This window comes from Pan paniscus, chromosome 7 (genome assembly GCF_029289425.2).
Source record: "Pan paniscus chromosome 7, NHGRI_mPanPan1-v2.0_pri, whole genome shotgun sequence".
NCBI lineage: Eukaryota > Metazoa > Chordata > Mammalia > Primates > Hominidae > Pan > Pan paniscus.
In genome coordinates this window covers 79,017,760-79,154,175 of record NC_073256.2, presented here as the reverse complement: position 1 = coordinate 79,154,175, position 136,416 = coordinate 79,017,760, and the positions used below count along the sequence as shown (strand labels likewise).

Here is a 136,416-nt window from a genome sequence, read left to right as displayed (position 1 = left end):
TGCAGAAATCACCCACCTTCTGCATCAATCTCGCTGGGCGCTGCACACCAGAGTTGTTCTTATTTGGCCATCTTGCCAGCAAGAAGCAGAAAACATTAACTTCCGTCTGCTCTAGAATCCATACTCGGCCAATTCCCCGTATGGTATCTCCCCTTATTTGTTGTTCGACTTTCCTTGGTTTCAGTTACCTATGGTCAAATGCCATCCAAAAATATTAAATAGAAAATTCTAGAAATAAACAATTCATAAGTTTTAAATTGTGTACTATATGAGCACCATGATGAAATCTCATGCCATCTCATTTTATCCTGCCTGGGACATGAATCAGCTCTTTGTACAACATCTCCATATTGTAGACCCTATCTGCCCATTAGTCATTTATAGTTCATCTCTGTTATCAGATTGAGCAAACATAGTATATATAGGGTTCAGTACCAAGCACAGCTGCAGGCATTTACTTGGGGTCTTGGAACATAGCCCCCACAAATAAGGGAGGACTACGGTACTTTTTTGCATCAGAAAAGCCAACATGTCCCTATTTTTTAATTGGGCAACCTCACCCAGTTATTTTTAGAGAGTAATATTAATTATCCAAAGACAATTTTTAAAAAAAATTTCCTGCTTGCCACAAGGAACAGAGAGGTTCATTCAAGTTACCTCATGCATAGTTAACCTGGTATTTATGCTAACTAGCAATGGAAACAGGGATCTCTCAGTATCTAGAAACAGACATGCAGACAGGCCTCTTGGTGAGGGAATCCAACTTAGGGACAAAATGGATGACTTTGATCCAACAACTCCAAAAGCCAGCTTATCTCAGTGCTTTCCAGCTGTACTTTGTTATGTTCACTGCACTGATATTCATCAGTTGGCATGGCTCAGCTCTCTCTCTGTCTTTTATTCTTCCTGGGTATATCTTTCCACGTGTACTCGTACTACTGATTCCCTCTCCTCTAGATCAAATTCCTGAGGGTGATTGCCTGCCCTTGGGGAAGTTCCGGTTCAATAAAATTTGGGTAGGATTAAGGGGATAGAGGGAACTGGACACTGTGGGTACAGGAAATAGCCAGAAATGCCCAAAGACCACCTGGGAAAAGAGCCTTCAGCAGATGATGGAGAGTAGGAGGAAGGCTGAGGACAAGGCAGGCCTTTTGAAATTTGCCCCCATGGAAGATACATCAGGGACCGAGCTCATAGTGAGCTCTTTACCACTAGAGTAATACTTTCCCTCACCTATTACAAGAAATTACCTATTTCTCTTTTTTCTATCCTTACTGGTTGCTGCAGTTTCAAAGCATGATGTAGATAGGGCAGGACTTCAAATGTGTTTCTTATGTAGGCTTAGAAATATGACTGCTGAAAGGAACCATGGAGTTGCAAACTCTAGGATTGGCCTCTGTGGGAAATATGACATTAGGAAACAGTCTGCTTTCTTTACAGATTGCACTAAATATAATCAATATTAGAGGAATTATATGATCTGGTCGTTTTTTTAGAAGGGTAATCACAACAGTGGGGGTAATGAGATATTGAAGGGAAAGGGATGAAAGAGCAGTTAAGATGCCTTGCAATCATTTAGATGAGAGAAGGTGAGGGTCTTACTTAAAAAAAAAAAAAAGACAATGTAAATGGAGAGAAGCACAATGCTGAGGTATTTATGGTCGGGAAAAATTAAGGTGCTGATGACAATGAGACTATGAAGTGAGGTGGAGTGGGTGGCAGGAGTAAGATAAGATTGGTGAATTTAGAGATTTGAGCAGCTTTAGTTAAGGCAGGAAGTACAAGTGGAGCAGAGGATGGATGTTTTTGTGGGGAAAGGATTATGTATGACACATTTGATTTTGAACACATTGCATTTTAGTTTTCTTCAAGTGATTCATGTGGAACTTTCCAGAAGGAAGTGAAAATCTGTATCTGGAGCTTAGAATACAGGTTGGAACTCATCATATACATTTGGCAACATATGGTCTATTCTAGCCTTTCCACTTTGAATATTACTTTCAATAAAGAAAGCAAGCCAATGAGAATGTGCATGTCTGTCTTTCTGTGATCATCTCTCTCTAATATAGAGGTTATCTCCTTTCTCTTAATTCTTAAAACATGCTGAATTGCTGAGGAAAAAGAAAAGCCAATCCCAAAAGATTACACACTAAATGATTTCATTTGTGTGACATTTTTGAAAAGACAGGAAAATACAAAATTTTGGCAATGGAGGAGAGATGAATGGCTTCCCGGGCCTCTTAAGAGGGCACTGAAGGGAAGTGGTAATGGTGGTGAGAGGGCAAAATGGAGGAATTCCTTGGTGATAGAACTGTTGGGCACCTTGACTGCGGTGGTGACCCCAGGAACCTTCATATGTGATAAAATTATATATAACTAAACACACGCACATTAGTACAAGAAAAATTGGAAAAATCAAAATGAAGATTGTTGGGTTATATCAATGTTTTTATCCTGGTTGTGATATTATAATATAGCTTTCAAGATGTTACCTATCATTAGAGGAATTTCAGTAAAGGGTATACCGGATCTCTATTATTTCTTACAGCTGCATGTGAATCTAAAATTATCTCAAAATAAGTTTAATTTTTTTAATATTGAGGCAAAATAATTTTTAGGGAAAAAAGTGTGTTTTCTCCCATGTGTTTTCTCCTTACCATTTCTCAGTTTACTTCCTTGATTCAGGCAAGGTTTGTGGGTAACTTGTGTAGACAATAGGGTTTGAAGAGAAAGGAATATCCCCCAAGTCTAAGAACAATTTTCCCTCATTGGGATAGAGTGGGGTGAGAGAAGTTGAGAAAAAAAGAGAGAGAGAGAGAGATTGAAGAGTCCTTAGAGGGCATGAGACAACTGGGACAGAAATGCTTCAGCAAAGGTTCTTGTTACTATGACACATTGCTTGAGGAACCAGGAGTTAAATGAACCAGAATCATGAGCCGTGGTCCACAAACTATCTGACCTTCTCAAAGGTGAGCACAACCCAGCCTTATCCTATGCCAGCTCTCCTAAGCACCTGTGGCCAATGAAGGGCATCCCTTGGTCAGCAGCCAGCACTATTACCAAGCAAAAAGGTTCACTGCCGGATGCACATAGAAACCAATACTATGGTACCGGTTTCTGAGAAAATAAAGGCCTTATTGTGAGATTGACCAGCAAGGAAACAGGAGGTGATGCTCAAATACATCTCTCTTATCTAGGGTTTGGGGCAAGTTGTATGGGTTAGGGAAGTTTTATGGGTTAACCTGTACAGGTTGCTATACAGATGCACTGGCAGAGCAGGTTTTGATTACAAGAACTTCAAAGACTATTTATGGTAAGGTATGGGGAGGGTTCTTCTCACCAGACATTCCTACAAAACAGAGCCCTTGCTTTTAAAAGAGGTCAAAGTTTCCTGTCCATACTCTTACTGTTAAATTTACAACTTTTTAGCTCTGTGCCTGCAAAATAACTGGGCATTCTGTTATCAACAGAATATGACCAGATAAGACAGATCCGGTGGTTATAGCACCTTATCCAGTGACTATACAAAGTAATACTTATCCATAACTTGATATTTTCTTGTCCCTGTCCAAATTACCACCACAAAATTCCAGCATATTTATAAACCCAAATAAAAGAGATGAAGCCTGTAAGTCTAGTGAATGGTGCTCCTTGAAGGAGATGTTCTTCCGCCTATAATATTTAGGGAATGGTGCTAAACAGGGTCAGCTTGCGAGCCAACTTTCCCACCCTCCTTGAACTGCTTCAGCCCAGCTTTAGTTCCTTTCTGTTTCTCAAGCAGTCATCTTATGCCTGTGAAAATTCTAGATTTTAGATTTTCTATCATCTTTTATGCCTTTTTGATATTGAAATCTAATATTAAAGCAATATTAGTGGATTTCTTACAAAACTAGACCTCAGCAGACAGCATTTCATGCAGCTACATTGATTTCTTTTTATATCTCTACATTTTCAAGTACAATGGGGCTATATTTTGTTTTCTGAATTTCTATGTTTGGAGCCTTCTACCTATCTTAAGCCACATTCTCCCCCATAAACACCTGCCAATCAGCTATACTTTTCTTCGATTTTGTTTTGATTTGGGTTTTTTCAACAAAAATCTATATGTCTGATTATTCTGGGAATTATCTTATATTTTTCTTATTATGAAATCTGAGATGTCTTCCATTACTTCTGCATCACCAGCGAGTTCTTCCTTACTAGTAAGAATTAGCTTCAATGTTCTACATATTACAACTTCTCTCTTCTTGGAGAACAAAGTCTCATCAAGGCAATTGAAGCGTTTATCAAAGCCCTGCTTTTAGCAAAATAAGGCTTCCAGCAGATGTCTGGATAGTTCAAGTTTCCTATCACAACCAGATCATATTCCTGCACCTGTTTTATAATCTGTATGAGGAATGCATCCTTCCCTCCTCTCACTGTCCAGTCATCCACAGTAGTGACATCACATCTGTTTCCTTCTCAATTTACCCTCAACCAGATGTTCTTAACTGTGTTTCCAAAATCAGTTCATTAACTTTTTCTGGAAGAAACTTCTTAGAGACAGCAATACTTTCCAATTATTTCTATTAGGTGTTATTTCTTTTGTCCATGTTTAATGTCACTTTCATTGCCTTTTATGGTATTGGTGATTTTTATTAGCACATGTGTATCCATTTGTGGTAAATTCTTCATTTATTTCATTACTCCATGAAATAGTGTGTAGGTGCCTGTAATCGTAGGTGGTAATCGTGACCTTCCTATCTGTTTCACACCCTGAAAGTAATTAAGTTCTTTCTCATCTAAAAGGGAAAGCAATCTCACAACAGTAATTCTTGATGATATCAAAACTGTATCAAGTTCTCTGTGGAAATTTTTCTTCTTTACCCTCAATTTTTACCTTTCAGAGACCTTTTCTAACAGGTCAGTGAGACTCTTGTTAAATATGTTCTTGTCTGCAAATTGCCCAATGAGTCATTATGGACTGAGTTATAAATACTAAGAAAAATCATTCTCATGTGAATCATTGTTCAACTTGTTTGGCAGTGAGGATGCAAATTTAAATGAAAGAGAAAATTCTCCCATTGCTCTTTGTGGCTCTAAGCAACTAATTCTGACAGGACAAACTGCATTATGTGGGTGAGGCAGAATTTTTAAATAAAAATGTTTTCATTGTTTTTAGTTCTTCTCCCCCCTTTTTTTTCATTTTGAGACATGCTTTATGAGATGAGTAACAGCACTGTACAAGCTTCTCACAGATGTCAATGATCCAAAATAATAATTTTTTAGTGTAATCTCTATGCTTAGCTTCCTCATATTACTGCAAAAGATACCCCTCCACTCCAAAACTTCTAGTTTAATGACGGCTTCCAGAACACAGGGTGATTAGTAGAGTTTTGTTTTGGTTATTTATATGCTTGTTTTAAACAATGTTAAACAAAAAAAGATCTCTTCTGTTAGTATTGAGTCCCATTACAAATATTTCTTTCAATCCTATGATACACAATAGGGGTGGCCGTTCTAAAATGAGAATGTTGCTGATATCCAGATACAGAACTGTTTCCAGAAAGGAGAGTCCCCCTGGTGGCCAATTTTTTCCTAAGAAAATTCCTGGTAACAACTACATGACAGGGAAGTTAGAAGCTCAAATAAACCAAGCCTAAGGTGGCCAGTGCATAACACCTTAGCCGTGCAAGTCATCTGTTCTCAAGGAATATATGGCCAAAGCACAGCAGGAAAGAACAACAGAAAATAGGAATATGCAGAGAACAGACATAACGTAAATATAACTTAAATTGCAATTAATGAATAGCAGGGAAAACATCAAAATCAACAGTGTGGTGCAAGATAAGGAATGTAACCATAGGAAATTGAAAAGTTGCAAGAGGTAAATGGCAAAAAGGAAAAAATTAAGTAGAGTGCAAAAATACCTGTGTCAATAAAGCCATAGTTGCCACTGGTATTTCAAGCCTAAGATGGAAAAAATAACACAAAGGTGGGCTTCCTGGGCCCTTAATGGCTCAGGATGGTAGGAAATACACTAAGTGAAGACAGGTAGTTCCAATGAGAGAGGGGCAGGAACACAGCAGTCCAAACTAGAAGATCCAAAGAGGTATGGTACACATTGGCTTGGTATAGAAGAACTCCAATGGCCATAGAAATTCAGTCTCTGAGGCAGGACAAAGCAATAGAATGTTGCAAGCAGAAGTGAGGCCATGTGTCTAAGAACTCAGTTCACTCCTTGCATGACACCAAGCAGCAAGTGTAATTGAAGGGAAATGCTCTATCCATATACCAAGAGGACTAGTCACGAGACCAGGCCTCAAAACAGGAAAATGGTTCCAATGGAGAAGTAGAGTATGAGTCAAGAATTGAGAGATGAGCAATATACATTAGCATTAGAAAACACTAAAGAAAGTATACATGCCTAGAGCCTCTGAGGCACACTACAAAGAAGATGACCTGAAAAGTGACTGCTTACAGGGTCCACATATAGGTGATATGAAAGTTCCCTCAGCCTTGTCAGTATGAATGAGCCTGTAAAGTGAAGATGAATGAGAAAGGGATTAGATGAGTCATCTGAGTCTGTAAGGCCCTTGCAACAAGAGCATGAAGATGATAAAAGAGGACAGAAAGGGAACAAGTTGGGTGAAAAGAAAACAATGAATTAGGGTGAAAAGATCAAGCCAGTGACCAAACTCTCTACAACTAGAAAAGACTTATCAGTTTCTCATGTAAGTCTATTATCTTTACTCCAACTCATCTTTTCCATATTATTTAATTAATATACATAGGAAAACTGTTTGGTAAAATCAGAAAGTAGTTATTCATAGGTAATTAGTCTTTTGGTAAGAAAATTACTACTTGTTTAAAGTTCCAGTTAAGAAGCCAAATAAGATACCATTTATATCAAAAATGAAAAAATAAGGGGGCATCTACTTTCTATAATAACGACCTGGGAAACTCAGACCATCCTTCCTTCTGAGGACGCTGAAAAAACTGAATCCAAGAACTAACAACATATTAAGGAACTGCCAGGTGGTGACCCAGCATGCTAAGAACACAGCAAGGTGAGAAATGCACTCAAGGCCACTTTTGCTGATTAAAAAGGGGAGCCTAAGGGATTCTGATGGATTTTTGGTAAACTTCTAGGACTAAAGGTGAAAAGTCAAGGTCTTGATCTGCCAGGATAGTAACCTTGGTAAATAACCTCCCAACCTACTTTGAGCCAAGGCTCCTAAAAGCTGTATCCATCCCAGTAGTAAATGTTAACAGATTAAAACTAGAAATGAAAGAGTTTTAGAATGTCTTCTTTCATCTGGATAGCCCAGGATATTTCATTCCTTAAACATGGATTAAAGTTATCTTGAAAGGCCAGCACATCCAGGCACCTGAGAGGCAAATACAAATCACCTAAGGAGGAAGATACCCTCATTCTTGTCCTTAAATTAGCTCTACAAATAGTTCTTTAAACACAATATCCAGCTCAGAAAGGCAACCATACAGACAACACAAATACAAAGATGCAAGATAAACTAAAACATACCCACAGAAACAAGGGAAAACAGAAAGACCAACAAGAACTTGAGATATTAGAAATAACAGTTATATACTATAAAATAACTAGGTTTTCTGTGGTTAAAAAAAAAAGTAAAAGACAAGCTTTAGTGACAGAGTATTTTTAACAGTAGATGAATGTAACAGTAGACTAGATACAGGTGAAAAGAGAATTAGTACCTTTGAAGGTACATGAGAAAAAAAATCCACAATTTAATATAGAGACAAAAGAATAAAAACTAGAGAAAAGATGGTAAGACATATTGAATATATTAAAAGCTTTATAATAAATGTTTAAATGAAGTCTGTGATGGTTAGTTGTATGTGTCAACCTGGCTAGGCTATAGTACCCAGTTACTCAAACAAACACTAATCTACATGTTGTTGGGAAGGTATTTTGTAGTTGTGGGTAACATCTACAATCAGTTGCCTTTGAGTAAAGGAGGTTATTGTCAATAATGTGGGGGATCTCATCTAAACAGTTGAAAGGCCCTAAAAGCAAAACTGAGGTTTCCCTAAGGAAGAAAAAATTCTGCCTCAAGATTGTAGCATCAACTCCTACCTCAGAATTTCCAGCCTGCTGGCCTGCCTTAAAGTTTTCAGACTTGCCAGTTCCCACAATTGCATGAGCAAATTCCTGGAAATAAATTTCTCTCTCTCTCTTTCTCTGCATAAATATAGTATACATATATAATACTAATATTGTTAATTAATATTGATTGTATAAAACAATAATGTTAGTGGGGTTTAAAATACATTTTGAGAGGGAATGAAATTTACCAAATAAATGACAAAAGTTACACAAGTGAAAAATGATGAAACTTACACAAGTGATCTAAGATTCCTGTGTTATCTGGGAGAAGAGTATAAATTTTGACTAACATTGGACCTTGATAAGTCAAGGAGACTTGCTAATTTCTAGGAATAATCACTAAAAGAACAGAAAAAATAATATAGACTCCTAAATTAATAAGTTAAAGAAAATTGAATGACTAAAAATACCCAATTCAAGTGAAATAAGAAAAAAAATCAGAAAGAGCAGATCAAATAAAACAGAGGCAAATGGTAGAATTAAGCTAAATATATAAATGAGTTCATTAAATGCAATTAGATTATAAAGTTTCCATTAAAAGACAAAGTTTGTTAACCTTTTTTTAAAAATAAAATATATGCATTTAGAAGAGATATTTAAAAAGAAGGACAAAAAGATTGAAAGCAAAAGAATGTAACGAGGTATGTCATGCAAACATAAACCACCAAAAAACTGACGTAGCATATAAATACTACACAAAATAAAACAAGAAAAAAGGCACTAGGAAAGAAAAAGAAGCTCCTTCATAAGGTGTTAAAATGTTCAATTCACAAGGAAGATATAATTCTAAATCACACTCACCTAATAATATAGTTCCAAAACAAAACAAAACATGACAGAAATGCACAGAGAAATTAATCCATAGTTACAATAGGGAATTGTGACACACCTCCCTTAGTATTTGAAAGAAGCACCAGACAAAAATCAGTAAGGAAGCTGGGCGCAGAGGCTCACGTGTGTAATCCCAGCACTTTAGGAGGCCAAGGTTGGCAGATTGCTTGAGGTTAGAAGTTCAAGACCAGCCTTGCCAACATGGTGAAACCCTGTCTCTACTAAAAATACAAAAAATTCACCAGGCATGGTGGCACACCGGTAATTCCAGCTACTTGGGAGGCTGGGGCAGGTGAATCACTTGTACACAGGAGGCAGAGGTTGCAGTGAGCCGAGATCGCACCACCGCACTCCAGCCTGGGTGACAGAGCGAGACTCCATCTCAAAAAAAAAAAAAAAAAAAAAATTAGTAAGAATAGAGCAGATTTGAAGAACATAATTAATAAACCTGAAATCAGTGGGCATGTAGAACAATCAAACTCAATAACTGCAGAATACACTTTATTTTCAAAAATGCATGAAACTCTTTTAGCAATAACAATATATAGACCAAAATGAATATCTCAACAAATTTAAAAGAACTGAAATCTCAGAGTATATTTTCCAATTACAATGTACTTATGCCAGAAATTGATAAGCACAAGATAACTCTTAAATTTTCCCAATATGGTTTAATCTGAGAAATAATACATCTAACTAACCAATGGATCAAAGGAGAAATCAGAAAGATAGTTTTTGAAATGATGAATAACAAAATTAGTATCTATTATGGAACTGAGAATACACAGGATTTAGAAGAAAAAATATATACTTAAATGCATATATTAGAAAAGATGAAAGACTTGAAATTTAATGAGCTAAGATTCCAGATCAATAAGTTAGAAAAAAAAGAGTGAATTAAATCCAGTAATGAAAAATAAGGAAATAATAAAGGCATGACTATAAATGTAACAAAAAAGTATACAAATGAGAACCAAAAAAAAGCTTAATTTATAAGTGCTTTGAGAGACTGATCAAGGAGAAAAAAGGAAAAGAACAGGTAATCAATACCAAGAAAAAAAAAAGGAGACCATGCTGCAGTTGCTGCAGATATTAAAGATGAGGAAAACACAAATGACATTATGCAAACAAATGGAAACATAGAAGAAAGTGACAAATTATTAGAAAAACATAACTTAGAAAGCTGACATAAAAATAAGTAGACTTTAAAACATTCCCATAAAGAAACTGCAGGCCTAGATAGCTTTACTAGTGAGTTGTTCTAAATATTTAAGAAAGAAAGAACACCAGTCTTACAAGAAATCTTCCAGAGATCAGAAAAAGAGGATACATTTCAAGATAACCTTGGTACAAAACTTGACACAAAAAATCATAGCAGGCCAATCTCACCTAGGAACAGAGATTCAAATATTCTAAATAAAATATTAGCAAATTAAATCCAGCTATACATAGAATTAATACAATGTGACCAACTTTGATTTGCTCCAGGAATTCGAAGTTGTTTTAACATTAGAAAATCAATTGATGTGATTCAGCACATTTACTGAATATTATGATGACCTGGGCAGAGCCAGAAAAGACAACTGACAAAATTCAGATCCTGTTGAGATAAATATTAGCAAACAACCTAGAAAATCAAGCATTATATTTAATGGTGAAACATTAAACATTTCCTTCTGAGACTTGGAATGGACAAGGATGACATCATTACTTCTATTCAACGTTGTACTGAAGGCCTCAGACACTACAGAAAGGCAAAAACAGAATGAAAGATAAAAGGATTGGAAAGAAAGAAACCAAACTGTCATAACTCACAGATCAGGTAGGCGTGTATAGAAAAATCTAAAAGATTCCATTAATCATTAGAATTAATGAAGATGTAGCAAGTTTACCTGATTCAAAAATCAATATACAGCAATGAACTGCGCTGACAATGTTCTATTTCTTTACTTAGGTAGTGGCTATATGCATACTGGCTTTGTAATCGTTGCTTAAGCCGTATTTGTGCTGTGCATTTTTTATTAACTCCTATGCATCGCCAGGACCCTGAAGGTGTCATACTCTTCCTGACAGGACCTACCAGCTTGACGGAGAGGCAAGTGTATATATACAGCACTGCTACTCTGAAAAGCAGCAGTACTCTTACATGTGAATGCTGAAAACCTCACTTAACGGATACTTTTGATGTAAATCCATTTATGCTCACAATTTTGGCTCCATTCCATTCTTGTTTTACTGTTTAAGTTTCTCTTTAAAGCAACAATTTTCTTTATATCATTTACAATAGACCCCACAATAGTATGACAGAAGCTATTTTTCTATCGAAGCATACTATTTTTCTTCTAGAGATGTCACCTTGAAAAAGACATTTACTTAACAATTCTATATTTCTAGCTTTCATTCAAAGAGACCTGTATATTTTACCTCACCCTGCTGCACTGATCTATCCGTAGCCTTTTCTTGAAGGAAAGGGTCACTCAGAAAGATCTGATAAAAACCTATAAAACAAGTCATTGTCAATAAAACCGAAATGTTTTCTTAAAGGCAAAGTATAACAATTTCCTTTTATCCACTGGTCAATAGATAAAAATAAGTTGGATACCAACTTAAGGGCACAAGCCAGTACTTCATTCATTTATTGTTAGTTGCTTTGAACATTGTTAAGAAAAAGAAAATACCCACTGGAAGCCCAAAGAGCCATTAGCAGAGGGCAGCAGTCATAGCATCATCATCACTGAGCCTAAAAGCAGAATAGAAAAGCAATATCAGACCTCATGTAGGGATACAGTTTAGAACTCTGGCAAAACTCCCATGCTCCTAGGGTACCTATTTCCTCTTACAAAAACATCATGTGCTTTAAATGCCTGAACCACTTTTCATCTAAAAAATACCATCCACTACTGCACGGTTATTGTATGTTCATTAGACATTAAAAACACAAACACTGACATTCTTTGCCTTACCTATTATGGCATAAGAAAGTATAAACGAGTCTGTCAAGTAACAAAAGGATTTTGTTAACTATCCCAAAACTAATCTGTTATTATTCTGCCTGTCAGGAGAAAAAAAAATCAGAAAACACAAATTCATATCATTTTCTGTTAACCAACTAAAAATAGAGAGTAAAATGTAATTCCACTAGAAAAATGAATAAGTACTTGAAAACCATCACATTCTATAAAGGTCTAGCTTTTGGAAACTGTAACCCTGTCATTAAATTATTTCCACAAATCCATTCACACAGTCATGTGCTGAGTCTAAGAGGAGGAGGAAAGATCATTTTTTTCCCCAAATTTGGTATCCAGCTTTCTAAAAAAAGACAAAGGCACATTTTATCATCCTGGAAAAAGTGACTTCAGTGAAGCAGATAAAGTGTCTAATAAGGCCTAATTATCTCATGTTGTGATTCTTTTTAAATCACTTTTAACCTCAGGAAGAATTTTAATTATCTTGTATAATAAAGTCTTTCCTTATTTCACCCCCTGTAGGAGAAAAACATATTAAACCTTATTTTTGTCAAAAGATAAGAGCAGTATTAAGTTTAAATTGATGTCATTATGAAATATTTGATATCAGGATTACAAATTTCAACTTCAGTAATTATTCGATTGGTCACAAAAGGGTATCATTCCACTGCCAACTCCTAGCAAGAGGCCATCAGAGTTATCAGCATGCATGCGATACACCCGGGACAGCTGGAGGAAGAGAAAAATGTGTTCTTTCTATTCCAGTAGAGTCTTGTGATTCCAAGGTTAAATTATTGAAGCAGTTTGGGAGGTACTTTTTAATATGATTTTCAAAAAGTTTTCTCCTCATTATCAACTCTTTAATAAACACTTCAAAGTTTCTGTGAGCTTCTCCATTGGGAAAAATATTAATTCATGAGCCTTCTTCCCAAACATACGCTCATTTCTCTCATTGGGATTCAAGAACTCAAGGAGGAAATGTTATGTAAGTGTCTGCATATAGAAAGACAAAGTTTTCCTTCCTCTTTTTTCTCATTTCTCCTACAAAGGCATTCCCTTCATGCCTAGCATATAACTTCCATCTTGCCGTATGATTCTGGCATGAGGTGCAGTCTCTCCAACTTAGGAAGGGTCTTTGACACAAGGTACTAATCTATTCTTCTCCTCTTCATTCCTGATCTATAAAAAAATAACAAAAATAGCATTGACTAGGTGCTAGGCATCGTGAGGAGCACTTTCCAATGCATTCATTTCATTTAATCTTCACAGCTCTATCCCCATTTCCTAAAGAAGAAACCTAATCCTTGGAAATGTTCAGTGGCTGCCCCAAGGTAATACAGCTGGTAAATGGTAAGATTTGAATGCATTTCTAAAGTTTGAGGACAGAACCCATTCATTTAACTTCCACAACAATTCTGTAGTTTTTTATTCTGACAGAAAGGAACTAGCTGTGTTCATACCTTATAGAAGGATACCATTTGGATATGCATGGTGCCCTGAAAAAGAATGGCATTTTTTATATATACCTGTCTTGATATAGTTCACTTTGACTCTTGCTATAGAACTGCGTGTGGGTGAAACTTTAAAGCAGATCACTGGCATACTAAACTTCATGTTAACACTCATACTACAGAAGAATTAAATAAGTGCAAGATTCAATTACACCATATTTTATTTCAGGGAGCTCAAATTACTAAAGAAGAAGTCTATGTATTATTTTGCTAAAATCAGGATAAATACAGCGTGTAGGGGACCGGTAGGAAGATTAGCTCCATGCATTTAAGGACCCAGGTGGTCATGGGCTCTAACATCATGCAAGGTCATCGTAGTTGCCAACCTGCAGCCTGGGGCCCTAGAAAGAAAGAGTGGAGGACAGAAGGGGAGGGTTTGCTGGGTCAGGTGAAGAAGTGCCCTGAAAGAAAACAGAAAAGACTGGGTGAACAGCTAGCCAGTTTCATTTACTTTAGGTATACAGAGCAATAAAAAGTTGATGCAATAATTAAAATTTGAAGAATTAGATATGGGTATTTCTAGGGCATGCACTAAAATTTCATTTTCTTTTTGTTTAATGTGATTCTTTTTTACTGTCTCTCAAATTTACTAACTGTTGTTTAGTTTGTGTCTTGGTAAGTCCCTTTAAATCTTCTCTGGGAGAAAATGGGGTGGGGGGGCTATACTTAGTTAATGAATATCCTGTGGGACCAAGTAATAATAATGTTAATACCTGCTAATATTTGTATATCATATATTATGTGCCAAGCACTATAGTACTATTCTAAGTATTTTACACATACTGACTCTTTTTTTTTGAGATGGAGTCTTGCTCTGTCACCCAGGCTGGAGTGCAGTGGTGCGATCTCGGCTCACTGCAACCTCTGCCTCCCGGGTTCAAGCAATTCTCCTGCCTCAGCCTCCAGAGTAACTGGGATTACAGGCACCCGCCACCATGCCCAGCTAATTTTTGTACTTTTAGTAGAGACGGGGTTTCACCATGTTGGCCAGGATGGTCTCGATCTCTTGACCTTGTGATCCACCCTCCTCAGCCTCCCAAAGTGCTGGGATTATAGGCGTAAGCCACCACACCCAGCCCTGAACTTTTTTTTTTTTTTAACCAGGCGCACGTGCACTTTATTGAATGCCATTGTAGAAAAGTGTGTGAGGATAAAGGGCTGATACAGGACTTGGCTCTGGGGGCAGTGCAAGGAATGAAAGATGGAGTGCATGGGATACAGGTCATGGGCAGAGCTCCTGGCCTGGATGATGCCTCCTGATCTATCAATAGACTTGGAAGATCAACACTGGGATGATGATGAGCAGAATGGTCATGACAATGTCCACGATCAGGGCCCAGATGTTCAGGCACTTGGCAGTGGAGGTATAGGCCTGGGCCCTGGTCAGGTCACCAACCTTCTTCCTCTCCCTAGACTTCAAGGAGTACGCAAATGCTATGAAGCCCAGGCAGCCGGAGTTCATGAAGAGGGTGTTGAACAGCGACCACACGACATGGTCAGGCATGGAGGTCTCACTGTGGAAGTGGATCATGGTGGACATCGGGAGAGCAGGGTTTTGGGGCGCCCCCACCACAGCCACCTCATGCTCCTCCTTGAGCATCTCATAATTGCGGGGGTGGCCGCTGTTGGCAGGAGTGAAGAAGGTTTGGAAAGTGTGGTTCATGGTGTCCAGGGAAGACCAGCTGTGGTCGGGTTGCTGGGATGGTTCCCAGTAGGCCCTCCCTCTCCCCAGTAGTTTCAATTTCTCCTGAACTATTAATTTAATGAAGAAGCCCTTTTCCTGTTATCAGTCAATGCAAAAGTAAACTTCAGCCAAGCTTACCTACATAAACTGTTAAAACACAGATTGCAGGGCATCTCTTCCAGAGTTAATGATTCAGTAGGTCTGGAATGGGGCCAAGAATTTTGTTGCTCCAAGTGAAACTGATGCCATTGATATAGATGAAGCAAAAAGACAGTCTGGAAAGGCATGATAAAACCCTAAAACATATTAACCCTTGGAGTCTTAGGGAAATGCAAGAGAACAGGTTATAAGAATGGGTACAATTCTGATTTTTTATCAGAACCAAAGAAACAGTGTCACTAGATATTCATTAGAATATGGTTTCCAAAAGTCATGGAAGCAGACAAGACTTCAGCAGAAATGACGTCATATTGAGTTAGTCCATTTCCATAGAGTAAAGAGATGCTCTGTTCTGCTAGTGAGCTTGCTGAGACTTCCAAACCCCTTCTGAAAAGAAAACATCATGTGTTTTAAGGCAGACTGATATTTAGAGCCACCTTAATATGGAAAAATGAGACAGCATACAGGAAGAGATCTCACAGGCCAGCAGTAAGGGATGTCAAGATAATCAAGAGAGATGGACTCTCTAAAAACAAGCTGGAGGAGCACACTCCCCAGCCAGCTGTCATAACCAACATGGGGTAGACAAAAGCAGAATAAGAACACTATCCCTCAACTCTGGACTGAGTCTGACTTTGTAATTTGAGAACAGGGCAGAACATGACAATGTGATGGATGCCCTATTCCTCTTCTTGCCTGCGTAATATTGCTTAGGATCTCTTTAGTGCCAGAGGCAATTTCAGGGGCTCTACAGAACATGATTGTATCTGGGGACTTTTAAGTTCCAACTGTGAGATTGGTTTATAGGACATTTTTCTAAAATGAATTGTTACATGTTTTGGTCTCTGCTCCTGATTCTCACTGCCTTTGCTAGATTGGCTATTTTAAAATCCTACTTTAACCATGAATGAGCAACATGATTCTTTCATGTGGGGAAAGAGATTGCTGTTGTTATATCCACAATTGATCTTTCCTATTTCTCTAAGATTGGGTTGGCTGAGAAAGGGATCACCTTCCTTGTCCTCTTCTTTCCTTCCACTTGAGAAGCAGTAAGAAGGATACCCAAGTGTCACTGACAGCCACAGGGCCTTATGTACTATGGGAGTTCAAACATGTACAATTCAATTTAGGAAAGGGAATTGCTCTCTGAGTATCATTAAGCCATTAAGCATTTTTTATTATAAAAGAGGAAAGGCAGGACATGAGCTGGGAGAGGGCAAAGAGGAATTAGTCCATCCTAGCAATTCTGCCAATATTAGTTCCTTTAATCATTCAGCAAATCTTTATTAAAAATCTCTCCATACCACCACATGGCTGAACTCTGGAAGTAGACGGGAAAAACAGGTACACCGATCATCCTCTTGTATACATTATATTTCAGCAGGAAGACCAGATATTAAGCTGCTAAATTCATTATTAATTAATTGTGATAGCAATAAGGCCTGCGAAGCACAACTACAGCCCGGAGCTGGTCTGGTCATGGGATCAGGGAAAGCTTCCCTTGATGAACTGACACAAGCAAGTATGAAAGATGAGTTGAGTTCTCTGATAAGAGGGTTTTAAATAGGGAAAAGACCCATTGGAAGGCTCAAAGGTGGGAGCACATGCTATACACTAGAGGAATTAGCAGAGGACTGCTGGAAAGGCGGTGAAGAGGACAGAACATTCAACAGGAGCTGGGGTGCCTGGACAGTCCGTGTGGGGCAATTGTTGTGATGACAACAAATGAATGTAAAACGTTCTCCAAGCATCAAAGACTTTGTCTAGAATAATCAAAGAGCCATCCGCCAATCCATCTTTTTGAATCCAAAGCATCTAGGGTATAGCTCAGCAGAAGAAGGTGCTCAATGAATGTAGGTTGAATAATGAATAAATTAATCAAAAATGTAAGCATGTGTATAAAATCTATCTTTCACACATTGGAGTTGGCTTTGGTCCATTTACTGCAATATTTCAAAATCATATAAGTATCTGAGTTCCTTGAATTTGAAAAGACAGCCCAAAATAATTACTGTATTCTGAACCACTATGCTCTCAAATTAATTCCTATTGCAGCATGTGCACTCTCGTCCAGCCTTTTTAGTTTTCTGTCCAAATAAAATTAGGAGTGTTTTCAAAAGACATATTGGAGCATTAATATCATATCAAATACTTGAAAATTTCATTAACAAGATCCAGAAGAGATCATAGTATCAGAAGCAGCTTGAAACAATACAGACAATGAAATGAAAGACCTTCTCCCTACGACATTCTTTTACTCTTCACACGTTTTTCTCTTCCATTGCCATCTCTGAAAGCATTAGGCCAAAACTTGAGAAATTAAAATAACTTTTTAGACAGTTGATGCCTTTTCATTCATTCAAATTGCATTCACATTTTTATTCATCTGTTCATATCTACTGAGTTACTACCATATATGGAGCACTGTGCTAAATGCTGGAGATGCAAAGATGAAGGTAACATGTTCTTTACTGTCGAGAGCATTAGGAGAAGTACATAGACGATAAGTGTTAACATGTTTCAGGTAGAGAAGCTGGCTTTGGGGACAGTGGAAACACCAAAGAAGGAACAGTCAGTTCTATCTTGGGCGGGGCTGTGGGGAACCTGCTGCGTGGAGGAATGTTCAGGCAGGAAAGGTTCACAGAAGAGCTGACATCTTCCTGAGTCTTTAAAGTGTCCACCAAACAAACAAGGGACAGAGAGAGGTAGCATTTCAGGCAGAGGAAACAACAAGAGCAAAAGCACAGAGATGTGAGATAGCTTGTGAAGTTCAAAGAGCTGCACACGGTTTGGTAGAGAGGAGCACAAGATTCAAGGTAAAATAGCAACGAGTTTGGTCATGGACATATATCAGTGAAAGGGCAGTTATTGAAGGACCCTAAGCAGGGGAATGATAAAGCAAGCCAAGAATTTTATCTCAAAAAAAAAAAAAGTCCGATGACAGTGTAAAAAACTGGTTAGTCGAGATTTAAGACTAGAGGCAATTTTCTAGTTGGAAGTAGAATGTTTATGAAGGTAGAACTGATAGGATTAGGATGGCTTCCTGAAAACTCATGTCTAAAATAAGAGGATAGTTATGCACTTTTTCTTTTTCTTTTTTTTTTCTTTTTTTTTTTTTGTTTGAGACAGAGTCTTGCTCTGTCGCCCAGGCTGGAGTGCAGTGGCGCGATCTCTGCTCACTGCAAGCTCCGCCTCCTGGGTTCACACCATTCTCCTTCCTCAGCCTCCTGAGTAGCTGGGACTACAGGCACCCGCCACCACACCTTGCTAATTTTTTTTTTTTTTGGTAGAGACAGGGTTTCACCGTGTTAGTCAGGATGGTCTCCATCTCCTGACCTCGTGATCTGCCCACCTCAGCCTCCCAAAGTGCTGGGATTACAGGTGTGAGCCACCACACCCGGACTGTATTTTTCGATTAACGTATCAGTACCTTTGTACAAAATTATACAAAGCTAGAGTTGGTTTGAGCTACACAGCACTTAACCCAGTGCCCTAAGTTTGCCGAGGAACTGAGACCCAGAGAAAGTAAGAGCTGCAGAGCTAAGCAGGACAGAGCACCCCCAGGTGTCCTCAGTCTAGTTCATTACTCTTCTCCCGTCATCCTTCCCCAATTTACTAATCAATTAATGTTCAGCTATCAAATAGTACTACTAGGATGCTACTTCAAGGAACTAAGCAAAAATTATTTATAATAGAAATCACTTAATTTTATATTTTTTGCATTTGTATGTTTACATATTACATTGTGCCTGCCTAAAATTATTTAAAAACGAAAATAAAAACTGCTGACACAGTTACTGTATGTGAGATGAAGAGAACTACGACAATTATGAAAGAAAACAATCATTAACATTTATAACTCTAATTCACATTCATCTTTAGTTTCCTCAGTGTGGTCATTCCAAGGGAGTCTTTTACTCTTTGAAAATTATAGGCCTATGTTTGCAACCTAGTTCTGCCACTTGTTAGCTGGGTGATCTTTGTCAAGTCACTTAACCTCTCTATGCTTCAGTAAAATTGTTGTAATAACAAAATCTATCTGATGAGGTTGTGGAAGCCTTAAATGAGTGAATGCACTAAACTAGGTTCAGCTCATAGTTAAGTACTATATAGTGCTAACAATATATATCTAAAATGGTTCAACTAGCCATGGGGTAATGTGAAATAGGATGCTAAAATTGACAAGGCCAAATTTTTATTATATGTCACCAAAGAGATTTATCTATAGTTGTTTGCAACTTTCCACAAGTCTCTTAGGTTGCTTCACGTGATCAAGTTAGATTTGGATGAGGTGATTCTCCTACTCACCTTTTTTGCAATTATTTTCTTCTGGCTTTCTGACTTTTCAAGTATTATCTTTTCTCATTAAAAAAAAAAATGATGTTCTATCATGGCACTAAACTTACTGAAAACATCACAAACCCTGTGGAATGTTTGCCAGGGATGCAGTTGAAGTTCTGAAAATAATGAGAAATCCATTCCTGCATTTCTTGGTCCTGTAGTCAAATGCTAATTTTTAGTCTTCTAACAATGGGTACCCACTCACTCAACAATAAATGCATACTAGGGACATAGTATGTAGGGAACATTCTGTTAGGTGCTAGCAATGTAGAGACAGTACCCATACTCAAGGGAATCACCATGATACAGGGGGGTTATTCACTGAACCTTATCCACAGAGAATGAAACCAACCTGGCCCTCTTGGAGCATCAGGTCTAGTGAGGCAGACAGATGATAAATAGGGAAACAAAGAAGCACACAAGTACAAACTGGGAAGAGGCTTGTGAAGGTAAAGAACAGGTTAAAATTGTGCTACCACTCCCCATCCAAGGGAGAAAGTCTGTATAGATAGTGTGAGCATTACGAAACTGAACATGGGTCTGGCTCACCCAGCACAGTAAAGCCAAACACTGACACTGAGGTTTGCAGCAAGAGAAAAAAGGACATTTATTCTCATGGTGCCAAACAAGCAAGAAAGGCAGCTCACACTTAAGACCCAACCTCCTTGATGGCTTACAGGCGAGGGCTTTTAAAGACAGGGGTACATTTCAGGGAAGCAGAAGTTATACAGGCAAAATTGCAAATTAATGTATGAAGGTCACACATTGGTTTGGCCCAAAAAAGCAGGATATCTTGAAGTGGGGGCTTACAGGTCATTGGTGGATTCAGAGATTCTTTGATTTGCAATTGGTTAAGGAAGCAAAGCTTTGTCTAAAAACTTGGGATCAACAGAAGGGAAGGTTACAGTTTGGCCTGTGGATGTCACTTCCTCCAGGCCTCTCAGGAAGAAATTTAGAGCAAAGAACAGAGCTCAGAGTTTAGTCCTCAGTTTCCCCTTATCTGAGGTCTACATGACAGTAGTTGGCATTTTCCAAGTGGTGGGGGTCTGGGTTTCTAAAAAATAATTGAGTTGCACATGTCAAGATGTTATCTTTAGTTTGTATAGAGAACCAAACATCTTGTGATTTTAATTTACTTGGGTGGCTATTGTTTAAGCTATTATTATCCTCTTGCTTATCACGTTGGTTATTTACTTCTCAAAGCTATTCAGGCGCCTTCAATTCTCCTCAAAATACTCAAGTTTTTTTTTTTTTTAATTTATTTTTATGCTTGGGAGGCCCAGCAGGCCCCTAAAAAGGGTCTCTACTCTATTTCATGAGCAGGGAAAGCCACAATGGGAAAGCAATGACTGGGCTGAGACCAGTTCAGAAGCAGGGGAAAAGGTCATCCAAAGAACAGGGGAAAAAATGATCAAAGCAAAGGGAAGAGGATGAGTGAAGGTCCTGTGATGGGGAAATACTTAACTGTGTCCAATAGCAGAAAGTAGCCCAGTGTGGCTGAAACAAAGGTAGGACATACCAGGTGAGAACACAGAGGAGAGTAGAAGCAGTAACATGTACAAGCCACAGCCAAGAGTATGTATGTGTGTTTTTCTTAATACAATGGAAGATTATTAAAGGATTTTAAAAAGTGATGTGCAGTCTACATTTTTTTAAGTTTCTCCTGGACTCTTGTGTTGGGAATGGGTTGGAAGGCAGAGCACTAATGTAGAGTTGGGGGAAGAGGATAGACCACGAGGCAGTCCATCCTATAGCGCCCTCTACAGGTCACTAGGAAGTGGCCTACCTCGGAGAGAAGCGGAGGAATTCTGATCCATTTGCAAGCGGAATGTAAGGTTTTCCTGCTGAATTCGATCTGTAGGATGAGGAAAAGGGAAGAATCAAGGATGATGCTCATGTTGAGTGAATAGAGGTGAACATCTGGGGAGGAACTTTTCTCCTGAGGGAAAATCTGTTCACTTTTTATTGGTCTTACACGGAGAGACCTTGCTATAATTATCTTACAGTAAATTAAATTCTAATAGAGTTACATATCAGTAATCTGGAAGACTGTTTTATGAGCTTCCTTGATACACACTGAATTAAACGCAGAGGAGAGTTGCAGTCATCCCTAGATCACTTTCCTCTCTGGACAACAGGCATCTAGTAATACATGTACTTGGGAGAGTAATCCTGGGAGTTAATAATATCCCAAAGAAGTTTCGCCTCTTCTCCCACTTCCAGCTTTGCTTGGAATGAGCACAGACCGCATAGGAATGCAGATGAATCCTTAATGAATCTGGCCATAGAACATGAAATGGGCAACCATCTTAGAATACCATATTACACTGAAATTGCGGTGTATTTTAGTAGTTTATGTGGCCCCCTCATTATTAATGCGACTGACATAAAGTGAAAGGGGAAGCCGAGAGTCAAATACTCCCCAGATGAATAGCCGAGGTCACTCATGGTATTTCAAATTCCCCTTGCAAATGACTGATTCGGGGATATGCACATGATTCAATCCTAGTCGTCAATTCAAAGTGAAGGAAAATCTGTTTGAGGGCATTTAGGAATGTGTTTCTGTGTTCTAACACAGAAACACAAGGAGAAATAGTTCTTTCTTTGTCCCCTGGACTTTGTTATATCTGAAACTGCTGTAGCCACCTTGCTCACAACTTTAGAAGGAAGCCAATACACAGAGGTAGACAGAATCAAGAGAAGGCACGCGATAGAACAGGAGCCTCTCTCCTTCTCCTGGAGGCAGCCCCGTTCCTCAACTTCCTATCACACGAGATAATAAACTGTCCTACTGATAAGCCAGTTTGAGTATGGGTTTTCTCTTGCTGAAACTAAATATATCCTTACTGACAAAGGTAAGTCCCATGACTTAAGGAAATGATAAAATTACTGTACACTCAAATCCACGAAAAACAAAATGGTCTTGAAGGTTCTACTCTATTTTTAAATATTATAGATACCCATTTTGGGAGAAATATGTATATTCTTTCAAGAATTTATAAATATGAATCAAGATATTTAGAATAAGTTTACTAACAAGAAATATGTCAATTGTTACAATACTTTTCAATAATGTTTTCTATGGAATTGTAGAATAGTTTTTAAAGAGAAGTAAGTGGAGGAAATCCACAAGTTTCAGTTGTAAAAAAAAAAAAAGATGTGAAAATATAAAAGTAAGAACAAATTGAAAACTATCCTTTAGTAAATAACCCCTGAAAAAGAGAAAAATAAAAGAATCTATGCTAAAGGTGGTTTTCTTTCTCTCTCTCCTGTCTCTTGATTTATGAGCTACTAAGTCAGATGAAAAGTAGAAACAGTGCTATTGAAGTTAAGAGGAGAAAATTATTCGGAGGACATCTCTGAAGTTGTAAACAGCAGGGAATTGTTTGAGCATCAAAAATGTCTTTGGATGGCAGGTTATGAAGAGAAAGGACTTTGTGGGCTTTGTGGTCCCCAAATCCTGAAACAAGCAAGCCACTAGAGCAAGGAGAGATTAAGATGGATCACAAGATGAACAGAAGATATTAAAAAAATATATTTCTTGTGAAAGTGAACACTGGGGTCCTGAGAACAGAGAATGACCTAGACCAGAAATATCAATATCCTCAGTGGAAGAGGAATGCAACTCTGTTTACACTGCTGCAAGTCACAGCACCTCCTAAACCCCACGCCTCACTAGCTACCTCTCCATGAGGAAATTTTAGCTTGAGTTGCGCAGCATGGCCATTATAGGATTTTGGTCATGATGAGTTAGTCTATTTTTCTGGTCATTCAAAAACTGTCAGGTTAGGTCTAAAAATTATAGTAGAATATTTTTGAAATAATTAACCTCTTAAAAACATAAAATCTTCCAAAATTTTCATCTTCTAGGTAGTGAGTAGGCCCGTGTTGTTTTCTTCTTGAGATTAAAAGTTTTTTCAATTTATTCCTTTATTTCATATGATTTGTATTAACTGCAATTTATTCTATTGGCAAATTTTCCACTAAACTCAGTCAAATGGACCCACATGAATGCTCACTTACGTCTAAATATACATGGAGATGTCGTTTACTATAGCCTGAAATCTGAATAGACTAATCTAGAAAATAGAGATATCTAATCTCTTAATCTAACTTTACAAAATTCCCCGTTATAAAATCCCCGTAAATGCTGAGCTTCTAAGATACATTTTTATAAAATTACTAATTTATAAGCACTGATTTATATAACATGTCACTGCTCTCTCTCAACTACATCCACTTCAACATAGTACAAGTCCTCTTACGATGTATGTGTTTGTACAATAAAACTTTCATTACCTATGCAATTGATTTTTGCCCTTTAAAAATGTTTAAACACATTTTAATTTTTTCCCATGGTAAAAAGGTAACTGTAAATATGGCCAAATAACCTAGGACTTGAGAAATGTACCATTATCATAGTATTTTGATTTTTTCTTTGAAGTGATGGCAAGACAGTGCCCTGTTGTGATAGGGCTCTCTCCAGAAAAAAAATGTGGTGCCAATTAATATGCCAGGTAGTTGTTCTCAGAGCTGGGTATGAGACAAGACTTTGACCAGGACCTCCTTCCTCTTTCTGGAAGGACATCTTGTTTCCAGGGAGAGGCACAATGTAGCCCCAACCTCCGGAAGGATATGAAAAGTCTGTACTGTTGACCAGAGTTGGAAGTGGCAGTGGCAGTCGTGCAAAGAAATGGGGTTGGTGGGGAGGCCACCACCTAGAATAGCAGTCAAGTCCTATAGCTTCCCAGAGGCACGGCAACAGCCAGGACACTGACACTTTGCACCTAAGACAGGAAGCATTCCGTGGCAGGCTAGCAGGGTATCCAATAGCATCACAGGGATGCCCGCTGTGCTCAACAGAACACAGGCCCACCAGGGTCTTAGCAGCAGAGGAAGCAGTGTGGCAACAGAATGGGAAAGCCAGAGCAGAAGCTACCAGCAGGTGTGTTAGGGAAGCCCTGTCAGGCACCCCCTGTGAGGACACCTGTGCTGTGAGGCCTCTCTCTGCGAGGACAGCTGTGAGGACACTGTGTGGTTTCCCTGTGAGGCTGCCTCTGTGAGCACACCTGGGAGGTCTCCCCTGTGATAATCTTCCTGAGGCCACCCTCTGTGAGGAAACTCACAGAAATATTGGCAAACACATTGAAGGACACCAATTTATTTTAAATAAGCTAGAATGGGATTGTGTATATGGATCCAGGGCCTTTTACTTGCCTTTCTCCTTTTCTGAAATGTTCTTCCAGACAAGAAAATAGCTTCCTTTCTCACCTGTTTTGAATAGAATATCACTTTATCAGGAAGTATGACCTGACCACCCTTCTTAACATGGTAACACACACACACACACACACACACACACACACACAGATCTAGTACCACCATTTTAATTTTTCCAATGCACTATTATCTTACATATCTGACATATTCAATAATATTTTTATTATTTTACACTTTCCACTGGAAGCTCTGCAAGGTAGATATTTATGCCTGTTTAGTTTACAATTTTATTCCTAGCACTTTGAGTAGTGTTTGGCACATAATAAACATTCAGTGATTATTTGTTGAGTAAGTAAAAAACTCTACCCCACATCACGGCCCATGCCTCACAGCTTTTTTGTCCTCCTCCCCTTCCCTGGCTTGGTCTGGCTGCTCCAATAGCCATGTCTTGAGACTTGTCATGACCCATCATCAGATGTCCCATGCCCACATCTCTCTCCTCTCTTGCCTGTTCAACTTCTCCCACCATTCTGCAGACTTATTAAGACTCCTTTACCATCTTCAAACCATCAACCGTATCCTTCAAACCCAGCTTTTTACTCCTGTAGGCTTAGATTCCACAAGATATTGTTTCAATGACATTTCTCAATGCTCTATATTTTAGTTGTCTTGTCCTGCTAGACTCCAGCACTGAGTGACTCAGCTATTCACTTCTCTGTGACTTCACCTGTTGCTGAAGAGAGTTACACAAGACAGCAGATTATGAATGACTTGAATCCTTTGGCCAACTCACTTAGGTCCTCAAAATTCCCCCTTGTATATCTTCACTTTCATTAGACACCTCTCCCTCTAGTTTACAGAGAAAATAGAAGCCATCAGATGAGAACCCCTTTACCTTTTCAATAACGAACATATAAGCCTACCCACATTGCATACATTCTATCAGCTTTCTTACCAACTTGAATCCCATTCTTACCTTCTGAGGAACGTACACCATCAACTGTCCTTCGTATGTTCATCTTTTTCCTATGATCTTGTATCAGTTTTCTAGGGCTGCCAGAACAAAGTACCACAGACTGGGTGGCTTAAACAACTGAAAGTCATTGTCTCACAGTTCTGGAGGCTCAAGTCTGAAATCAAGGTTGTTGGCAAGATTAGTTGTTTCTTAGGGTTGTGAAAATGAATATATTCCATGCCTCTCACGTAGCTGCTTGTGGAATCCTGGCAATCTCTGGTATTCCTTGGATTGTAAAAACATCACCCCAATCTCTGCCTTCATCTTCACGTAGCATTCTCCATGGAAACATCTCTGTGTCCAAATTTCAGCTTTTTAGAAGAATACCAGTCATACTGGATTAGAACCCAACCAAAACCAGTATGACCTCATCTTAATTAATTACACTTACAATGACCCTATTTCCAAACAAGGTCACATTCTGAGGTACTGGAGGTTAGCACTTTAATGTATGAATATAGGGGGACTAATTCAACCTATAACAGATCTGTAACCTCCCTATTGGCTTTTACTAATGCTCAAAACTCTCCCCTGAAAAAGGTTAATAAAGCTCACATTTCTTTCTAGATCCCTTGTGTCGGTCTCTATTCACTATTTAACAGTAATTTTTTAAATTGTTTTCTTTACCTGATGTCTCTATTTTTTATTTCCCATTCTCTTCTTGATCTACTTCAAATAACTTTCTGACAGCTCCCACAAAGGTCAACAGTGGCCTCCTGCTGAAAAACACAATGCTTATTATAGACCTTCACTTCTTTGGCCCCTCAGAAGCACTTGGCAACATCAAGCATGCCCATCTTCTTGAAATATTCTCTTCTACTGGGGACAGTGTTACCATTGATTTACTTTTATCTTTCTACTCACTCTTTCACTTTCTTTGCAAACTAATCATCATCTGTGCAGCCTATAAGCAAGTCTACAATCCTTGCTCCTAAATCCTCTCTGTTTTGCACGCGACACTCTCCTCCCAGGGTACCCTGAATGCCTATGGACTCAATTACCACTCAGAAGTTGGTATCTCCAGCTCTCATCTCTCCTCTCACTGCCAGACCTGTGAATCCTACTCCCCATTGGCTTCTTATTGAAGGTTCTATAATTTCCTGAACCTCACATTACTAAAATTAAACACAAAATCCTTACTCCATCACCACCACTAATAGAGCAGTCCTGCTCTTGTGCTCCTGACTATAATAGGTTAAAGTATAATGCAGACTTGACTGGAGGACCATATGCCAAAGTTTTTACATCTTCCTTTAACTTCATGTTGTTCTCCGATTACTTGGATCTAAAAGAATGTATTAAGCACTTACAGTTGTGATTATTCAAAATTTAATTTATAATCTCAGTTCTCACACAAGAAATTACAATCTAATTGACAAAGCTAACATTTGAAATAATTTAAAGGAAATCAAAACAAGCTTTTGATTGCTGTATGTTCACTGTTAAGCATTTTACTTGTAAAGTTTTATTGACTTTTAATAATTCTATAAGGTAATTTTATCTATTTACATTTTGCAAATAAGGACACTATATTTAGAGAAATTAGCAACTCCCTCAAGATGACCTAGAGAGCAAATAATGAAGACTTGTTTTAACCCAAATCAGAATCTGAGCCCTTATTCACACCTAAGTTGTGATCAAGTTCCTAGTATATATTGAAGTCATCCAGAGAAAGCAGAAAACTGCATTTATTCTTGGTTTTGAGGAATTTGAGAAAGTATGGATAGAGAAGTGAACAAATCATGCTATCTGAGCAAGGTGTGGATTAAAATGACCCTGACATAAGACAGGGACAGCGGAATCCATTTCAGCAGCCCAGAGGCCCTGTTAAGGACTATTATATAAAGGTGAGCATGTAAGCTAGGGTCATCAGATGGAGTTTCTTGAATGCCAGGCTGAGAAGTTAAAACTTGAAACTCTAAGCAACAGGAAGTCAATAGCGAAAGCACAATGCTTTTGAAAAGAGTACAATAATACACTCTGGTTTTGCTTCCACTGTCCTTTGTGATAGCACACAAATCTCTAATAGCCATTTTTGGTTCAGATATACATTGAGCCATTAACTGTGAGAACATAAATTCTTCCTTCTTGAGTTAAAATTGATCATTTATGGGTAGGCACGATAATGTAATCCCAGCAACCAACACGCATAAGAATGCTTAGAATTTTAAGAGTAGATGTGAAGGTACTTGATATTACACAAATCATTTTAAAAATGTGCTTCACCAGACCCAGTTTTTCTCCATCAAAGATCTATACCAGAAATTAACCTGAAGAATGAAACACAGGAATGGCACCACGGTTCTAGGAGATGATAATAATACATTCCTTGTGATGACTGTTCATATCAGGTTCCAAAATGCCTTATTTTTTCAGCAGGGTTGACATGTCAAGAGATGAATTTGTTGACCCACAGGAAGGCTGAAGTCATTGATAGATTAAAAATACTTAAGATGGGCCAGTTTGCTAAGAGCTCCTTGATTTACTATGGGGTTATAACCCCATAAACCCATCTTAAGTTGAAAATATTGTAAGTTGAAAATGCACTCAATGCACCCAACCTACTAAATATCACAGCTTAGCCTAGCCCATCTTGAATGTGCTCAGAACACACATTAGCTTACAGTTGGGCAAAATCATCTAACACAAAGCTTATTTTATAATACAGTGTTTAATATATCATGTAATTTACTGGATACTGCACTGAAAGTGAAAAACGGAATCGTTATAGGCGTAATCAAAGTACAGTTTCTACTGAATGCATGTCACTTTCATACATGGTAAAGTCAGTAAATTGCAAGTGGAACCATCATAAGTTGGGGACCATCTGTATATGTAGCAAAACAGTCCCTAACTTCACGAAGCTTACATACAGTCTTTGGGGGAAGACAAACACTAACCAAATAACCACAAGCTCAAATTTATATTGACAAGGACTTAAATAATTCACTTCAATGTGACATGTGAGATCAATTAAAATTTGTTTTGGTTTTGCATGCCATAGGCCCTGATATACATCTTGGAATTCTTGTAGTACATGGGCGGTTTGCGTAGGTCCTCAGGCAAGTTATTTATTTTTGCAAAGGTTCAGTTTCCTCATATGTAAAATGAGAGTAATAATAACAAATAGGGATTTTGATGAGGATAAGTGAGGTAACACGTGAAAATGCTTAGCATTATGCCTAATATGTAGTGAATATTAAAATATGTTAGCTATTGTTACTCTTCCAGAAGTGCCTCTTATGAATCTGCATCTTTCATGCTAGGGGATACAGAATCTGATTAGTCAAATAGTTCTTATCTGCAACAGTGTCAACAACGTTTTGTGCTAGCAATAAATGTTTACTAAACACCTCTTACAGGCAAATTATTGTGTAATATTCTGAAGGTAGTTGAGGAAGATAGCAGCTTTTATTAAGTAAGGGAAATAGCAATAAGGATATCGAGTGACATAGCCATGGATATAGGAATGAGGTGGGAGGTGGACATGGTGAGTATGGCTGAGGATGGGCCAGCCAGCCAGAGGATGATGTACTTGGGAACACTGGGATGATGGTTATGTCATCAGTAGAGAGCCTTATCTGGATTCAGAGGCATGAGAGGATGAACAAACAGGTAACATTTCAATTTCACCTCAGCTTCTTGGTGGGAAGAGCATCCTAACCAATATTTTACCGAGTCAGCCTAGAGAAGAAAATGTTTAAAAGACACATGTTTCAGGAAATGTTTCTGTTGAAAACACTATGGCAGTGATCATATTAGCTGCTTGAAACTGACTTCAATACAAGATGCATGTGAGAGATAAAAGGCAGTCCTATGTCCCAAGTGGTTACGATTTCCTTACATCTCAGAGTTATGGTTTTAAAAGTCTCAATCTGAAAACTTACATCCACACAAAAACCTGCACATGAATGTTTACAGCCGCTTTATGCATACTTGCCAAAGCCTGAAATCAACCAAGATGTCCTTGAATAGGTGAATAGAAATAGGTGAAGACGAATTTGAAGATGAGTGAGTTAAAACATGGAGGGACCTTAAATGCATATTGCTAAGTGGAAGGGGCCAATCTGAAATGGATAGATACTGTAGTATTTCAACTATATGACATTCTAGAAAAGGCAAAACTATGAAGACAGTACAAAGATCAGAAGTTTCTAGGGCTTTATCAGGAAGGAGGGATGAGTAGGTGAAGCACAGGGGACTTTTAAGGCAGTGAAACTATTCTGTGTGATACTCTAATAGTGGATACATGTCATGATAAATTTGTCAAAACCTGCAGAACTTGCAACACCAAGAGTGAACCCTAATGTAATCTGTGGACTTCAGCCGATAATGATGTGTCAATGCTGGTTCATTGATTGTAACAAATGTCCCACTCTGGTGTGGGATGTTGAAACTAGAGGGGGTGGCTGTGCGTATGGGGCAGGGGGCATCAGCATATGGTAACTCTGTGTGCTTTCCACCTAAAAACCTAAAACTGTAGGTTCTGTAAACCTAAAACTGCCCAAATAGATAATGTCTATTAATTGAAAAAAAAGTTTCAGTGGATAGACACTGTGTAGGCAGGTGATAATTATGGAGGGAGGCTTGTTTTTCCTTGTTTACCCTTTCAACATGTTGGATTTTGCATCTTGACAATATCGCCTATACAGTAAATAAATGTTTAAGGAATTAAAAGGTAAAAATGAAAATTCATATAAAAGATATTTGTTTAAAGTTTACAAGCACAGATGGTCCTTGACTTAGGATGGTTTGACTTACAAGTTTTCTACTTCATCACGGGTTTATTGTGGTAAAAAATGTATTTTTTACTTCCCATATTTTCAATTTAGGAAGGGTTTATCAGAATGTAGCATCACCATAAGTTGAGGAGCATTTGGAATTCAATAATACTTAGTCATATACGTGGAAAACCAGATTGGTAATCCTGAAGCAGCTTTTAATTGTTAACCCATTTTAGCACTCAGGGAACAGATACAGGCACATGAAATACATTGCCCCAAATCACACAGCAGTGTGCTAGGAGCACATTGATCTGACCAGGACCACATGTCCTATTTTTCCTCCTGTTATTTTGTAACGCAGAAAGAATAACGGTTTCAAGTAAGTTCTAACCTGCTACAAAGGTCATACAGTCAGCACCACAGATTGTTCAAAATTAATAAACCTGAAACAAGCTATGTGGTTTAGAAATTATAATTGACCTTTACACCTGATCACTGACCTCTGCGTGGCGGTCGGGCCATATCATTCAGCCAGGTGAAAGGTTTAAAGGTAATTCCATCATACTTCCAATATTCCAATAACACAGCACAAGAATACACTCTCAGAAATGGAGAGGCTTTTTAGTTCAAGTTTCCAGATAAGGAAATCGATACTGGAAGTGAAGGTGAAGGGTAACAGTAATAGCTAATATTTATTGAGAACAATGTGAGAGCCACTGTCCTAATCACTGTTTAAGTATTAGCTCATTCAACCCACGTGCCCACCCTTAAGTGCAGCTGTTGTTCCCATTTTATAGAACATACCCAGAGATAAAGTAACTTGTCAAGGTCACCCAGAAATTGAGTCAATGTAGAAAACTCTGGCAAATTGCATCCACTTAGTAGAGAATGCATCTGCCTGTACATCCTCCCATGCATTCAGATTTCAAAACAGAGGCCACAGCTACAGCAGGGTTGTGAGACGTTGTGCCAGGGAAGCTCAGTGGTTTAAAGTATTCTGGGGAAGCAGTCTGAAGATTTTGTTCAATTCAGAAGTCTAGCTTTCATGGAGCATTAGAGTCTGCAAGGAGGTACGAGTGGGGAATAGTCGTCGTTGCCTTAGAAGCCGGGATCAGAATCTCAGGCACCAATCCCACGTGGGAGCACATCGTTACTGTGACCAGTGTGCTGCAGATTCTCAGGCCCCACTCTCAGGATTAATGGAGAAATCTTAGGGATTTCTCCGTAGAATACTCCTCAGAGCAGTGATTCTCAATGTGTGTTCTCCAAACTGCCACCTCAGCATCACCTGAGAACTTGTTAAAAATGCTGATTCTCAGCCCCTATCTCAGACCTACTGAATCGAAACTGAGCTCTGTGTTTGAACAAGGAAGTATTCTGAGTGATTTTGATCTATGCCCAAGTTTGAGAACTACCGCCCTACGAGACCCCGATATTCCATCAGTGTCCTCTTTCCTGAGTGTCCTACTTGATAGCAATTGTCTGAGTATTCTTGGAAGCACCTGAGCTTTCTGTAGGACACCCACCTGTGGCAATAGCGCATAAACAGAGTGAAGGTGCGAGGGGAGGAGACCTGGGGCTCTGATTTCCATTCCCTGTTCTATTTTGAAAGAAAAGAGAGGATGTTGATTTCTCTTCCTTTGAAAATGCCAAAGGCAAACTAAATCATCAAGATCCTTTTTGAAGGAAATGAATCACTGTGGAAAAATCAAACTTAAAGTGATTAATTCCACTCAAACCCCAAGTCACCCCAGTAGCCTTGGCCGTTTTTGGCATGGTAAAAATTCAGCTAAATCAAATGGAGCCCAACGCCTGTGTGGGCTGATATTGCCAAATCTCCCTCAGGCATCGTTTACAAACCAAGGACAGGAAATCTCAAGGAACCTTCAGAACCTCCCTTTCTCCCTCTTCCGAGTAAACTGAACGTTAAGAGGACATGCAAGTGACTGTTCTAAGGGTCTCTTACTTCTGCTCAGAATACAGGAAGCTGCGGATGCTTCTGCTGTGGACTAAAGGAAACGGTTTCTGTAATCGCGGTTCCACAGAGCATTGCGTTCTTCACACTCCCTCTTGTGGCTGCTCAGAGATAATGCAACCAGGAAAGGCCTTAGACTGCATATTAAAGCCACACTTAACGGAATTAGAAATCTAAGAATACAGGAATGGGAAGCTTGTCTTTCTATATATTATGTTTGCTTTGGGCCTTGTGGAAATCTATACAGCTATTTGTTCTTGAAGGATTGTGAGTGCATGTCCCAAATAAAGCTGTTTTGTAAAAAATGGCAAATAAATATTAGCTTTTTGTTTAAAGAATTTAAAACAATTAAGAGGGCTGCAAGTACAGGGTACAACTGAATTACTGTTTGCTTGTTGCTGTGTTTACACAGGCAAAGCAAAGGACAAGAGAGAGTTAGATCATTTGCAGGATTATTCATTAGTAAAACCAAAAACAAGATGTAAAAGAAAAAATGGGTGCATACATGTATGTATTGGCATCTTGTATGTTCAGTGTACATCCGGCACTGCCCCCAGAACAAATTTCTTCCTACCGTTGGTAGGTTCTGAAATTTGGCATCCTCCACGTGACTATCCTACACCTAGCAGGGAGAAGGTGATGACTTCCTTGGCTCCCCCAAGGGATGTGTTACTGCCCTCCCCATAACCCTCCATTCTTCACCTGAAAACATTTTCCCTTTCTCATTAACCTCTGAGAATGCAAAGCCTTCCCTATGATGTGTGTGAGTTTAGCATAGCTGTATTCCTGCTGGCTTCTCTTCTAGGCTTTAGTAAAGAAGCCTGCCTAAGGTTATAAGCTCCTAATAGAAAGAAACAGATCCATTTCTCTGTGCAGTGTCTAGCCAATCACCTCTACAAAATATATTAATCAAAGTTTCATAATGAGAAGATTACATTCATTATTCAGTTTTTCTAATTGTCTAGAAATAAAAATGGATTGTCAGAAGGTAGGCAAAAATTTCCAGAACAAGGAAATATAGGGATGGGTGAGGGGATTAAGAAGCATGTAAGACTTGGGCCACAGCTTCACAACCTTGGCACTGATGACAATGGAGTGGGATAATTCTTTGTCGTGGGGGCTGTCCTGTGCACTGCAGGGTGTTCAGCAGCATTCCTGGACTCAACCAGCTACCTGCCAGTTTTCACTGCCCCAAATTGTGACAACGAAAAATGTCTCCCAGAATTGCCAAATGTCCTCTGATGACAAAATTACTCTCAATTATGAGCTGTTGATTTAGGGGGACAGTGTTGGTAGTAGAATTGTTAAACATTGCAATGAGTAGACCAAGCTGAGGTGGAAGAGTTCTGGCTATGAGGCACTCACTGTGAGGTAAAACAGACAGAATGGACTTTGGAGTTAGTAAGACAAGGGTTTGAATCAAAGGATGTGACTGTAGGCCTCTTTTTTTTTTCTAAGCCTCGTTTTACATGTTAAAAATAATAATAGTATAACAATAGTAGTAGTAATAATAATGCTGTGGAGAAGTTAAATGAAATAAAGTATCTAAAGGATCAAAGAACATTGCCTAGTATATAACAATGTTGGTATACATCAGTGTCCTTTTCTCATCTCCAGAGGTCTCCAGAAATAAAACATAATTTCTTTGAGATAGTTTAAAAGAGCTTTGGAGCGTGACCTTAGGTGGGGTGGAAAGAGCCCTGTCCTTGAGATTCCTGGCAAATAATGTCACTCTCGCTTCCTTCTGAAAAACTGTTTCTGCATTGCAGGCTGTGCTCATTCAGAACAAAGTGCCGGGCAGAAATGTTAACTCTCCAGATAAGTGATCACTCTCCGGCAGCAAAGCAGATGAGTCCATTCCAAAAATGGAAATACAGATAGCCCTTAAATGCCCAGTTTTGTCTCTATTTTTCCAATCAGAAAAGTATAAAATCTTTCTTTTCCTATATGGAGTAAAATCTGTGTACTTTGCGTCAAAGAAATCTTCTTGGTGAATTTGATGCAGAAGAGATTTTTGCAATGTTATTTATGTCTGATACATGTCTCTTCTTGAAATGATGAATGTTGTGTGTTCAGGTTAATCCTAAAATGCTTGATGGAAACCTAGAAACATCTTCATTGCCCCTACTGTTTATTACAATTTTAAGTAAATCATTTGTTTATATCTTATATAAGTTGCCTAAAAATAAAAAGACATATTAAAACTGGCTTAAAATACCTATAGATTAACAATCATGGCATTAGCAATTTATTCCTGAATTTCATCTGATTGAAGATTCATTCTCAGCCAGGCACGGTGGCTCATGCCTGTAATCCCAGCACTATGGGAGGCCGAGGAGGGTGGATCACGAGGTCAGGAGATTGAGACCATTCTGGCTAACATGGTGAAACCCCGTCTCTACTAAAAATTAAAAAAAAAAAAAAATTAGCCGAGTATGGTAGTCCCAGCTACTCGGGAGGCTGAGGCAGGAGAATGATGTGAACCCGGGAGGCAGAGCTTGCAGTGAGCCGAGATCACGCCACTGCACTCCAGACTGGGCGACAGAGTGACACTGTCTCAAAAAAAGAAAAAAAAAAAAAAAGATTCATTCTCCTCTTCCCAGAATCCCTGTACTCTAAGCTGTTCACATTTCTGATTTTCCCCTTTCTCTATAACGTTCAGGAGCCCTCATTTGAAAATGGTGAGCCTGGTAAAGGATTAAAATGCCCCATTTTTTGCAAATCAAAACCACTATGAGATATCATCTCACACCAGTTAGAATGGCAATCATTCAAAAGTCAGGAAACAACAGGTGCTGGAGAGGATGTGGAGAAATAGGAACACTTTTACACTGTTGGTGGGACTGTAAACTAGTTCAACCATTGTGGAAGTCAGTGTGGCGATTCCTCAGGGATCTAGAACTAGAAATACCATTTGACCCAGCCATCCCATTACTGGGTATATACCCAAAGGACTATAAATCATGCTGCTATAAAGACACATGCACACGTATGTTTATTGCGGCATTATTCACAATAGCAAAGACTTGGAACCAACCCAAATGTCCAACAATGATAGACTGGATTAAGAAAATGTGGCACATATACACCATGGAATACTATGCAGCCATAAAAAATGATGAGTTCATATCCTTTGTAGGGACATGGATGAAATTGGAAACCATCATTCTCAGTAAACTATCGCAAGAACAAAAAACCAAACACCGCATATTCTCACTCATAGGTGGGAATTGAACAATGAGATCACATGGACACAGGAAGGGGAATATCATACTCTGGGGACTGTGGTGGGGAGGGGGGAGGTGGGAGGGATAGCATTGGGAGATATACCTAATGCTAGATGACGAGTTAGTGGGTGCAGCGCACCAGCATGGCACATGTATACATATGTAACTAACCTGCACAATGTGCACATGTACCCTAAAACTTAAAGTATAATTTAAAAAAAAAAAAGAAAGAAAAAAAAAAAGAAAATCAAAAAATAATAATAATAATAATAAAAAATAATAATAAAAAAAATAAAATGCCCCATTTTTTAAGTATTTTCCATGTCATCACTCTTACCACAAATATTTCTTAGGTAGAATCATATAAAATTATGAATATTTGACTTTTTGACCTACAAAAATGAGTTCATATGGTTCAAACTAAAACTCTCCCTTTACCTTTCATTATGAAAATTCTACTTATCCAATGTCACTTTCCCTGTTTTCCACAATCACTCCCAATGCAAAATGATCTCCCCTTCCTAATGATACCTACTTTGCAATAGAACTGTCGTTGCTCCCTCCTTACATAACTTTTGGACGTGTTTCCTATGAGAGAGCACAAACTGCAGGCTTTAGCCGGGAGAACTGGATTTGAATCCCATCTCTTCCACATACTTTTTGGGTGACCTTCAGTGAGATATTTGGCCTTCCTAAGTCTCAGTTTCCACATTCATTAAACAGTTGTGTTGAGCATGAGGATAATGGATTCAGTATTTTACATAATGTCAACTAAATAATAAGTTCTCAGAAAAGGCTCATTTTAAAAAACAATTAGCAGTAGTAATGAACTTCTCAGGCCATTTCCTATTTCTGCATCCTCCCATGGTTCTTTGCATGCCAGAGGTGTCCTACACATCATAAAAACAGAAACAACAATATGATAACTTACTTTTGTTAGGCACTTACTCTGCCTCATACTAAGCTGAATATTTTTCTTGCATTGCCTCATGTAATCCTCACAGCAATCTTATGAAGTAGATGCTGTTATGATCATTTTTAGAGGTGATTCAAGATGATCACTTTAGAGGTGAGACAAAGAGGGTTTAGATAAATGGACCAAGGCCACACCTATGAAGGATTCAAGACTGGGACCAAGGCCATGTGACATTGGAATACATAATGTCCTACATGTTTTGGAAAGGCCTCAAAGCCTTCTTCCAACTTTAAAGAGTCCATGATTCAAATATGATATTCTTTAAATATCGATTGCTATTTTTATTCACAAAAAATAATCACTCATCCCATTGTTTTCTTTGTCCCATTTACTGTCTAATATTTCATTTCTTTTTTTTGAGACAGAGTTTCAATCTTGTTGCCCAGGCTGGAGTGCAATGGCGTGATCTCGGTTCACTGCAACCTCCGCCTCCCAGGTTCAAGCAATTCTCCCGCCTCAGCCTCCCTAGTAGCTGGGATTACAGGCATGCGCCACCACGCCCAGTTAATTTTGTATTTTGAGTAGAGATGGGGTTTCACCATGTTGGCCAGACTGCTCTCAAACTCCCAACCTCAGGTGATCCGCCTGCCTCGGCCTCCCAAAGTGCTGGGATTACAGGCGTGAGCCACCGTGCCCAGCCTGCTCATTTCAGTTTTAAGTATCTAGAGATTTTGTTAACACAGCTGGGTGGTACTAAGTTGTGGTTAAAATTAATAGTTTAGTTCAATTCAACAACTTATCTGCTGTGTGCAAGATACCAGGTGGGGCCCTCCATACATATATAGGAATACCATAAACTCCTTTGTTCAAAGAATTCATAGCTGTATCATTTAAAAAAAAAAATTGAACTTGAAATAACTCATTTCAATTTGAACTTGAAACACATTCATTCCTTCAACAAACAGATTTAGAGCCACTACCTGCCAAGCCCATGCAGGGAGCTGGGACAAGGGTAAACACATTCGGGCTGGCTCTGATCCATGAATTGTACAATTTAGAATACATGATAGATTTTGTGAGAAGAGAAAAAAAAACAGTCTCACAGTTTAGAGAGTTTATTGAGGATGAGGACCACTGTAATTGAAGAAAGCCTCTTAAATGAGGGTAGAATTTGACTCTGGTCTTCCATAAAGGATGGTAAAATACCATTTAGTACTTAATTCCCAAAGCAATCAACAAAGGCCTATGATGATGGTACTATTAATTTCCTATTGGTTGTAAAAGTTTCCAATGGAAAATAACTACACTAACAAAATATGCATTCATATTCACATGAACCTTAACATTTTAAGCTTAATACTTCTATTTCATTCCCTGAAAGAACTAAGGTAAAAGTAACATCAAATTTGAAAATATTCTTTACAAAGATTCCTATAAAATAATGTTAAAAAACCAAAGTCCTGCACTATAGTCAAAATTGAGGTGTTTTCCTTTCAATTCAAAACCTCAAATTTCAGACCTTAATATCTTAGACTTTTCAATCACAGGCAGTGGGAGTTGGTTACAGAGAACAGTTACTATAAAGAAGGAGACTGCTGATAGCATACTTCTGAAGTACAACTGCTGCATGTCGTCTTAAAATGGTTAAGTAAGCAATCCAAAGAAAAATATGTTGAGGGGTAAATTGCTAACTCAATCAAGGTGAAACATGTAGGTAGGTCAAACTGTATTTTTTTTTTCATTTCCTTTACTACTAGTAGATAGTGTAAGAAGCCCAGCTGTTTTTTTTTCTATATAACGGTCTAGAAGAGCTTTTCACAATGTAATTTACATAGTATCAGGGATTATCTTTTTATCTGCAAACTAAACAAGATGAAATTACGTCGGCACAAGTCTCTACAGACAAGGTATGTCAAAAAGATAAATTACATGATTTATATTTGCATTCCTTTGCATTTTTAATATTGTTGTATTCTTTGCAATTCTAATTATATTTGCATTTTAAATATTGAATTCATTTTTAATTTTTGTGGTAAAATTATGTGATATAATTAGGAATGGATGGACATGAGACACTTTGAGAATCTTTTCTTTCGCTTTAACTGCAAAGACTTTTTTCCTTCCCATGGTAGTATCCCCAAGTACCCCCAAAGACCACTATCATAAAATTAAGCTCTAGCTGATTAATTTGGTACATCTTAGTATTATTCACAATTATTCTTGTCCTCCTCTGTAAGCAGATTATAAACCTCCACCCTTATGAAGCCTCCTTCTAGGCAGAATATACCTTCTACCTCACTGTTAAGACCAGTTATGTCAATGGATGTTTTACAGATGTCGGCACAACCTCTTGTGCTCTTGCCTCCTGCCATAAGAACATATGTCCCAGAAAAGGGCCACTCCATCAGCCTAGGTCCAGAAATGAGAGGACATATGGACTGAACTTGAAGATGGCCCACAGCAGACCTGCAGTCAACTCTCAGCCTTTATGTAATGTGGGAAAGAAGGAAATGTGAATATTATAGACTACTAAAATTCTAAAATTGTAACATAGCAAAATGATCGATACAATTAGCAGTGGCTATCAGTCTAGCATATTGTCATGCTATATGCATGCTATAAAACTATTGAACAAAAATATCACTACCCTATCATGGACACATTGGACTTTTATTTTCTCCTTATGACTGCATCACGTGTGATGATCAGAAATGGAGTGAAGGCAGAAAAATAAGAAAATTCAAGAATGTGCTACAGAGTGATCCTCTCCCTCTTAGGGCACCCACAGAAACCACTTATGGCTTCTCTGTCTGCATCCTCTCCACACAAAAATATTCTTTAAGGTACCAGCCCCATATCACATACCTGCATGTCAGCCCATAATAGGCCTTACCTTAGAAGCCAAAGATCCATAACTACACAGTATTCATGTTGTATAATGTGGAGCAGCACCAAAAAATAAAGTGGCAGACAGTAATGCCTATGACTAAAGTGACCCCTTGATCCCCTCCCAACGCAGTCTCCATATTATAACTATCAATTGTAAAAATAGTATGTATTTTATATATTCTCCCTAATAGGTAACTCTGTATTTTAAAATCTTAAGCTCCAAGTTTTAATTTACTTTGTTCCATCGGAGTACTTTTTTCTCAATTTTCTCATTTACAAGGCCATTTTTATTTTTGCCTCACTCTGTGCTGATGGCCCCAGATCTACTCAGTCAGTTTCTTCTCTTCTATGATGTCTATATTCAGACACCTAGGAGATTGACAACTCCTAGAAATATCACTCACTCAACTGCTCCTTTCCCCTTCTTTCGTACTTGGGCATAAACTTTACTGTATCTTAAACACATCTTCCTAAATGCCTCACGACTATGATAAACTTGACATGCTTACAACTGATGGGATCTTGTCCAAGTTTTGTTCACTTGCCAATTTTACAGAAAGTGCTGAAGTGACTGTGTGTGTATTTGTGTGTCTGTGCTTAAATCAAAATGTTAACTGCAGTTCTCTCTAGCTATTGAGATTTAGGTTGTTATTTCTCCCTCCTCCTACCTTATCTTTCTTTTCTGTTTTTCCTTTTACCTCTACCTCTACCTCTCTCTCCTCCTCTAATTCACACCTCATCTCTGGTTACAATATTTTCAATACACTTCTAATGATGTCTTTATAATGGAAGTGGCTCACTTTCTGTTAGCATCCAAGTACCATGAAGCCCATGCTGTCAGCACTTGAAAGTTTGATGCCTACCAACTCAGCTACTCATTTTCATCTTCCATGTCAGCTTGGTGCAATGTTTCCTAAGGCAGAAGGTTTGCCAGCTACAGCTCCCTCACACTACTTAAGGTCATGGTATGAAAATTTTCCCATCCAAATATGGACATCACCTGTGTTAAGTGGATATAGTATTGGAGACCCTAAAATAAACCTGTATCACCAAATGTAAAAAGTAGGTATAAGAATCAATAAACAGTAGCTCTATTAAGCCTCCCAGGATAACCCAAACTTTCACTGGATAACTGATGAGAAGGATGTGACAATTGGTGTTCACCTGAAAGTGACTTATGAAAGTGTGTCAATGTCATCATGCAGTCATTCATCCAGTATATTTATTGAACACCTACCATGTGCTAGGTGGGTTGTGAATGCTCTTTAGAATGAAACTTTTGGTAACTGATAAAGGGTATTCATAAAAGAAAGTTTGAATGTATCCTTATGTCAAGGATACAGCAAATATGACCAAAGGAAAGAATATTCTTGCAGCATACTACAATTAACCTGGTTCATTTGAAAAGGGAAGACCAAACCCACCAGTTTGGGCTGGCAGTCTCCTTCAAGATAATCCATCTACCTTTATTCTGATTGAACTCAGTAGAGGTTTTTTTCAAAATGTAAATATCTGTATTAAAGGGGTTTTTTTCTTGATAATATAGAATCTTTTTTAAAAAATGAAATTAAGTGTAGAGAGAGTGGAAGTCCCCTTATAATTTCAACCTCTAAATGTAAACACTGTTAACAATTTGCGATACACTGGTAGACTTTCTAAGTGTATTTATGAATACATTATTAATATATAGTTCTTCATAATATATATACTGTTCCATAATCTTCCAAATAACCTGCTGATTTTTTTAGGAAGCAAGCTTACTTCTTATGAAGCTGAAACAATAAATAAGCAATATGGATATTTTGAGCCACTTAGCATCTCTCTTGGTATAAATAAATACATTTACATTGTTATTTAAAAGATAAAGTAAATTCAAAATCTAGAGTTTGATCTCCTCACAGGGAAATAATTTTTTAGAAACCCTTAAGGATCAATAAATTAACAAGTGGCAAGTTCCAATTGCTCTCCCGTCTAAAAATAATAATAAAATCAGATTTTCTGAGAGGATTCTGTGAAGATGGCAAAGTAGAAAACATCAGGAATCTGTCTTCCACCTACACAACAATTGCATTGGCAGAACCTGTCTGATATAACTATTTTGGAGCTCTGTAGTTTATTGAAGGATTGCAATTTTCAAGGAACATCTTGGATGATGTTTTAGTCTGCTCAGGCTGCTATAACAAAATACTTTAGACTTATCAAGAATAGAAATTTATACCTTATTGTTCTGGAGGCTGGTAAGTTCAAGATCAAGGCACCGGTGGTATCTAGTGAGGTCTGCTTCCTCATAAACCACACTTTTTCCCGTATTCTCATATGGTAGAAGGGACAAAAAAGTTCTCTCAGGCCTCTTTTATTAAAGGGCACTAATAAATAAGAGAACTAGGAGCCCTCATGATTTAATCACCCTATAAATGTCCCACCTCTTAATACTATTGCATTAGGTTTCAACATATGAATTTTGGGGAACACAAACATTCAGGTCATAGCAGATGATAATTACAGTTAGTTTTAGTCAATTTCACCAATGAGCACAGTAACAGCCATTCATAATCAACTCCCATCTCTGGCAGGCAGCCTTATGCGTATTCTAAGAGCAGCTTGCATGTAGCTAGAGGGAGTCACTGTGGGCAAAAGGCACCCAGTCTTCCAAATATTAGAGATCTGATCTCTGATTACTAATTTTTGTTTCTGATCATAATAAGGCAGCCATTGTTGTTGCATCTCCTCTCATTATTTCAAGCCCCTCCCCTTCTGGCTGAAGTGACTTTCAGAAGATTTAAAGGGCTGGCACCCTCCTGCACCCTTCATTTTTCTCCTTGTCTTATTTGGGGAGCCAGAGAGTAAAGACTAATAATAATAATAATTCAAAAATGTATTAGTCCATTTTCACCTGCTATCAAGAATTACCCGAGAGTGGGAAATTTATAAAGAAAAGAAGTTTAATTGGATCACAGTTCAGCAAGCTTAAAGGGACACATGACTGGGAGGCCTTATGGAACTTACAACCATGGTGGAAGGCAAAGGGGGAACCAGCACCTTCTTCACATGGTGGCAGGAATGACAGAGCAAGGGTGGAAGTGCCGCACTCTTTTAAACCATCGGACCTCTTGAGAACTAATTCACTAGCATAAGAACAATTAGGAAAACCTGGCCCCATAATCCAATCACCACCCACCAGGTCCCTCCCACAGCATGCAGAGAACAGCCCCTTTGGCTGCTTTCACTGGCTGGCATTGAGTGCTTGTGGCTTTTCCAGGAACAAGGTAAAAACTGTCAATATATCTACCATTTTGGGGTCTGGAGGACAGTGACCCTCTTCACACAGCTTCCTGATGCAGTGCCCCAGTGGGGACTCTGTGTGGGGGCTCCAACTCCACACTTCCCCTCCACCCTGACCTAGCAGAGGTTCTCAATGTAAGCTCCAACTCTGCAGCAGACTTCTTCCTGCACATTCTCGTGTTTGCACCCACAGGCCCAACACCATATGGAAGCTGCCAAGGCTTGGGTCTTGCACCCTCTGAAGCCACAGCCTGAGCTGTCCCTTGGCACCTTTTAGCCATTGCTGCAGCTGGAGTGGCTGGGACACCAGGGCACCATGTCCTGAGGCCCCACAGAGCAGTGGGGCCCTAAGCCTAGCCAAAGAAACCATTTTTCCCTTCTAGGCCTCTGGTTCTGTGATGGGAGGAACTGCCTTGAAGATCTCTGAAATGACCCGAAGACACTTTTCCCATTGTCTTGGCTATTAACATTTGGCTCCTCTTTAGTTATATCAATTTTTGCAGTCAGCTTGAATTTCTTTCCTGAAAATGGGCTTTTCTTTTCTACTGCATGGCCAGGCTGCAAATTTTCCAAACTTGTACACTCTACTTTCCTTTTAAATATAACTTTTATTTGCTTATTCAAATGAGCATAGGATTTTAGGAGCAGCCAGGCCACATCTTGAATGTTTTGCTGCTTAGAAATTTCTTATGCTAGATGCCTTAAATTATCTCTCTCAAGTTCAAAGTTCCACAGGTCCCTAGAGCAGGGGCACAGTGCCACCAGTCTCTTTGCTAAAGCATAGCAAGAGTGACCTTTTCTCCAGTTCCCAATAAGTTCCTCATCTTCATCTGAGACTACCTCAGCCTGGACTTCATTTTTAATATCACTATCAGCTATTTGGTCACAATCATTCAACAAGTCTCTATGAAGTTCCAATCTTTCCCACATCTTCCTGACTTCTTCTGATCCCTCCAAACTATTTCAAACTTTGCCCATTACCCAGTTACAAAGTCATTTTCACATTTTCAGGTATCTTTATAGCAATGCCCCACTCCTGGTACCAATTTTCTGTATCAGTCTGTTTTCACACTGCTATAAAGAACTACCTGAGACTGAGTTATTTATAATGAAAAGTGGTTTAATTGGCTCACAGTTCCACAGGCTTAATAGAAAGCATGACTAGGAGGCCTCAGGAAACTTACAGTCATGGTGGGAGGTGAAAGGGAAGCAAGCACCTTGTTCATGTAGTGGCAGGAGAGAGAGAGAGAGTAAGCGGGGAAGTGCCACACACTTTTAAACCATCAGATCTTGTGAGAATGTACTCACTATCATGAGAACAGCATGGGGAAATTCATCCCCATTATCCAGTCACCTCCCACCTGTTCCCTCCCCAACATTGAGAATTACAATTCAACATGAGATTTGGGTGGGGACACATAGACAAACCATATCAAAAAGCAACTGCATATATGGGGAAAATTATTAAATAACTGTGCCTGCCCAGAAAAAGACACAGACTCAGAAAAGACCTGGGAAGACCTTAAGTTAACACCTCAGCATGATTCCAGGCACAGAGATAGACTGCAACAGTATTTTTAAAAATAACAAAATAACAGCAAACCCTGGATAAGGGGAGAATCTGATTTTCAGGGTTACCCCATTATTCGACTCAAAGGTTAAATTTTCAACAAAAAATCATAAGGCACACCAAAAAAAAAAAAAAAAAGAAATGGATTGCTCATTCAAAGGAAAAATAAATAAATAAATCAAAACTGTTCCTGAAAAAGACCTGATGTAGATATACGAGACAAAGACTTTAAATCAACTCTCTTAAATATGCTCAAAGAACTAAAGGAAGATGTAGAGAAAGCAAAGCAAATCATGTGAGAAAAAAAGGGAAATATCAATAAAGAGCTAGGAAACCAAAAAAGAAACAAAAAATAAAATCTGGAGCTAAAAAGTAAAATACCTGAATTTAAAAATTTACTAGAGGGGTTCAAAAATACATCTAAGCAAGCAGAAAAAATAATCCGCAAATTTAAAGATAGGACAATGGAAATTATCAAGCCTGAAAAACTGGAAGAAGAAAGATTAAAGAAAAGTAAACAGCCAACCAACATGACTATTATGGCAGTCAAAGAAGGAGAAGACAAAGAGAAAAGGGAAGAGAGGATATGTGAATAGATAATAGCTGAAAACTTCCAAAATTTGATGAAAGACATGAGTATACATACATCCAAGAAGCTCAATAAACTCCAAGTAAGAAGAAATCAAAGAGACACACACCAGACACATTATAGTCACTTTCAAAAGATGAAGAGTCTTGAAAGCAGCAAGAGAAAATTTGCTGATAATTTTCTGATAATAAAATGTACTTCATTTACAATAGCATCAAACAGAAAAAAATACTTAGGAATTAACTTAACCAAGGAGGTGAAATACTTGTACAATGGAAACTACAAATTATTACTGAAAAAATTAAAGATATAAATAAATGCAAACATATCCCATGTTCATGAAATGGAAGACTTAATATTGTTAAAATGTCAATAATACCCCCAAAAGACCTACAGATTCCATCTAAGCCCTATTAAAATTTCAGTAACTTTTTTTGAAAAAAAAAAACAAAAAAAAAACCCCTGAAAAACCCACCCTAAAATTCATAAGGAGTTTCAAGGAAACTTGAAGAGACAGAAAAATCATAAAAAAAAAAAAAAAAAAAAAAAAAACGAACAAAGCTGAAGGACACAGACTTCCTGATTCCAAAACTTACTACAAAAGCTACAGTAATCAAAACAATGTGGTACTGCCATGGAAACAGATATGTAGATCAATGGAATAGAATAGAAAGGCCAGAAATAAACTGACATATGTGTGGTCAATAATTTTTTGGCAAGATTGCCAAGATCATTTAATGGGGAAAGGACATTCTTTTCAACAAATAGTGGTGAAACAACTGGATAGCCACATACAAAAGAGAATAGAATTGGGCCATTATCTAACATCATATACAAAAATTAACTCAAAAGTGATCATACCTAAATATAAGCTCTAAAATTATAACAACTCTTAGAAGAAGAAGACATAAGGTAAAAGCTTCTGACATTAAGTATGACAATGATTTCTTAGATATAAAGACAAAGGCTCAGCCAACAAAATAAAAAATAGACAAATTTAACTTCATGAAAATTTAGAAGTTTTCTACATGAAAAGACATTATCAACAGAGTAAAAACACAACCCAGAAAATGGGATAAACTATCTGCAAATCATACATCTAATAGGTAATTAATATCTGGGATACATAAAGAATTCCTAAAACTCAACAGCAATTACAACAAAAACTCATTTCAAAAATAGGAAAATGACATAAATAGACATTTCTCCATGAAAGATACACAAATGACTAATAAGCTTTTGAAAATATGCTTGACATTACTAATCCTTAGGGAAATGCAAAACAAAACACCAATGAAATGGTACCTCACACCCATCAGGATGGCTACTATCAAAAGAACAAAAAATATCAAGTGTTGGTAAGGATGTGGAGTAACTGGAATGCTTGTGCACTGTTGGTGAATGTATAATATTACAGTCCCTATGGAAAAGAGAATGGCTGCTTGTCAAAAAATTAAAAATAGAGTTATCATAGCCAGGCACAGTGGCTCACGCCTGTAATACTAGCACTTTGGGAGGCCGAGGCAGGCAGATTGCCTGAGTTCAAGAGTTTGAGAACAGCCTGGGCAACACAGTGAAACCCTGTCTCTACTAAAATACAAAAAATTAGCTGGGTGTGGCAGTATGCGCCTGTAGTCCCAGCTACTTGGGAGGCTGAGGCAGGAGAATTGCTTGAACTCAGGAGGCAGAGGTTGCAGTGAGCCAAGATCATGCCACTGCACTCCACCCTGCGTGACAGAGCAAGACTCTGTCTCCAAAAAAAAAAAAAAAAAAAGAAAAAAATAGAGTTATTGTATAATCTAGCAATCCAAAAGAACTGAAAGCAGAGACTCGAACAGATATTTGTACACCCATGTTCATAGCAGCATTATTCACAATAGGTAAAACGTGGATGCAACCCAAGTGTCCATTGACAGATGAATGGATAAGCAGAAAGTCTGTGTGTAATGAAAAAGTATTCAGCCTTAAAAGGAAGGAAATTCTGACATCTACTACAACATAGATGAACCTTGAGAAAATTATGCTATGCGAAATGTCAATCACAAAAAGACAAGTATTATATGATTCCACTTAAATGAGGTACGTGGAGTAGAGAACATCATAGAGAAAGAAGGTAGAATGGTGGTTGCTAAGGGATAGAGAGGAGTGGGGTAGGGGGAGTTATTGTTTAATGGCTGTAGAGTGTCAGTTTTACAAGATAAAAATTGTTCTGGAAATGAATGGTGGTGTTCTGAAATGTTCTCGAAATGGACGCTTGCAGGCATTATGAATATATTTTATACTACTGAATGATACACTTAAAAATTTTTAAGATGGTATATTTTAAGTTATAAGTATTTTACAACTAAGAAAATGGGAAAAAATCAATTATCTAAATCCACCGTGTGTAGAGAACCAAGTCCTTTTATTGGAAATTGACTGTCACAGGAACAAAGGGAGGATTCTGAGCTATGGGAACTCGAAGGACAAAGTCTTTTTTTTTTTTTTTTTGAGACAGAGTTTCACTCTGTCCACCAGGCTGGAGTAGGGTGGCACAATCTCAGCTCACTGTAAGCTCCGCCTCCTGGGTTCACGCCATTCTCCTGCCTCAGCCTCCCAAGTAGCTGGGACTATAGGCGCCCGCCAACACACCCGGCTAATTTTTTGTATTTTCAGTAAAGACGGGGTTTCACCATGTTAGCCAGGATGGTCTCGATCTCCTGACCTCATGATCCGCCCGCCTCGGCCTCCCAAAGTGCTGGGATTACAAGGGTGAGCCACCAAGCCCAGCCTCGAAGGAGAAAGTCTTGACTTAAGGTTTATAATTAAAGACATCCTTCCCACCAAAACTACAGCTAAGGGAAAAGGCAATAAATTACGATAATTTTCAAGGTTTGCAACAACAGAAATCCTATTCTTTAATACTTCTGAATAGAAGTTAAATCTTGACAATAAAAGAAATATAACAATAAAGTGAAATTATATGATCATTTTCAGAATGAAAACATAAGGTAGTTCTCTCTTCTGATATTTGTAAGAATCTCATGTTTACACATATCTTACAATGTTTATACATATCTTTAGTGAGGAGGGTTTGGTTTACTGATTGTTTCATACTTTAACTAGTACCTGAAATGCTTTACTACATTGAACCTGTTTTTTATCCTAAAGAAAGAGTGACTGTCTTTCTAGGCTTACTTTAATCAATTTTTAAAAGTTCAAATGTCAAATTATTGGGGTAATTTTTCCAAAATTTTTTTTCAAATTTATGGTCTTTCGAGATGATTTTGAAAGTGTAATATGATAAGATTTTAAATGGGCTATGAAAGCAGAACAACTTGTGTTTAGATCCCAGTTCTGACAATTAACGTGATTGTAGGAAATCAACTTAGGGTCCTTGTGCCTGGGAGTTTTTTAACTTATAAAATGGATATATTTAGTAATACTCCATCAAATTGTCATAAAAATTAAATGAGATATTGTCTATGAAGTGTTTAAAATAATGTCTGATACAATAAGTTAAATTCTTGAATCTTATGTAAATATGTTTATTATATAAAAATAAACATATTTCAGCTGCTGGCAGAGTGCACAAACACAGTGTTGGGTACTCAATAAATTCTACTGAGTGAAAGTTAAGAAAACACCTGCATTGGCAAGTAAGTGAAGTGTTATACAAAGTGATGTGTCGATCATTTTCCACCTTCTCCAAGTAAGGTTAGAGCTCCCTTCTCAAAAATCCCTCAGCATTACATTAAGTTCATGTTTTTATTATAGGACTTTTTCTTTTCTTTTCTTTTCTTTTTTTTTTTTTTTTGAGACAGAGTCTCGCTCTGTTGCCCAGGTTGGAATGCAGTGGCATGATCTCGGCTCACTGGAACCTCCTTCAAACAATTCTCCTGCCTCAGCCTCCCGAAGAGCTGGGACTACAGGTGCCCACAATGACGCCCGGCTAATTTTTGCATTTTTAGTAGAGATGGAGTTTCACTATGTTAGCCAAGCTGGTCTCGAACTCCTGACCTTTGGTGATCCGCCCACCTCGGCCTCCCAACTTGCTGGGATTACAGGCATGAACCACTGTGCCCGGCCTATTATAGGACTTTTAACTATAGAGTTCTCTACTGCCACAATTGTCTCTTGCTCAGATCTGTAACCTGAGAGCCTGGCATGGTGTCTGAGGTTTAAGAAGTTCTCAATAAGTTTTACTTGAATAATTGAATTTCAATTACTTAAATTAAAGATAAGACTCATTTGTAGCAGAACATTTGTCAGAATAATCCCCCAGCCAAACTGACTGTTCCTGGGGAAGGAGGGACAGCTCTGAATAATGCTAAAATTCATAAATTTTAAGTAAGAAAGGTTCATAATTTGTGGCCTCAATTATGCATTGAACAGTCAATTAATAAGTACCTTCTGTGTGGAAGACACTGTACAAGATGCAAAAGTAAAAGAAAATAACATTTCCCTGCCCTGAGAGCTTATATTTGAGTAGAGAAAATAACATTTTTACATAAGTCCCTCAACGTAAGATATGACAAATTCTGTATAACAAAGTTTCTTTAAAAAAAAAAAAAAGGCTGGGCGTGGTGGCTCACTCCTGTAATCCCAGCACTTTAGGAGGCCGAGGCGGGCGGTCACGAGGTGAGGAGATTGAGACCATCCTGGCTAACACGGTGAAACCCCGTCTCTACTAAAATACAAAAAAATTAGCCGGGCATGGTGGCGGGCGCCTATGGTCCCAGCTACTCGGGAGGCTGAGGCAGGAGAATGGCGTGAACCCGGGAGATGGAGCTTGCAGTGAGCAGAGATCGCACTACTGCACTGCAGCCTGGGCGACAGAGCAAGACATCTCAAAAAAAGAAAAAAGAAAATAAAAGAGAGGAGAGCAGAGGACAGGGGAGGGGAGGGGAGGGGAGGGGAGAGGAGAGGAGAGGGACGGGCGTGGTGGCTCACGCCTGTAATCTCAGCACGTTTGGAGGCCAAGGCAGGAGGATTGCTTGAGCTCAGGAGTTCAAGACCAGCCTGGGCAAAATTGCAAAACCGGGCTCTACTAAAAAAAGGGGGCTGGGTGGATTTCCACCTAGTGTAATAAGGATGTGCATCCTAAGACAAAGGTGGGTGTTACAGGTAGGTAAGAGCTCAGTGAGGAGGGGGATGGATATGGAAGAAGATGGAGAAATGACATGTTAGAAGAAACAGCAAAACTGTAAATAGAAGAGAATGCAAGATGTTTTTAGAAAATTTCCAGCTTCTCAAATGTATTTGTAATGTTTGTTGAATGAATGAATGAATGAATGAATGAATGATTTAGAAAAGCCCGGATAGAGGTGTACTGTCAAGAACTCTGACAGCCTGGACTTTGTTGAGTTTAGGAAGATTTAGAAAAATTAATGTGGTATAGTTAGAATGCAGAATGGTTTGACAGCAGGAAGGAATAATGTGGTATAGTTAGAATGTGCAGAATGGCTTGAGAGCAGGAAGGAATCTAGTGTGAAAACTCAAGTTGAGATAATTAGTGCCACAGCAAGGAATTGAAGGTAAGAGAAAAGCCAATGAGAATAATCTATGAGGTCAAATTGCTAATGCTTGCAACTGACTGAATATGAGGGATCAGTGGAGAGGAGGCAAAAATGACTTTTCATCATTAGACAGTCAACCTTTGGCCAGCAGATGAGAAATCCCTTCCTTGTGACTCATGCATTACCAGAAGTCTCTGATTTCCTGGAATTTTTGATAAAATTTCTGAATCTCTTAATGATAAATTTTAAAACCACAATTTTTAATATTTTGCTTATGTAGTAGTATCTCTATGACAGTTTTTGGAGCAGACATTCTTTTCTAACTCCTGATATGATCAGTCCCAGTGTTACCACATTTGACTAATAATTGGTCTCTGAGATACCTATTATCTGAATACAATTTGTTGCCAATCTTTTTGTGCTAGATTTGCAGTGAATGAATGGCTGGATTCATGGTGTTCTTTTAAATAGGAAAAATTCTTGGTGAACTCATAAAAGGTAAGATGGGCCATCCCACCATACTGATCACAAGTTTCCAGGATTCAGTCTGTGCGCACACTGTTCACTGCAGCTACTGGGAGTAGATTCCAATGCATGGCAATTGAGGGACTACGTAGCTAATTCACATAACCTAAAGCCACATCTCTGGGTCAGATTTCTCTCTTTAACTCTTCTCTTCAAAATCCAAATATGTATTTAGAAATCTTCACCTAGATGTCCCATGGGCACCTCAAATTCAACATAGTCAGAACAGAGTTCATTATCCTTCACTGAAAACCTACTTCTTTTCCTGTATCTCTTGACACCTGTGTCTCAGAGTCATGCTGTTCCCTCTCTTCCTCTCCTTTTCTATGTTTAGTCCATCAGGAAGCCACTGCTTGGCAAATTTTGTGACAGGACCCTCCTCTTCAGTTTAATTTTCTTGTTTTTGTGTTTTGCTTCAGTCCTATTTTGTCATTGTGGATGCTGTCTGCAATCATCACTTGCCTAGGGTTTCTGCAATAGCTACAAACAAGCCTCATGCCCTCCAGACTCGGCCTGCTCCAATCTACTTGCTGTATTACAACTAGAGTTATCTCTCTAAAATGGAAATTTGAAAATTTGTTATCTTACTTGAAACTCATCAATGGTCTCTAATTTCAAAATAAAGTCTAAACTCTTAAATCTAGTCCCCTGCAACAGCATGTATTATGTTACACAATGACTGGCTACTCTTTTATCTAAATCTTCCAACATAATGAAAGCTTCTAAATGTTTTTGGAATGAACAAATGAATAGCATATTGTATACTTTTATGACATTGAATTCTCACAGAAGAACATCATCAAATAAATACAGTTTATATTCTGCAAAGGAAAAGAATAAGACTCAGAAAGGATATTTAACTTGTTCAAGTAACAGAGAGTAGCTGACAGAAACTGGATTGAAGAGCAAATCTATCTAACCCCAAAGCACTACAGCTCAATGCCCTTTCACATGGCCCTAGGTTTGTATTCGTTGTTTTCTGATTTTGTAGCAGGCAGGCCTAGATGAGCCTATGATATACCTCTCATTGCTATTGTGTATGTGTATATGTATGTGTGTCATTAGATTATAAGCTATTCAAAAGCCATAATCACCTTCACAGCCTCAGTACCTAGCATAACACCTTTTAGATATGCCTTTGGTATGTTCTCAATGATTATTTATTGAATTAAATAAAATAGTGCAATGGGGAAAATGATTTTGTTATTTAAGAAATCATGAAACTTAAACTAGTCATAAACATAAAGAAATTTTGAAGTACCATTTAAGTAGCACTATGTATGAGATGTATAGTAGTATATAAAGAAAAAATATTTGCTATATGCATGTACCATTTGTAGCTCATGAATTTTAGCTACTAAAGGAGACAATATATGTCTAAAAGTTTGGTATTAGTAATAGCTCAGTGTTCACAGGGTAAAATTTTCCCATTAGATTATTAATAGGATTTCATTTTGCTTTAGATTCAGATCATCCTTGGCCAATGTTATTATTAGTCTTTCATCTTGAAGTCTCTATATAGAAAAATTTGTCTGGAATCATAACTCCTACCAATAATGAAAGCTTCCAGGGTGGGGGAATTCAGTAAGTTCTTAGAGAAATGATCTCCTAGGAACCCTCTGGCTTTTCAGAGGTGATCTTAACTCTGTATTGATCAGCTCTAACTATTGAAATGAGTTCTAGAAGTCACACTTCCATGATAAAATTTGAAAGAGTAAGAGAACAAGATGGAGTTGTCCTTGTGAAAACAAAATCACTGAAAAAAGGTTGGGAAAATTGGAAGTGTGTAGCCTGGTGAGATGCTTCAGGAGAGGGTCATTTCTGTATTCAAATATTTGTATGGTGTTTGTAAGACACACATATAAAATTGCTTACTGCATGCCCTGTTTCTAGAAATTGCTCTTCTTTGTCCCCTTCTCCCACATGGTTGCAGCAGGAATGTCCATGTTCCCACATGACAGAGCCCACAAGCACAGTAGATTTGTTCAGCAGTGGAATGTGTTCCAACCAGAGCAATCATTGTCTTTTCCAGGAATTATGGGACAAAGAATAAAGGGAGGAGGGGGGTGGAAGTCCTCTGGATGGCAGAATCTGAAACATGTAAAACTTGGGGGCTGGCCGGGCACGGTGGCTCACGCTTGTAATCCCAGCACTTTGGGAGGCCAAGGCAGGCAGATCACGACATCAGGAGATCGAGACCGTCCTGGCTAACACTGTGAAACCCCATCTCTACTAAAAATACAAAAAATTAGCCAGGCGTGGTGGTGGGCGCCTGTAGTCCCAGCTACTCGGGAGGCTGAGGCAGGAGAATGGCATGAAGCCGGGAGGCAGAGCTTGCAGTGAGCCAAGATTGCACCACTGCACTCCAGCCTAGGCGACACAGCAAGACTCCATCTCAAAAAAACAACTTGGGGGCTATTGGTTACCATGCTTTCTGCCACATGAACTCAAGAAGAAAGGAAATGAGGAGTGAGGCAGAGAGTCGGGGAGCGGAGAGAAACATAAACCAGGTTAAATCACCAATGAGAAACATAGAGAGAATCTTGATATTTTTGACTCTCTGATTCCAGGTCATTCCTAAGACCTAAGTCCATTTCTCTTCTTAGTTTGTAGTAGACAACTTGGCATTCTTATAATTAAATTCCTCTTTTTGCTGAGGTTAATTAAGGCCACCCAAAATGCTGGGATTACAGGTGAAAAAATTTTTTTTTAATGTGATGGTTGGTGGAATGGAATGTAGCAACTATAAATGACAAGATGGTGATGAGAATTTGAGAGGAATTGCTAACCTGATACCAGCAGACTAGTCTTGCAGGGACAGTATGGGAGTTAGATAAGAAAGCGTATGAATGAAAAGTATGAGGGGCTGGGCACGGTGGCTCATGCCTGTAATCCCAGCACTTTGGGAGACTGAGGTAGGTAGATCATGAGGTCAAGAGATCAAGACCATCCTGGCCAACATGGTGAAACCCCATCTCTACTAAAAATACAAAAATTAGCTGGGCATGGTGGTGTAGGCCTGCAGTCCCAGCTACTCAGGAGGCTGAGGCAGGAGAATTGCTTGAACCTGGGAGGCAGAGGTTGCAGTGAGCCGAGCTCGCGCCACTGCACTCCAGCCTGGTGACAGAGTGAGACTCCATCTAAAAAAGAAAAGAAAAGAAAAGTATGGGGAGGCATGACCTGGAGACGGCTGGGAGGCTCCACCAGCTTCATGACAGGATACCAAGTATTCCCAGCATCTAGACAGTGCCTGGCACATAGAAGATGCTCAGCGAAGTCATTAACTAGATGGGTGCGTGGGTGGATGGATGGATGGATGGATACATGAATGAAAAGATAAAGCAATAAAAAAATTCAGCCAAGAAAATATGAGAGGAACCTAAGAAATTAGAATTAACTTACAGAGCTCAGTTGAAAAACCATCTCTTTAAGGCTAGATTACGTGCATTGGATCTAATTTCCTATTTCAAGGCTCCATTCACTTGGTTTCAGAAATAATTGTAAGTCTGACCACTAACATAGAGCCCTTACTGCCTTTCCAGACACTGAGTATATAAACTAAGGAATCCCTACCACAGCCACAAACATAGATTCTCCATCACCACAGCTCAGACTCACTCCCCGAGAGCATAAGACTCGAGCTAACCAATGTTACTTCTCTGTCCTTCAATCTGAAGCAGATTTTAAGTGGGAGAGGAATCTCTGAACTAAACAAGAGGTTTGAAAACAATTTTGATGGTTGGAAATAAATTAAGGTGCTTAAAATGCCCATTAAAGACAGTGAAGAGCTTGAGTCATGCTGGTAACAATATAGAAATCAGACACTTTTGAATCTGAAAACTCTTGAGTTACGTAAGTGACCTGAGGGTGCTGGGAAGAGAAGCCTCAGAGTGCCTTGTTCAAATTCCTAACTAGAGCTCAGGTGCTATGAGGATTGGAGAATAACAAGCTGCTCCTTTCCCCAGCACCCTTTCTACTCTTCACACGTTCAAGCTCTGTTGAAAGGATTAAATTTCTTTTCCCTTTCTACTTTCAAACCCTTGTCTTTCAGCTGTCTCATTTCTTGCTTGGAAGTTTTGGTGCCCTGAATTCCATTTAACCACATGCATCAAGCACTGAAGGCCAAGGAGAGAAGGGCAGAATAATTCCTTTAACCATGGACACCAGCATACTAATCAAGTGCTCTGAATGGCCAAACTTTCCACATGCTGACTTAGCTTCCTACTCATTTCGTCCTTGATTTCTTCTTCTGATAATTAATCCACTTGTGTGATCAAAGAATATTATGCTAAGTCTTAGGCCAGGCAGGCAAAATATTAGCTTTAGCATTGATGGGGAGCAAGGGGTAAGGTGTTATGGGGACCAAGGATTTTGGGGGCTAAAATTTCACTGAAAAATCACTGAGGTGAAGCAGATTGATTAATAGGAGAAAAGGCATACAAACTTACATAGCATGCATACACAGGAGTCTTCAGAATGAAGACCCAACCACCCAGTGAGGTACAAAAGCTTATATACCATCTTCAGGTTACAGAAGGAGTGGGGGTTTGGGTCCTGTTTAAACAGGTATGAGAAGGGGAAGAAGAGGAGTTCAGCTGAGAGGCAATAAATGATTACTAGGGAGAATGATTGGATCATAGAACAGAAATTAACTTGTAAATAGCTCTCTTTGGAATTTAAATGATCCTTGGAGACAGTCATTATCTTGAAAAAGGGTCTGTTCAGCTGTGGTTACATTTTTGGTCTGAAATCTTTCCTGTAATGGATAATGAGATAACAAGGAGGGGAACAGGAACAATTGTTCTCCTTGGTGGGTCAGTCCTATCTTTATGTAGACAGAATGAAAGTTTCTTCCAGGGCTTGTTGATCTCTAAGGGTTTTTAATTCACAATACTCATTATGCCAAGGAACCATATTTTGGGGTAAAATATTTAGATTTCCTTCAGTGTTTTATTTTTTTCTTTTGTTGAATCCAGTTTATAAGAGGAGTAACATACAGAAGGCATTTTAAAAGGAGCCCATACCTTTCAGTTTTGCACTTGGTGCTAGTAAAAGACTGACTTATACACTCCAGGAGAAAGAATGACCCATTACAGTGTTGCCTACATAGCACATACTTGTGCCACCAACATGTACCAGCATGGTTCACCTAAGGATTGAGCCTTTTAAAAAGCTCCTAATGTGGCTAGTGTCTGTCCTAGTCCTACATTAGTCCTGATGCTGATTATTTACATCTGATACCACATCATTTCTTTCCCATCCACTTCACTATGTATTTATTTATTAATTCATAGCCAACTTTATTTAATTAATATAAAAACATTTTTAAACATGGATGTTCAGGTTATTACCATATCCTGTGTCATAAGGCAAAAGTCCCTAGCTATTGACACATTAATTCAGAAATCTCAGTAGCTTCACATAGCTCAAGTCCAGTTGGTGGCAGAGATAGAAAGCAAAAGGTGCTCGCATCCACACAGTCATCCAGGGACCCAGGCTCCCTCCAACTTGTTGTTCCACTATCCCTTGATACACTGGGGTCCTCTACTGTATCATGGCATCCAGTACATGGAGGAAGAGAGAAACAGATCATGAAGATTGCCCATGAGGCTTTCATAGGCCAGTCCTGGAGGTGGTGTCCTCACTTCTGCCCACACTCCATTTCCTGTAGCCCATTTCAATGGGCTCACCTGTTACAATGAAGGCTGGGTGTGTGTAGTAGCTATGAGCTCAGGAGGAAAGAAAAATGGAATTGAAAAAAAAACTAGCCAGCCTCTGCCATATTTAGTCACTGAAAAATAACAATAATCTAATTAATATTCAACATTTTTGAATACACACTCTCTACCAATCACCGTGCCAAGCACCTGAAACTTATTCCTTAAATAATTCTTTCACAAAAACTTAAAAACTAGGCCTCATTATTATTATTACTGTAAAAAATAAAGTAGAGGTTCCTCTTCAAAGACTTTCCTCCCCACTTAATAAGGAATAAATAGTAACTTCTCTTAGAAGCAAAATTTATTCAAAGACCTGTGCTAACATTCTTAAATATCTGCTAGCTGTGATAAAGAAATCAATGTACTTTGTGCTCTTAGCTCCCACAATTTAGCCTAAATATTTGCCCTGGCATGCTTATACTGGTCCAAGCAAGCGTTAGGTCATAGCCTGTTCCTCTTCCTTATTTAAAGGTGTTTTTACCTTTCTCAGAATTCCACAAGTTACTTCCTCCTTCCTTTGTTCTCCTCTACCTTTGCCTCTTTTAAAAAGTTCTAAGTTGCTAGCCAATCGGGACAAATACAGAATGTGAGGTCCCATTCCAGCCAATGGAAACCAGACACAGCAGTAGGTGGACTTGTCAGATTATAAATGACTCTGTCTCCTTTGTTAGGTGTACTCTTGCAGCAAAACTGCTGGCAAGTGTACCCTTTCTGCAGGAAGTAAAAATCACCTTGCTGAGTAAATTTAATTTATATTCAAGTGCTATTTCTTTGTGGAACCAGGGAACAAGCATTTCAAACATTACTGTCTCATAAATGAGGATTCTGAGGCTGAGGAGTTGAGTAATTTAACCAAAGTCATACTGTTTTCCATGGCACACAGTGGGAGCCCAGGCAGCATTTCTGGAGTAGTGTTCTGCAATCACTGTCAAGACAACCAGTGTCTTCGGCCACCTGCCCTCTTGTCTTCTTCTACGGGGTTCCACACTTCAGCCCCAGGACCATGGTATCAATTGCTTCCTAGGCCACCTCTTCCCATCTGATCTTGTCATATCGACCGAATAGACTAGTTATTATTTCACTTCAAGACTTAAAATGTAATCACAGATTTTTAGTATGAGCAGCCCCCTTCCAAATCTGCTTAGACTAGATCCTAAGCTCAGGTGGTCCAGCTCTGCTTAATGGGGCAGGTATGATATATACGTAGCCTGTGAATTCATTTGGGGAAAAATAGCTTCTGAGCAGTTAGGCAACTACAGGCATGATCCTCCATGGGCATATCCTATTTCCTACCTCCCTGTCTTTCTGCTAAGAATATTATAACTGCCCAAAGGTTCTCCTTACCTGCTGCCTAGACAGAGCTGATTTATCAAGACAGGGGAATTGCAACAGAGAAAGAGTTGATATAGGAGTTAAAGAGAAATTATTTAGGCAGATAGTGAGGGTAACAAAGTCCTCAGTAAGGTTTTTCTTTTAATGAAAAGCAGCCTCAAAATCATTTCCTTTTCTAACAAAGAGCATCCTGGAAAATCAAGCTCCAGACATAGACAAGCAAGCTGGAAACTTGCACAGGTGAATGCTGGCAGCTGTACTAATAAGAAAAGGCTATCTGGGGGCTAGGCATGTCCAACATGGAGGCTCCATCTTCCCTTTTTCTTGCCAATCAGTGTGCAGTAGGGAGCAGACAACATAGTGTTGTCAGGCAAAGACCCCATTTGCATGATAAGATTAGGGTGTGGCAGGCCAGCTTCCCCACATGCTATGTAAATGTCACACCTGGTCCAACCAATATTTGGGCCCTATGTAAATCAGACACTGCCTCCTCAAGCCTGTCTATAAAACCCTGTGCACTCCACCACCAGCCGGAAGACCCACTTCGGTGCCCCTCTCTCTCTGCAAGGCAGTTATTCCCTTTCCTCTTTCTTTCACCTATTAAGCCTCTGCTGTTAACCTCACTCCACGTGTGTCTGTGTCCTTAATTTCCTTGGCATGAGGCAATGAACCTCGGGTATTACCCCAGACAATGGCACTGCTTCAGACTTTAATTCATGCAGAGCTGGCTGTACAGAAGACCGGAGTTTGATTACTACTCAAATTAGTATCCCTGATAATTCAGGAATCGGGTGTTTTTAAGGATAATTTGGTAGATAGGGAGTTAGGAAGTAGGGAGTGCCAATTGTTTGGGTCAAAGAATAAATCACAGGGGTTCAACTGGGTTTTCCTTGCTGTCTTCTGTTCCTGGGTAGGATTGCAGAATTTATTGAGCCAGTTACAAGTCCGGGTGGCATCAGCTGGTGCATGGGAATACAGAATCTGCAAAACATCTCAAGCACTGATCTTAGATTTTGCAACAGTAATCCCAGGAGCAATTTGGGAAGGTTCAGAATCTTGCACCTTCTGGCTGCATGACTCCTCAGATATAATTTCTAATCTTGTAGCTAATTTGCTAGCCCCATAAAGGCCGACTGGTCCCTGGGAAAGAAGGGGGTTTGTTTTGGGATAGGGCTGTTATCATCTTTGTTTCAAAGTTAAATTATACTAAATTCTTCCCAAAGTTAGTTCACCTGTGCCCAGGAATGAACAAGGACAGCTTGAAGTTTAGAAGCAAGAAGCTAGGTCAGATCTCTTTCACTGTCATAATTTTCTCACTGTTAAAATTTTTGCAAAGGCAGTTTCAATATGTTCATTCTCTGCATGATCTGGCTGTCAGAGATCAAAGTCCTCCCTCTGTTCTCTATGTTCTCTCTCTCTCTGTCTCTCTCACACACACATGCACACACACATACCAAAAACCCACAAACAAAAACAAATGAAAATTCCATCTGGGACTGGAGAGAAAGTCTGCATTATTTTTTTCATCCTCCAAGTTTCCAAACCAAATGCATATGGATGACATAGGTGCAAATATGAAAAGTAATCGAAAAGGTGATAGAACAATATTAATTCTAACTGCTATGACTTAGGTGCTCTGGAATGGTTCTTAAAATATTGCAAATGGTGCGGAACCAATGCTGAACAACAGACATTAGAGACAAAAGGAAAAAAGTGGTTGCAGCTTTTGAACTAATTCCCTGACTCCCATCCTCCTCCAAATAGACAGTGGAGCCCGAGGCCATGCGATTTCAAACCGGTTAAGTGAGCCTGGAGCGTCCTCCTAGGAGCTCTGAAATTCACTGCAGGCTCAAGAGAGCCCTTTAATGGATTCAGTTTTTGGACTCAAATGCAAAAGGTGAACTCAAATGGGCTTCTCTAAACCTTAAGCTGTTAAACAGGCAAGAACAAAAGCTCACCAAGAGCCTCTTTCAAACTGCTCTCAGCTGCAAAACATTTTCTCAAACAGACCTGCTTTTGGAGTAATAGACAAGGCTTCTCTGTTAAAAATTGAGGCAAGATTTTTTTAGAAGCTTCATATTGTTATGAAAAAGCACAAGTCTCATACAGTAAATTTTTTTGTAATTCTCTTTATACTTTTAAAGGGAAAATGCTCTGGGTTACTAAAGCAGAATTTTTGATGGTTGCATTTCAGGAGGAAACCATCATAACTGCTTTAAATAGACAACACTGTAATAAGGGCAGCTGATAACACAATTAATTCACTGAAGGGAGGAAAAGAGATAGAAAAGGCAAACTTTTGGCAAACTATTAATAGTACTTTAGTAGAAATAAGCATCCTGTGAGCCTAAATTACTGCTACAGAAAGACTGAAGAAATTTTTTTAAGTGAGGTCACAGCCATTCTAATAGGCCTCAGATTTGTATTCAAGAGTCCCAGGAGTTGCTGGTTTGGTTGCATTCTATGCCAAAGCAAGCTCATATTAGATCACCTTGGAGATAGGAGGTGCAGCAGGTGAGGACTCTGAGTCGGAATCTGCTCTATCACTCACTAGCTGAATGAGCTTTGGCAAGTCACTTTACCTCATCTGTCTGCATCTGTAAAAGGAGATATAATATTACCTAAAGCACGAGTCATTCTTGGCATAACTGATGTTTGTATGTCCCACGTGTGCTCCACTCCTCAACAAATGAAATTTAGCAGCAAAGTCTTAAAGAAAAGTGGCATGAAACTGCTCTGATTGGACTAAAGGACACTGCAGTGGAGCCAGCCCCAGGTCCTAGTGTGCAAACAAAGAAAGGAGATTGAGGGGACATCCAGACACTCTTGAAAACTGCTATTTGGCATGGGTTAAAAAGCAACTTTTGAAGTTGACGATTTAGGTCTTGTTTATCTCTGCATTTCCAGTGCCCAGAATATGGTAGAAATATTCGATTAATGCATGGAGAATGCATGCATACCTGAGTGAATGAATGAACAGCATCATCTTCTAAATCTTTCACCAAATTTTGCTCAGTTTGCAGTGGGCCTTTCTCTGGCCAGACTGCTGATAGCCAAGACCCAGAATGTACATCTGCTGTTGTTAAAGTTAAGCAAGACCTGTAAGAATGGCCAGAATATATTGGGTATCTTGAATCTGCTTCATAAGTTCTCTAGAATTCAAAAAGAAAAATGTCTGGCTACTTGAAAAAAGTGTATTGCCTGATAAATATTCAATAATTTTTAAAAAATAAATTAAAAAGATAACCAAATCTGTTCAATTAGTACCTGTGTATGTAGCCTTCCCTCCCCAGCTTCCTTTGCCCCGGGCAAGCTGAGGACACTTCTTTCATTATAGTCTGGAGCTGAGGGATCTGCTGAGTTGAGCTGAAAACAGGCGGCTTTTGTGGTGGCCCCTCCTCTGCAGCCACATGCCAACAGAGATTCACTGCAAAAACAGGAGAGCTGCAATGCAGTATTTTCCTCTGGAACTTTGAAGCTATATTAAAGATTTCAGACATACAATGAAAGCCTATTTGTTTTCAGTGTTCAAATGCAACTTAAATGGTAGCTGTTAAAGGAGGCAGATGAATTATAGTCAGCTCAGCAGCACTTTTTTGAGCTGGCCGATCATAATGGTATTTTTCTGAACTAAATTATTTTAGGTCCCCTTAAAAATTACGTAGCTCTTCCCTAGAAAGGGCCTGCTGCTATTAAGCGTAGCCCTTTAGTACCATTGTGGAGAGTAGAGCTGGAGAGAACTCAGCTGTCTGCTGAAAACAATCAGCCCTGAACCTTCCAGACCCAGGGAAAGAAAACTGATAAAGGACCAGCAGGGAACTCATAGCAAAACAAAGGGAAATTTCAAGCTACCTCTCCTTTTTAAAGGTCATTTGTCTTACTCCTACTGATGGTAATCACAGGGATTCGGATTTCTCACTGGAGACTTGTATTCTTCTGTGCAATCTTACTCCTGCGTCCTCTCGTTTCTGCACACTCGGTGTTCCAGGGTATGCATTACTGTCTAACACGCCAGCACATTCTTTTTCTTTCCCTGTCTTGCCTGCACTTTCACATGCATGCTGCTAAAAAAAATTTCTAGTCTCAATATAATAAAAATCTGTCAACACCAACTAGTAGAATACATCTCAGTTGCCAATTCTGAAGTCCGACTTAATTCTCAGAAATCAGAAGAGAGTTAAGGCGAAGAAGAGGATCTGCAGTATTGGAGCAAAATGTCATGGGCGAAGTGTGAGAATGCTAGAGAACGGAAATGCAGCATTCCTTATCCACTCATTTTCATTTAGTAGATTTTTATGGTGTGGTATGGTAAGTGGAATTTGGTGCTGCACTTTCAGAGGGTGATACTCAGAACCAACGTAAGACTCCATTAATCCTCCTAACCCTTCAGCAAGATAAAGAGCTGGCTACAAACTCGGCTTTATAAGTACGGAAATGGAACACTAACAGGTTAAGAAACGTGGCCAAACTACTTGTCATATTAATGCAGAAAACCACACTCTGTGTGTGTGTGTGTGTGTGTGTGTGTGTGTGTGGTGTTTGGATTTAGGTCTACCGTTCTATTATTTTGCTTTTTGTCTTCAATAATTTTTGTTTCTCTTTTCATCCTTCCTTGCCCTTTTAAATTTATTCAAACATGTTTTAGTAGTCTGTTTTAATTTATTTCATTTTTTGATTTATTCCTTTGTATTTTGCCTATTTACATAGATATATCTGTATGTATATATACACATAAACTTTTTATAAGACTTTTCCCAGTATCTTCCCATTTCAAGAAATGCATACAATCTTATTAGAGAGTGAAAATGAGTTAAAATGTCTTTCAGAAAGTCAATCTTTGTTTTCTTCCTTTCCAGCTAACTTTATTTCCCCTCTCTGTCATCTCATAACTGGTTAAAAAAAACCCAGGATGGCTCATCATCAAATCATTAAGCCAGGTCTATGAAATTGCCACTTGGTTAGCTAACATTATCCTGCACTCAGAGGTGAAAATATTGAATTTTTAATTAACCTGAAACTTTTCTGCAAGCAGCTAGACTCTTTTATTCCCGAACATTAGATCCCAACTCCTCTTCCCATAACTAATATCTTAAAAGGGAATTTTCACAAAAACCAAACAGCTTCCTAAATAAGCTCTCTGCTTCTCTTCTTGTGAAATTGCTTCTGCCATGGAATTCTTTGAATGTCTTTCTCATATTCCCTACCTGAATTAATTCATCAATATTCTGTGAGAGCAGCCATATATGGGTATGAAAGAGAGAGTTTATACAGCCCTTCACCCTGGGCACCCCTGAAATGAGGCCATTGCTTAAACCAACTAGCCTATCATAATATTGGCAATTTATAGAGATTTTTATGAGCAAGGTAATGACCATCTGAAATGATCACCTTGACTTCTCCGGATCCTTCAATTCTTTTAGCTTATTATTATGAGGCAAAAGCTATGAAATATTTTATCCTGAGAGGCACATAAATCATCAGTAGAGAGATCATAGCAGAGTTCTGACTGAAGCAGCACTGCCATCCACGTTCAGTGGTGACAGATCCTGTGGGGGCATCGTGAAGACACACCCTCTCTGCTGGTCATGTGGACAGAACCTGTGCCTTTGCTCCACCATGCATTTGACTGCCTCTAGCATCCTCAGATGGCATGATGCCCACCATTCCATCATCTCTGCTGATCTTGTGCTGTGCTCCACAGCACAAGCACCTGTGGTTGGAACATGTCTGCCTGCTAGATGCACTCCTTGTTGTACATAATAATTACCCAATGAATTCAGATTTCTGGCCCTAGCAGTTCTCTTTCAAATAGTTTCTGTCTGTCCCACAATAAATAAGATTGACGCCAACCACATACTTTGATTTTCCATCAGAATCCAGGTTTAAGTTGCTCGTCATCAGCAGTACCCTCACACTTGTTAAAAGGTATATTCTGGGCTGGGCACGGTGACTCACACCTACAATCCCAGCACTTTGGGAGGCTGAGGTGGGCATATCACAAGGTCAAAAGATCTAACCATCCTGGCCAACATGGTGAAACCCCATCTCTACTAAAAATACAAAAATTAGCTGGGCGTGGTAGTGCGTGCCTGTAGTTTCAGCTACTTGGGAGGCTGAGGCAGAATGGCTTGAACCCAGGAGGCAGAGTTTGCAGTGAGCTGAGATCGAGCCACTGCACTCCAGCCTAGTGACAGAGCGAGATTCCATCTAAAAAAAAAAAAAAAAGTATGTTCTGGCATTTGCGCTGCAGGTTCAATGTTGTGACTAACTCATGTTTGTGCTCTTAACCTTAAACTGATTTCTCGCTCCCCATATCCTGCCAGCTACTTTGGCTGAAGGAAACCAGACTAGGCACGTGCATCTCAGGTTGAAGGAAGACAGGCCATAGGGGAATTCCTTTCCAAAGAGGAAAAGGATAGGAATCAAGCCCACGTGAATGTCCTGTATAACAGAAAAAGACAAAGTTGAAAAATCAAGTATTGTCCCTCTCTTGGGATGGAACCCCAAGGAGAAGCATAATAAAAACATCCAGAGAGTTTGAAGAAGCCAGAGAGCAACAGGTGAGTCTATGGCACACCTCCAAGTCTAGCTTGTGTGCCTATGGGGAGGGAGTGGCAGGAGAATCCCCACGTTTAGCCATAGCCATCTGGTGCAGGAGCAATATTACGGCAGTGGGAAGGAATAGTTATAGGAGCTGGAGGTGGTGCCCATGGCTCTTTCATAGCCTAGCCAGTTCCTACAAAAGCCCAAAAGTCTCCCTCTGTCTCAATTGCAGGATAGGACCTGCACAGTTACTTAAAGTGCTGGGAAAGCAACAGAGGTTTGAAATTAGGTTAAAACAGCTTCAACACATAATGACTTCATGACCAACTGAAACCACAATATCCAGTAGTGAATGCAGCCCTCAGAGAAGGCCCAGCAGTCGACAAGGCCCAATAGCAGGATGAAAGGTTCTGGACCTTCCCACCTCCCCACACTGCCACAAGATCATTAGGCCCTAGATGCCACCTTAGCAAGGCACAGGGGAAAGAGGGGAAATGTGAAAACTTACCATCTACGTAAGATAACAGTCATTCAAAAGACCATTTCAATCAAAGGAGACTAGGTTACATTGATTCAACAAGCTAAGTTTCTCCTCTATATAGAGTGATTATTATAGGAAAGGATGGAGCTGGGGAGGTTAGATTGGGAATAAATGTATTCATTATTTAATAAGCAAACAAAACAAGACTCACAAATTCTATTTTTATGTACAAGCCTTAGAACAAATCTTGTTCCTGAGTATAAAGAGACACATAAAATGCACTCATAGTAGGATTCTTTATTATTACAAAAATAACAGAATGATCCAGATGTCCTTCAACAGGAGAATGGATAAATAAATTTAGGTAAAATCACACTATGAAAGACTTACCATAAAAAAAGTTATGTATATCAACATGGATGAATGTCACAAACATAATATTAAGCAAATAATGGAAGTTGCAAAAGGATACCTATGATATCATTTATATGAAATTTAAAAACATGCAAAAGTATGGATTTAAGATAACAATGATTGTAGACATTTAATATGGAGCTTCTAGGTACTAGTCTAAGATTTTATGTGTATTCAATTAGTTACTCTTCATAACCTTAAGAGGTCAGTACCATTATTATCCCCATTTTACAGATTTTTTAAAAAACCAAAGTATATATAAAGAAATTAAATAACTTCTAGAGGACACACAGCTAGAAAATGGGATTCCCAGGACATAGACCTAGGTTGTCTGGTTCCAGAGTCTATGCTTTCAACTACTATGCACAACTGCCTCTCAAACTGTATAAAAACAAAGTAAAACAATAAATAAATATGTAGAATGATAAAGCCAAAATTCAGAATAAGTGGTAACCTATGAGAACAGAGAGAACAATAAAATGGGACCAAGTGCATGGGCCACAGAGAAAGGGTTTGAAAATTGCAAAATTTTCAAACATTACATTTTGTACTTTGCAACTGATGGTTTTGGGGTCCCATATAAACACATTTTTTCCTCTTGGGAAAATGGATGTAACTTCCAATCTCTGCCTAACACTCCTCTGAATCAACAGAGATGTAGGATTGATGAGTTTCCCATTTTTGTTGTTGTTGTATTTGTTTTTGTTTTTAAGAATTAAAGTTATTTCATTTCTTAAGTTTGGTGATATTTATTATGTTAACATTTACACGTTTATTCCAATATACCTGGAATATCTTACCAAAAATTGTTAAGTAGCTACATTTTTTACACATCTAAGTATAGTATGGGTTAACTTAAAATGCTATTACATACGGCAACATCATCTGGAATACTATTGGCTCATGAATTTGGGTGTAAATTGGGTTGCAGTTTGGGCAGGCTGTTCAGCATCAATCAAGATCAGCATAAATAACTTTAAGAATGGCCCATGGGGATATACATCAAGCTGTCCTTCTGAGGGTTACCTTCTAGCACTGATCAGGGTAGTGAGAAGTTTAGGGACTCCAGTAAAGCCAGATTCACATAATTGGAGGCACACAGTTCAAAGTAGATGTCACAGCAGGGTAGAAATACCTATGGTTTTTCCATGAGGTATACCAGATTACTGCCAAAGAAGGATCCAAACGAGCTGAATGAAAGGAAGACTGTGGAAGGTAAGCTACGAGGCATTTTCCCTGATGCAGCACACTTCAAATGGCTGAGCATTTGTGAAATATGGAGTAGAGCCTGCTCAGAGCCCATAACCTTCTTCACCCAACATGGAGAATTGGTTTCTTTACCAGGAATCACCTTTGGGAAAGGAACATTAGGCCTGAAACATTCACCCACAGCCATGGGGCCCTCTCGGTAACTAGAAAGAATGTCTGAGTACCCACAGTCTGGTTGGAGGGAGAGAAGAGAGCCAGAGGGCAGTCCGCATAACCTCATCAATGATCTCCAGAGGTCTTTGGGGAGGTGGCAGGTGGAAGCTAGTGCAGAAAGAGTGGCCTGGAACATGGTCAGATATAGGATACTGCTGAGAAAGTGGTGAGTATATTATCCAAAGGCTAAATAAGCTTACTGACCTTTTGTGGATAAAGAAGAGAGAAACTAGTGATTTTCCAGCCTTGTAAAACTCTGCCAAGAACTTTTCCACCTCAAATTTATGGATGATTCTTAATCCTGCCTCAACCTTCAGGTTGATTCAAAAGTTATTTTTTTTAATGTTCCAAGAAATGATAGTAGCTCTCCCTCCTATGGCAAAATATTTCCACTAAGCTGTGAATTGCTCTCCTTAGCCTGCTCCCTCGCCCTTGGAGATAAGCCAAAGCTCTTGACTTCAAGGTTCAGACAATGCTTGCTGCCAGCTGAAGAAAAGAAATGAAAAGAACTTGAAAGGAAGAAAAGAAGAAGCAGGCAATTTTATTGGCATTGTAAAATTTTCAAACATTACATTTTGTACTTTGAAATAAATGGTTTTGGGGTCCCATATAAACACATTTTGTCCTCCTGGGAAAATGAGTGTAACTTCCAATCTCTGCCTTAACATTCCTCTGAATTAACAGAGATGTAGGATTGATAAGTTTTCCATTTTTGTTGTTGTTGTATTTGTTTTTGAAACAGAGTCTCATTCTATTACCCATTGCACATTGGAGTGCAATGGTGCAATCATGGCTCACTACAGCCTCAACCTCCCAGACTCAAGCAATCCTCTTGTTTCAGCCTCCCTAGTAGCTGGGACTACAGGCATGTACCACCATTCCCAGCTAATTTTTAAATTTTTTGTAGGGCTGGGTTCTCACTAGGTTGCCCAGGCTGGTCTCAAACTCCTAGACTCAAGTAATCCTCGAACCTTGGCCTCCCAAAGTGCTAAGATTATAGACATGAGCCACCACACACAGCTGAGATTTCTATTCATTTTCCTAAATTTTCTGTGTCAATAACTGCTGTTTTGAAGAAGAAATAGAAGGGAAGACAGAATAAAGAAAACAAATCGGGCCGGGCATGGTCACTCACACCTGTAATCCCAGCACTTTGGAAGGCTGAGGCGGGCAGATCATGAGGTCAGGAGATCTAGACCATCCTGGCTAACACAGTGAAACCCCATCTCTACTAAAAATACAAAAAATTAGCCAGGCGTGGTGGCAGGTGCCTGTAGTCCCAGCTACTCGGGAGGCTGAGGCAGGAGAATGGTGTGATCCCAGGAGGCGGAGCTTGCAGTGAGCCGAGATGGTGCCACTGCACTCCAGCCTAGGTGACAAAGCAAGACTCTGTCTCAACAAAAAAAAAAGAGAGAGAAGAAAAAGAGAGATAATACAGGAAGGGAGGAGAATTAGAGAAAAGCAATTAAAAAGAGAAAAAGGAGTAAATGGATACATAGATTACAGTGTTTCCATTGAGGTATTGGCAAGAAAACCAGGGTTTTGTATCCTGGACATGAGGTTCTACTTTTCTAAGATAATTAAGGATTGTTCTCAAAGTTAGTTTCATAATACCATTGTTTGAGATTTTCTAAGATAAAGAAAGCTGTAGAATTGAAGGAGATAGAAAAGATCTGAGTTTGGCTGAGCCCAGTGGCTCAAGCCTGTAATCCCAAAAATTTGGGAGGCTGAGGCCGGCGGATCACCAGAGGCCAGGAGTTCAAACCAACCTAGCCAACATGGTGAAACCCTGTCTCTATAAAAACACAAAAATTAGCTGGGCCTGGTGGCAGACACCTATAATCCCAGCTATTTGAGAGGGCCGAGGCAGGATAATAGCTTGAACCTGGAAGGCTGAGGTTGCAGTGAGCCAAGATTGTGCCATTGCACTCCAGCCTGGGTGACAAGGGCAACATTCCATCTCAATAAAAAAATAAATATAAATAAATAAATAAAAGATGTGAGCTCAGAAAGAACTGAGTCCCCAAATGCTGGGGACAGGATCTCCCAAGAAGGACTCTGCCCTCTGTACACAGCACTTTCAGGGCTTATAAGACCTCTAAGAAGAATCATTGCCAGTGTGCCTGAAGAGTTTAGGCAGTAAGTACTACAGCCTGGGAGCCTTGACAGAGATTTCATGACTCCACAAAGGGAAAATAGAAGCACAAGGCTTCAATGACAAGCAGACATTGTCAAAGACAAATGCCAATAGCCGCCATAAAAACTAAAACTGAAACTAGACCCCTTCCCAATTGTTCTAGAGCAGTGGTTCTCAACCAGGAGCAACTACCCTTCAAAGGGATATTTGGCGATGCCTAGAGATGTAGAGGAGGAGGGTTCTACATTTCCCACATGAGCACCCAGATGATGCTTCTGACATCTTGTGAGCAGAGGCTGGGATGCTGCTAAACACACTCCAGTGTACAGGACAGCACTCAAAACAAAGAATTATCTGGTCTAAAATGTAAGTAGTGTCAAGATTAAGAAATTCTGCTCTAGTCTAGGCAAGTTCTACTGATCTTGTTTCACCCTGAAGAAATAGGGAAAAGTGGGTCCCAGATGACTGAGGTTGAATTTTATGACAACTCTGATGAGTAAACATCAAGCCATATTTGCTTTTTTTTTTTAAAAAAAAAAAGGTGTGGTGTGTTTGGAGCAAATGCATTTTGTTGGACAATAGGAATCTCCCTCCACATTGCTAAGAATCCTTCTAAGCATAACATTCCCCAGCATGTATTACAGCTTCTAGAGTTGGTGCAATAATATGATTTTGAGAAAATTATCATGACTATTTCACAGCTTCAGAGAATACTCAGAAATGGCTACTGAGTAGAGGGATTAAACTCCGAATCTGGCCACTTGGGTATGCTCCTTTGTCTGCTATCAATGTAGACATCCTGACCAGGCAATGCAGATGTAAATCTCTAGAAAAATGAGTAAGATATTTGCTTTGCCCAAGTACAGCAGTGGTATATTTCAAAAATATCAACCAATCTCTAAGGAAGCAGAAGTGCTCCTTTTTGCTTTGCTTGCAAAAATACGTTTCCTGATATCTATATCTAGTCTTACCATAATAGCCAGGACTCCAAGGAAGGAGAACGGAAAGAAAACCTAAAAGCCCATCTGGTAATGGATAGCAGGCTGAGGTGGAATTGGCCATAGTCATAAGAGCCACCTCTCCAATATGCATCTGAATAATCCACTGGAGGTAGCCAGGAAGGTACTAACATGGGGCTCTCATATTATACTGAGGTATACCTCATTCTAATGTGGCTAACTCAGAGGCTGGGGAAAATAATATGATTCTGAGGATTTAAAACATTGTGGTTAAGCGGGGCCTGGACAAAATATTATTTAAAAATCAGTAAAATAAATGGATGTAGTTTTTTTTGTGCCTCAAGTGCCATGGAGCAAATTTTTACATACGTATTAAAACATAGACCCATAGACATTAAAATACATACAAAAAATATGGAGAACATGGAATAATCTGAAGAATAAAGGACTAATCACGTATGAAAAATAAAATGAATATTCCATTGAATTAAAGACTTCATCTAGTTTCAGAAGAAAATCCTTTCATTTCTCTGCAATTTAGTTTTTTTGTTTCCCTTTAGAGAAAACAATAGTTGCTATTAAAAAAGTATGAGGAAAACTTTGTTTCCATAGCACTTTTACATAGAAAGCATTACATAAAAACATTTCCTTTCATAGACGTGCTCTAAAATGCCCAAAATGCTATTCCTCCAAAACACTTCCTGAGTAGAGAAAGTAAACTGTAATTTAAACACCAAATAATGTCTACTAAAAGAGTCACCCACTATTTAAAAACAAGTGTCACTTTATAACAATTTAATGTGTCTGAATGATTTAAACTCTAAACTGTTTGGGACCATTAATCAAGTTTTAATTCCTCTTCTCTAGTCTAACATGTCAAGTATCTGATATAAAGAAATAACATTAACTCAGATAAGAAAGAGGAAAACTACATCTAACTATTAAAGTAATAGTGTCATAATTTTTTAAAAGGATGCAAGTTAATTGATTCTTACATTTTATTCTCTTCTCAGAATTTAGTTCATCTTTATTCTTTTATGTTTTTATAATATGACTATAGATTATGAATTAATCTGCTTAAACGGGATAGTATTTCACAGAAAATGGACACCCTCATGAATCCCAGAACTCCTTACCAAGATGAAAGACCATGTTTATTAAAACAGTATTAAATTACTCTGCAATAATAATTGCTCTGCTTCCTTCTTCCATAGAGAATGATAATAAAGGAAGACTTCCTTTTACCAATGTCCACTGCCATGTCAAAAACTGGGGCTGTTGGCTTGATTTAAAATTTGGCTGTAGGGCCTACCACTTCTAATTAAGATGAATAAATCTTGATTTAGAAAAGAGAAAAAAATGCTTTAAAAAATACAGCATGTCCTAATCAAATAAGAAGATAATTCAAAGGTTTTTATTTTGCCCATGGAAATGACTGCCAGTTGAGACATATAAAAGCAAATTTAATCAAGTTGATATAATCTAATATATAGGAACATACTTGAGCTGCATAATATAAAAAAAGAAGCTCCCTGTGATTCAGGAATTCAACACATAATGAAGACTAAGTCAACAGAATCAGTATCAGTAACTCCAGTCCTAAATAGGCATTTTTAAGGGTCTTAATTTTTTTCACTGTAGCTATTTATATTAATCAAACAAAGCAAAAAAACAGTAAATGGTCAGTGTGACAACGACTACTTTTTTAGAAGCCAGAGACTTACAAAGCATAGTTAGAGAAGATATGTGGTATGGAAACCTGCAGATACTTGGCAGTGTGTTAATATATACCTTAGGTGAGTGACTGAGGTACTCGGTCAATTCAGACTTCTTTTTTCTCTTTTTTTTTTTTTTTTTTGAGATGGAGTCTCGTCTGTCGCCCAGGCTGGAGTGCAGTGGCGCGATCTTGGTTCTCTGGAACCTCCGCCTCCCAGGTTCAAGCAATTCTACTGCCTCACCCTCCTGAGTAGCTGGGACTACAGGCGCGTGCTACCATGCCCGGCTAATTTTTGTATTTTTAGATGGGGTTTCGCCATGTTGGCGAGGCTGGTCTCGAACTCCTGACCTCAGGTAATCCACTTGCTTCAGCCAGATTTCTTTTTAATGTTGGGTTCAGTCAGAGCTAGAAAGACAGGTACAATGAAATGGAAAACTATGACGTATATTCAAGAAAAATGGCACTCAATAGAAACTACCTCCAATTTGGGCCAGATGTTGAATTTAGCAGGTAAAGACATCAAAGAAGCTATTACAAATATGTTCAAAGAATTAACAGAAAATATGCTGGATTAAAAGGAAATTAAAAGAAAATTTGCTAGTGATAATAAGAAATCTCAGCAAAACAGTAGAAATTATGTTTTTCAAAAAGATATAGAGCTGAAAAGTAAATAACTGAAATTTAAAATGGCTAAATGGGCTGAAGACCAGACAGAAGACCAAATAAAAGTAATTCATGTAATTGAAGATACATCCGTAGAAACTGTCCTAGCTGAAAGAAAAAAAAAATAGAATAAAAAAATTAAAAACCTCAGAAAACTCTGAGAACGATATATGAAGTGGTCTAAATAGGTATAATGGAAATCCCAGACTAGAGAAAAAAGGGAAGAAAAAATTTCAAAATAATGTCTTAAAACTTTCCAAATTTGTTGGAAAATATTAATTTATAGATCCAATAATTTTAATAAATCTTAATTCAAATAAACAAACAGCAAATTGTCCTCATACACAACATGGTCAAACTCCTGAAAGTCAAAGATAACAAGAAAATATTTAAAACAGCCAGAAAAATATATATTATACACAGGAGAGTCACAGCAAAATTAATGATTAACTCCTCTTCAGAAATTATGGGAGCCAGAAGAAACTGAAAGGAAATGCTCAGTGCTAAAGGAAAAAACAAACAAGAATTCTATATCCAGCAAAGCTATTATTTAAATTAAAAGAAAAATAGACACTTTTAAATAAACAAAAATTGAGTAGATACATCCCTAGGAGAAGAGTCAAGTGGAACGCTACTAAGTGGAAACTACACAGATCAACAAAATGAAGAGTCCCAGAAGTAAATGTATGATAAATATGAAAAACTAGTAAATAGATACATCATTTGCTCTTTCTCTTAGTTTCTCTGAAAGAAATATGTATGTTTGAAGTAAAAATAACAGCACTGTATAATGGGTTTACGACATACACACACGAACTATATATAATATAGTACTGGGAGTCGGCAAAGAAAAATAGCCTGTTTTAACATTGCTATGTTTTCCCCCAAAGTAATTCAAATATTAACTCTGAATTGACTGAGGCTAATTTTTTTTGTTTGTTTGTTTGAAACGGAGTCTCGCTCTGTCACCCAGGCTGGAGTGCAGTGGCGCAATCTCCGCTCACTACAAGCTCCGCCTCCCGGGTTCACGCCATTCTCCTGCCTCAGCCTCCCCAGCAGCTGGGACTACAGGCACACGCCGCCACGCCCAGCTAGTTTTTGTATTTTTAGTAGAGACGGAGTTTCACTGTGTTAGCCAGGATGGTCTCGATCTCTGACCTCGTGATCCGCCCGCCTCGGCCTTCCAAAGTGCTGGTATTACAGGCGTGAGCCACTGCGCCCGGCCTGACTGAGGCTAATTTTAAGGTCCTTATTGTACAGTGCTAATTTTAAGGTGCATATTCCCTACAGCAACCACTAAATTAATAATACAGAGAGACACAGCCAAAAATCTCACCAAGAAATTAAAATGAAATACTAAAAAAAATAATTGATTGGGAGTCCTAGCCGGAGCAATCAGGCAAGAGATAGAAATGAAAGGCATCCAACCTGGAAAAGAGGAAGTCAAACTGCAACTGTATGAAAGGAAAATATCCTGGGCCCCCAAAATCACTAAGGAAAACACGAGCTGGAAACTGCTTAGGGCAAACCTGCCTCCCATTCTATTCAAAGTTATCCCTCTGCTTACTGAGAAAGCTGCGTGTCTGATTAGATTGCCTCCTTTGGAAAGGCTAATCAGAAACTCAGAAGAATGCAACCCTTTTTGTCTCACCTGTAAGTGATCTGGAAGCTCCCTCCCTGCTTCCTGCCTTTGCTTCAAGTTGTCCCACCTTTTTGGACCAAACCAATATACTTCTTATATACATTGATTAATGTCTCATGTCTCCCTAAATTGTATAAAACCAAGTTGTGCCCTGACCACCTTGGGCACATGTCGTCAGGACTTCCTGAGGCTGTGTCGCAGGTTCATCCTCAACCTTGGCAAAATAAACTTTCGAAATTATCTAAGACCTGTCTCATATTTTCTGAGTTCACAGCTGTTTGCTGATGACATGATCATATACTTAAAAAACCCTAAGGACTCCTCCAAAAGACTCCTAGATTTGATAAATGAATTAGGTAAAGTCTCCGGTCACAAAATCAAAGTACCCAATAGAGTAGCACTGCTACACACCAACAACAACCAAGATGAGAATCAAATCAAGAATCCAATCCCTTTTACAATAGCTGCAAAAATAAATAAATAAAAAAAACCACCTAGGAATATACTTAACAAAGGAGGTGACAGAGCTCTGCAAGGATAACTACAAAACACTACTGAAAGAAATGACAGGTGACACAAATAGAGATGCATCCCATGCTCATGGATTGTAATAATCAATGTCATGAAAATGACCGTACTGCCCAAAGCAATCTACAGATTCAATACAATTCCTATCAAAATAAAAAAATTATTTTCACAGAATTAGAAAACAATCCTAAAATTCATATGGGAAAAAAAGAGCCCAAATAGCCAAAGTAATTCTAAGCAAAAAGAACAAATCTGGAGGCATCACATTACCTGAATTTAAATTATACTACAGGCAACAGTTTCCAAAACAGCATGATACTGTTATAAAAGTAGATACATAGACCAATGGAACAGAATAGAGAACCCAGAAAGAAAGCCAAATACTTCCAACCAACTGATCTTTGACAAAGCATACAAAAACAAAAATTGAGGACAGGACATCCTGTTCAAAAATCGTGCTGGGAAAACTGGATAGTCACATGTAGAAGGATGAAACTGGATTCCTATCTCTCACTATATACAAAAGTCAACTCAAAATGAATCAAAGACTTAAATCTAAGGTGGGAAACCATAAAAATTCTAGAAGAAAACCTAGGAAAAATTCTTCTGGACATTGGCCTAGGCAAAGAATTTATGACTAAGACCCTAAAAGCAAACAGGACAAAAACAAAAATAAATAAATGAGACCTATTTAACTAAAAACCTTCTCTACAGAAGAAATAATCATCAGAGTAAACAGAAAACCCACAGAATGAGAGAAAATATTTGCAAAGTATGCATCCAACAAAGGGCTAATACCAAGAAATTATAAGGGATTCAAACAAATCAGCAAGAAAAAACCCAAATAATCCCATCAAAAAGTGAGAAAATGACACGAAAGGACATTTCTCAAAAGAAGAGCTACAAATGGACAACAAACATATGAAAAACTCTCAACATCACTAATCATCAGGGAAATGCAAATTAAAATCACAATGAGATACTACTTTACCCCAGCCAGAATGGCCATTATTAAAAAACAAGAGATCTTGGCATGGATGTGGTGAAAAGGGAATGCTTATACACTGTAGGAATGTAAATTCGTACAACTTCTATGAAAAACAGCATGGAGATTTATTAAAGAACTAGAAGTAGGTCTACCATTTGATCCAGTAACCCCACTACTGGGTATCTACCCAAAAGAAAAGAAGTCATTATATCAAGAAGACATCTGCACACATATGCTTATCACAGCACAATCCACAAGTGGTAAGATATGGAACCAGTCTAAGTGTCCATCAATCGATGAGTGGATACAGAAAATGTGTACTGGCACCATGGAACACTTTTCAGCCATTAAAAAGAATGAGGTTAGGCATGATGGCTCATGCTTATAATCCCAGCACTTTGGGAGGCCAACGCAGGTAGATCACTTGAGGTCAGGAGTTCAAGATCATCCTGGCCAACATGATGAAACCCTATTGCTACTAAAAATACAAGAATTACTCAGGCATTTAGTGCATGCCTGTAGTCCTGGCTACTCAGGAGGCTGAGGCAGGAGAATAGCTTGAACCTCGGAGGCAGAGGCTGCAGTGAGCCAAGATCATGCCACTGAACTCTAGCCTGGGTGACAGAGCAAGATTCCATCTAAAAAAAAAAAAACAGAATGAAAGTGGCTTGAAGCAACTTGGATAGAGATGTAGAACACTATTCTAAGTGAAGTAACTCAGGAATGGAAAACCAAACACCATATATTTGCACTTATAAGCTATGAGTATGCAAAGGCCTACAGAGTGGTATAATAGACTTTGGAGACTCAGAAGAGGCAAGGGGAAAGGTGGGAGAGGAATGAGGAACAAAAAACTACATATTGGGGGCCGGGCGCGGTGGCTCATGCCTGTAATTCCAGCACTTTGGGAGGCTCAGGCAGGCAGATCATGAGGTCAGTAGATCAAGACCATACTGGTTAACACCGTGAAACCCCATCTCTACCAAAAAAAATACAAAAAATTAGCTGAGTGTGGTGGTGGGTGCCTGTAGTCCCAGCTACTCGGGAGGCTGAGGCAGGAAACTGGTGTGAGCCCAGGAGGTGGAGCTTGCAGTGAGTGGAGATGCACCACTGTACTCCAGCCTGGGCGACAGAGCCAGATTCCGTCTCAAAAAAAGAAAAAAAAAACTACATATTGGGTACAATGTACACTACTTGGGTGACAAATACGCTAAGATATCAGAATTCACCACTATAGAATACACTCGTGTAACCAAAGCTATTGAGAAAGAAAGAAAAGGAAAGGAAGGAAGGAAGGAAGGAAGGAAGGAAGGAAGGAAGGAAGGAAGGAAGGGAAGGAAAAGAAGAAGAAAAGAAAGGAAGAGAAAGATATAAATCCTTTTGGATCAGGACTCTACCCTTATGACCCCATTTAACCTTAATTACTTCCATAAAGGCTCTGTCTCCAGGCACAGTCAAATTTGGGGTTAGAGCTTCAACATTTTGAAGGACACAAACATTTAGGCTGTAACACATGTGTATCATATACATGTAACTTATCTCTCCATATAAAGCTTTATATCAATTGAATCACATTGTATATGATACTTCAAAAATATATGGGTAACTTTTTATGGCACTAAACATAGAAACAAAAAATAAGTGGTTACCACACACACACACACACACACACACACACACAAAACAAAAACAAACAAAAAAAACAGAAAAGGACAGAGAATAAAATCAAGTAAGATCAATATAAAACAAATAGCAAAATGTCAGACTAAAAACCATCTTATCAGTAATTATATTAAATGTAAATAGACCAAATACTCCAATCAAAAGGCAAAGATTGCCAGACTAGATATAAAAGCAAAACTCAATTCTTTGTTATCTACAAAGGGGGTGCACTTTATTTTTTTGAAACAGAGTTTCACCCTTGTTGCCCAGGCTGGAGTGCAATGGTGCGATCTTGGTTTACTGCAACCTCCACCTCCCGGGTTCAAGCGATTCTCCTGTCTCAGCCTGCTAAGTAGCTGGGATTACAGGTGTCCAGCACTACGCCCAGCTAATTTTTGGTATTTTTAGTAGAGACGGGGTTTCACCATGTTGGCCAGGCTGGTCTCAAACTCCTGACCTTAGGTGATCCACTCACCTCGGCCTCCGAAAGTGCTGGGATTACAGGGGTGAGCCACCGTGCCCACCGGGGGTGCATTTTAAATACAAAAATACAAACACACTGAGAAAGCATAAGAAAGTTGAAGTGGCATATTAAATTAGACAAAATAGACATCAAAACAGGGAATATTGCTATGGACAATGATATAAGCTTCAATATATCAGGAAGATATAACAATTATAAATATCTATGTGCCTAACAAGAGAGATGAAAATATATGAAGAAGTTACGGAACTAAAGAAAAACAGACAAATCCAAATCATCTTTAAGACTCTAACACACTCTTTTCAGTAATTTATAGAAAAAATAGATAAAAATATTGTATGAATATAGAACACCTGAATGACATTAACAACTATCTTCACCTAATTGACATTTTTAGAACGCTGTATTCAGAAACTGAAGAATACACATTTTTTGGAAGTGCATATAAAGCATTCACCAACATGGATCATATGCTAGGCCTTAACATGTCTCAATAGATCTCAAAATATTTAAATCTTAACAGAGTATGCCTTCTGACCACAACAGAATTAAATTAAAAGTTAACAAAAATAAAAACATTTAGAAAACTTCAAATGTCTGAAATTTAAATAACTCTAAACATTCTATGTATGAGTGAGAAACAAAAACAATAAATTAGAAAATATTTTAACTAAGTAAGAGTTTCTGGCAAGGTGCAGTGGCTCATGCCTGTAATCCCAGCACTTTGGGACGCTGAAGCGGGCAGACCACAAGGTCAAGAGATAGAGACCATCCTGGCCAACATGGTGAAACCTCATCTCTACTAAAAAAAAAATAACAAAATTTAGCGGGGCGTGGTAGCGGGTGCCTGTAGTCCCAACTACCCAGGAGGCTGAGGCAGGAGAATCACTTGAACCCAGGAACCCGGGAGGCGGAGGTTGCAGTGAGCTGAGATCATGCCATTGCACTCCAGCCTGGCGATACAGCGAGACTCCATCTCAAAAAAAAAAAAAAAAAAAAAAATGAGTTTCTGTGATATGCAACAAAATCAATATTTAGAGGAAAAATATAACATTAAATGCTTATGTCAAAAGAGCGCAAAGGTTTCAAACCAGTGATCTAAACATTCATCTTATAAAAAAAAAACCTAGCAAAAGAAGAGTAAATTAAACTTACAGTAAGAGAAGGAAGAAAACAACAAAGATAAGAAAATAAATCAATGAAATAGAATACTGAAAAAACAATTTTAAAAAAATCAATGAAGCCAAAACTGTTTTTTCAAAGATTAATAAAACTGATAAATTTCTAGCTGAGCTGATCAAATAAAGAAAGAGAAAGAGAAGAAACAAATTACCAACTATCACTTCAGACCCTACAGACATTAACAGGGTTATAAGGGATTATCATGCCAATAAATTTCACAAAAATAGATTAAATGAATACATTCCTTGAAAATCACAAATTTATTAAGTCTCACTTAAGAAAAAGTGGATAATTTGAAAAGTGTATATCTATTTTAAAAATTAAATTTGATTTTTTTAAACTTTCCACAAAGAAAACTTTAAGTTTATAAACTTAACTGGTGAATTCTAAGAAAGTCCAAAAAACTCCTCCAAAAAATCATACAGGAAAAAAACACTTCCCAATTTTGTGTGTGTGTGTGGGGGGGTGTATGTGTGGCACTAAGTCTCTGTCGCCTGGGCTAGAGTGCAGTGGCGTGATCTCGGCTCACTGCAACCTCCTCCTCTCGGGTTCAAGTGATTCTCCCGACTCAGCCTCAAGAGTAGCAGAATTACAGGTACCCACCACCATGCCCGGCTAATTTTTGTATTTTCAGTAGAGACAGGGTTTCACTATGTTGGCCAGGCTGATCTCAAACTCCTGACCTTAAGTGATCCGCCTGCCTAGGCTTCCCAAAGTGCTGGGATTACAGGCGTGAGCCATGGCTCCTGGCCCCAATTCTTTATTAGGCAAGTATTACATGACTACCTAAAACATACTACAAAATTACAAGAAAAATAAACCTATAGATCAATATTTCTCAAAAACATACACACAAAAATCCTCAACAAAATTTTTAGCAAATCCAATAATATATAAAAGAATAACACGTCATCATTTACTAGGCTTTACCACAAAATCAAAACAACAACCATATAAACAGAATAATGAGGAAAAAACATGATAATCTTAATATATAGGAATAAAACATTTGAATAAAATCCAACATCTACATATGATAAAAATCCTCAGCAAAATGGGATTAGAAGGGAAATTCTCAACATCTAAAAAATAGAACATCTATTAAACAAGCAAACAAAAAAAACCCAGTAACTAACAGCATACATAACGGTAAAAAAAAAGGCTTTTATAAGCCTTCCTTATAAAACGGAAGGCTTTTTTGATTTTCTCTTAAAATTGGAAAAAGGTAAGTATGTCCACACTCATCACTTCTAGGCAATATTATACTGGAAGTCCTAGCCAATGCAATAAAACAAAAAAAAGAGGGGGGAGGAACAAAAAACAGACAGATTGAAAAAAAAAAACTCTCTTTGTTCACAGATTATGTGATTGTCTATGGAAAAAATCCTAAGTAATCTGTGACTAGAACTAACAAGTGAGTTTAGAAACGTCACAGGACACACTATACAAGCATTAACTGTATTTCTGTCTCCTGGCAATGAAAAATTAGAAGTTGAAATTTAAACAATAGTATCACTTACAATGCATCAAAAATTATGAAATATTTAAGAATAATTTTAGCAAAATATGTGTTATACTTTATCCACTGAAAGATACATGATTGCTGAAAAAATTAAAGAAACCCTAAATATATGTATATCAATACTCTGTTCATTAATTACAAGACTCAATATTGTTAAAATGTCAAATCCATCCAAACTGATCAACACAATACCAATCAAAACCCCAGTTATAGAAATTGATAAACTGACTATAAAACTCTATATGGAACTGCAAAGAAACTCCAGCAGCCAAATAATTTTGAAAAGGCAGAACAAAGCTGAGGACTTACACCACATGATCTCGAAACTCACTACAAAACTACAGAAACACGACAGTTGTAATACTGGCATAAAAGATAGATTAGTAGATAAATGGAACAGAATAGAGAGCCCAGAAATATTTCCACATATATGCAGTAAATTAATTTTTTATAAAGGTAACAAAATAATTCATGGGGAACTGATAGTTTTTTCTAAGTGTTTAGAACAATTGAATGACCATATGTAGAAAAAATTCTTGGATCTTTACTTAATATCATATTCATAACTTAATTTGAAATAGAAAGCTATAAAACTTATTAAAGAACAAATCTTGGAAATCTGGACTCAGACAAAATGTTTTTACTATTCTATTAGAAAACAAAAACTATTAAAGCAAATTGGTAATTTGGAATTCATCAAAATTAAAAACTTATGCTCTTTGAAATTTACTGTTAAGAAAATAAAAACACAAGCCACAAACTGGAAGAAAATATTTGCAAAACACATATCTGGTAAAGGACATATCGCTAGAGTACATAAAAAACCTTAAAAGTAAATGAAAAGAGGACAAATACCCTTTTTTTATTATTGGGCAAAGATTTAAACAGAAGCTTCACAGAAGATGATATACAAATGGCAAATAAGCACATAAAAAGATGTTCAATATAATTAGTAATTAGAGCAATGCAAATTAAAACCACTTTGAGATACCACTACAGTCACCAGAATGACTGAAATAAAAAGACACAATCAATTACTAGTGGAAAACCAGAACTCTCAGTCAGTGCTGGTGAGAATGCAAAGTGGTCACTTTGGAAAATAGATCGGCAGTTTTTTTTTAATAAAATTACACACTTGTAATATTACCCAGAATCTCACTTCTAGGTATTTACCCAAGAGAAATGAAACATAAATGTCCACACAAAGGCATGGATGCAGATGTTCATAACAGCTTTATTCAGAGTAGCCAAAAACTGGGGGGGGGGAAAAAAAAAACAAAGGTCCATTAGCTACAGAATGGAAAACTTTAATATATCCATACAGTGGAGCATTAATATAAGATAAAAAGGAAAAATTATTGATGTTTAATAACATGTATGGATCTCAAAAGCATTATATGAAGCGAAAGAAGCCAGACACAAAATATTACACACCTTATGATTCTATTTATATGAAATTCTGGAAAAGACGAAACTATAGAATAAGAAGGTAAATCAGTGTTTTACCGAGGCTTCAGTGGAGGAAAGGAATTGATTACAAATGACCATTAGAAAATTTCAGGATGATGGAATGTTCTCTATCATGATTCTGGTGCTTGCTACCTGACTGTATGCATTTGTCAAATCTCATAAAATTATCTACCTCACACTGAGGAATTTTATTTTATGTAAATTACACCTCAATAAAAAATAAAAACAAACCTAAGGGTAATAAAGTTGCATAAATCTGAAACATGTAATAAATATAGTAAAAATATTAATAAATACTAGTAAATTATTAAATCTAGATGATGCATATGAGGGATTCATTACACTCTCTTCTACTGTTTCAATTTCTCTGTATTTTGCTAATTTTCTTTGTAAAAATGTTTTAAGAATGGTGTTGATTTTTTGTGAAAAGACATCTCTAAGTGAACATTAACAATTTTTAAAATCTTAATAAAAGGGTTTTGGGGTTTTTTTTGTTTTTTTGTTTTTGTTTTTGTTTTTTTTTTTTTTTGAGGCAGAGTCTCACACTGTCGCCCAGGCTGGAGTGCAGTGTCGCGATCTCGGCTCACTGCAAACTCCGCCTCCTGGGTTCACGCCATTCTCCTGCCTCAGCCTCCCAAGCAGCTGGGAATACAGGGGCCCACCACCACGCCCGGCTAATTTTTTTGTATTTTTAGTAGAGACAGGGTTTCACCATATTAGCCAGGATGGTCTCGATCTCCTGACCTCATGATCCACCCGCCTCGGCCTCCCAAAGTGCTGGGATTACAGGCGTGAGCCACCGTGCCTGGCCGGGTTTTTTTAAAAAAAACATTTGATTGTGGTCACCACCACATCTAGTGGTTCTTTGGAATGAGTTTATGACCCCAGCTGAGACTGAACTGACATCTCTTGAACTTTCTTTAAAAACAGTCTCATGAGCAAGAGAAAATCAGGTAGTAAAACTACCTGGTGCTATTTTATCACAGTGAATAATTTTTTATTGACTCAGATTCCTTTCCTTTTCTCCTTTTTTCTTCTTCTTCTTCTTTTTAAATGCAAAGTTTGGTTAAAAGATTTTTTCAGGTTTTCTGTTATTTATTTTTGATGACTTTCTTTTCAGCTTGACTACTCACAAGTTTTTTTTTTTTTCTTTTGGTTTTTTTTTAATCAGTTGGTCATTTTATTTTTAGAAAATGAAGGTGTAAAAAAGAACATATTTCACTTCTCTCAGTTTCTGAAGCAGCTCTGAGAAACTGGGTGAAACAGAGAAAATACTAATGCTGACAGTTAGCAATTATTAAGAGTCTTTGTTAAAAAAATTCTGAAATTCTATGATATATTAAACACTCATTAAAATTAATGAGAATGGTTTTATTCTTACCTGTGAAAAAAATTTTAATGCCTGGTTTAGATTTAAAAATTTTAGTCTTGAAAGTGTTCTGTAAGTGTTAAGAAGTCTGGAGGGACCATCTGAGAGAAACTGAGAATGCATAGAGTTGTATGAAAAAAATAAAATTGTTAAGACTATGATGGGTAAGAAGACAAATGATATCACAGCATTCTGCATCTCCCTTTCTACCACAACCGTGAATTAAACACTCTTCTGGAAGTTTAAACAAAATCAATATTTTCCTCCATGTCAAATACATAAAAACATATTTTCAAAGGAAATATTTGTCTAGTTATCTATTTGTCATAGTGGAAATGATCAATATTTGATATTGGGGAAATCATTTATTCTTGTTTATGTTTTCAAGTAAGCAACTTTCCTTTAAAAAGAGTCATGTTTTATCTAAAATTTCTCATTCTATCCTCTTTCCCTGACTTGATAAAAGAAAGGGGATGGGGGAAAGAAAATTCTCCTAACTTACTAAGTATGGAAGGAGTTAACTATATCATTCCCAATAGAAGGAAGAAAATAAATATGATTTCCTGAGAAATAAAGAAGACTATGAAAGTAGCTAAAATCTGAAAGTCTTTCCATTTATACTGTAAATCTAAACCCATTCAATAAACTTTGTAAAATTAATCCAGGAAGAAGGGTAGGAGACACATGAAAATTAAACACAGCTTGCAGCACACTCAGCATTATCATTAGGTCAGCCTGCTGTCTGACCTGCTTCCTCATAGCTGTTTGCTGACTATCACACCAGAATCACATAAACACTGTCACAAGATTATAGTCCCCCTTACTTGCTCTATAGACAGCAACTTGAACATTATGAAATGTTAAGTTTTCCCTTTGAGACATTTTTTCATGTCTTGCATACCAGTGAAACTATTGATTTCAACTGGTCTAAAGGACCCCATGAGAAGCCAAATTATGAAAGAATGCAATTTCTACATCCTGATGATTTCATCCTACTTACTTTGACCAATCAATGACCCCAGTTTTCCAGCACATTGCCCTCCATGATCCCCTTAAAAACCCTAAACCAGGGCTGGGCCTGGTGGCTCATGCCTGTAATCCCAGCACTTTGGAGGCTGAGGCAGGTGGATCACTTGAGGTCAGGAGTTTGAGGCAAGCCTGGCCAACATCGTGAAACCCCGTCTCTACTAAAAATGCAAAAATTAGCTGGGCATGGCAGCAGGTGCTGGTAATCCCAGCTACTCGGGAGGCTGAGGCAGGAGTATTGCTTGAACCCAGGAGACGGAGGTTGCAGTGAGCCAAGATCATGCCACTGCACTGCACTCCAGCCTGGATGACAGAGCAAGACTCTGTCTCAAAAAAAAAAAAAAAAAAAACCCCGAACCAGAACGCCTCAGGAAGATGAATTTGAGAGTCTCCTCCCATCCCCTCACTTGGGCACGCTGCAATCGTTAAACTCTTTCTCTGCTGCAAACCCTGCTGTCTCAGTATATTGGTCTCTTGCTGCGAAACAGACATGAACCTGTTGCAACAAATTCCGCATTCAGTGTCATTGAATCCTGTTAGCACATAGTTTTCTCATAATGTCTCAAACACAGTGGAAGCAGTTTTGAAATCTTCTTTAGGAATCTTTCACTTGTACTCCTGAGGATGTTAATTTCTAACAAACTAGAAATTTAAAGGTCACTCAGACAACATTTTTTCTTAACTCAGATAACATTTTCTTAACACTAACCAGCTACTGCTGATTTTTACTTACTTTATTTTTCAAAACAATATTTCACAAAGAGAGAGATGGAAATTTCAACATCGAGGATTTCATATCTGTTCACATGTGCTTTTTTATTATTAGGCAATTCCTTACCACATGCCAGTAAAAAGAAATTACAGAAAAATCACACAGAATACAAAATTTTAAAGTCTGTCATCTATGTAAAATTTACAAGGTAACATCAAAGACAGTTTTATCTCACACTATTGCAGAAAAAAGTCACCAAATAGTAATTTAGTAACACTGTGTAGATGTCATTGGGCTAGGCACTGTGTAACCTACAGAAATATTTGCCTACCCTTAGGAAGAGTATTGTTTTGTTAAAGAGAAAAGACTTACAGATCTAAATCTCAGGACAGTAATGCAAGAAAAGCCATGCGGAAAATCCATGACTAAATGCCAATAGTAAGGTCCCAATAAGTACAATGCTCCCTCGGAAAACATAACTCCTGTATTCCATGGAAAATTCTGTGAACTTCTCAGTGTATAACAGCATTGGTTTTAAATCATGCTTTTTGAATAGTTTGTCATACAAGGAAAGACAAAGAAATCAAATTAGTCCCACTTTAGTGTGAAATCAGATTCTATCGTCTAGAACCTCATGGTTAGCATTAATAAAAATGGAAGTAATAATATTTTCTCATTCGTTTTGAGGATTACATCAAACAACATAAGAAAGTTAATTTCAAATAATTGAATATGATCTTTTTAAAGTAAGAGGCTATTGTGTTTACCATTATTGTTGGATTCCAAGTATTGGCTATGGGTTTTCTATTCCTTGAGAATCTTGTTATCCTATACCTAAATCTTAATTTCTACACACATAGAATAGAGAGTCCTTCCCATGATTCCTGCAGGATTCTTCCTTATGCTTCTGTCTCCATCAATCTGGTCAGGAAGCACAACCAACCCCTCACCCTTCTTCTGAATTCCACATTAATATCTACTGGTCCATAAGCAGAGGCTGTGTGTACCAAGAGATGTTTAGGGGAGAGCGAAGGAGCATCATCCCAAAATTTCAAACTTTCAATGTCTCCACCAAAGTCTCTCAAAGTAATCATGTGGTCTGAGTAACAATAGTACACTGGTTCACCAAATACTGCCTTGAGAGGAAGCCATTCCCTTCACCATTTTTTTTCCTCCTCAACCTATTCTATATTTACTGAGGCCTGCTGGCTACCAGTGACGGGCTTGCAAGTGATTCTAGCTCTTCTTTTCTGCGACCAGGCTTCCCTTACTGGCAGCAATTGAAGGATTTGGTCCCATCCAGGGCCCCATATGGGATGTGGAGATCCAAAAAGATCTGAGGAGCACTGCTCAGACCTCACCCTGAGACTCACCTCTGCTCCATCTCTAGTCACAATCCTACTGTTATATTTTATCCCTGAGAGCCTCATTGACTCTTTTTTTGCTTTTCTGGAATTAGTTTCACTAATAGCAAGGATTTGAGGACTGCTATAAGCCTGAATTTCTCCAGTGAATGTTGCTGTAAGCTTCTCACACCCCCAGCAGCATATTCTAGGAGAGCCTGATTTTTCCAAATGGCATTCCATAGTATCCTCTGGTACAGTTTGCTGCAAGAATCACTCAGTTGTATGTGCATATGATGTTTTTCCCCCTAGGATGTGGTCAGGCATTGACCAAAAAGTGTCCCTGAAACTTCTAGCTTCCCAAATATTGGTTTGAATATTGTCAGGTATTCTGCCATAGAAACAGACCCTGGCAGAAACAAAGCCACATATAATCCCTAATATCAGACCCAACAGACTTTCTTTAATTACTGATGCTTCTCCATCCCCAAGGCCTCCCATGCTCTATCATGCTATATATGTCAATAGCATGTTTTAACAACTACTCAGAATTACCTTCTCCTCTCTGAGGCACATAAAGTCCTTAAAACACCTCCAACTTCTAGAAGAAAATTCCCATTATGTACAAGAGTCTGGTCTTCAGAAAATTCTGTTTCACCACCTGAAGCATTTAATAATAAAAGTTTGTTATATACCAGGAACAGCTAATTATACTTTACAAGTATTGTATCATTTAAACATCATAATTCCTCTGTTAGGAATTAATCATCTGAGCAGGAAGCACAACTAACTTCTCACCCTTCTCCTGAATTCCACATTAAAATGGACTGGTCCATTAGCAGAGGCTCTGTGTACCAAGGGATGCTTAGGTGACAAAGAAGGGGCATCATCCCAGAATTTCAAAGTTTCAATTTATTGGTGCCATCTGCATTTCTGAAGTGAGGAAACTAAGGCACAGAAAAGTTAAGTAAGTTTCTTAGGTGACTGACAGAATTTCATAGCCACCCTCTGGATTTGTACAACATAAAAGTATCAGAATTACTAACCTATGACCCTGGTCTGGAATCAGCCAAAGCTTGTCTGTCATAGCCCTCCTAAGACTGTTTTATTTTTCAAATGAAATTGAGTGTCATTTGAAATAAGTCTAGCAGAGCTTTTGGTATCCTTCTGCATTGGTTTCTTCATAAGAAAATTTTCCTAGGAAAATTTTTTCTTGGGCTTCAACAAATAACATTGCAAAACATTGAGTATGTATGGTTCTAGCAGAACAGCCTATAAAGTCTATAGAACAGAACTCATTCCAAGCCTCACAGTTTCCCCCAAAAGCTGCAATCGGACTTCCAGGAGCACCATGACCCTGGCACAGCAGATCCAATTCTCTTGCACCCTAAATCCAGTGATTTGACATTCAGAGTGAGGGTGCATTTCTGGACCAATTTAGGGTTTATCTGATTAATCTAGTTCAACAATTCCATGCAAGCCCATATAACATCCAAAGCCTCCTTTAAAAAAATCTAGACAACTTGGCCAGGCATGGTGACTCATGTCTGTAATCCCAGCACTTTGAGAGGCTGAGGCGGGTGGATCACTTGAGGTCAGGAGTTCGAGACCAGCCTAGCCAACATAGTGAAACCCCGTCTCCATTAAAAATACAAAAATTAGCCAGGCGTGGTGGTGGGCACCTGTAATCCCAGCTACTTGGGAGGCTGAGGCAGGAGAATAGCTTGAACTCTGGAGGTGAAGTTTGCAGTGAGCCGAGATCACACCACTACACTCCAGCCTGGGTGACAGAGTGAGATTCCGTCTCAAAAAAAAAATAAATAAATAAAATAAAATAAAACAAAACAAAAAATATCCAGAAAACTCAACAAGTCATGTTTCTGTAGTTTTGTGATAGTTTGGAGTCCATTCTATGATTGGGGGATTATTTTCTAAGGCCTCATTCTGCTTCCTCATTCTCACACATACTTTGGTTGCCTAGCTCTGCCCCAATTTAATTAGGTATATAAGGTTCAGCCACTCAACAATTTTCACTAAGCACACGTACATAAAAGTGAAATAAGAAAAAAACTACCGAAGTAATTTCACTGAAGTTTCAGAAGTAGGAAGTATTAAAATGAAAAATGCTTGATACAAGCCCATCTTGCTTGATTCATTTTCCCTGCAGAATAACAGTAACTCTTCTTTTTTTTTTTTTTTTTTGGCATTCGAGAACATTCCACAAGAATTCAGATCCCATCAGGGTCTAACTTATTAGCTCAATCAATTTTCTAAACACTATCTTCTTCCAAATGAAAGAAAATAATTTTCCGACGTAATTTTTTTCAGCTCATTAGATGATGGTTGTTCTCACAAAGAAAATAGTCTAATTCATGCCCTTCTGTTGCTTACTTTTGCTCTAGATTTAGGTGAATTGGCAATGAAAGCATAATAAATTAAATGCATTTATTTTCCATTATTTCTCAAAGGCATGTAGGAGTATATTTTATTTTTAAGCTTTTGAAGCATGCATAGTATTTCTGTGTATATTTCCAAGGTTTGGGTTTATACATTTGTACACAAAACTAAAATATTTACCCTGTTTCCATGGTTTTCAATGCAATAGTGATACAGTATCTAATTTCCATGGCTCTCGGTAATTTGTTAATATATACTAACAATGTTTCCATTTTTAATTAAGATTAATATTTTACCAAAGATGGTCTTTTCTGTTTTATATATATACTGTATTTGCACAACATATTGTATACACACAGACACCTCTTATTCTAATATCAACCTCAATTCTAGGTTATTGCACTAACTAGTTATGGTAAGTTGATGTATTGGGAGTCCTGAAGACAACCCTCAGGCTAGATGATTGAATAGAAAGACTCACAGGACTCAGAAAAGCTATTATAAACACAGTTCCAATTTATTCCAGTGAGAAGATACATATTGAAATTTGCAAGGAGAAAAGGCATACTGGACAGAGTCCAGGAGAAGCCTGACACAAGCTTCAGTTATCCTTTCCCAGCGGAGTTACATGGACAGTGCATAATTCTCTCACTAATAAGGTGTGAAAACACATGCTAATTGCTAAGTGTTGTGAACCAGGTAAGCTCACCCAGCCTTAGTGTCCAGAGATTTTATTAAGGGGTCAGTCACATAGGCATGTAACATTCATATGACTGACCTTAGCTACTCAATCTCCAGGCCCCCACTCCCAAGAGGTCAAACAGAACGTGACCCATGGCCTCAAGCACACAAAAATAGGCATTTGCCATAAATTATATTGTTGACATGAACTATCTGGTGTGGCTGAAGACCTTACAAAGAAACTTACAAGGTAGGATACTCTACAGACTCAGAGGTCTTCTCTTAGAGACAAGGCCAAGGGCCAGTCCTAAAGACATTGAGAATGTGCAGGATTTAAGCAACCTGGGCCTCCTGAGTTAACCCTTTCCTGAACAACTGAATAATAGTCCCCAAAGATATCCAGATCCTAATTTTTGAGATCTGTGAATCTTACCTTATATGGCAAAAGGGACTTTGTGGATGTGATTAAATTAAGAATGTTGAGATTATCCAGGATTATTTGAGTGGGTTCTGAATGTAACCATAAGAGTATTTTATAAGAGGGAGGCAGAGGGATCCTGTATCCAGTGATCTTGGAGAGATCATGCATCAGAATTAGAAGCTGATGACCCTGGTCCGGAACCAGACAGAGGGCAACATGAAAACTAAATCAAGATATGAAGCTGCTGGCTTTGGAGAGGAAGGAGCCATGGGCCAAGTGATGCAAAGAATGCAGCTAGAAAAGACAAGAAAAAGCATCCCCCTGTAGGCCCCAGATGGAGGATGGCCCAAACAATACCTCAATTTCAGTTCAGATTTCAGACTTCTGATCTCCAGAACTGTAAGAGAATAAATGTGTCTTCTTTTAAGCCACGTAGTTTGTGGCAATTTGTTACGGCAGCCATAAGAAACTAATACACTTGGGAACAAAACCATGTAATGAGATCACTTTGGCATTTCAATTACTAAATCTTCTTGGAAGTCACCCTTTCATTTCATTCAGAGTGAACTGTTAAAGCAAGATGTCAGTATATACATGAACACACATACATGCATTTAAAATGCAAATGATCATAAGTACAAAACATTTCAAGAATTTGAAAGCCTAAAGAAATAGCAGGCAAGCTACCCTAAACCAGATGGCTAACTAATGGATTCAGCAGTTGTCCTATAAGGATATTAAATTCAAATATCAAAAGCTGTAATATCCTGAGTACTGTGACTTGAATATAAAAAATAATTGCTAACATGAAAATTTCAAAAAGCAAACTGGCATCATATGAAGGATAAGATAATCAAATGGCATGGGAAATATCAATGAACATGACTGTGTTTCTGGTGGGAATTTCTATATTCTATAGTAAACCTGAAGTCTACTCAAAATATCATGTTTCCTGTTTTTAACGATGATCACATTCTGTCCCTGATGACTTGCCCAGCTTCAGGTAACATACATATTTTCAAGTGCAGAGGAGATGCTTTCCCGTTGTAATTCACATACATGTATTTTAGCCATTAGATCAAAACAGGTTTTTTTCCTTCCAAGTACACTGGTGAATTTTGAGTCTTTTTCTCACTGAAATGTACCTATTAATATTATCATATTTGTTTTTATAGTTTATTAGCCTCCCTTCTATTCATAGCCTAAGCCAGAAGAAACATCACATAACCAGGATGATTTTCCTGAGCTCTATTTTTGTGATAAAGGTAAGGTTGTCAAATATGAATTTTTAAAATTAAATTAAAGTAATTTTAAAAGGGAAGAAGGGATGTTATCCATTGTTTCCCATTTTTAATGTTTGACACTGTGCTCTGTAAACTGATTTTCATTGTATACTATCCATATTACACAATTAGTGAATCATCAAAGACTAAATTATGTGCGTATAACTTTAGAATATATCATATTGTATTAAATTGTTTGAAAATTGATGGGCTATATATGGATTATCTTTAAACAACAAATAAAGCAGAATATTAATTTTCTCAGAACAGCCCAATGTGTGATCATTCACAAATGGTCAAGATTTAGTTACATCTACTTGTTGGTACACTTTAGTAAACATCCACCCTCTATCAGGAACTTTATGACCATTTCTGTAAGAGTAGACTTCAGTCTTCACTACTCCCACTTCATTGAAACTTTATTTAATAAATTAGGAAACAAAGGCAACAAGAAATTGGACAGTTTAACCAATTCCCCTGGTAAGTTACCAGCAGGGTCTAAAAATGGTTACAAACTTTACCAAAGATACTAACACATATTCCCAATTTACCATGAAATATTTGAGAACATATTTCTTATTGAATATTCATAAAATAAACAATATTCAGGGGTTTTTCCCCTAACGAAAAGATCGGAGAATTTTTAACAATCTGGACAAGTTCATATTTATAAAAGTCACTCATTAACCGCTACATTAGATCTATGAGTCTAAATTGAAGGGAAATGTTAATATTTGACATTGAAAACAAAAATATCCAATAAGTAATTTGTTTCTGAAAAAGTTTTTCAAGTTATAACCAAAAATATCAGATGTCCTCAGCCATTTGAAGGGCTGGAGCTTTAGGGCCTACTCAGGGGTCATGACAGCCTGCCATCCCGTCCGTGCTGGCGATGGGCTGTGGATGTCAAGGGGAAAAGCAGCTCTCCTCAGAGTCCAGCTGGCAGCTCTAACAACTCAGGCACATGGGGCCATTTCCACTGTCATTTCCATGGAAACCACTGGTAGCATAGCTTACCAAACCAAGAACCAGGTATGACACTTCTCAGCTAACTGCATGGCAAGTTCAATCTCTGACGGACAAAACGAGGATGAAGTATTTACATAAAAACCAATATCCTATACACTGACCAAGACCCAGGTGAAGATTTTATAAAATTAAATTAGTGTGAGGGTGGGTCAAGGCCTCCCTTCCCTGCTGAGTAATAGATGCCTATTTGCATATGACTGTCCACCCCAGAGGCCAGGGCATCCCAACAGCAAAAGAAGTAAAGGCTTTTGTGGTTTATGTATTTTTGCGTGTGAATGTTAATAGCTCACCTTTACATATGACTTTCTACCAAGGAGACCAGGTAATAGCACAGATTCTTACTTCAGTTCTATGAGTGCTCTTACTCCCTAATATTGTAAAATTATTGAACATTTAAAAATAATTTTCCATTTATATTAATGTCTCTTACTTGAGTTAACAAAGAGAGAGTTCCCAGTTTGTCATAATAAAGTACTTACCTAAATTTGCAGTTCTTGGGTATGTATGACTTGACACAGATACAAAGAGGACTAGGAAAATTCACACCCACATCACGATCACTTCAGGAGACTCTGTCATCCTAAAAGTATTTACTGAACACCTACTGTGTGCCATGCTCTAAATGAGTGCTAAGGATACAGTGGGAGCAAGACAAACATGATCCCATGTCTTCAGAGAGCTTGCAGCCTAGGGTGTTCCGTACTTTGGGTGATCAAAGCCTTGTAATTATTGGGCAGAAATTCAAAGAAGCAGTCGTGGGTAGAAGAAGTCTTTGCTAGCTGGAGTAATACTCATCTAACGCACATGTCTTTCTAGTTAGCCTATAAAACACGAATTGCTTAGGGGAAATAATGTTGGCTGTTATTAAAAAAATAAATAAACCCTGAAATCCCAGCTCCTGACTTACCTCACGGGAAGGGGTGAGGGCACTGTTTTCCATGATGTTCCTCGGGATCTAGGCTACTTCCAGCTTGTGGCCCTATACTCTTCCAGGTCCCTGGAATTTTTATCTATTCAGTGAGTAAAGAAAGCAGGAAGATTACGGATGGGAAGATGTTATAGACCAGGCATGGGATTTGGACACGTGACTTCTGTTCAAATTCCACTGGCCAAAGCTTGGCCACACCTAACTACACTAAAATCCAGGAAATATCATCCAGCAGTGTACCCAGGAGATGAAGAGAACACCCACACCAGGTCCTCCCAGCTCTCTATATTCCACCAGCTGATAGGAAAAGAGAGCAAAGAAAGCATGAGAGGGCTGGGCACAGTGACTCAGGCCTGTAATCCCAGCACTTTGGGAGGCTGAGGTGGGTGGATCACCTGAGGTCAGAAGTTCAAGACCAGCCTGGCCAACATGGGGAAACCCCATCTCTACTTAAAAATTAGCCAGGCGTGGTGGCAAGTGCCTGTAATTCCAGCTACTTGGGAGGCTGAGGCAGGAGAATCACTTGAACCTGAGAGGCGGAGGTTGCAGCGAGCCGAGATCGTGCCACCAAACTCCAGCCTGGGCGACAGAGCGAGACTGTCTCAAAAAAAAAAAAAAAGAAAAGAAAAAAGTAAGCATGAGAGAATTTTTGTGAGCTAGAACTAGACGGGAACACATGACCTCCTCACATTCCACTGGCCAGAACTCAGTTTCCCAGCCACACTTCACTGTCAGGGACCCTGCAAGTTTGCACATGGGTGCATGCTTAGGAGTAGAACACCGGTCTTGGGGATTTCCTTCCGTACCTAACCCAGGCTCCTTCTCAATCATTAGTAAGACAAAGAAGAAAAGTGTGCCCTTATTTGTTTATGTGCATTCCCTTAGCTGCCCCATGTGATTAATTTTTTCTTTTAGCAAAGTCCTTGACATTTATTTTTTCCTATTTTACATGAGAAATTAGAAGACTCAAAAGGTAAAATGATGAGTAGCCCAGAGTCAGATAGCTAACCAAAAACAACTTGCCACTAAATTTCAGGTCTCCTAATTCACAGTACATTTAGTTTATTTTCATTAAATATGTACTGTGCATTTAGCACTGTGTTAAATACTTGGGGGATAAGAAATAAATAAAAGACCTAATATTCATCTCAAGAAGCTTTAGATGTTTTCTTTTCTTTCTTTCTTTCTTTTTTTGGAGACAATATCTCTCTCTATCGCCCAGTGAAGTGCAGTGACGTGATCTCAGCTCACTGCAACATCCACCGCCCAGGTTCAAGCAATTCTCCTGCCTCAGCCTCCAAGTAGCTGAGATTACAGGCATGTGCCATCATGCCCAGCTAATTTTTGTATTTTTAGTAGGACAGGGTTTCACATTTTGGCCAGGCTGTTCTCAAATTCCTGACCTCAGGTGATCCTCCTGCCTTGGCCTCCCAAAGTGCTGAGATTACAGGCGTGAGCCACTGTGCCTGGCCCAGATTCATTCTTGAGAAACAAAATATTTACATAAAACAAATGCACATATTTAATTGCTATTTAGAGGAAAATGCATGCAATGTATCACACATAATGTGATGCCAGCCTCTGAGCATGCACTCCAGGAAGGTTTGATGACAAGAAAGACCTGTGCAGAGCGTAATACCTGGGAAGAACTTTGTGGAGTTCAATCTTGAAAAATAGTAGAATGTGGATGAATAGAGAAAGGGGAAGGACTTTTTGAAGATGACACTTATGGTGGGAGGAAAGCATGAGCACAATTGTGCTCTGAACAAAAAGAGAAGATAAGTGTGGCTGAGAATGAGAATTGGTACTGGGAACAGTGGAAGTGGGAGACAGAATCTAGGGGCCTTGTGGTAGGTGGTTCTGAAATCATAAGCAATTACTGAACCATAGTAGGCACATGAACTGGCCATAGCATGCCTGTCCAAGTGTTTAAGAAATATCTCTTTAAGAAGAAAGAGATGGACCTTTATAGAAACCAAGGAACAAAAGGATATGCAAGAGAATTTGTATGAAGAAAGCGTGGGAAAGGAGAAGACATCATCTGACCACAGAATCTCACAGTTATGGAACCATGTATACAAAATGTTAAGATGTTACAGGATAAATGCTGAACCCAGTAATTTAGGCTGACAGCCCTACGTGGTGGCCCACTTATGGTAAATCTATGCATTCATGTCCTGTTTACATTTTTACTGTGAGGGGAAATTATATAACCACCTAAATAAGACCCTGTGCTCTCCCCTCAAAACAATAATATTTTTTGGCAAAGATAATTAAGTAAAGCCACAAGCCTATTAAGAAATGCAAGATTATACACATTATCTCCTACAGGCAGGCAGTGATGTTTGTAATACACTAAAGACATGTCTTCTCAAAAGAAACAGATGTTCTTGGTTGACAATAGAAACGTAAACAGAATCATACAGAATGTTCTCATCGTTTAGCCTATTTATTTATATACTGCCTTTGCTAAAAAAAAATTAATTAGACAAGCTTACAGAGATAAAATAAAGCAAGATAAAATTTAAAAGGTGATGGAACCAGGGCAAAAGAATAATAAAAGTAGGAAAAATAAGATAGAGCCATGAGTAATGTTGGTGTATTTTAAAAACAACAACAACGACGACAAGGTAAAGCCCTTCACTGATTAGAAGTGAATCCAAAATTTGATTCTCAATTTTCTGCCCAAAGCAGAATTGTTTATATGATATACAGTATCCATAAAACAAACCATTTACTCAGAAGGGAAAAAAGTCATTCCTGGATCTAGGATCTTGAAGACTCTCAAAAAAAAGAGGTAAAATTTCCTATGTTGTAGTGGTCAGTACTCTTTCAGTTGCAAATGAGAGAAAGCCCAACTCAAACTGGCTTAAGCAGAAAAGGGAATTTACTGACTCATGTAACTAAAAATGTGTAAGCTAAAAAAATTAAAAATTAAGTTCTTAATCTATGATTTCAGGTATTGCCGATCCAAATGTTCACAGTGTTGTCAGGAATCTCTCCCCAGATATCAGTGCTGCCTTTCCTTTGTGGGGCTTGTATTAGTCAGGGTTCTCTAGAGGGACAAAACTTATAGGATAGATAGATAGATAAAGGGGAGTTTATTAAGGACTATTAACTCACATGATCACAAGGTCCCAAAATAGGCCATCTGTAGGCTGAGGAGCAAGGAAACCAGTTCAAGTCCCAAAGCTGAAGAACTTGGACTCCGATGTTCAAGGGCAGGAAGTATCCAGCACAAGAGAAAGATGTAGGCTGGGAGGCTAAGCCAGCCTAGTCTTTTCATGTTTTTCTGTCTGCTTTATATTCTGGCAATGCTGGCAGCTGATCAGATGGTGCCACCCAGATTAAGGGTGGGTCTGCCTTTCCCAGCCCACTGACTCAAATCTTAATCTCTTTTGGCAACACCCTCACAGACACATCCAGCAGCAGTACTTTACATCCTTCAGTCCAATCAAGTTGACACTCAGTATTAACGTCACAAGTCCATCCCTTGTCAACTTGAACTTATACACAACTCCTGAGATCAAACATAATATTAAGACAATAATAAGGTCATAATTACACGTAACATAATACAACTATCTTTTGTACAACCAGAAATGCTCCAATCCCCAACTGAAATGTTATTACATAAAGTTAACAATATTTAAACGCTGATATGAAGTCAATAAGTCTTATGTCACATGATAAAGGAAAATGGAAATAAAATGAAGATATTTTCTTAGTATAAGTGTATACACACACAAACATGTTTTTAACGAAAGAAGGAAGAAATACTCATGGAAATTACAGTCCTCGTTTCTGCAACTGGTCACGTGGTCGTACTGGTATTAAGGACTACCTTCTTCTACTACCCATTATGTATTCCCTTTGCCTTCAGGAAGCACATCAGCAGGTCATGGGTTTTTTCCTGGTGGAGTGACACAAACCTTCATTCCCCAACAGTCTTGGCCATTTGCAGTTCTGCCTGGATTGGGCCGTTGTAGTCTCCCACTGACTTTAATCACAAGGCATGGTAATAGTAAGAGACACCCTAATGGATCTCCTGTATTCCATGCAGACTCTTCCTTACCTCCATTGTGGAGTAGTAGACTAATTTCATCTTGATAGTGGGGTCAATCACCCCAGCCAACACTGTAACTCTCTTCTTAGCCTGTTGACTGAAAGGTAGGAGCCCAAAGTGTCCAGATGACAATCTTTAAACTTCCAGTTTAATGGAATCATTGTTGTGTCTCCTGGTGGCGGTGTTCCTCCCTCTGGAATTAAGACCCTTAGGCCAGCAGAACATAATGTCACAGGAACAGGAAGCAAAACTTTTGCTAGTGAATCACTAGGGGTGATGGTGAGTGGTGCCACTTCCATTTTCACCCCTTGATTCCTGTACCCATGAATCCTGGCTATAGGAGAAACATATATTGGATGCTGATTCAGGGCATACACAGCCTTCTGGAGAACTTTGCCCCAGTCCTGCAAAGTATTGTCACCTAGTTGGCATTGTAATTGTGACTTCAAAAGGCCATTCCATCGTTCTTAAAATCCAGCTGCTTCAGGATGATGGAGAACATGGTAAGACCAGTGAATTCCATCAGCATGAGCCCACTGCTGCACTTCTTTAGCCATAAAGTAAGTGGCTTGGTCAGAGGCAATGCTGTGTGGAATATCATGATGGTGGATAAGACATTCTGTGAGTCCATGGATGGTAGTCTTGGCAGAAGCATTGTGTGCAGGATAGGTAAACCCATATCCAGAGTAACTGTCTATGCCAGTGAGGACAAACCTCCACTCTTTCCATGATGGAAGAGATCCAATATAATCAACCTGCCACTAGGTAGCTTGCTGATCACCCCAAGGAATTGTGCCATATCGAGGGCTCAGTGTTCGTCTCCGCCACTGGCAAATTGGGCACTCAGCAGTGGCTGTAGCCAGCTCAGCCTTAGTGAGCAGAAGTCCATGTTGCTAAGCCCATGTGTAACTCCATCCCTGCCACCATTGCCACTTTGTTCATGGGCCCATTGGATGATGACAGGGGTGGCTGGGGAAAGAAGCTGAGTGTTGTCCACAGAATGGGTCATCCTGGAACAATAAAAGTTCCTGTGTCCCCCTCACAGTTTGTGCAATGGGGGTGTGGCTCACTTCTTCAGTGCTCTGCTACTCAAAACTCTCAGGCAGCATACAGACAGGCAGGCTGTGGGGCTCCGACCCCAAGGCAGTGTCTAGGGGTGAATGTTTACAGCTCCTGAAGCCCCAGTGGACCTGGAGCAGGGCTGCTCAGTGGCACAGGCTCTCCTCTGACTACCCCGGCCAAATTCTGCCTCGTTCCACTGGTCAATGGCCTGCCAGCATGCCAGCATCTCCTGCACCAGTGCATTTCTCTTGACCTCCAGCTGCCATGTGCTCTTCCACTGATGTGCTCCTCTTGACATCCAGCCACCTGTGTACCTGCCTGCTAGGGTCTCAGGGGTTTTTATAGGCACAAGATGGGGGTGTGCTGGGCCAAGGTGGTCTTGGAAAATGCAACATTTGGGCACAAAGGCATGAGTACCTGTCCCCACCTAGGTATGTGGGCACAGGCCTGGGGGTGGAACTCTCACTGGGGACCTGCCCTTCTCCTCCCCTTCCATATCACATCCCCCTTCTGAAGAGGTACATCTAACTGCCTTTAGAATATAGACAATAACAGAGCTTAGTGCTTCCTGCTTACAGGGGGCATTGTTTTGCAGAAAACAGCAGTCAGATTCCTCCCAGAGTTCTATCTAAGGGTTCTTAGCAAAGGGAAACCACCATCCGAGGCTCAGGTTGCCTGACTGTTTGGAGTTTGATGGCTTGTAAGTGAGAGGAAAATAACAAGTTTTATAATGGTAAGTATGCACAGGTTAAACATGTGTATTATACAAGGAAAGAATTTCATGCCAAAGATTACAGAAACAAGAAGTAAAATATACTAACCACAACATTGTACCCCAAGCTGTTTCACCCTGGTGAAAGAAATTAAACTTTAGAGCAGTTAAACTTTTAGAAGAGACATAACTGTTCTTGCCGTATCTTTAGCAGTTAACAGGTGCACCCTGGGAATTCTAGGGTTTGTGGGCTTGCCTGGCAGCCATTAAAGCTTTTGTCTCTTTCCTGTGTTTCCTTTCTCTATTGTAGAAGACTGAGGTGGCTACTTTCAGGAGGTCCTCTAAAGTACTATCTGGTCCCAGGGTCCATTTCCGCAACTTCCTCCTGATATCAGGAGCTGCCTGAGTAATAAATTTATCCTTTAGGATTAGCTGTCCCTCAACTGAATCAGGAGATAGAAAGGTGTGCTTTACCAAGGCCTCTGTTAGCCTTTCCAAGAATGCAGTGGGATTTTCATCAAATCCCTGGTCAATCCTGGGCAACTTAGTATAATTGAGAGGCTTGGTCCTAGTTGTACGTAAGCCCTCCATTATGCACACCTGAAAGTGTCTCTTTTTCCAGTCTTCCACCTCGTCATTGGGATCCCATTTAGGGTCATTCACTGGTACTGCTTCTCTTCCAGTTGGATAATATTTGCCCCCTTCTCTGATGCTATACGTGAGGCAAAGCTCATCCCCAAATCTCTCTGCTGCTTGCAGAGCAGCCTCCTTCTCAGTGTCCATCAGGGTCTGGTTCAAAAGTAACATAATGTCTCTCCAGGAGAGTTCAAATATTTGACTGAAATTCTGGAAAGCCTCTATATATCTATCAGGGTTGTCTGAAAACTTTCCAAGATCCCCCTTAATTTGCTTTAAGTCCTGTAGGGAAAAAGGAATCTGGAACTTACTGGACCCAAATTCACTGGGCATCTGTTGAAGGGGCAAGAATGAGACTGGAGCTTGTTTAGAGTGAAGATTTCTAGGAGCGGGTAAGTGACAGGCTGAAGCTAAATAGGAAGGTTGGGGTGGACCCAGAGAAGCAGGTCTGGGGGAAGCTGGCTCCTCTGCTGGGGGTGCCTCTGGGACTCATGTCTTTAATTCCCTGGGTTTGCCCTTTGCTGCCTTCCCTGAGAGGGCAAACAGGAAGGCTGGATCGATCCTACATTGTCGGCAAAGATCTGGATTGCCTTGCAAGGTGTAGAAAGCCTGCACATATGGGGCCTCAGACCATCTGTCCTCACATATACAGAAAAGCTCCAATTGCCAGATTGTATCCAAATGAATGGTTCCTTCCTGAGGCCAAGCCAGTCCTTCCTGTAAATCATAATTTGGCCAAACCTTTGTGCAGAGGGCTATGAGGTGCTTTTCCTCCAGATTCTGAAGGTCAAAGCAATCCCAGTGGTTCAGGATACACTCCAGAGGAGTATAAGCTAGGGGTGGTGAAGAGACCTGGTTGCCCATTCTGAAAGACAGAGGATAGAGACGTCCCTCATTCCCTTCCTTCTCTCAGTGAAAACTCCGGGTGAGATGGAGAGAGAAAGCAAGCATCCTCCCTTCACTCCCCACCACTTATCCCTCAGCCCTGGTGACCTTGGCAGGTGCCAGCCATGGGTATCGATGTGGTATGCACCCATGAAGCAGGGAAAACCTGGAGAATAGGAATTAACCACCCTCACCTATGCCTTCATTTCTCCCTGGTATCAGCAAACTTTGAGTGCCCTGGGCCTGTTTATGCCATGAAGCATGGCCTCCTTCTGTGGGGTGGGATTCGGTTGGCAGAAATTTGTCCTGCTCATTTACATTGTGCCTGTTGCCTGTCTTTCAATCCTTCAGACCTCGTTTTCCTTTCTAGGGCCTGAGCCTGAAGCTTGGAATTGAGTTTGGGACTGAAAAGATATTTTAGAGGCTGTTTTTATGTGTTTAGAGTGTCTCAAATGTGCCCTGCCCAATTTGCAGTTATCAGCCAGCAGGGGTCACTCCTCTGTTAACTTCCCTATCAGAAACAGAGTTGGAAGTGGGGAGCCCTCTCACTTTGAAAAGGAAAAAGAGAATAACAGCTTAAGTGGCAAAACAGGGAGATTCTGGGGAAGAAACCCTTGCTTAGTGTAACTGGGCCTTTCTAATCCTTACATCTTTCCCCCGGTTCAGACGGGGTTGAATTCTTTGGAATGAGGTGGAGTTTGGCCAGGGGAGTTGGAGGAGAGCCCAGGCCACCAAGCAGCCTGACCCCAAGGGAAAACCACCTCCCTGGTTAATTCCTATTCTCCAGGTTTTCCCTGCTTCATGGGTACATACCACATCAATACCCAGGGGAGGAAAGTTTCCATTGGCACAGCAGGCGAGAAATATTCATTTGTCCATTAGCCCTGTGGGGTCATGGCTACCACTGTGGCTTTCTCCTGGTCTCCCATCCCTCCATGGCTGCTGGGCTCAGCCTTTGTCTGCTGTCGGCATGCCCAGGCACCCGAGCTGGGAGGGGAAAGGATAAGGAGAGGTGCCCTGAGCCGTGCGTGCTTGCGGCTGTGGAGGTGGAGGCATATATGGCAACTCTAGGAACAGTTGATCTGATATGTACCTTTGGAGCCTGGGCCAGATGCTCATTTTACTTAGTAACTTTGCCACAGCCTGTAGCAAAACTCTTAACATTATAAAGGAAGAGATAAGAGCCATTTCAAACCATGAGAAAAGAGACAAACTCTGGGGGTTTTGACCATCCCAGTTAGGGCAGAGGCAGAGGCCGGCGGATCACCTGAGATCGGGAGTTCGAGACCAGCCTGACCAACATGGAGAAACCCATCTCTACTAAAAATACAAAATTAGCTGGGCGTGGTGGTGCATGCCTGTAATCCCAGCTACTCGGGAGGTGCATGCCTGTAATCCCAGCTGCTCGGGAGGCTGAGACAGAAGAATCACTTGAACCCGAGAGGCGGAGGTTGAGGTGAGCCAAGATTGTGCTATTGCACTACAGCCTGGGCAACAAGAGTGAAACTGCGTCTGGAAAAAAAAAAAAATTCTGTGAAGGAAGACAGAGCTTCTTACCCACAAGAAATAGAGAGAGATGGCAGGGTTTTGGAAGAGAGAGGCAGACCCCACAGTTTTACATTCGTTCATACTCACCTTCTAGGATCCAGGCGCGGTCCCCAGTTGAAATGGGAAAAGTTCCCTTGTCTCCCTCGCAGGGCATGTGATGGGGGTGTGGCTCACTTCTTCAGTGCCCCACTGCTCAAATCTCTTAGGGAGCATACAGACAGGCAGGCTGTGGGGCTCTGACCCCACAGCAGTGTCTAGGAGTGAATGTTTACAGCCTCTGAAGCCCCAGTAGGCGTGTGTTACAGGGTGCTCTTTTAATTTAGTTGTCCATGGGTGGCTTGTGTTCGCTCAATTAGATCCTCTGCCTTATTACAAGGACAGAGGGCTTTCTGTATCCCAGGGTTCTTGCCTTGGTGTACCAGAAGAATCGGATCACACATGGGCTTGGAGAATCAATGCAAGGTTTTATTGAGTGGAAGTAGCTCTCAGCAGATGGGGGAGCCAGAAGGGAGATGGTTTTCCCTTGGGGTCGGGCTGCTTGGTGGCCTGGGCTCTCCTCCAACTCCCCTGGCCAAACTCCACCTCATTCCACCAGTTGATGGCCTGCTGGCATGCCAGCATCTCCTACACCAGTGTTTTCCTCTTGATATCCAGCTGCCCATGTGTTCCTCTGCTGATGTGCTCCTCTCAACAAGCAGCCACTTGTGTGACTGCCTGCTAGGGTCTCGAGGGTTTTTGTAGACACAGGATGGGGGCATGGTGGGCCAGGGTGGCCTTGGGAAATGCAACATTTAGGTGCAAAGGCAGGAGTGCCGGTCCTCACCTAGGTCCGTGGGCACAGGCCCAGGGTTGGAGCTCTCTGTATCAATCTTATCCACTTGATTATTAAAATCCTCCTCTGCTGAGGTCACCTGTTGGTGAGCACTCACATGGGATACAAATATCTGCACAGTTTTTGACCACTCAGAGAGGTCCATCTACATACCTCTTCCCCAAATTTTTTTGTAACTGATTTTCCAATCATGCTTCTTCCAAGTCCCTGACCATCCAGACAAATCATTGACTACAGCCCATGAATCAGCATATAATCACACATCTGGCAATTTCTCCTTCCATGCAAAGTGCATAACCAGGTGCACCGCTCAAAATTCTGCCCACTGGGAAGATTTCCCTTCACTGCTGTCCTTCAAGGATGCCTTATAAAGGGGCTGTAGTGCTGCAGCTGTCCACTTTCGGGTGGTGCCTGCATATTGTGCAGAACCATTTGTGAACCACGCCTTAGTCTTCTCTTCCTCTGTCAACTGATCATAGGAAACTCCCCATGAAGCCATCAGTGCAAGCTGGGGGACAGAAGGCAGGGTGGGAGGCATGGAGACCATGGACATTTGAGCCAGTTCCTCATGTAACTGACTTGTGCCCTCAGGACCTGCTCCAGCCTGATCATGTATGTATCACTTCCATTTGATGATGGAATGCTGCTGTGCATGACCCACTTTATGGCTAGATGGGTCAGAAAGCACCCAGTTCATGATAGACAGTTCAGGTCACATGGTGACTTGATGACCCATAGTCAAACGTTCAGTTTCCACCAAAGTCCAGTAACAGGCCGAGAGCTGTCTCTCAAAAGGAGAGTAGTTATCTGCAGAAGATGACAGGGCCTTGCTTCAAAATCCTAGAGGCCTCCGCTGTGATTCACCTATGGAGGTCTGCCAAAGGCTCCAAACAGCATCCCTATCTGCCACTGACACCTCAAGCACCACTGGATCTGCTGGGTCATATGGCCCAAGTAGCAAAGCAGCTTGCACAGCATCCTGGACCAGTTGCAGAGCCTTCTACTGTTCTAGACTCCACCCAAAACTGGCAGCCTTTTGGGTCATTTGATAAATGGGTCAGAGTAACACAGCCAAATGAGGAATGTGTTACCTCCAAAATCCAAATAGGCCCACTAGGCATTGTGCCTCTTTCTTGGCCATAGGAGAGGCCAAATGCAGTAACTTATCCTTCACCTTAGAAGGAATATCTCGACAAGCCCCACACCACTGGACCCCTAGAAATTTTATTTAGGTAGAAGTTCCCTGAATTTTAGTTGGATTTACTTCCCATCCTCTGGCATGCAAATGTCTCCCCAGTAAGTCCAGTGTGTTTGCTACTTCTTGCTCACTGGATCCAATCAGCATAATGTCATCAATGTAATGGACCAGTGTGATATCTTGTGGAAGTGAAAAGCGATTGAGGTCTCTCTGAATAAGATTGAGACACAAAGCTGGAAAGTCAATATACCCCTGAGGAAGGACAGTAAAGGTAAATTGCCGGCCTTACCAGCTGAAGGCAAATTGCTTCTGGTGGGCCTTATGGACAGGAATGGAGAAAAAGGCATTTGTCAAATCAATGGCTGCATACCAGGTGCCAGGAGATGTGTTAGTTTGCTCAAGCAATGAAACCACATCTGGTACAGCAGCTGCAGTTAGAGTCACCACTTGGTTAAGCTTATGATAATCTACTGTCATTCTCCAAGATCCATCTGTCTTCTGCACAGGCCAAATGGGAAAGTTGAACAGGGATGTGGTGGGAATCACCATCCCTGTGTATTTCAACTCCTTGATGGTGGCACTAATCTCTGCAATCCCTCTAGGGATGCAATATTGTTTTTGACTTACTATTTTCCTAGGTAGAGGCAGCAGCTCTAATGGCTTCCACGTGGCCTTTCCCACCATAATAGCCCTCACTCTATCAGTCAGGGAGCCAATGTGGGGGTTCTGCCAGCTGCTAAGTATGTCTCTGGCAATTATACATTCTGGCCCTGGGGAAATGACTACAGGATGAGTCCGGGGACTCACTGGACCCACTGTAAGTTGGACCTGAGCTAAAACTCCATTAATCACCTGACCTCCATAATCCCCTACTTTACCTGGAGGACCACAATGACGTTTTGGGTCCCCTAGAATCAATGTTTCAAAACTATCATTTTGCCACATTTATCCCTCTCTATCTCAAAAAACAAGTTACTTCTAACCCAGGGTGTAGGTGTTATTTGCCCCAGCAACATCAGCTCAGAGCCAGTGTCCAGTAGTCCCTAAAATATCTGATCATTTCCCTTACCCTAGTGCACAGTTACCCTGGTAAGAGGCTGGAGGTCTCCTTGGGGAAGGATGGGAGAAAAATTAACAGCATAAATTATCAGTAGTATAGTGGGTTCATTCCTCAAGGGGACCCAGCCTCCCCTTCATTCCAGGGGTTCTGGGTTTGTAAACTGGCTCAAGTCTGGAAACTGATTGAGGGGCCATGATTCTCTGTTTTTATAATTCAAATTAGTCTTTTGTCCATTCGACCTGGAATTTTTCTGCTTATATAAATTATAGGAATGGGCCGGGCACAGTGGCTCATGCCTGTAATCCCAGCACTTTGGGAGGCCGAGGCAGGTGGATCACAAGATCAGGAGTTCGAGACCAGCCTGGCCAATATGGTGAAACCCTGTCTTATCTAAAAATACAAAAATTAGCCAGGTGTGATGGTGGGCACCTGTAGTCCCAGCTATTCAAGAGGCTGAGGCAGGAGAATCGCTTGATCCCGGGAGGCAGAGGTTGCAGTGAGTCAAGATCATGCCACTGCACTCCGCCTGGGCAACAGAGCAAGACTGCATCTCAAAAAAAATAAGAAAGAAAGAAAGAGAAAAGAAAAGAAAAGAAAGAGAAAGAAAGAAAGAAAAAGAAAGAAAGAAAGAAAGAGAAAGAAAGAAAGAAAGAGAAAGAAAGAAAGAAAGAAAGAAAGAAAGAAAGAAAGAAAGAAAGAAAGAAAGAAAAGAAAGAAAGAAAGAAAGGAAGGAAGAAATGCAGTAGGCTTCCTATCAATTTCACTGCTAGGAACAATGTGATTAATTAGCCAATGCCATAGCTGTATATGAGTCAGACTATTCTGATTGCTGCTTTGCTTCTGCTGTCCACTACGGTAGCTACGCCCACCTTGCCTTTGATGATTGAGTGCCACCAATTGGCCCCTGTCACCTTGCGATCCAATTATTCCTGTTGTATTTATATTTTGTAGTTGAGTAGTTGCGGTTCCCACAATTAGATGTGACATACAGAGAAGAGCAATTACAGGGCTCTTCAAAGATGCAGGTGCTGCCCTCACAAATCTGTTTTGCAAAACATTGATCGAGGGTATATCTTCTGGACTCTCCCAGCTGGGATGAGTAGGTGTAAAGTGACTAATTCACTCCACCATTTCAATCTCCCTAAGCCTTTGGATCCCTTCCTCTCCATTAAACCAAGGGAGATCAGGCATTTCCAGCTCGTTCACAGTGGGCCATCTTTTAAAAAAAGACATAAAGTTTAATATGTTGTAGTGGTCAGTACTCTTTCAGTTGCAAATGATAACTGGCTTAAGCATAAAAGGGAACTTATTGACTCATATAACTAAAAATGTGTAAGCTAAGAAAATTAAAAAGTTAAGTTTTTAATCTATGATTTCAGGTGTTGCCGGTCCAGGCGCTCACACAGTGTTGTCAGGAATCTCTCCCCAGATCTCAGTGCGACCTTTCCTTTGTGTGGCCCCATTTGCAAAAAGACTCCCCACTCAGAAGTGACAGTGACCAGCAGCAGTTCCGGGTGTAAATTCTACCAGATTAGCAACTCCAAGAAGAATAGATTCCCTTTTTTTAAAAAAAATCCCAGCTTCCACCACAGCTTCTGTCCAGGAAAAGTTCTGTGTCTCCTGGTGGTAGGGTGGAATTCGTGGCATCCAAACCACATGGACTTGGAATTGGAGATGGGTGGTTCCTTAAAGGAATCCTGACCAAGCAGAATCATGCTCCCTGTACATCCCAACAACATGATAATAGCAAAACAGGTAAGTATTTATCTAATAACATTGAATCTTATACATTCCCCTAAGTGGCGTACATGTTCTTACAACAAAACTCTACAATTCTACAAAGGTCAATATAGTGTTGGTCAGGTACACAACTCTCTTTTAGTATGGTGTAGTGGGGTTCTACTTGTCAGGCCTCTGGAATAAACCAGAATTCACCCAGATGGTTTAAACAAATAGACTTTAAGAAAAAAGCTATGTATAAAGATGTGGGAAGGGATAAGAGCAAAATAAGAAGGGTGTCTTGGCACCCAAAATCTAGCGGTATTAGAATGTTGTTAAAACTCCTGCAGCCAAAGGGACATGGCTTTGCCAGTGGAGCTGTGGCTGTGGAGGAAGGCACTTGCTCCCAGTGAAGCAGCCCTACAGCCAGGAGAAGGTGGGAAAGAAATATCTTGATGTCTCTCTTCTCTTTACCCTCTGATTTTCCTGTTGGTGCCAGAAGAGTTGGCACAGATGAGTAAGTGATGTAGTCTGTAGTGGTCGACTTCCTGTGACACAGAGTGAGAAGAGAAGGATGGAAATGAATCTGCAGGAGCAAAGAGGAACAGAGGGCATAACCTAGCATATCAGAGTATTAGACATAATTTAGGTGGTGGCCCACGGGTCCCTCTTTGGCCATGCCCACCTACACACACCTCCCAATGTCCACTGGCTGCAGTTCACTAATCCAAGGATAGAGATGCCTGACTCAAGCAAGTCAACAAAACTCTCCTCCCTGAATTTCAATTTTGAACAGACATACAGAGTCTTCAGGGTGTGGGAGCTGAATCATCATACAGCAGCACCCTAGAGAGAAATTCCTATCGTTTCTGATGCTGAAGTCTCACAAGCTTCTCTGGTTCCTGTCCTTCCTGTAGCTTGTTTTTTCAGCTGTTTCTCCACTTACATGAGCTACCCTAGTATTACTTAAATAAATTCCACTTTAAATTTTGAGCCAGAGTGGTTTTTCTATTGCTTGGAACAAGAAACAGGCTAGTTACAACATTTGGGATGGATTTTTTTCTCGTTTATACATTAACGAGGACTAGGTGGCTCCATAGCTGCGTCCAGTTTGAGCATGGACATTACGTGTTTCTGGTTAATGTCCAGACTTGTGCTCTTTAACTGTCGATACAGTGATATCTTTGGGTCGAAGTTGATGAGCTTAATGAGGACAAGTTCCTAAATATAAAAACACAACTTGAAAATAGTGCAAAGAAAGACCATTGCCAAAGATGAAATTCACTTCACAAAACAATTTTGGGTCAGTTCTGACAAAGATGAATGAGAAGCCAAGGTCACAATAATTCCTATCTGAAAACATTCAAAAACTGTTATATGCAACCTTTCCATTCAGCTGTAAATAATTCATAGACAATAACATCAGTTCTTGGATATTTTGCTGGCTTGTTTGTTTTGTCCTTGACCAGCTGGCCCAGGTTGATATTTCACTCTTGCCTACCTGCATCCTTTCTGCCCTTGCATTCACTGGACCTGGTGAATGGCACTGAGCTGATGGCAATGGGACAAAGGGGACAGGGAGCAGTTCTGGCTTTGTGAAGATTACAATCTAACATTTGTTAAAACTGGGTAGTGGGTCTCTTGGAAAAGGGAAAGAGGAGGCCAGATAAATGTGGGTCAAGGAAATCAGGAGTCTTCTAGGGACAATCTGAGATCCATTTTGAGCCCCACTTTAAAATCCAGGAAAATTACAACTCAAGAGAATTGACTAGGGCAGAGCTTAAGATGGACAGACACCCTCCCAACAGTATATCCACCAACCACTTGCATCTTTACCTTTTATCCCCACAATCCTCAGATGCAATAATGGCTAGTCAACTAACTGGGACCCTCTGGGAACCTCTGGAAAATAATTCTGGACAGTGACATGCTGAATCTTCTAGAGTTGACCATGACTTTGTTGGGCTCTTTTAAAGAAACAGCACTGAGCAACTTGCCTACCATCCTCTTAATTTACACCATTATCCCCTGCGCCCACAACATCACACTTCAAATAGACCCTGTCAGTGCATTGAATCCAGACATGAGCAAACGAACCGTCCCATGACTCATGACATGGGGAAAAACACCTAACACTTTTCCTCAAGGTGGGCTCTGTATGATGAAAACTTGACTGGAGACTAGATGGCTTCCAGACAATACTCAGCTCCTCCATAGCTCCTAGCTGGCATCAGTGAGTAGCATTCCCCAATAGAGACTGGGTCCCTCCAGATGTGGACTCCACCCTTACCAGATGGCCCACCATCCTCTTTCCTTTCTTATATTCCCTCCATCCATTTTTCTTTTCCCAGCCAAGGAAATCCTTTCAAATCCCAAAGGCTGAAAAGCTTGGCTTTTACTCATTACGTATCATGGTCTAGCTTGGCACTACCCAATTTCAGCCATAGTAAAAATGATCTGTAATTTTGAGCCATACAATACAGTAGCCTAGCCACATTTATCTATCAAGCACTTTAAATGTGGCTAGTGCAAATAAGAAACTGGCTTTTTCATTTTATTTACCATTAATTAATTTAAGTTTAAATAGTTACTTGCTATAGGCTGGTAGCTACCATGTTGGACAGTGCAGGTCTAGCCCTTGACACTCAAACACTAAGAATTTACTCTCTTTTTTTTTTTTTTTTTAAAGAATTAATTCTCTTTTATTTTTCTTTCAGATTCTTTCTGATTTTCTTCTGATGTTTCTAAGAAAACAAACTTGGAATATTCTAGCTAAAGAGTGGGATAAGTGAGGACAATATTTCAAAACTATCATTTTGCCACGTTTATCCCTCTCTATCTCAACAAACAAGTTACTTCTAACCCAGGGTGTAGGTGTTATTTGCCCCAGCCTGTCTGAGAAGGATTTCATATGCTTCAGTACTGGGTAACATTCTTGCCTGTCTCATGTGTCACTTCTTAGGTCTCCCAGGCAGATATTTCATGGTAGAAATAAAGGGCTTAACAAAATCAAAGAGGGCAGAGAGAAGTAAACATCATGCCCATGACTCCACACCACTTTTCCTGTATGTCACACTAAGAGGTGTTTGAACCCCATGTAACATTGTGAGGTGGAGGTGGCCTGATCTCACCATCCAGCCTGAGTCCTATAAAGGTGTGTCTAGGTAAATAGAGGCTTGTGCCCAGGAATGGCCAGCCTCACAGGTTGCCAGAGTCCTGGAGTGGCTTGGAAGTGGATGACTGTGTGCCTGCTCAAGGGCTAGCAAAGGACCAGCAACAGCAGCCTGAACCTGAGGAGGCCTGGAGAGCAGGGGCAAAGGATGACTCAGCAGTGACTTTTACAGACCATTGGCCAAGGACCAGGTGGGTTCAATGACACCTCAGTGGATACAATAATGGACAGATGGCAGCTAAGACCAAATGTCGCCCCTCCTTCCAGGTCTTTGGCATAGTTTAAGTCTCTCAGAAATATGATGGAATCAGAGAGAAAAATAGAAGACCAAGGAAGTTGAAATTAAGTTTTTATAGACCCCAGAATATTAGCATACAAAAGTAAAATTTAGTTATAGAAAAATAAGTTTACATTTATTTCTTACTTAGGTTGGTGAACTGCTACATTATTATAATGAGATTATTACTGTAACACATATTTTTTATATTATATTCCCCCAAAAGTGTCCACTGAAAGTGGACTACAAAACCTAGGCCCCAATTCCTCCTTGTAAAGGAGGAATAGGTTAAATTAGTACATGTAGTCCTGAGTTTCTAGTATTCTCCAATAAAGAAAGGCAAATTAAATGCAAACTAGAAGCCTATGATACTCAAAGATTTAGAATTTTACTTAGGGGGAGGGAAAACAAATAATTTTTTATGCTAAAATATATTAATACAAAACATAAAATTTGCCATTTTAACCATTTTAGGTGTTGAATTTAATGGCATTAAGTCCATTCACATTGTTGTGCAACCATAACCACCAACCTCTCCAGAATCCCAAATTGAAACTCTATACCCATTAAAGGATGACCTTTCATCCTCATTCCCTTCAGTCCCTGGCACCCCCCATTCATTTTCAGTCTCTGTGAATTTGACTACCTTAGATATCTCAAGTAAATGGAGTCATAGAATATTTGTTATTTTATGTCTGGCTTTTTCACTTGGCATAATGTCTTCAAGTTTCACTTAGGTTGTGGCATATATCCAAATTCCATTTTTTTTCTAAGGCTGAATAATACCTCATTGTATGTATTCACCACATTTTGTTTATTCATTCATCTGTTGATGGACATTTGGGTTCTTTCTACCACTTGGCAATTGTAAAGAAAGATGCTAGGAACATGGGTGCACAAATATCTGTTTGAGTTCCTGCTTTCAATTATTTGAGGTGTATAACCAGGAGTGGAATTGCTGGATCATATAATAATTTAATGTTTAATTTTTGAGGAAACACCATAGTGTTTCCCAGAGCAACTGCATCATTTTATGTTCTCCCCAGCAATGAACAAGGGTTTCAATTTTTACACACCTTTACCAACATATTTTTTATTTTAAAAAATCAAGTTGGAGTTAGCTTTGATCTACTAGAATAGAAATAAATTCTATGCTTACTTTTTCAATTGGGTTCATGTTGCTGCTTTTGTCGAAGCATCCAGCAAATTGCTTCTAACACTCATTCTTTTCTCCTCGTCTCCCTGATTTTACTATTGTGACAAAGCAGATCAGAGAAAAAGTCAAGAAAATAGTAAAGTTTGTCTTTCAGTCCTCTCAGTAGTACATTTACCAGGGAGCTGCATGCTCTCTGCCTCCCCAGCCCACCCTGGCACTGCTCATCAACCCAGACGCCTCACTCCCAGACCTTTCTCTTTTTCCCCCCACTCCCCACACCCCAGTGTAACTTGGGGAACCTAATATAGAGTACAATGCTAATACAATACTTTGAAAAGCAATGTGCATACAGACTACTTTTGTAAATAACACCTTAATCATGACGAATGACTTGAAGGGGGAAAATGTCAGGTGCACCAATAGGATGCAGGGGAGTTGCAGAGGCTCAGTGTAGACGAAAGACCTAGACAAGAAGTCCTACCATATCATTTCTAATCAGACACAATCGCCAACTAACTGGAAAACTTTAAGCAAGCCATTTAATGTTTCTGGGACTGTTTCCCCATTTGTAAAGTGCAAGATAAACTCCTTCCAATGAAAAAGCTGGATGATCATTTCATCTGTCTAAACATTTGAATGTATATGAGTGAGTAAAAATAATGTCCTTCAACAATATACTGTGCCATTTCTAAGATGTGTCCTATCAAATATAAACCCACAATAATAGAGTATGGCGAGAGTGCAGAAATAGGAAAGCACAACCAAAAGCTTGGTCTAGAAGTAGACCCAAGGATATCAGATAAAACTTATGCATTGTTTAATCACTCAACATGTGCCAACTATAGTAAGTCCTCAATGCCTTCAATAGATCCTTGGAAACTGCGACTTTAAGCAAAGTGACATATAATGAAACAAGTATTTTTTTCTCATCAGTGTTATAATGAAACAACACTGAAGGAGACAACATTATTGGAGGACTTGTTGTTCATTGTTTCACTTAAAGTCACAGCTTCCAAGAACCTATCCATGGTGTTAAGTGAGGGCACACTGTGCTATATTTTGTATATTAATATTATTAATTTATCACTTAATTTCTGCAACATGATTATTGAAGTAAGAGAGTGAGAAAGTAATGGATGTCATGTTATTTATTTATCTATTTTTATGTATTTATTTATTTATTTTTGAGACAGAGTCTTGCTCTGTTGCCCAGGCTGTAGTGCAATGGCACAATCTTGGCTCACTGCAACCTCCACCTCCTGGGTTCAAGCAATTCTCCTGCCTCAGCCTCCCAAGTAGCTGGGATTACAGGTGCTCATCACCACGTCCAGCTAATTTTTTGTATTTTTAATAGAGACTGGGTTTCACCATGCTGACCAGGCTGGTCTCGAACTCCTGACCTCAGGTGATCCGCCCGCCTCAGGTGATCCACCCATTTGTTTTCTTTTCTTGCTTTATATTCCTTGGAATTGAATCAAAAGCCATTTCTTCCTCTTCACACCAGGAGAGTTAGCTGGGACAGACTGTATTGGTAAATTCTAGCCAGAGGTTATAACTGTGACCCACAATGTAAATTTGGTTTCTAAATGTAAAATCTACAGTGTCATTTTTAAAATATAAATTAGTCAATTTACCAATATTTGAAATTAAAGGTGTTTCACATGTTTTCTTTTATAAAATCCAAATTTTCAACAACTCTTGAAAAGTCATTAGAATTAGGCAACACTGGGCATTTATTACCAACAAGATCAGCCGAATACAAGTAACACCTACCTATTTAGACTGAGTGTGTGCTCTGCAGTTCACTAGACACTCCCACTCTCCATTAATCTGTATGTTACTGCTTAACTACCCGCAGAGGGTATTTCAATTTGCACCTTCTGAGATGTTAAGTTACCAGCTTTCGTTGTTTAGGCTCTGAAGGGAATCCACATGAAACCTCAGATGGGGAGGGCATGGAAACTTTTGTACACAAATTGTAAAATAGGAAGGCATGGGAACCTACCATGGGACAGTAACTAGATGCAGAACACTGGGGAATGGGTGGTTACAGCTTCCACAGGTGCATGAGACCCTGGCCACTCTGAGCAGGCCCGGCCAAAACACCAAAATCTCCTAGGGGATGAGGACATGACTTGATAACAAGCCTCAGGTTCTTACACGCCTGGGTAATGCCTGCGGTTCTTGCAAGCCTGGGCAATGCCTTGGAGTGGTGCCCCCGTGGAAGATCCTCACTACAAAGGGCTTCATAGTGGCCTGTGCAAGCAGGATGACAAGCCACATAGATCTCCATGAAGACGTAGCAAATGACAACGCCTGAGGGCAGCCCCATTAACTGTGAAGGAAAATGGCAGAATTTCCTTGGGGACCTCTTTACAAGGGATGTAGGAGCACTTAGGGCTTCTTTTATCTTCTGGAGAACTGAAGAGAACCCACAGAGAACAACTAATGAACTTCTGACACAACTGAGTGAGGTGGTGGCAGTGTGGTGGATGGTGAGGGCAGGAGCCCATATTCTTTGTGTGTGTGTGTGTGTTCCAATAAAACTTTATTTAAGAATGCTGACATTTGGCCCAGTGCAGTGGCTCATGTCTATAATCCCAGCATTTTGGGAGGCCGAGGCCGGCAGATCACGAGGTCAGAGATCGAGACCATCCTGGCTAACACGGTGAAACCCCGTCTCTACTAAAAAAATACAAAAAAAAATTAGCCGGGCTTGGTGGCGGGTGCCTGTAGTCCCAGCTACTCGGGAGGCTGAGGCAGAAGAATGGCATGAACCCCGGAGGCAGAGATTGCAGTGAGCCAACATCGCGCCACTGCACTCCAGCCTGAGCAACAGAGCAAGGCTCCACCTCAAAAAAAAAAAAAAAAAAAAAGGAAGCTGATATTTATTTAAATTTTATATAATTTTTACATCATGAACTATTATTCTCCTTTTGATTTTTTCAACCATGTAAAAATGTAAAACTATGGTTAGCTTTCAGGCCATACAAAAACAGGCAGGCAAAAGTTTGCTAAACACTGAAATAGAGGAAGGAGGAGGAGAAAGAACAGGAAATAAATGACTATGGTAGAGCAATATATTAGTTTAGTGTTTATATTAGGCTAGATTATGGTGAAGTAACAGACAACCTCAAAATCTCAGTGATTTACAATAACAAAAGGGTATTTCTTATTCACAGCACATGTGTACTTTGTGCTGGCTAAGTTCTATTCCATGTTATTTTCATCCTGGAATTCAGGTTCATAATGCAAACTCCATCTGGAGTACTGCTGCATCTAGGAGCAGAAGAAACACAGAGAACATGGCAAACCAAGTGCTGGCTCTAGATGTTTCTGCCTGAAATTGACATACATCATTTTCACTCTGTTTCATTGGCCAAAACAAGTCACATACCATGCTAAACTACAATGGGGTAGGATATAGAATCCTCTTCCAGACCAGGGCAATTACTATTTATGAAAAATAACACAAGAGCCCATATTTTCAACAAGCTTTCCTGGAGGTTGTGCTAAACAAACAGGGTTGGGAGCCCGAGTTCCAGCTATTTGCTCATTAATGTCCCTTACATCTCCAAAATTCCATGATCCTAGGAGTTATTTTGCATAAGGTTCCCATGGATGGGTAAAGGTTGAAGGATGTAAGAACTTGGGTGCAGAGCATGTTGGTTGGCAGAGGAATTTATAAACATAAAGCTGCCTTACCAGGGCATAGGCCCAATGTAGGAATTCTAATTTGCCCATCTATTAGTACCATCACCAAAAATTAAAGAAAACTTTCACTCAGGAAATGGCACGTGCTTCCTAAACAGTGTGATGGTAATGGCCACTGTTGGCTGCCCAGCATGCATTTTCCCTTCCTGGTAGCACCCTGAGTACCCTTCAGGGCTTTCCCTTTCCCCTGGTGGTTGCAGCCTCAGAATGCAGACTAGGCTATTTTGACAAAAGCTCATTTAAACAAGGTAGGCTTCTCTTACAACATTCAAGGTGGTCCCCAGTCCTGAGGGGCAGGCCAATAGTGTCGGGCACACGGGCTCCTTCCATGCTTTTTTCTTTGTCATCCTTGAGGTATGGCCTTTGTCCACGAGGTCAAGGATGGCCATCCACAATCTTTACATTCCACTATAAAAAAATGAGAAAATGAAAATAGAATAAGTACCTTTCCTTCTAAGGGTACAATCTAGAAGTTGCATAAACCATTTTTGCTCATATGGTCCCATTGACTAGAATTAAGATACACATACTTCTGTGTGAGGGAGCCTGGAAAAATGGGGTGTGTGGCTCCAGTAAATTTTATTACTAAAAAAGAGGAAAGCAGACAATGGGTAAGTGGTAACTATAATAGGCTGTTTTGCTTCCCTATAAAGGAGTACCTGAAGCTGGGTAATTTATAAAGAAAAGAAGTTTAATTGGCTCATGGTTCAGCAGGCTGTATAGGAAGCAGGGCATTGGCATCTTCTTGGCTTCTGGTGAGGCCTCAGGGAGCTCTTACTCATGGTGGAAAGTGAAGTGGGAACAGCATGTCACATGGTGACAGTGGGAGCAAGAGAGAAAGGAGAAAGCATCACACACTTTGAAACAACCAGATCACAAGAGAACTCACTCACTAACATGAGGACAGCACTAAGACATTCATGAGGCATCCACTCCCATGACCCAAACACCTCCCACCAGGCCCCACCGCCAACATTGGGGATTACATTTCAACATGAGATTTGGAGGGGACAAACATTCCAACTCTATCAGTAACAGTCTCTGCCACAAAGGTTACATCCCTGGTGCCTGCCCTCCATTAGGAAGGCCAAAGAGCCCCCATCTTCCTTTCACAACACCGATATAACCAGGGGTGGGCAGGTAACTAAGCATGGACAATGGAAGGCTCTTTTCAGGGCTCTGAATACTGAGTGAATGAAGCAAGGATGGAAAATAGCATCAGAAGGTAGGTATTGCAGTGCTGCTGTGTTGAACCACTGCTGCTAAGACAATGTTGTGATGCTTCCTTTCCCTGGCTTCTGGAACTCTGCGGCCTCCAACAGGTTCCCAAGCCTGCTCACAGCCTCCTGTTGATTTTATACCCCCATTCCACCCCATCTACCCCATTCCAGACATCTTTCCAATAAATTTACTTTAGTTGGCTAAATTCTATATTCGTTGCTCTTAATGAAGACCCCTCTCTTAGTCTGGTTTGTGTTGCTATGACAGAATACAATAGACTGGGTAATTTATAAAGAAAACAAGTTTATTTCTTACAGTCTGGAGGCTAGGAAGTCCAAAATCAAGGAGCCGCATCTGATGAAGGCCTTCTTAATGTGTCATAACATGGCAGAAGATACCACATGGCGAGAGGGCAAGAGCACGTCAACTCAGTTCCTTCCTCCTCTTTTTATAAAGCCTTGAGTCTCATCATGGAGACCCCACTTTTATGACCTTATCTAATCCTAGTTATCTCTCAAAGATCCTACCTCCAAATATCATTAATATATAAATTTGGGGAAAGTTTCCAATACATGAAATTTAGAAGACACATTCTCACCATAGCAAATCCCAATTTAGCCTCAGCCTAGGGAAATGGAAAGAAACTCAAAACCAAGAAGTTAGATAAACCCTAGTATGCTCTCAGCCTCATGCCACACTGGAGACTTGGGATTATATCACTGTGGCTCCTGTTTACAGTGACCTAGGGCCCACTGTAGAATTTATCATTCCCATTGCACACTTCATCTATCTTATCTATTGCTGCATAATCAATAACCCCAAAAATTTAGCATTTAAAGCAATAAGCATTTATTATCTCACAGTTTCTGTGAGTCTGAAATCTGAGAGTCACCTAGCTGATTTCTCTGGCTCATGAGGAGACTGTCAAGCTGTCAACAAAGGCTGTGATCTCATTTGGATGCACAGCTGGGCCTTGAGGGGAGGGACAGAGATCTGTTTCCACGTGCATTCAGAGGATGTTGGCAAGCCCTGGTCTTCCTCATGTGGGTCTCGCCACAGGGCTGCTTACAACATGGCGGCTGGTTTCTCACAGGGGAGAGATCTAAGAAAGAACAAGAGAAAGCACCCAAGATGAAACTCATATTTTACAGCCTAATATTGGAAGAGACAGCCCCTTATTTCTGCCATTTCCTATTTGTTACAGTGAGTCACTAAATCTAGCTCACACTCAGGAGGAAAAGATCACATAAGGGCATAGGTACCAGAAGGCAGAGCTCACCAGGCCATCTTACAGTCAGGCGGCCACACCATAACGCTCATCCATCATGAATCAGTGAATCACAATCAGGGGAAGAGGATGAAGGGTAAAGCTTACCTAAAGCATAATTTCATTTTTTTAAATGAAATGGCCTAAATACATTTGTGACTATTTTGCTTTCAAAATATCAGGCAGCAATTGTCAGGCAGAACCCACCATTGCCAATTTTTTTTTTTTTTTTTTTACTGTACTATAATTTACATCACACTGCTACAACTGCTATTTTATATGACATTCCCAAGGATATTTTAAATGATGCTAAAAAAGACAGTTATATCAATTTCTGGTATTTTATTATTATTATTAACAATAACAACCAGATGAGCAAAAAGAGGTAATATGTCCCTTTCTCATTTATCTTATTTTAGTTCTCTGTTAGGATTTCTTTAGCTGCCATTGTAGCTTTCAAAAAGATAGCTCAATTGCTGAAGTACTACCCATTAAATTAGAAATGATAGGTTTGCCAAAGAAATAAGCTATTATTTAGAAGTAAAAAGCATAGGCAACGACACTGCTAACCCTCAATGAATTTCCAGAAGTCTTAACACCATTTCAAAGCCATTGTGAACAACGAAACTAAGTTGATACTTTTCAAATCTAACACATTGTTAAGGCACAAAATGACAATACCTGTAAATACCTAGGATTTCTCAATTATTTAATAAAAGATCTCATGTGCAAACAAAGTAATGTGTAAGCATCTATGTGCCAGTTGTTTAAGCCCGGGAGTCCTCTGTGACTTTTCATAGTTCCCACCTGAACAAGTGTGATCTTCCCTGGGGTTCTACCTCTCAGGGCAATCACAAGCAGGGAGAGCTCATGCAGGGTCAAAAAAAATGTTTTATTTCAACATATGAAAGGAAAGGAAAGGGAACATTATTAGCAGGGTGCCCAGATTTCCCTTTACTAAACACATCTTCTCATTTAATCCAATCTTAAACATCACTTTCCTCAAGGAAAACTTTCCTAACCACTGTCTCTAATGGATCTCAGACACCCCTTCCCCATTTTTCTTTGCCACACACACTGTTTATTTCCTTCATAGCACTTATTTTATTTTTAATTGTGCATTTCTTTGTTTTCTTACATATGCACCATCCTAAACTGCAAGCTTCATGACGGTAGTGTCTCCACTCACACCATCAGGCAGTGCAGCAGATGGGCTGAGCACACACTTCTGGAACCAGGTTGCCTGGGTTCCAGTCCTGGGTATGGAAATCACCAACTATGTGACCTACGCAAGTTTTGTAACCTCTTCGGGCCTTACTCTTGTCATCTGCAAATTGGGAATCAAAGTAGTACCCCCAGCACTTTTGTTATGAGGATTAAGTCAAAAACTGTGTATTAGTTATCAATGAATGCCTAGCTTTGGGCTCAGTAAATGTATGTTTAGGAATAAATTCAACTCTCACAATAGTTCTACCAAATAGACATCATTGCTAAGTCTACACATGAACAGTCCAATCCTCAGAAGCCAGCTAAAATCACACACTAGTAAGTCAGTCCTGGTAGTCCTAGATCATACATGTTACCTCCAAACAATCTGTAGTTCTTGGATCAAATTATCTAGTTTTGTGTTGCCTGTGATGTTACTCTTTATTGTTTTCTAGCCTTTAGTAAAGTTTCCCAGCTTTAAATTAACTATATTATGGGTTATTAAAGAAAATATCTCCAGAAGCTGGACTTACTTATCATAAAGACTTGGCAGTTTCCTTTCAATAGTGTTTGCTAATTTTCACAAGAACCCTGCTAATAAGGTATTAAGATCCTCATTTTACAAAAGAAGCATTGGGAAGGAGTTGAGTAACTGCCTCCTTCCTTCAGCACAGTTGTATAGCAGGGCTCCAAATTGCAGTGGTTCCATCAATGAGTTCTGGAAGCACATACCCCCGTTCTGAATCCTGGTCCACTCTCTTAAATATCTCTGATTTAGCTTCCTAATCCAGAGAAAATAAGGAGTTCATTTCTCAACTCCTCATTGAGTTGTTGTATAATATAAACAACATCTATACATGGAAAGTGACTAACATATTTCTCAGCTCATAATGTGCTCAATCTTGATAAATTCTAGTGCTGATGGTAGTGGTGGTGGTGGTAGGTGGTAACTGGTAGCAGCATTCCTACCGTGTACACAATGATATTTGAAGGATGAGTTGTCCAGATGGACAAGGAGAAGGTAGATGAAAGCCCATTCTTACAGAAGATACAGTCTATGAAGGCATGAAACAGGATGGCAAGTTTGAGCAATATGGCTCCAGGAGAGGCATGGCATCAGATGAAGAGAGAAAGGTATAAAAGACTGGGTTTGTTATGAAAAGGAGTTTTAAGTGGAAAAAAGATATGGGTAGATTTGCATTTAAGTCCAAATGTACTGAGCTTTTAGGGTTGAATCAGAGGAGACAGTCATGAAGACCAGGACACAATCAACAGTGAACACCTTAATTGAGGCTGGATTTGCAAACAGCAAGAAGGCACACAATTTAAACTTTTGGGAAACAGACATGACAGGATATGACTGTGTCTTGAAGGGATCTAGAAAGCGAAGAGGCTAGGATCTTATGTGTTTAGGATAGGTGACTAAGTAGATGATCCAACCATTAAGAAAGACATTCAGAAGGAACACCAAGCTTCAAGATGAGGCAGAAAATGAAAAATTGTATCAATGAATTCAAAACCCTTAGAGTAGAAACTCATCAGACAGCTAAATCTTATAGGACAAGAGATCAAAAAGTGGGTGGACATATATCTTCTTGTGTTTTTACTGAAACAACCTGACTTAATGGTCTCCAGGACAGGATTCCTGGGTTGTTTATCTTATAATGTAGTTCCTGGGCATGGTGTCTCTCCCCCAGAATTACGTCTGAGAGCTAGGTCTGAGACTAGTGCTGTTTCTTCACTTGAGCAGCAGAGGAGCTAGTTGGCTCGTATTTAGGACCATGATGTGAGAAATGGGAGAATATTTAAACAGGCCAGTAGTATAAAACTCAGCATGGGCCAGGCATGGTGGCTCATGCCTGTAATCCCAGCACTTTGGGAGGCCAAGGCAGGAGGATCGCTTGAGCTCTGGAGTTCAAGACCAGCGGGGGCAACATAGTGAGGCCTTGTCTCTATTTTTAACTTAAAGGAAAATAAAATAAAATAAAACTAAGCATGAAGATAGGTGCCAAGACAAGAGACACTATCTCACTCCCACCCAACACATGCATACACTGAGTGGAAACCAGGCAGAGCTGTCTGGTCAATTCAAGTTGTTATTTCTCTGCCCTAATGCTCCCCATTTTAATTTGCTGAGTGAATATAGCTACATATAAGTTAAACATGTAATGTGAGTCCTCTATACAGATTTGATCAGTCTTCAATGGATAATTGAGTTAATGAATGAGAAAACCTTCTGAACTTCACAAGCTTTCTCATGCCTACCCCAGTGGAAGGTAATACTGTGTGTAAACTCAGAAAATGGAGTCCTGTTAACCAATGGTCTTCAAATTTTCTTGTGTGCTTACTCCTTGAAGGAATTTGGACAGACCAAGAGGTCCTTTGCATATTTTTAAGTTGATAACAAAATGTTTTCAGCAAATTTAAATAGTTGCAAAATGTATAATTTATAGGATAGTGTCAATAATGAATTTTTAAGATAAAACTATGAGCTTACTCTTTCAAATATACTCAGTGGAATATAATACTGTATGATTTTGACAAATCCTCATTCACTTCCAAAGTATCCACTAACTGCTGGGATCTGTGGCTCACGCCTATAATCCCAGCACTTTGGGAGGCCAAAGCAGGAGAATCACTTGGGCCCAGGAGTTCGAGACCAGCCTGGCCAACATGACAAATCCCTCACCCCACTGTCTGTACTAAAAATACAAAAATTACCTGGGTGTGGTGGCATGCACCTGTGATCCCAGTTACTCGGGAGGCTAAGGTAGGACAATTGCTTGAACCTGGGAGGCAGAGATTGCAGTGAGCCAAGATCACACCACTGCACTCCAGCCTGGGCGACAGAGAAAGACTCTGTCTCAAAAATAAAAATCAAAATAAAATATCCACTAACAAGCTCTTCTTTAACAGTGAAAATTCTTACATTATTCCTTTTTTGCTCTTTATATACTTATTTCCATTCTACTGTCCTGTCATAATTCTGTCTTAATGTAATGTATTGATGTTTAATGATAATTTTATTATTCTATCATAGTTTTCTATTGAAAAATATGTATGTAAACTGAAATCAAACTTATTTCTGTAACTATATAATTATATGTTAAAGATATTTTTCTTTGAGAATGTTGTCAATTTAAACATTACTATTGATTACAAATGATCAAAACAATGTAAAATACATTAACTATGTTGCTTAAATACCATTTAACATAACAAGTAACTATTTGTTGTTATTGTTGCTGTAGCAAATTACCACAAATTTAGCAGCTTAAAACAACTCATTTGTTATCTCACTGTTCTGTGGGTCAGAAGTCTCAGTCTGCTCAGTTTTGCAAACAAAAAATCAAGGGTTAGCAGGATTGAATTCCCTTCTGGAATCTTGAGGAAAGAATCCACTTCCAGGCTCATTCAAGTTGTTGGCAGAATTCAGCTTTACACAGCTGTAGGAATGAGGTGCTATTTCCTTGCTGGCTGTGGGCTGGAGACCACCCTTAGCTCCTAGCACCTGCCCTCTGGTCCTTGCAGGTGGGTCTCAGGACCAGCAAGGGTACAACATATCCCTCTCACTCCACATCTCTCCTGCCTCTTCTTCCACTGCTGCATCCCTCAGACAGATGCTTCTGCTTCTACAGACTCATGTGACTACTCTGGGTTCACCATAATTCAAGATAATCTTTCTATTTTAAGGTCAATTGACCCATCAATTGATTGGTAAATTTAATTCTGCAAAGTTTTTTCACAGCAGTGCCAAGATCAGTGTTTGGCTGAATAACCAGGGGTCAGGAATCCTGGGGGGACACCTTTAGAATTCTGCCAACCACAGTAATCTGTTATTAGAAAAATAGCTTTTAATGAGATAGACGAGGCATTTTTTTTAATTAGCCCATGTGTCTGTGGGTGAATATTACTCATTGCCAGGATGAGACACATTTTTAAAGATTGTATTTCTGTTTTTCACTTTCAAATATGTAAGTGCTGAGGAACTTTGTTCACATACATAAGTAGACGGGAATGGAAGGAGTTTTGTTATAGCAACACAACTGGTCTGTAAACACCTTCTAAATTATTCTCGAAAGTATCATAAAGTGATATATCATTTGAAGTTTTCTTTTGTTCAATGATTCATCAACTAAAAAGCCACTGAGGGTCTCCCGCAATTATGTTGAAACCAAACAATTAAAAGCCATCTGATATGCAACAGGATTCTTTACACAATCATCTCATTCCCAATTTCTGGAACACACAGTGGTCCCTCCTTCTCCATGGACCCCAGCAGATGCCTGAAGCAGTGGATAACACCAAATCCTATGTGTACTATGTTTTTTCTATACATATATACCAATGGTTAAGTTAATTTACAAATTAAACACAGTAAGAGATTAACAAGAACCAATAAGAAAATAGAACAAATTATAACAATATACTATAATCAAAATTATGTGAATCTGGTCTCTTTCTCTCAAAGTACTGTAATATTTTCAGACTGTAGCTGACCACAGGTAAGTGAAACTGTAAAAAAAGAAACAGTGGATAAGGAGAGACTACTATGTGCCAAAAAGTCTGTACCATGCCCATTATTCTTTCATTTATGAAAACAATGAAACAATTTTTGGAGGCACAAATAAGTTTGAAAAGAAAGAAATGTTTCATTCTCCAGCTATAGCTACTGTGTAAACAATATTTTTAAAGTAAATACCCAAGTTCCAGAGGTTGGACTTGTCCCCACAAGCAACCAAAAACCCAACTATACAGAGTGAAGGTCCAAGGCTGCTTTAATTATACATTCAGTAACAAGAAAAGATTCAGAAGTGGTTTAATCATAAAATCTACATTAACCTAAAATAAAAAGGATTTTTTTTCAGATTGGCAACAATAACAATAATAAACAAACATCCTCAATACCCCTCAAAACTAAAACAGGAATATCTGTAAAAGAATACCTAGTCCAGTGGGCTAACAGGTTCTTTCAAAAGAAATGCAAGCTCTGTAGAGAACAACTGGCAGGACCGAGATAGATTGTTTGGAATTATGCAGGATCTATATTATCACATCAACCTCCTCACCGCATCCTGAGAGGCCACAAAGCATAAAACCAAAACCAACATTCTCTCTTAGCCCACCTTACACCTTACCTGTTGCCATCTCAAAAATAACCCTTGTGCCAGTTATCAATCTATTGCCTCATCTCCAAAATCACCCTTCTTTGCCTGCTGTGCAAAAATGGATCTGGATGCTTTAATTTTTCTTTGCCAGTTGGCACAATATTAAACTTTGTCAGTAGAGGGCCCTGGAGAGACATCACAGGAAGGAGCAGTTTTCTTCCTGGTTCAGGTGTGCTTTCTCATAAGGCTCCTGAAGCACAGCTGGCTCTTCCAGCACCCAGCTCCGGCAGTGCCTACGGCATCTTCAGGGCCCAGCTCATACAGTACTCACAGCTTCTCCATGGCTAGCTCCTGCAGTGCATAGCAGTCAGCAGCACCTGAAAGCCAGCAGCTTCTCTTTGCACCCCCTCACCAGGAGGCTTTGTAGCAGAGTGGCTCCACTGACACACCTCCCCATCAACAGCCTTCCCTGGTACCCTAGAGGGTATACTTCCAGCAACTTCCACCAGAGCATGATCACAGCAACTTCCCTGCCATTCTACGGACCACAGCCATGCCTTCTACAACAAGGACTTGATCTGTACCTGAGGAACTGAGAGAGAGCTTCCTTCTTGGGTACCCTGCCCCAGCCCTAGGAATAGGGTTGCTTCATGTATCTGCCATTCCTGTATTCTTTGCCATTCTCTTTACTTCCTCCTAGTTAATCCCATGTAACTCCAATTCCCTGTTATAATTAATAATTCTTCACATTAAACTTTCCCTGTGCAAATATCTGTGTGGTGCCCATTTCCTGGTTAGACCCTGATACAGCCCTAAAATCAGACACTTCCAGGGGGATTTGCCTTAGCTCAGCTAACATAGGTATGTCTCTTTGAGATTCACAGAGAAGGAAATTTTTTAAATATGTCATAGTTTCTCTTTTAAACAGATCACTTTGTCTGAGACAAATTAATATTATTTTTAGCAAATTCCCTTATGATACAGAATGAATAATCCCAATTCATTTGACCTTTCTTCACAAACTCCTATTTGAATCATTCAGCATACTTTTCATTGGCGTTTTGGGATCTTCTAAATGTGACGAGGGGCTGTATGATCTCAGACAGACTTTCAGACATGCTGCTGTGCACTTCTGTTATAATAGTTACATTTTCACAAATTATGAAAAGCGAGAAACATGCCGATGAAAAGGTAAAATTATTTAAATAGGTGGAAAGACACTCTCGCTTTCATCTTTCTTTATTAAAAATGGAAGTGTGGAAAGCAGAAGAGAAAAGAAGGAAAACCACAAAATGTTAGGCAACCTAATCAAAACTAGAAAAGAAGCTGGTGATATCTAAATAATAAAATAACAACATGGAATTGTGAGCAAGGCATCTAAGGAGCTTTTAATTCTAACCTCAGACTTCTAAAAAGATTTCTAGTTGCCCTCAAGATTATTTGATGGAGCCTAAGGTACATATTAACCCATCATTCGAATTAATTCTTCTTTTGCTATTGTCTTCTGAAACGAGCCCAGAGAATTCTTCTATCCATCAAGGTCATTTTCTGTGGCAAGGGCAACAGAATTCTGCAGCCAATGTAAGTTGATTCAGCAGCTGTAATAACATGAAGCCGTCTGCAGCCCTACATTTAGTATGCAAATGAGAGAAAGCAAAGGTCTAGCATTAGATGCAAGATCTTAAATTCTGTATTTCTCCTCTCTGGCTTTCTATCTGTTTACCTCCAGTAACATCTGATTCATTCTTTCTTACATCAAATAGTTATTGAGCATCTGAGGATACAGACATGAACTAGAACAATAGGAGAAAGCTACTCTGGCCACTTGACATTTTCTTATTCTACCTAGTCTACAAAACTCCTTTTAAATTAATTTGCTCCCTTAAAAGCCAGGACCAGCCAGTTGTTTACTTCCTCATTTCCCACTCCCAGGCCATGAAGCATTGTGGCTGTCTCAATGTTTCTGATGATCCTCTAGCCCCAAGCCCATTCCTATGCCAGCAGCTCACAGCACTTGACTGCGACTCACTCAGTTTTGTGGAAACTGAGGCCATACAGCATTAAACCCTTCAACTTTGGTTCTTTCCTCCTCAACATTTGTCCTGATTTGTTCTCATTTTTTCAAATTCCTTTTTGTCTGATCAGTGACACCTATCTGGTAAAATATTCCTAAGATTTTTCAAATTTGTGCTCCAAATGCATCTCTATAATTCCTCCCTGATGCAAGCCCTAATCAGCCCTCATTGGAAAGATGGCAATATGTTTATTGATATCATCTTGTATTGGTAAGTGTTCTTAGTTGCAAGTAAGAGAATCTTCATGTTCTGGTTAGCTGCAGAATCTGCAGAAGGGCCAGACATCGAGCTCTGGAGCTATGCGTCCAGGAACAATGTCCAACCATACCCTAGGGGCTGCTCAGTAAAAGCTCCAGTGCCACCACCTCCTGGCATCTGGGAGGATGAAGACAATGCCAGAGACTCTGCCACAGCTGCTTCCAAAGAACCAGATACATCTGCCACTGTACTTGCTGTTTTCCCAGTTAGCCAACTCCTATCGTGGCTCAGTTCCAAATCCAAGTCTTGCACAGGTGCCTCTGAATGGTGTAACTGAGATCACACACCTGTACACTAGCTTCAAGGGAGCCTAGGAATATGAGTTTCCCGAATTATAGTTTGGAAAGGTAAAATTCACAATGTAGAATATTCATAAAATGTAGAAAGTACTCAACAATGTTGGGCTGCCACAGAAGCAAAAGACCACTAAATATACCCCTTCAATCCATCTTCTAATATAAAATATAATTATTTTATTACTATTTTTAAAAATAATTTTATGGATTCCCTTTTACCCAAAGATTAATGTAAGCTGCTAAAATAATATGTAAGCATTTGCATGGTTTTGCCTTCTTTTCTTCTGTTCATTCCCTAGTATTTCATTCTCGTAAAAAACTAAAGCATTATAAGATTTTTTTAAACCCATTGGTGGTTTATGACTCTCTGCCCTTGCATGTGCTTTTTTTCCTGCATAGAGTGTTCTTTTCCCTTCAAGTCTCTTCTTAGAGCATATATTGCATGCCAATCTGTGGACTATGCACTAGAAAAACAAAAATTAATAATTAGCTCCCACCTCAAGGGATTTAGCAGGGTGAGAGAGATATGTAAGCAAACAGTATGAAAACATAAAGCTACTCCTGGGATAGAGTGGTGCTGTTGGGCAATCCGATAGATCCCTGTCCAGAGAACTATGTAGACTTGGATAAGGAGGTTAATCACTTCTGTTTGGAATGGCAGAGATAAAGAGAGTCAGGAAAGGTGTGGCAGGATAATATTTTCAAATATCAATACTTGGGGACTTTTTGATACCTGATATTTCCCTCTGATTCTCTTCCATGTCAACAGAAGTACCTTATAAGCTTTATGGCTTTTCTCATTCAAAACTCTAAGCCCTTAGGACCAAGATCACATACCAGACGTGCCTGAAGTGTATGCACCCTACAGACATGATTTGTTTGGCTTAAATGCTGTTTTTATTCATGTAGAATTAGTTGTCAACACAAAAAAGTTTAACAATTTCACATAAGACTAAATTTCCAGCTTCTCTTGAAAAATCTGGAACTTCTGCAAACTTCAGGTTCACAAGTTTCATGGCATCAATCAGCTGGAGCTGTGTAGTGGCTGCACCTTTAAATATACCCAGTCCCCACCACTCCCTGTTGTCTCCTACACTCACCTGTTTCACCTTTTTACACTAACTACCTTACCCCAGTAGGCATTTTAAGTTTCAACACATGTCTTAGAATAACTGAGATGGTTTTTAGAGGAGCTAAATGTGAGAAGAGGATTCTGGAATATAGATAAATATCAGTAAGACTAGGACTTCTCACCCATCATAGAAAGAGTTGTTGCCTGGCTAGGAGTGGAACAGAATAGCAGTCTGTGGATCTGAGAGCAGTGAGAATGCAGCCCACCTTCATGGCCATATTGCTTCAGAGATTCTAGCCCCCAGCAATGCATGATTGGTTGTGAGTCTATAGTCAGAATGCACTGAGAACCTGACCAAAACCTCTATACCCCAAGAGTGCCATGAAAGTATCAGACAGCTGCTGGAGCTGCTGAAGCTATCAGGAAAAGGACACAGATGGTTGTGAGCAACCTGGGTAACCAGGTTTGAAGACTAACGAAAATACTTTTTTCTTTAATTTTATTAAACAAGCATTTATATAGCACATATTATATGCCAGCCCTTTTCCAATTACTTTATCAATATTAACTTATTTAATCTTCAAAACAACATAGTGAAATAAGTACTGTTGCTATTCCAATTGTCAAACAGAGAGACTGAAGCATGGGGAAGTTAAAAGAGTTGCCCAAGTTCACACAAGTAATGAGAGATAAAGCTGAGATCCAGCCCCACACAATTTCTCCAGAACTCCTGCTCTTCCCACAACCTGTTGCTACATCTTAAGAGAGGGGGATAGCCAGGCTCAGTCTTGGGAAGGCTGCAAGGGATGGAGTGTAGGGTGCAGCCAGATACAAACATTAGACAGAGAGAAGCATGCCTCCTCCCACGTAATAAGAGGGACAGAAATGGTGGAAGAGACACAGGTTAGGACCAGGAGGAGTTTTTTTCTGAAAAAAAAGAAAAATTCAACTTGTATTTTAGATTCAGGGGGTAAATGTGCAGCTTTGTTATATGGGTCTATTGTGTGACACTGAGGTTTGGGGTATTAATGATTCCATCACCCAAGTCTGAACATAGTACCCAATAGGGAGTTTTTCAGCCCTTGTCTCCTTCCCTTTCTCCCCTCCCAGTTGTCCCCAATGTCTATTATTTCCATCTTTATGTCTATGAGTATCCAATGTTTAGCTCTCACTTATAAATGAGAACATGTGGTATTTGGTTTTCTGTTCCTGCATTAATTTGCTTAGGATAATGGCCTCCAGCTGCATTCATGTTGCAGCAAAGGACATGACTTCATTCTTTGTTATGGCTGCATAGTACCCCATGATGTCTATGTACCACATTTTCTTTATCCAATCCACCATTGATAGGTGCCTGGGTTGACTCTATGTCTTTGCTATTGTGACTAGCACTGCAATGAGCATATGAATGCATGTGTTTTTGTTTTTTTGTAGAATGATTTATTTTTCTCCAGGTACATACCCAGTAATAGGATTGCTGGGTTGAGTGATGGTTCTGCTTTTAGTTCTTTGAGAAATCTCCAAACTGCTTTCCACAGAGGCTGAACTAATTTATACTCCCACCAACAGTGAATGCATTCCCCTTTTCCACAGCCATGAAGAGTGTTTCATCTGGTGACTTCTATTTCTTTTTCTCTAAAGTAAGAGATAACACTGTTTGCTGAGATGAAGGTAGAGGCAGAAGGAGCATAATTTGGGGAAGGGTAGAAAATGTTTAGCCACTATGAACAATGAGGGGACAGCTGGCCAGAGAAATGCATGGGGCTGGCTAGCTGTGTGGAGAAACCAGCTGAGGCTGGTAACTGCCTATGCATGATGATTGCCACCAAGGCCGGCAGCACAGTCTGCAGGGCCAAGTGCAAAATGAAAATGTGGGGCTCCTTCTTCAAAAACCAGGACAAAAAGGGCCACTAAAGATAGTAAAATAAACAATTGTTTTCCTTTCTACATAGTCTCTCTTGTCTTGTCCTGATGTTTGCTATATGCTATGTAATGTCACCCTCCCTCCCTCCTGCAGGGAGATACTCTTTGGATGAGTGTGGAACCTCTCAGGCCCAGAGCCTCTGACTCCATGTGTGTGCTTGTGTGCTTGTATGTATGTGTGTGTGTGTGTGTGTGTGTGCATGTGTGTCCCACCAACTAATGGTTTCCCTTCCACCAGCCCCAGGACCAATATCCCTTCCCACAAACCCATCCCAGCCTACAGCAGATGGGCACCAACCAGGGGACAGACTCTACACATGGGAAAGCATTGGGCACCTGGATGGCAGGTGGGGTAGGAACCCCACCACCTGAGTCACTAGCAGGTATTGCACTGCAACCAGCCTGGAAGGAGGACAGCCACAGCCACACCCCACCCCAGACAGTGTGGGCACTGGCGCCAACCTCTGGGAGCAGAGCAGAGGACAAGGTAGGGAGCAGGGAGTGGGAAGCAGCAAATGGGGAGGCCGTTCATATGAATCACAGCAGCCCCTCAAGAAAGGGGCTTTTAGATTCTAGCATTCCAACCAAAACATCTGCTGCCTCTCCAACTAGGGAGTGCAGTCATTCAGGCTGGGGGCTCCTTTCACCAGGATGACCTCCCCAGAAGAAATCTCAGGCTCCAAACAGAAGCAGCTGAACATGTAACAACACAGTTTCCAACAACAACAGGTACACGGACACACCAAAATCCAAACAGAAGATAATTTCCTGCCTAACTTGAAAGAGTGGAGATTATGAAACCTGAGAAAAGAGAACTTGTATAGTCTTAACATCCAAATAGCTATGGCACTTCAGAGAAGCCTGTGTTTAAGGAACATTTTCTAATTCAATCCTTGCTTCCTAATTCACACGTCCCAATAATTTTTGGTCTTCTTAATGAGGTACTTCACCTTGTGGCCATCCACTCATGTGCAGAGCAAACATCTTGCTCCCCCAAATTAAGGTGGAAATAAGCTTGTGGATTCAATCTCTTCTGGAAGGTCAGGTGCTAAGTAACCTGGTTTTGCTAATTCGTGTCTCAAATATCTACCTGTGAAGTTTCTATCCTACTCCAACAGTGAACATTTCAGATTTACTTTATAGAATCAACTTTCATTTTCTCAGACAGTTTTGATCAACCTAATCCATTACTAGTTTCAACTGGGAAGAAAATTTCTTTAAATGAGACAAACTTTTGGAGCATTCTCAGATAGATTCAGTTTATAATATACTAATAATAAAGGAGTCCCTGTTGAAGAGGAAACTTCTGATCGAATACTCTTGGAAGATTCTGCCCAATTTAAAAATCTCTTTGAAACATTAGAAAAGGATTGAAAAGTAAAAAGACCACTCCAGCATCATGTCATCTCATGCTTTCTCTGTGGAGGCTTAAAACAGATATGGCAAGATTTACGTTCTCATATTTCTCTTTGAAATTGGCAGTAAAAAATTAGTAGTTATGCAATTTAAACAAAAAAAAAAGCTTTAAAAATTATAGGCCCTTCCAAAATTGATTGAATTTGTAGAAAAATGTGTATCTTTTTATTGCCTCTGAACTCAAGGAAACTGAACTGAATGAATGCCTATATTGAACCAAGAATAGCAGTCTATTTAAACTACGTGAAATAGTGCTGATTTTCATGGCTCTTAACTAAAAATTCATTTCCCTCACTCTTAAGCCCAAATCACATTCAATTCTATTACTGTATGAAATGATTGTGACTTGAAGACTTTTATAATCTAACTTTTGCCGATGACCTATATGCTCTAAAAAGCTGAGCTGCCTTCTCCCTAAGAGAAATGGCAGTGGGGTTAATCCAGCTTATTTGAAGGGCTGCTAACTCCCCACCCCATCCAACTTGGCTTAATGCAGGCCAGAGGTATAAGCATTATTCTTAGAACCTTTGAACTGGGTGAGGCTGTAGAGATCATCTAGTACAATGTCCCATTTGCCTTATGGATTTCACACACTTGCAAATGAATAATTCTTTTTCCAAATGCACGACAAGTTACAAAAAATAACCTCAGGGAACCAGAGGTGCATGATTGGATATGTAGAAATGGTAAGCATTTTCTATATTAACACATAAGTGGAAAGAAATCATTTCTATTTTTGTCAAATTTTAAAGAAATCACTCCTAACTGATCATTAAACTTTAAATATTGAATTTTATCCAAGTAAAATCAGTATTTCTTACAGAGATATTGTATATGTATATACACATACATATAGAGTGTGTGTATATATATATAGCCATATAAATGTATATCTCATCATGTAAAAGATATAGACTAATACAAGTTCATGCTAATATTTCTCCCAAAGAAAAATAAGAAAAAAGAATATCCTATTCCCTTCTTAAAGGAAAAACGCTTGATTTTAAATAGTGTTAATGCTATAGTTGTTATAGTAATTTCTCCCTTTTCAGTACACAAAATGGCAAATACTAGAGAATTTTTAAATGCTCAAAGTAGAATCTCAATAGATCATATCCCAAAACAGTCAACAGTTTGGGGCAGTTGATTATTCTCCTCCCTGAAACACCGTCTCCATTTGCTTTGCAGGACACCACGCTCACCTGTTTGTCCCTCTACCCATTGGGTATCTCTTCTCAGTACCCTTTGCTAGTCTTTCCTCTTATTCCCAACTTCTCAACATTGAAGTTACCCAGGACTCTTTCCCGTGCTTCTTCTCTTCTCCGCTTGTTTCCCTAGTGATCCTTTCCAAGCTGATGGCTTTAAATACCATCTATTCATTAGGGATTCTAAATTTATATAATATCTCCAACCCAGAACTCTACTCTCAACTTCAGAGTCAAGATTTCAACTGCCAACTTGACATCTCCGTTTGAATGTCCAGTAGGCAACTCAAATTTAACATACACACAACTGAGCTTTAAACCTTCTTTGTCTTGACTCATCCCCATCTAAGTTATTGGCAATTCTATCCTTCCAGACATGAGGTAAAGACCTTCGAATTGTCTCTAACTTCTCTCTTTCTCTAATACCCCATATCCAGGCTGTCAGCAAAATCTATTGACTCGCCTTTGCAATAAATACAGAATTCAACCACACCTCGCCACGTACATCACTCTCACCCTCATCCAATCCACCATCAACTCTGCCTGGACTATTTTAACATCTGCCAGAAGGGTGTCTCTGATTCCACCAACTCTTTTTTTTTTTTTTTTTTTTGAGACAGAGTCTCACTCTGTCACCCAGGCTGGAGTGCAGTGGCACGATCTCGGCTCACTGCAACCTCTGCCCCAGGTTCAAGCAATTCTCCTGTCTCAGCCTCCTGAGAAAATGGGATTACGGGCATCTGCCACCACGCCCAGCTAAATTTTGTATTTTTAGTAGAGGCGGGGTTTCACCATGTTGGCCAGGCTGGTCTCAAGCTCCTGACCTCAAGCGATCTGCCCACTCCGGCCTCCCAAAGTGCTGGGATTACAGGTGTGAGCCACCGTGCAGGGCCCTGCTTCTACCAATTCTTAATACTGCAACTGAAATCATCCTTTTAGTCTTACCTAGTCTTGCTAATCTGTGTCCCAAGTATCTACTTGTGACTTTCCTGTCCTACTCCAATAGTAAATACTTCAAATTTACCGAAGTCAGATTATATTATACCTCTGCTTAAACCCCTCCAGTGGCTTCCCAGTTCACTCAGAGTAAGCCATATCTTTACAATGGTCCATGAGGCATGATTTGTATGAACCTGTGTACACACACACACACGCACATCTCCTACTGCTCTCCTCCTTTTTCTGCTCTTTTCTACAATTGCCTCCTGACTGAGTCTCAAAGACTCAAGATATCCTCCTGTTTCCAGGGGCTTTTCACTAGCTGTTCCTTCTGCTCTTCTTCAAAGAGGCGCAAAACTCCCTGAACCTCCTTTGCTCAAATATCACGTTCTTAAGTCTGTCCTGATTAATCTATTTAAAGTCCAATAGCCCCCATCTCCCAGAACACACTAGCCTCCAGCTATGGCCTGAATGTTGGTGTCCACCCAAAGTTCATATGTTGAAACCTGATCATCAACATAATATTTTTAGGAAGTGGAGTCTTTAGGAGGTAATTAGGTGATGACCGCAGAGCTCTCTAATGGATGAGATTTGTGCCCTTATAAAGGAGGCCCCTGAGAACAGCCCTGACCTCTTCTGTCACGTGAGGACAGAAAAAAAAGCACCATCTTGGAACTAGGAGGCAGGCCCTCATTAGACCCAATCTATTGACACCTTGATCTTGGACTTCCCAGCCTCCCCAACAGTGAGAAACAAATTTCTGTTGTTTATAAGTGGCCCAGTCTTTGGTATTTTATTACAGCAGCCAAGTTGACCAAGACTACTTCTTTCTTGCTTTCTTTTTTCCCTTTATCATGTATCAGTTTTAAATATGTTTTGTAAATTGCATATTGAGTTTATTCATTTTCTTTCTTGCCCACTAGAATGCAAGCTTCATGAGAAGGGGGATTATCTGCTCTGCTTACTGGTATTTCTCTAATACCAAGGTCAGTACCTAGCAGTACTCAATAAATGACTGTTGAAGTAAATTCAAATATAAACTTTAAACAGCTAATATAGTATGAAATAACTCTAGGGTAAATTTTGTTTTCTTAAAGTTAGAAGCTTTTAAAATTATAATCCTTAATTTTTGCACATTTAAATATTCTAAAGATTCTTCTTTCAGCTACAAATTAGGAAAAAAAGAGATATAAGATAAAGACAAGTAAAAATGGTGAATATATTTTTGTAACTTACTTTGGTTCGATTTTGTATCTTTATAGAAGCCAATGAATTGATTTTTTCTGACCTTGGCCAGAATTTTATATATCAGCCACAAGCCTTTTCCAGCTTTAAAAAGTTACCTTTCCATTAAACAAAAAGATATCAAAATAAAGGGCGACTTGCTCTAAAGCTATAATTTGATTAAAATACAGCCAGAAAGATCAATAAAGTTAATATGGATTTGCAGACTGTATTCCAGAAATCTGTCTGCCAATCAGTCTAATGGAATTACTCTTACCTTATTGAGATCCTATTGAATATTTGAGCTCAAATATTCATAAAGAATGCTGTGCTATTATTTAAAAACCAATTACAAAGTATTTGGTTATTACATCTACCACCTGATATTAAGGAACCAAGATCAACAAGATTTTACAGTCTGTCTCTCTCACATACACAAACGCATGTCCACAAGGCACAAACACGAATAGGCTCAAATTTTTTACCACAAAAGGAAAATATTTAACTCCATTTTCAAAGAGTGAAGACCAGAAAATAAATTACACATTTAAATTCAGAAAGATAATTAGAGAAGTAGAATGGGATGTTTCTCTGATTTTAAATCTAATGCTTAGTTCATAATTAGAAAAAGCATTGTTCTTTCAAGAACAATATAAATAACAGACTATGCTAACTATGCCAAAGAAAACTCAACACTGCTCCCACTATTTGTCATCTACTCATAGCTCACAAACACAGTGGTAATAAAAATTATAAAACAGTGAAAATCTGGGTGGAAGTGTAAGATAATTTCTGGAGATTTCAAAAGTAAGAATCAAAAGAGCTGATGCTTTCTTCACAGCTGAAGAGAAATTTTCAGGTAATGTCCAATCTATATGTTGGCCTCTTCTGCCACTAAACAAAAGAAATTACACACATAGACCCATCTTCTTCACTACAAGACATAGAAAGTAATGACTCCCAGGGAACAGACTAGTATTACTACTTCAGTGGGTTTCACCAAAAAAGAACATTGGAAGAGAGCAAATGTCCTCATTCTCTCGCACCATAGCTGAGCTAACACAAAGGATCAGGTTATCAAGACATTCACACTAATCAAGGATCTTACCTAGTATTAAGCTTACTAATTTAAGCTTGAGAATATAAATGACTAAGATGCACATACACAACAAAGAGATGTTTGATGTTTCAAGTACAGCTCTCCAGATGCTTATTTTTTGTCTCAGTTGTACCTCTGGCCCAGACAATAGATACTTCACCTGCTCTCCAGGTGAAGTACAGTTTTCTCTCATAGCAGGGGGCATTTTAAGTTAGGAAACATCTCTGAGTTATTTCCAGAAAGTTACATCTGAGGCATCTTCTAGGAAGTTGTGTCTCATAAATCCACAGATTCTGAGTTTGTTTGCTGTAGGCATTTTAAACCAGAGACATCTTACTAAAACATTCCACAGATAAGAACTTCCCTTCTATAAATTATCATTAGCTATGCTGGTTACTGACATGTTCACAAGGATACTGTGCCTGGCCTCCTGTCTTCTCTCCTTCTTGGGCATGTACACCATCTCCTCATAAAGGGAAAGAAACAGATCACAGGTCTTCTCCTTCCTCCTGGTATTGATCTGTGAAGTAGCAGAAAAGAAATAGCAGTAACTATTACTATGGAAATATAGTTAATAATCACCCAATACTTAGTTTGAACCTCTTAAGCAAATATAGACAAAGTATCTAAAAATTATTTGCAATTGGTAGACAAGTTTTGATATAAGGAAGAAACTTTCCAAACTCAACATATTTGAAATAGCATGATGGATCAGGAAACAATGCCCCAAAAGACAACAAAACACATGGTCTTGATAAAATCAACATGGAGCTAATGCCCTTAGTGCTATATGTTATTTGTAATTGTTGTCCACAAAATTATGCTTAAATTAAACACGTATTAAATTGTATCTACTGTGTGGGCACTGTTTTTCTCAAGAAGTCTCATTGCTATTAAAATGGTGAAAATTTAGTGGTTCCCTCCTGGAACTGTTAAACAGAATCAGGTAGATAACCAAAACACTT

The 136,416-nt window shown here is 39.4% G+C and overlaps 1 protein-coding gene and 1 long non-coding RNA gene across 2 annotated transcripts; both read right to left on the bottom strand.

Moving 5' to 3' along the window:
* Window positions 1-14,563: 14,563 nt before the first annotated feature.
* LOC100985648 (interferon-induced transmembrane protein 3-like) lies at window positions 14,564-15,235 on the bottom strand. Its single transcript, XM_034966156.3, has one exon. It carries the CDS (start codon window positions 15,097-15,099, stop codon window positions 14,701-14,703), a length of 399 nt encoding a protein of 132 aa, XP_034822047.1. The 5' UTR covers window positions 15,100-15,235; the 3' UTR covers window positions 14,564-14,700.
* A 56,127-nt stretch (window positions 15,236-71,362) lies between these two features.
* Window positions 71,363-135,965, bottom strand: LOC117981410 (uncharacterized). Its single transcript, XR_008626402.2, has 5 exons — window positions 135,853-135,965; window positions 117,256-117,465; window positions 115,406-115,550; window positions 111,432-111,523; window positions 71,363-72,180 (listed from the first exon to the last, which is right to left on the bottom strand). It is a non-coding gene; the product is annotated as an uncharacterized LOC117981410 (long non-coding RNA).
* Between the last annotated feature and the right edge of the window lie 451 nt (window positions 135,966-136,416).

Excerpts from the sequence above, each read along its gene's own strand:
- LOC100985648 (XM_034966156.3), bottom strand. The coding sequence starts at position 15,099 with ATGAACCACACTTTCCAAACCTTCTTCACTCCTGCCAACAGCGGCCAC.